The sequence below is a fragment of the Ahaetulla prasina genome, chromosome 6 (assembly GCF_028640845.1).
Source record: "Ahaetulla prasina isolate Xishuangbanna chromosome 6, ASM2864084v1, whole genome shotgun sequence".
Classification (NCBI taxonomy): Eukaryota; Metazoa; Chordata; class Lepidosauria; order Squamata; family Colubridae; genus Ahaetulla; species Ahaetulla prasina.
The window spans coordinates 113417402-113561037 of NC_080544.1; the positions used below are offsets into that span (position 1 = coordinate 113417402).

The window sequence follows — 143636 nt, forward strand, 5'->3', positions numbered from 1 at the left end:
AGCCATTTGAGTGGGATGGTAGAGGGTCTCCTGCTCAATCCGGGGGTTAGACTAGATGACTTCCAAGGTCCCTTCCGATTCTTTTATTCCGTTTCGGAAAGAAGACTGGGATATAAATATGTATATTTTTCAACTATGCTTCAGAATTTGATAAATAAACAAATTGACTGCAGACTACAGGGCAAGGAAGGTTGAAAGTTACATTTTAAAGTAGGGCTAAGGAACCGTGGCCCTTTTATGGATTGTGGACCAACTCCCAGAATTCCTTAGCCAGGTTCAAGCCGTATTTTTTAAGTTTGGCAATTTGAAGTGCAAGAACTGGTTTTAAGTCACTTTTTCAGTGTGGTAACATTGTCTTTATTGTCAGAGTTGATGCATAGACAGATAAGAGAGAGAGAGAGTGTGTGTCATAGACAGATGATAGATAGATAGATAGATAGATAGATAGATAGATAGATAGATAGATAGATAGATAGATAGATAGATAGATAGATAGATAGATAGATAGATAGATAAATAGTAAGAGAGAGAGAGTCATAGATAGATGACAGATATAGATGATAGACAAATTGATGATAGATGATAGATTAGATAGAAAGATAGATAATGATGATGGTAAATAGATGATAGGAGAGAGAGAGAGAGAGAGAGAGAGAGAGAGAGTTGTCCAACTACATAAAGTCATGTCCAACCCATTGCGACCCCATGGACAATGTTCCTTCAGGCCTTCCTGTCCTCTACCATCCTCTGGAGTCATTTAAACTCATGCCTATTGCTTCAGTGACTCCATCCAGCCACCTCATTCTCTGTTGTCCCTTTCTTCTTTTGCCCTCAATCTTTCCCAGCATTAGGCTCTTCTGCAATGAGTCCTTCCTTCTCATTAGGTGGCCAAAGGATTTGAGTTTCCTCTTCAGGATCTGGCCTTCTAAAGAGCAGTCAGGGTCGATCTCCTCTAGGACTGACCGGTTGGATGGCCTTGCAGTCCAAGGGACTCGCAGGAGTCTTCTCCAGCACCAGAGTTCAAAGGCCTCAATTCTTTGGCGCTCAGCCTTCCTTATGGTCCAACTTTCACAGCCATTTTTTTTTGTTTGTTTACATTTATATCCCGCCCTTCTCCGAAGACTCAGGGCGGCTTACAGTGTATAAGGCAACAGTCTCATTCTATTTGTATATTTACAAAGTCAACTTATTGCCCCCCCAACAATCTGGGTCCTCATTTTACCTGCCTTATAAAGGATGGAAGGCTGAGTCAACCTCGGGCCGGGCTTGAACCTGCAGTAATTGCAGGCTGCTGTGTTCTAATAACAGGCTCTAACAGCCTGAGCTATTCCGGCCCCTATTCCAGCCATCCATTGCAACTGGGAAAATCAAAAGAAAGATAGTAGCTACTCCAAAAACTTTTGGGGCCCTTTTTCATCACTTGGAACAACCTAACAAAGTGAAAACCAGCCAGATACCTTCAGCCAGTGCAAATCCCCAAACTCAGCTTAGTACCATTGCCCCCCTTCGCGCCCCCAGCTGCTTGCCACCTCTGGAACCATCCCAGAGGAACAAGAGCGACGTGTCAACCACACACAACCATCGCCCTGCCCTTCTTCACACCCAAAGCGAAGCCTCCTCTTGAGGACCTCCGCCAAGGCCAACTTCACCAGCCCATCCAGAAGAGAACGGGGAAGCATGGCCTCCGCCCAGCCAGCACCCAAATTAATCTGTGAATCGGGACAAAGAAAACCCCAGAGTTGGCACTGAGGAGGCAACCCTTTGCCAGGGCTGGTCTCCTCCCCTCTTGCTCTGCCCAGGGCAGAAGGGAGGAAGCGGGGTGGGGTGGGGTGGGTGGAAGCTTGCCTAAATTCACAGCTCCACCATCAGAAATCGCAGCCTAGGTTCCTCCTACAAGTTCTCTGGAATCGAGATAAGATCCAGGCAACTTCTGGGGAAATCTCGAGAGATGCTAACTATCGGAGGGATAGAATCGAGATCACGTGAAGAATTAATACCGCTTTATAAGGCTTCGGTGAGGCCACGCTTGGAATATTGCATCTAATGTGGTTTTGGTCACCACATCGTAAAAAAAAAAAAAGATGTTGAGACTCTAGAAAGTGTGCAGAGAAGAGCTACAAAGATCTCCCTACTTTCCCCAACTTTAAAGGAGACAGTGGGAGTTTTGCACTTTCAAACCTACAATATTTGATTAATGTAGCTCTAAAGAACAGTCAGAAAAGAGACCGCCTAGCCCACAGCTGCCTACTGGATGGAGAAAGAAGCCCGGCAGAAACCCTCCCTACTTTCTCAGGCTGTAAAAAAGACAGTGGGAGATTCGTACTTCCAGACTTATAAAATTCTATTAATCTACCTCAGGGGCTAGGACGTTGAGCTTGTAGATCGAAAGGTCGGCAGCTCAGCGGTTCGAATCCCTAGTGCTGGCGTGTAACGGGGTGAGCTCCCGTTACTTGTCCCAGCTTCTGCCAGCCTAGCAGTTTCGAAAGCACGTAAAAATGCAAGTAGAAAAAACAGGGACCACCTTTGGTGGGAAGGGAACAGCGTTCCGTGCACCTTTGGTGTTGAGTCATGCTGGCCACATGACCACGGAGACATCTTCGGACAGCGCTGGCTCTTCGGCTTTGAAACGGAGATGAGCACCGCCCCCTAGAGTCGGGAACGACTAGCACGTATGTGCGAGGGGAACCTTTACCTTTTACCTTTACCTTTTAGGGAAGAGCCGGGTAAGAGACAGCAGAGCCCTCAGCTGCATCCACGGGCTGAGAAAGAAGCTCAGAAGGGACCATCCTTAGTTTCTCAGGCTGAACTTGACCTGTTGGGTTCATTTATGGTCAACTGGCTTGTTTGTGCTGCCCTAAGGAGCCACTTCTGCAGCCAGAGAAGGGTGTGCAGGAGGGGTGGGATTCATATGCTATAGCAGCCCGGTTCGCCCAGCAACAAAAATGTGAGCACACACACCATCCGTGCACGCATGCGACATCAAACAACACAGCAATTCGCACAGTCGCCGCGATGTAAAAAAGATGCTGAGACTCTAGAAAGAGTGCAGAGAAGAGCAACAAAGATGATTAGGGGACTGGAGGTTAAAATATGCAAAGAACGGTTGCAGGAACTCGGTATGTCTAGTTTAATGAAAAGAAGGACTAGGGGAGACATGATAGCAGGGTTCCAATATCTCAGAGGTTGCCACAAAGAAGAGGGAGTCAAACTATTCTCCAAAGCACCTGAGGGTAGAACAAGAAGCAATGGGTGGAAACTCATCAAAGAAAGAAGCAACTTAGAACTAAGGAGGAATTTCCTGACAGTTAGAACAATCAATAAGTGGAACAACTTGCCTGCAGAAGTTGTGAATGCTCCAACACTGGAAATTTTTAAGAAAAATGTTAAGTTCTGGAAGTAACGAGGCTGGAGACCAGGGTAGTGACAACAGCTCTTTAATATAGGGTGAACCCTGCGACAGGCTGGGGGAAAAACCTCTCCTTTTATACAGTTCTGCTGGAGGCTTCGTCCAATCAGCAACGTGCTGATTTCCCGCTCAAATATTTAAAGGTACAAACATGAATACATAACACTCCTCCCCTCCCAGAAAACACTTTGCCTCTATTTACATATTTACATGTTATTTTTCGACGTAGTCACGCAAATAACCTGGGCGTCTCCTAGTTCTTTCTGACCTGCGCGGTTCAGTTCTGGGTGGTGTTTTGAGCTGGTCGGAGGGCTTTTTCCTCCCAGCTCTTTCTCTAGGCCGGGCCTTGGATTATTTACAGATTCTTTTCTTGGCCATCCGCCCTGGATTACTTTTGTAATTTTCCCTGCTGTTTCCCTCGGGAACCTGATGGCGTCGCTGGAACTCTGGGACCTCAGCTAAGTCTTGCGCCTCCCCCGGGTCATTGTCAGCTGTGAATTCAAACGGATATTGGTCATGATCTGTTTTATTTGGTTCGGTTTGATCAGTTATTCGTTTCCTTATCTGATCTATGTGGCGCCTCCACATTCGGTTGTCTTGTAGTTCTACCAAATACGATTTTGGGCCGGTTGTCTTTATGATTTGTCCTGCGAGCCAACTAGGGCCGTCCCCATAGTTTCGGGCCCACACCCGGTCGCCTATGCCCATTTCTCTCGTTTTTTCTAGTTCCCCCTTGTAACCCTCTGGTGTGTAATGGGGATTCAAACGGTCCAGTGGGCACCGGAGTTTCCGTCCCATCAACAATTCGGCTGGGCTTCTGCCTGTAGCCGTGCTTGGGGTTCTGTGCTGAATGGCCAGAAAGAAATCTATCTTTGTTTGCCAGTCACCTGGCTTGAGCCTGGACAATGCCTCCTTAGCGCTCCGGACGGAACGCTCTGCAAGGCCATTCGACGCAGGGTGGAAAGGCGCAGAGAGGGCATGTCGGATGCCCTCCTCTGCCAGGTATTCTTCAAACTGGGCTGCTGTGAATTGAGGCCCATTGTCGGACACCAGAGTGTCCGCAACCCGTGAGTTGCGAATAGGTGGCGAGGGCTGCGATTACTGCTTCGCCATAGTGGATTTCATGAGTATGATCTCCAACCATTTAGAGAATGCATCAACCACTAGGAACGCTTTGGCCGTGGAAAGGGCCAGCAAAATCAATGTGGATTCTTGACCAGGGCCCTTGGGGCTTTTCCCATTCTCTGACTGGGGCCGTTGGGGTAGAGGTCTGGACTCTTGGCAAGCCTGGCATTTCCCTACCCTCTCAGCAATCTCTGCCCATGAGTGGCCACCACATAGCTTCTAGCTAACCCCTTCATCCTTACGATCCCTGGGTGACCTCGTGGAGGAGGTCCAATACCTTTCCCTTAATTTATCAGGAATTATTACACGATCACCCCATAACAGGCACCCCTTGAGCCGAGAGCTCATCTCGTTTTTAACAAATTCTTGAACTGCTCGCCCCGCAGCGGGCCACCCTCTGTACCCAACCGAGTACAGTCCTTAACACAATGTCCCGGTATGATGCCCGAGCCACTTCCTTAGATGTGACTGGGCCAGAGTCCAAAGAGTCAATAAGTAGGATGGGCGCCCCGGAGTGGGGTCTTCTCGCCCCTGGTAGTGGGCATCGGCTTAACGCGTCTGCATGCCCCACTTCTTTTCCTGGTCGATGCTGCAGCTTGTACGAATAAGCGGCTAAGAATATAGTCCATCGGGTCAAACGTGGCGAAAGTGCCACAGGCGTTGGGCGGTCGCCAGCCAGTATCCCTAGTAGCGGTCTGTGGTCAGTCACGATTTCAAAATTCCGCCCAAAGACATATTCGTGGAATTTTTTTACCCCGGACACAATGGCTAGTGCTTCTTTATCTAATTGGCTGTAGTTGCTCTCTGGGGAGGACATCATTCTAGAGTAAAAGCTATAGGGGCTTCTGTGGTTTGAAGTCTATGGCTGAGTACAGCCCCACCCCATAAGGGGAGGCATCGCAAACCAGCACTAGGGCAATGAGTTGTGATATTGTATGAGCAGGCTATCACTTGAGAGCAGGTTCTTTACTGCTTCGAAAGCCCTATTTTCTGTCTTTCCCCAAGACCAAACAGTATTTTTCCCTAAGAGCCTATGCAGCGGTTCCGCAACGGTTGCTTTGTTCTTTAAAAAGACCGCAGAAAATTAACCAATCCCAGGAATGCCTGCAGCTCTGCTTTGTTTTTGGGCGCTGGAGCCTTCCTAATTGCCTTGACCTTGCTCTCAGTGGGGTGAATTTTCTTGTCTATCCGTAGCCCAAGAAATCGACGGATTCGACCCCTATCTGGCATTTGTTTGCCTTGACTTTTAATCCGCTGTCCGGAAAATGCCCAAGACCTTTCTTAAACGCCTCCCCAATTCCTCCATGTTTTCCCTGAAATTAGGACATCATCAAGTAGGGAACTACCCTGGGAGCCCCTGCAGTAGTCGCTCCATTAGGTTTTGAACAGCCCTGGTGCCACACTGACCCCAAATTGCAATCGGTGCACTTGAAGGCCCCCTGTGCGCCACAATCGCTTGGGCTTCGCCAGCGGGCGCTCACGGCAGTTGTTGGTAGGCTTGGGCCAAGTCTAACTTTGCAAAGACTTGCCCTTGCCCCAAAGAGTGCAATAAGTGTTGCACCAGGAACCGGTGGCGCTTTTCTGTAAGGCTTTGTTAAGCGTCGCCTTGTAGTCAGCGCAAATTCTAATTGACCCGTCCTGGTTTTATTGGGGTGACGATTGGCGTCTCCCACTTTGCGTGATCGACTGGCACCAAAATCCCTGATTTATGAGCTTATCCAGCTCCTTATCAATTTTGGTTTTAGGGCAAAGGACTCTCCTCGCCTTAAGCCTAATGGGGGCTACCTGGGGTCTAAGTTGAAGGAAATAGGGGTCCCCTTGTACTTGCCCAGGCAGTCCTTGAAGACATCTTGAACTCGTTAAAGAGAATGTCTTTCAGGTTACAGTCACTTCTGTAGATGCCAGTCACTCCCATGCCCAGGGCACGAAACCAGTCTAGTCCCAACAGACTGGGCAGGGTCCCTTCGGCGATCGTGATGGGCAGGGTCTTCTTGTGTGGACCGTACTCGACTCGGACGGTGGTCCCTCGAACAGGGATGCGATTCCCTTGGTGATCGTGGACTCGTTGTGTGTGCAGGTGGCGCTCGACGGACGGCAGCGACTTTGCCAAAGTGTCCCAGGACATGATGGTGATCGCTGATCCGTGTCTACTTCAAGCCGGCACCGTACTCCCTCTATTTTTGGTTTGGTGAAGATCTTCTTCTCCACTTGGTCGAGCCTATGACCACAGTTGTTTGGTTGAATCCGCGCCTTTTTGTTTGAGCCAATCGCGGGTCGCCTTGCCGATTCCGCGCTCTGATTGGCGATTTGAATTTTCGGCGGAAGGTTGGGCGCTCGACAAACTTGAGCTAGGTGCCCTTCTTCCCACCGCCGACATGTCGCGTCCTTAAACTTGCAGCGTTGGCGCTGGTGTTGACCCCGCAGCTTCCGCGTCACCTCCTTTGTCGCGTTTCTCGGTCGGCAGACCCTTCCTCATCTTCACCGTCGGATTCGGTCTGAACCTCCTCCTGGTGCAGTTGCCGCGCTCGCCTTTGGTGGGAGGCTTTGCAGTGTCTCCTGCCGCTTGGAGGACATTTCATGTGCTCTGGCTTCGTCCAGGCGTTGTGCGTTAGGTTGCTCTTTGCTAGCAGCCGTCGCCGCAAGCGGATGTCTTTGACCCCTCGGATGAGTTGCTCGAGGAGCACCTCGTCTGTCGCGGTATCCGCAGTCCTTGGGCGCTTTCTTAGGCCATGTAGTCACCGATGGATTCGCCCTCCATCTGCCTTCGCCTCCGAATTCAAACCGCGCCCGCGTATTTGGGCGGCGTTGTGCAGTGGTTTTAGTAAAGTCTGTAGAGTTGGCCACGACACCGATTGTACGGCGTTGGCTCTGCCAGGGCTTCGCGATATCAATGACCTCCGGACCACAGTGGCTTAAGAAATAAGCCCTTTTCGGTTATCTGGAACTCCTTGCAGTTCGTTGGCTTCTAGAAAGCTTTGAAGCGGGTCATATCGTTCCCCATTTCTCTTTAGCCGGGTCAAGCGGTGCGGGCGGTGTAACTGGCCATCTCCGCTTTTCTGCCCTGTGTTTGCTGGGTTCGGGTCTATCGTGCTTCAGCTCGGTTCTGGTTCTCCTTAGCCTCGAGATCCCACCTTTCGCCAATGTTAAGTTCTGGAAGTAACGAGGCTGGAGACCAGGGTAGTGACAACAGCTCTTTAATATAGGGTGAACCCAGCAACAGGCTGGGGAAAAACCTCTCCTTTTATACAGTTCTACTGGAGCTTTGTCCAATCAAGCAACGTGCTGATTTCCGCTCAAATATTTAAAGGTACATACATGAATACATAAATGTTGGATCACCATCTTTGAGATACATTTCCTGCCTGGGCTTAGACTAGATGACTTCCAAGGTCCCTTCCGATTCTTTTATTCCGTTTTGGAAGGAAGACTGGGACATAAATATGTATGTTTTTCAACTGTGCTTCAGAATTTGATTTAAAAAAATAAACAAACTGGCTGCAGGCTACAGGGGAAGGAAGGTTGAAAGTTACATTTTAAAGTAGGGCTAAGGAACCGTGGCCCTTTTATGGATTGTGGACCAACTCCCAGAATTCCTTAGCCAGTTTCAAGCCGTATTTTTTAAGTTTGGCAATTTGAAGTGCAAGAACCGGTTTTAAGTCACTTTTTCAGTGTGGTAACATTGTCTTCATTGTCAGAGTTGATGCATAGAGATAAGAGAGAGAGAGTGTGTGTCATAGACAGATGATAGATAGATAGATAGATAGATAGATAGATAGATAGATAGATAGAAAGATGGATGATAGATAGATAGATAGATAGATAGATAGATAGATAGATAGATAGTAAGAGAGAGAGAGTCATAGATAGATGACAGATATAGATGATAGACAAATTGATGATAGATGATAGATTAGATAGAAAGATAGATAATGATGATGGTAGATAGATGATAGAAGAGAGAGAGAGAGAGGAGAGTTGTCCAACTACATAAAGTCATGTCCAACCCATTGCGACCCCATGGACAATGTTCCTTCAGGCCTTCCTGTCCTCTACCATCCTCTGGAGTCATTTAAACTCATGCCTATTGCTTCAGTGACCATCCACAGTGTATAAGGCAACAGTCTCATTCTATTTGTATATTTACAAAGTCAACTTATTGCCCCCCCAACAATCTGGGTCCTCATTTTACCTGCCTTATAAAGGATGGAAGGCTGAGTCAACCTCGGGCCGGGCTTGAACCTGCAGTAATTGCAGGCTGCTGTGTTCTAATAACAGGCTCTAACAGCCTGTTCTATTCCGCCCCTATTCCAGCCATCCATTGCAACTGGGAAAACCAAAAGAAAGATAGTAGCTACTCCAAAAACTTTTGGGGCCCTTTTTCATCACTTGGAACAACCTAACAAAGTGAAATCCAGCCAGATACCTTCAGCCAGTGCAAATCCCCAAACTCAGCTTAGTACCATTGCCCCCCTTCGCGCCCCCAGCTGCTTGCCACCTCTGGAACCATCCCAGAGGAACAAGAGTGACATGTCAACCACGCATAACCATCGCCCTGCCCTTCTTCACACCCAAAGCGAAGCCTCCTCTTGAGGACCTCCGCCAAGGCCAACTTCACCAGCCCATCCAGAAGAGAACGGAGAAGCGTGGCCTCCGCCCAGCCAGCACCCAAATTAATCTGTGAATCGGGACAAAGAAAACCCCAGAGTTGGCACTGAGGAGGCAACCCTTTGCCAGGGCTGGTCTCCTCCCCTCTTGCTCTGCCCAGGGCAGAAGGGAGGAAGCGGGGTGGGGTGGGGTGGGTGGAAGCTTGCCTAAATTCACAGCTCCGCCATCAGAAATAGCAACCTAGGTTCCTCTTACAAGTTCTCTGGAATCGAGATAAGATCCAGGCAACTTCTGGGGAAATCTCGAGAGATGCCAACTATCGGAGGGATAGAATCGAGATCACGTGAAGAATTAATACCGCTTTATAAGGCTTCGGTGAGGCCACGCTTGGAATATTGCATCCAATGTGGTTTTGGTCACCACATCGTAAAAAAAAAAGAAAGATGTTGAGACTCTAGAAAGTGTGCGGAGAAGAGCTACAAAGATGAGATGGAGAAAGAGCTTCAGAAGAAGCCCTCTCCCTACTTTCACCAACTTTAAAGGAGACAGTGGGAGTTTTGCACTTTCAAACCTACAATATTCGATTAATGTAGCTCTAAAGAACAGTCAGAAAAGAGACCGCCTAGCCCACAGCTGCCTACTGGATGGAGAAAGAAGCCCGGCAGAAACCCTCCCTACTTTCTCAGGCTGTAAAAGAGACAGTGGGAGATTCGTACTTCCAAACTTATAAAATTCTATTAATCTACCTCAGGGGCTAGGACGCTGAGCTTGTAGATCGAAAGGTCGGCAGCTCAGCGGTTCGAATCCCTAGTGCTGCCGTGTAACGGGGTGAGCTCCCGTTACTTGTCCCAGCTTCTGCCAACCTAGCAGTTTCGAAAGCACGTAAAAATGCAAGTAGAAAAAATAGGGACCACCTTTGGTGGGAAGGTAACAGCGTTCCGTGCGCCTTTGGCGTTGAGTCATGCCGGCCACATGACCCCGGAGACATCTTCGGACAGCGCTGGCTCTTCGGCTTTGAAACGGAGATGAGCATCGCCCCCTAGAGTCAGCAACGACTAGCACGTATGTGCGAGGGGAACCTTTACCTTGACCTTTTAGGGAAGAGCCGGGTAAGAGACAGCAGAGCCCTCAGCTGCATCCACGGGCTGAGAAAGAAGCTCAGAAGGGACCATCCTTAGTTTCTCAGGCTTAACTTGATCTGTTGGGTTCATTTATGGTCAACTGGCTTGTTTGTGCTGGCCAAAGGAGCCACTTCTGCAGCCCAGAGAAGGGTGTGCAGGAGGAATGGGATTCATATGCTATAGCAGCCCGGTTCGCCCAGCAACGGAAATGTGAGCACGCACACCATCCGTGCACGCATGCGACATAAAACAACACGGCAATTCGCACAGTCGCCGCGATGTAAAAAAGATGCTGAGACTCTAGAAAGAGTGCAGAGAAGAGCAACAAAGATGATTAGGGGACTGGAGGCTAAAATATGCAAAGAACGGTTGCAGGAACTCGGTATGTCTAGTTTAATGAAAAGAAGGACTAGGGGAGACATGATAGCAGGGTTCCAATATCTCAGGGGCTGCCCCAAAGAAGAGGGAGTCAAACTATTCTCCAAAGCACCTGAGGGTAGAACAAGAAGCAATGGGTGGAAACTAATCAAGGAAAGAAGCATCTTAGAACTAAGGAGGAATTTCCTGACAGTTAGAACAATCAATAAGTGGAACAACTTGCCTGCAGAAGTTGTGAATGCTCCAACACTGGAAATTTTTAAGAAAATGTTGGATCGCCATCTGACTGAGATGATGTAGGGTTTCCTGCCTGGGCAGGGGGTTGGACTAGAAGGCCTCCAAGGTCCCTTCCAACTCTGTTGTTATATATATATTATATCTGCACATGTGTGCAGTGTCAAAAACACAGTGATATAGGACGGGATTGCGCCCGGGTGGTTGGGCAGACCTACCTGCAGGTTGCCACTCCCGGTTTTCCCGAACCGGCTGAATGCCACCTCTGGTGTGCAGGCATCAGAGCAGAACATGGATCGTAAAGGGGTAGATGTAGGAGCACATCTGCCCCTTCGCTACCACTTTATAAGGCCTTGGTAAGGCCACACCTGGAATACGGCATCCAGTTTGGGCCACCACAATATAAAGAAGATATTGAGACTCTGGGAAGAGTGCAGAGAAGAGCAACAAAGAGGATTAAAGGCCTGGAAGCCAAAAATGATGAAGAACGGTTGCAGGAGTTGGGAATCTAACAAAGAGGAAGTCTAGGGTGGACATGATAGCAGTCTTCCAATATTTGGGGGGTTGCCACAAAGAAGAAGGGTGTGTGTGTGTGTGTGTGTGTGTGTGTGTGTGTGTGTGTGTGTGTGTGCCAACCTCTTCTCCAAAGCACCTGAAGGCAAGACAAGAAACAACGGATGGAAACTAATCAAGGAGAGAAGCAACCTGGAAATAAGGAGATCTTTCCTAACGGTGAGAACCATTAGCCAGTGGAACTGCTTGCCACCAGAAGTTGTGGGTGCTCTCCATCAGTGGAGGTTTTTAAGAGGAGGCTGGACAGCCATTTGTCTGAAACAGTACTATAGGGTTTCCTGTTTGAGCAACGGGTTGGACTGGAAGGCCTCTAAGGTCCCTTCCAACTCTGTTATACCGTTCGTCTAACAAAGAGAAAGACTCGGGGTGACGTGAGAGCAGTGCTCCAATATTTGAGGGGCTGCCCCAAGAAAGAGCTGCTATTCTCCAAAGCCCTTGAAGGCAGGAGAAGAAGCAGTGGATGGAAACCCACCAAGGGGAGAAACGTCCTGACAGTGAGAGAAGAATCAATCAGTGGAACTCCCTCCAGAAGTTGTGGATGCTCCATCACTAGAGGTCTTCAAGAAGAAATTGGGCAACTGTTTGTCTGGAATGGTGGAGGGCCTCCTGCTTGAGCAAGGGGGTTGGACGAGAAGCTCTCCAACCAAGTCCCAACCAACTCTGGGACAAGAGATGGGGTGGAAGGCAGGTTGTCTCTCAACAGGAGACCTGAAGGACCCGACAGATCCATCTCGATATTCAAGTTGCGTGAGGATTCAGCCCGCTGGAGAGAAGAACCGTTCCCAGGAGAAAGCATTTTCTCACCAAGCTGGAAATGTTAGAAAGGAGGTTGCGATTCTTCTGATGAAGTGATCCGACTGGTTTCCCTTGGCAACAAGTCAGGATCTGATCCACCCACCTTTTCAGAGCCATTTTTTCTTCTTCGGTCAGGAATCCTTGGCGTCCGCCTGGTTTTGCCACCCAACGGAGACGGGCAAGCGAGGCCGGCCTGAGGTTTGGGGTTGCAAATGAAGGCGTGCAATCCTTTCGGCAGGGAACTGCGAAGGTCGAGGGAAGGTTGGAAGGAGCTTTAAACCGACTTTATGGTGGTCCCTGAGCTGGGCTCTTTCCTTGCAGATGTGCATTAACAAACTACGTAACATCAGTGGTGCTAGAAAGGAATGGAGTTGGGGATGGAGGAATGGAGGGGAGGAACGGGAGGAAAGACTGCCCTTGGTGCTCTTTGAGGTGGGTGGTTTTCTTGCAGATGTTTCATGACCCAACTAGGGAACATCCTCAGTGCTGCAAGGAGAGGGGTTTGCTCTTTGTTTATATACAGCAGCTTACCCTGTCAGGGTTGGTAAGGGTGCAGTTTCCCCCTTGGCATTTCCTTATTAGGGTATTGTTTTCTGCTTGATTTTTTGTCTGGTGTTAATACCTGCTTATTCACTGAAGAGGTTACCTAGTTGGGTCATGAAACATCTGCAAGAAAACAACCCAGCTCAGAGCACACCAAGGACCCCACAGTCCCTCCTCCTCCTCCTCCTCTCACCCTGCTCCTTCTTTTCACCTCCTCAAACTGCACTCCCTTCTAACACTGATGATGTTGCCTAGTTGGGTCATGAAATGTCTGCAAGAAAACAATTCAGTTCAGAGAGCGCCAAGGACCCCACAGTCCTCTTATTGCTCCTCCTCCTCCTCCTCCTCCATCTCCTCCTCCCTTCTAGCACTGATGTTGTTCCCTAGTTGGGTCATGAAACATCTGCAACAAAACCACCAAGCCCAGAGAGCACGAAGGACCCTACAGTTCAACCCTGAGCTTCTAAACCTCCTTCCTCAGCAGAAGCCTATTAAGACTTGCTCAAGAGAGCCTCACCCCACCCTCCAGATCCAGGCTGTGGCTGGAACTGGGGAAGTGCAAGCGGTCAAGGCAAGCTTGACCTCCTCTGGTTACAGAGCTGACCTTCTCCAGTTGGCATTTTGGGCTGGAGAACCTCCGGAGAACCTCCCCAAAGGTGCCACCTTCCGAAAGCGCTTGCTTCCCAGATCCTTCCTCCCATCCCATCTCCCCTTCCCTTTGGGATAAAGGCAGCTGGCTTTTCCTGAGCCTCCTCTGGTGTGTGCTGCTTTCCCAGTAGCTGGGTGCTGCTCCAATTGCCCAATCCCTCTGGGCCCCACCCTGCCCAGGGTGGGGCGGCGTGTGGGATAAACTGGATTCCTGCAGCGCTGGGGAGTCTACCTCCCAGGGATAGATTTAATAATCCGTTGCCTTCCATCGCAAAGCTGCGCATTGTAAATAAATCTTTCATCTTGGCAAGGCGTGGCTATGGGGAAGGAACGTCTGCAGATTTCCCAACCCCGTTGGCGTGGCTATGGCTGCTTTCCCCATCCTGGACCTGCAGGGCCCAGGGAGGGGCCACTCCGCCTGGGGGGTGGGGAGGGGGCTCCCTTCGCCAGGTAGACCCAGATCCTCTGATGCCGTCCCATATATAGCAAACGCCCTCCCCCCCATCTTTCACCGGTGCATCACCTCCTCCCTGCAGAAGGAACCTGCCCTGCCCGCCATGGCAGGTATAGGAACTGTCACCACAGCGCCACCTGCTGACGACCGGAGGAACAACGCAACCCCAAGCATCGAGGGACCCTTTTGGGGCAGTTCAATTAATTGAATTAATTCAATTAAGCAGGTTGAAGGGCTCACCCACCACCCACCCCCCGCAAAGCTGCAGCCTAGAGTCTAAGGGAGATGTCTGGATCAGAAACAGCACAGAGTAGATGGGCTTACAGTAAGTTATTATAGGAACTTACAGGATGAGATGAGATGTTAGGTCCTCGATTTACGCCCACGGACCCGTTTAAGCAACATTTTCTGTTGCTAAGGGGGACAGCTAAACAGCTGTTTCCCCGTTGCTAAACGAGACCGTTCTCAAGTGAGTTTTGTCCCATTTTATGACCTCCCTTGCCACCGCTGCAAAGCGAAATGCTGCAGTTCTCAAGGCAGTAACCCGGTTGTTAAGTGAATCCGGCTTCCCTCCTTGGCTTTGCTGGTCAGAAGGTCGCAAAAGGGGACACCACAACCGTCATAAATATGAGTCGCTTGCCAAGCATCTGAATTTCGATCCCATTTCCATGGGGCTGCCGCCACGGTCATAAGTGTGAAAAACAGTCATATAAGTCCCGTTTTTCAGTGCTGTTGTGACTTCGGATGGTCACTAAATGAACTGTTGTAAGTTGAGGACTAACCCTACTCATTGGATAAGAAGCAGGAGGAGAACGTAACAGAGAAGAAATAAAACACAAGAGGCCGGTTAGTTTTCTGAGTTTAATTTATTTCTCCTGGGCTCAGACAAAGTTTGGTGGTTGCCATCAAATTCCCCTCTGTTTCCTTTCTACGCAATGCTCCCGTGGAGGGATGGTCTCTCATTGGCCCAAATCCAGTTTACTTTATTTATTTAAAAGATTTACAGAGCCACCCTTCCTTCAGCCCACTCTGCCGGAAGTTCAAAGGCTTCTTTCTCTTTTCAAAAGCTGGTGCGGGGGGGTCAGGAATGTGTATTTCCAGCAGATCTGCACCCGAGACCGGTTTGGCATAGAGGAGCAAGAAGGAGCCTTAATCAGGAGTAGAGAAATGTGGGGTGTCTGAGCTGGGTTGCTTTCTTGTAGACAAGGAACAAACCCCACTTCCTTCTAGCACTGATAATGTCTTGTAGTTGGCTACAAGACATTATCAGTGCTAGAAGGAAGTGGGGTTCGTTCCTTGTTTATATACAACTTAACCTCACTCCCTTCGAGCACTGATGATGTTCCCTAGTTGGGTCATGAAACGTCTGCAAGAAAAACATCCAAGCTCTGACAGCACCAAGGACCCCATAATCCTCCCCCGCTCCCTCCTCCTTTCAGCACTGATAAAGTTCCCTAGTTGGGTCATGAAACGTCTCAAGGAAACCACCAAACTCAGAGAGCACCAAGGACCCCACAATCCTCCTCCTCCCCTCCCTAATTCTCTTCCTCCTCTTCCCCCTCCTCCCCCTTCTCCTCCTCTTCCATTTTATGTTCCTTGATGGTGTTTCCTAACCTTGGCATCTTTAAGATGTGTGAGCTTCAACTCAGTGGTGAAATCCAAATTTTTTTTACTACCAGTTTTGTGGGCGTGGCTTGGTGGGTGTGGCAGGGGAAGGATACTGCAAAATCCCCATTCCCACCCTACTCCTGGGGGGAAGGATATTGCAAAATCCCCATTCCCACCGCACTCTGGAGTCAGCCAGAGGTGGCATTTGCTGGTTCTCCAAACTGCTCAACATTTCCGCTACCGGTTCTCCAGAACCTGTTGGATTTCACCCCTGCTTCATCTCTCAGAATTCTGGGACTTGAAGTCCACACATCTTAAAGTGTCCAAGGTTGAGAAACCCTGATTTAGCAAAATAGCAGTTGTATGCATGGGCAGCATTGTTAGATTGGGCACAAGGTGATGGGCATACAACAGATGAGTGCCATGCAACGCGTTCTTCTTTTTCTTCCAGACGGAAGGCCCTCGGGGAAGCCCTTGAGTAAACCCAAAATTTCATTTCTCCATCTTTGCTATGCTTGAAGGAGGTTAGCCAGCTCTTTTCATTCTACAGGAGCAGTTCCCAATCTTGGCGATTTCCCTCCAGCTTTGGAGTGGGACAACAACCACACCATCCAACAACTGCTGGAATGGTTGTCAACGATGCGGGGTTTTTGAAAAACGCAAGCAGGTTTTGGAGTTGGGAGAATAGAGCCAACGGCTCACCTGCCCTGCAGATTCAATCAGTCAATCAATCAGAATAGAGCTGGAAGGGACCTTGGAGGTCTTCTAGTCCAGCCCCCTGCTCAAGCAGGAGACCATATATCATTCCAGACAAACAGTTGTCCAGTCTCTTCTTAACAGCCTCCAATGATGGAGCAGCCACAAATTCTGGTGGCAACTTCTGTTCCACTGATTAATTGTGTTCACTGTTAGGAAATTCCAGGCTGCTTCTCTCAATGACTTCAATCAGAATAGAGCTGGAAGGGACCTTGAAGGTCTTCTAGTCCAACCCCTGCTAAGCAGAAGACCCTACATCATTCTGGACAAATCTTTGGAAACTCATCAAGGAGAGAAGCAATCTGGAATTAAGGAGAAACTTCCTAACCGGAAGGACAATTAACCAGTGGAATAGAAATTGCCTCCAGAAGTTGTGTTTGCTGCAGCACTGGAGGTTTTTAAGAAGTGTCTAGACCAGGGGTCTCCAACCTTGGTCCCTTTAAGATTTGTGGACTTCAACTCCCAGAGTTCCTCAGCCAGCTTTGTTGAAGTCCACAAGTCTTAAAGGGACCAAGGTTGGAGACCCCTGGTCTAGACAGTCATCTATCTGAAATGGTATAGGTTCCCTTGCTTGAGCAGGGGGCTGGACTAGAAGACCTCTAAGGTCCCTTCCAGCTCATTCATTAATTCACATTCATCCCTTCTTAAAAAAACCCTCTAAGGACGGAGTACCCACAAACTCTGGAGGGAAGCTCATGGTGGAGACAAATGGCCTCCTGGGGCTACCGCTTAGCAAGCTGCAGAAACATCTGGAGAACTTCATGGAGGAGGAGACGGAGGAGGTAAACCCAGAAGGTCCCCACTTCCCTGTTTCACCCCGTCTTTAAATTATTACCAAGGCTCTGTACAAAAATAAAAAGGGTTCTCATAAGATTTACAACCAATATTATTAAATAAATATTTGGGGCAGAGAGTCCTTGGCTTGGTTCATAGCTCATCCTTAGGGTTGATGCCCAGATCGGTGGGACCGAAGCGTTGGTGGTCTAACAAGGCGATGATCTCGTCGGCATGGATTCGCTCCTGAAGGACAAAGAGAAGAGACAAGAGGTGAAGGCTGACCCAAGGGGGAAGGGCGGCCCCACCATTCTCAAAAGGTCCGATCCGGTCTGGAAAGACCATTTATTATTCGCGAAAATTTATTCTTTACTGTGGAGTTACCGTCTAGGCAGCTTACAATAATAAAAAAAAAAAAAGGGGGGGGGAAACGAACAGAGTGTAACAGATTAACAGAGTTGGAAGGGACCTTGGAGGTCATCTAGTCCAACCCCCACCCACCCACCCACCGCCCAAGCAGGAGACCCTACACCATTACTGACCAATGGCAGCCCGGTCTCTTCTTGAAAGCCTCCAGTGTTGGAGCACCCACAACTTCCGAAGGCAACTTCTCTTCCAGTGAATATAGAATAACAGAGTTGGAAGGGACCTTGGAGGTCATCTAGTCCAATCCCCTGCCCAAGCAAGAGACCCTACACCATGTCTGATAGATGGCAGTCCAGTCTCTTCTTGAAAGCTTCCAGGGATGAAGATCCCACAACTTCTGAAGGCAACTTCTGTTCCATGGGTTGATTGTTCTCACGGTCAGAAATTTTGAATCTCTTCTTGTTCAGTTTCCATCCATTATTCCTTGTCTGGCCTTTGGGTGCCTTGGAAAATAGCTTGATCCCCCCCTCTCTGTGGCAACCCCTCAAATATTGGAAGACTGATCTCATATCTCCTCTGCTCCTTCTTTTCACTAGACTAGCCAGGCCCAGTTCCTCCAGTCCCCTAATCCTCTTTGTTGCTCTTCTCTGCACTCTTTCCAGAGTCTCAACATCTTTTTTATAGGGTGGTGACCAAAACTGGATGCAGTGTTCTAGGTATGGTCTTATTAGGGCTTTATAGAGTGATATTAGTACCTCCCTTGATCCTGATTGTATCCCTCTGTTAATGCAATTTAGGATTGCATTGGCTTTTTTGGCTGCCGCTGCACATGGCTGGCTCCTATTTAGCTGATTGTCCACTAAGACTCCAAGATCCCTCTCACAGTCACTGCTGTGGTAGTGGACTAAACAGGACAGAATAGAGCAACCAAATACAGGTATCTCTACCTCTCAAGGAGACCTGCATTAGTTATAATTAAATTAGGATATTACAAATTAGTTATAATTACATTAGCATAGCGTGAGGCAGCCCTGGGGCTGAGGACATCCCCCAATGCCTTGTGAACCTTTTAACCTTCTGAATTTTTAAGTTTGGTTTTTATTTTTACTTGGAAGTTTCTTCCTTCCATTTCTATTCTCTGCCTTTCCCAAGGGTACTTTCTTTCAACTGGACTTTCTGGGGTTTTTTTTTGGAAGACATTTCTCTTCTCATCCCAGAAGCTTCTTCCGCTCTGACTGGATGGTGGGGAAGGGAAGGATTGATACTCCTTGCAGACAGCTGGTCATTTGCATCCTTTTAGAGGGTCATTGAGGCCACTTGGAGGTTTCCCGTCCCCAGTCAGAGCGGAAGAAGCTTCTTGGATGAGAAGTGAAACGTCTTCAAAAAAAACCCCCAGAAAGTCCAGTTGCCTCTTGAAAAAAAAGAAGCACTTTTGGGACAACCACGACTTGGATGACTGAAACGGTTCTCTGCTTTTATTCGTGTTCTTAAAGTCCCCAAAGTTCCTGCTTTACAGGGTGACAGAACTTGGGTGTTTTGGATTGTCACCAGGAAGAGTAGCTCCTAATTAACAATTATACAGTGAATGTATCCTTATATAATTGTAGCATCAAACTGAGCTTCAGTGTGAAAAGGAAGTTCAGCCAAACTTCTCCGTCTTACTGCACATAGAAAAATAGCATCCTGGTTTTTCCACTGGTTCGCATGGTGGGGTTTTTGTAGCCACTTGGGGGCGCTCTTCTCCAAGCAATATTCCCAGGTTGTAGCTAAGATAAAGAGGCTGCAGCTGCTGATAAATACCCTATAAGCGGAGGGAGTTTGGGGGTGTCTTTTCAGACAAAGAGATGTCCCTGAGGCAGCTGAAGCCAGACCCTTCCCTGGATGCAAAAAACCCGGACTTCACAGGAAACAGGTTGGCTTGCAAAGGAGCTCTCGGACTCCAGATTCTGGGATAACGTCAAACAACTCTGCTCTCCTCCTTTCCTTCCTTCCTTCCTTTCTTCCCTCCCTCCCTCCCTCTCTCTCCTCCATCCTCCTTCAGTGTTTCCTTCATTCCCACTTTCCTTCCCTCCCTCCCTTTCCTTTTCTCTCCTTCCTTTTTTCTTTCCTTCCTTCTTTCCTTCCTTGCTTTTGTCTCCTTCCTTCCTTCCTCCTCCTCCTCCTCCTTTCTTTTCTCCCTCCTCTATCCTTCCTTCTTCCTTCCTCCTGCTCTCTTCCTTTCTCTTCCTTCAATTCCTTCATTCCTCCCTTTCCTCCCTCCCTTCCTTCCTTTCTCCTTCCTTCCTTGCTTCCACCCTTCCTTCCTTCCTCCTGCTCTCCTCTCTCTTCTTCCTTCCTTCCTTCCTTCCTTCCTTCCTTCCTTCCTTCCTTCCTTCCTTCCTTCCTTCCCTCCCTCCCTCCCTCTCTCTCCTCCATCCTCCTTCAGTGTTTCCTTCATTCCCACTTTCCTTCCCTCCCTCCCTTTCTTTCTCTCCTTCCTTTTTTCTTTCCTTCCTTCTTTCCTTCCTTGCTTTTGTCTCCTTCCTTCCTTCCTCCCTCCTCCTCCCTTTCTTTTCTCCCTCCTCTATCCTTCCTTCTTCCTTCCTCCTGCTCTCTTCCTTTCTCTTTCCTTCAATTCCTTCATTCCCTCCCTTTCCCTCCCTCCCTTCCTTTCCTTTTTTCTCCTTCCTTCCTTGCTTCCACCCTTCCTTCCTCCTGCTCTCTTCCTCTCTCTTCTTCCTTCCTTCCTTCCTTTCTTCCTTCCTTCCTTCCTTCCTTCCTTCCTCCTCCTCCTCCTCCTCCCTCTCTCTCCTCCCTCCTCCTTCAGTGTTTCCTTCATTCCCACTTTCCTTCCCTCCCTCCCTTTCCTTTTCTCTCCTTCCTTTCTTTCTTTCCTTCCTTCTTTCCTTCCTTGCCTTTTGTCTCCTTCCCTCCCTCCCTCCCTCCCTTTCTTTTTCTCCCCTCCCTCTATCCCTTCCTTCTTCCCTTCCTCCTGCTCTCTTCCTTTCTCTTTCCTTCAATTCCTTCCTTCCCTCCCTTTCCCTCCCTCCCTTCCCTTCCTTCCCTTTTTTCTCCTTCCTTCTCTCCTTCCTTCCTTGCTTCCACCCTTCCTTCCTCCTGCTCTCTTCCTCTCTCTTCTTCCTTCCTTCCTTCCCTCCCTCCCTCTCCCCCTCCCCTTCTTCCCTCCCTGGGACTCAGACTGCGGCCAGGCCAAACTCACCAGTTCCCGGTAAAGCGGGTTGAGGGTGAACCACAGAGCGACGGCACACCGCTGGCCTCTGGTGACGGCCTTGACCCCGTGGGGGTTCTCTCCGCCAGAGGAGAAGCTGACCATTCGCCCGCATTTGGGCTGGATGGAGGCCTGGAAGAAGGAGGGGAGGGAGGCACTCAGGGCGGCTCAGGGCCAAACGGAACAACCGACCTCTTCTTGCCTGTCAGATGCAGGTAGTCCTCGACTTATGACCATTAATTCAGCCTGAAATTTTGACAGTGGTTAAGAAAGTTCGGCCCCATTTCATGACCTTTCGTGCCACCGTCGTTAAGCGAATCACTGCCGTTTGGTTAGTAAGACGGACATTAAGTGAATCTGGTTTCCCCCTGGACTTTGCTAGCCAGAAGGCCGCAAAAGCGGAAATCACGTGACCCCCCAAGACACGGCAACTGTCGTAAGTCCACGCCAGTGGCCCTGCCTCTGAATCTTGATCGCGTGAACTGCAACGGTCGTAAGTGTGAAAAGTGCTCAGGAGCCAATTTTTTCAGTGCCGCTATGACTTTGAACCAGGGGTGAAATCCAGCAGGTTCTGACAGGTTCTAGAGAACTGGTAGCAGAAATTTTGAGTAGTTCAGGGAACCGGCAAATATCACCTCTGGCTGGCCCCAGAGTGGGGTGGGAATGGAGATTTTGCAGTATCCTTCCCCTGGAGCAGTGTGGGAATGGAGATTTAGCAGTATCCTTCCCCTGCCACACCCGCCAAGCCACGCCCACCCAAGCCATACCACGCCCACCAAGCCACGCCCACAGAACTGGTAGTAAAACAATTTGGATTTTACCACTGCTTTGAACGGTCATTAAATGAACGTTTGTAAAGCGAGGAGTACCTTACCTGTCCAGGTATCTACTCACCGTGACCGTCTTGGCATCCATTTCTGTGAAAATAAACTCCCCGCCTTCAAAGTCGCTGTTCATGTAGAGGAGAGCACTGCAAAAGGAGAGCAAGAACGGAGGAGGAAGGTGAGATAGAATAGAATGGAACAGGGCAGGACAGGACAGGACAGAATAGAAATAGAAATAAGAATAGAATAGAATAGAATAGAATAGAATAGAATTAGTAATAGAAATAGAAATAGAAATAATAGAATAGAATAGAATTAGTAATAGAATTAGTAATAGAATTAGTAATAGAAATAGAAATAATAGAATAGAATAGAATTAGTAATAGAAATAACAGTGTCCTGACAAACAGAATAGAATAAACAGAACAGAATAGAATTAATATTAGAAATAGAAAAAATAGAATAGAAATAGAAAGAATAGAATAGAATAGAATAGAATAACAGAGTTGGGAGGGGCCTTGGAGGTCTTCTAGTCCAGCGGTCTCCAACTTTGGTTCCTTTAAGACTTAAGCTTAAGTTCCTTAAGCAAAGCTGGCTGAGGAACTCTGGGAGTTGAAGTCCACAAGTCTTAAAGGGACCAAGGTTGGAGACCCCTGTTCTAGTCCAACCCCCTGCTCAAGCAGGAAACCCTACACCATTTCAGACAAATGGTTGTCCAGTCTCTTCTTAAAAGCCTCCAGTGTTGGACCATTTACAACTTCCTGAGGCAAGTAGTTCCACTGGTTAATTGTTCTAAGTTCAAAGAGGGTTTCTATCCAACAGGTGAAACTGGAGGCCAACCAGGTGGGCTCCTTCTTCCGCGAGGGGCCACCAACTTCAGCGGATACGACAGAACAAGGCCTTTCAGCCAGCTGGAGGGGAGGCTGACGGCTGCCAAGGGGAGGGGGAGGTTACCCCAAGGGGTGCCAAGGGGGCTTCTGCCCCAGCCGAGAATACGGCAGGGTGAGACTTGTGTAGAGGGGTCTGCGTTGCACCCTGGGGTGGAGGCCTTCCACCTTCCCTTCAGTAGAACCATCTAGAAGAGTGCTAGCACTTGAAAGCAGGCAGAATGACAGAATAAGAGTGTTGGAAGGGACCCTGGAGGTCTTCCAGTCCAGCCTCTATATCAGGGGTCTCCAACCTGGAAGTCCACAAATCTTAAAGTTGCCAAGGTTGGAGACCCCTGCTCTATATAATTCCAGACAAACAGCTGTTTCTTCCTAAAAACCATCAAGAAGGAAGGAAGGAAGGAAGGAAGGAAGGAAGGAAGGAAGGAAGGAAGGAAGGAAGGAAGGAAGGAAGGAAGGAAGGAGCAGGGAGGGAGGGAAAGAAAGAAGGAAGGCAGGAGGGAGGGAGGGAAGGAAGGAAGGGAGAATATGGGAATGAGAAGAAGGAAGAAAGGAAGGAAGAACAGAATAACAGAGTTGGAAGGGATCTTGTAGGGATCTCTTCTAGGCCAACCCCCTGCTCTAGATTACTCTACTTGGTCTTGGTGAAGAGCATCTGAAGACCCTTCTTATCTTCAGGGTCATGAGAGATGAGCCACCCACCTGTAGTCTCGGAAGGTGTAAGCTGGCGGCTCCTTCCAACACTCGTTGGCCTCAGGGTCCAAGAGACAATTGTCCGCGTGGATCGGATGGCTGAGATCATTCCTCCGTTCCTGTTGACCTGAAGGAACCAAGAACTGAAGACCTCAAGGTGGCCCCACACTCCTTTTGTGTTGCTATCTTGTTAACACACTCCCACTCCTTGAGAATTTGTTGTCCTTACACACCTCCTGCACACCTCTAAAACCCTTCCTCAATTCCTTTACACTAGGGGTCTCCAAACATAGCCACTTTAAGACTTGCGGACTTCGACTCCCAGGATTCCCTGCCATGAATGCATTCTTTATGACGTGTATCGCCATTGTGATCTGCTTACTCTCTTGTAATCCCTTTCTCTGCAATCTCTCTGCTCTAAGAGACGGGAGGAAAAGAAACAGGCATAGCTGACTGGGGAATTCTGGGAGTTGAAGTCCACAAGTCTTCAAGTGACCATGGTTGGAGACCCCTGCTCTACACCAGCGTTTCTCCATCTTTCCCTCTCCCCAGACTTACCTGACAGGGCCGTGCGGCACACCAGGTGTGTGTAAGAGAAATAGAGGGTGGAATTCAGCATGAAGTAGGATTCCACTATCTTCCGGGCTTTCTCACTGACATCATAGAAGAGGCGGGCACTTTTCAAAGGGATCCGCCCCTCGTAGCCAAACTGCAGGCAAATCAAATGAGAAAGTTCTCTCTCTTTCTCTCTCTCTCTCTTTTATTTATTTTGACAAGCGTATAAAAGATAGATAAAAGTATAAACATGATTTTGAATACATGAAAAGGATACAAATAAAAAGGGACAGTAAGACAGGGACGGCTGGCACACTGGTGCACTTATGCACACACCTTACAGACCTCTTAGGAATGGGGGGAGGTCAACAGTAGATAGTTTTTCCTTCTCTCTCTCTCTCTTTTCTCTCTCTCTTTCTTTCTTTCTCCTTCTCTTTTTCTCTGTCTCTTTCTTTCGTTCTTTTTCTTTCTTTCTCCTCTCTCTCTCTCTCTTCTCTCACTCTTTCTCTCTCTCTTTCTTTCTTTCTCCTTCTTTGTGTCTGTCTCTTTCTTTCTTTTCCTTTCTCCTCTCTCTCTCTCTATATATATATATCTGTCTGTCTGTCTGTCTCTCCTCTCTCGCTTTCTCTGTGTCTCTTTCTTTCTTTCTCCTCCTCTGTGTCTTTCTTTCTTTCTTTCTTTCTTTCTTTCTTTCTTTCTTTCTTTCTTTCTTTTTCTTTCTCCTCTCTCTCTCTGTATCTCTGTCTGTCTGTCTCTCTCTCTCCTCTCTCGCTTTCTCTGTGTCTCTTTCTTTCTTTCTCCTCCTCTGTGTCTCTTCCTTCCTTTCTTTTTCTTTCTTTCTTTCTTTCTTTTTCTTTTCTTTCTTTCTTCTTTCTTTCTTTCTTTTTCTTTCTCCTCTCTCTCTCTGTATCTCTGTCTGTCTTTCTCTCTCCTCTCTCGCTTTCTCTGTGTATCTTTCTTTCTTTCTCCTCCTCTGTGTCTCTTCCTTCCTTTCTTTTTCTTTCTTTCTTCCTTTCTTCTTTCTTTCTTTTTCTTTCTTTCTCCTCTCTCTCTCTTTCTCTGTCTTTCTTTTTCTTTCTCCTTCTATGTGTCTTTCTTTCTTTCTTTCTTTCTTTCTTTCTTTTCTTTCTTTCGCCTCTCTCTGTGTGTGTCTCTCTCTCTCTCTCTCTTTCTTTCGTTCTCCTCTCTCTCTGTGTCTCTCTCCCTCTCATAGTTCTTGACCCATTCATTTAGTAACTGTTCAAATTTAAACGGCACTAAGAGAAGGGATTTATGACCATTTTTCACACTCGAGTTACACCTACAACTGAGCCTAAAATTTTTGTTGCTAAGCGAGACTGTTGTTAAGTGAGTTATGCCCCATTTTAGAACCTTTCAGGCCACAGCTGTTAAGTGAATCACTGCCGTTGCTGAGTTAGCTAAATGGTTGTTAAGTGAATCTGGCTTCCCCGTGGATTTTGCTTTTCAGAAGGTCGCCAAAGGGGATCACGTGACCCCGGCACACTGTGACCGTCGTAAATATGAGTCCGTTTCCAAATGTCTGAAGTTTGATCATGTGACCACAGGGGGGCTGCAACGGTCATAAGTGTGAAAAACGGTCCTAAGTCAGTGTTAGTGAACTGTTGTAAATTGAGGACTAGAATAGAATAGAATAGAATAGAATAGAATAGAATAGAATAGAATAGAATAGAATAGAATAGAATAGAATAGAATAGAATTTTTATTGGCCAAGTGTGATTGGACACACAAGGAATTTGTCTTGGTGCATCTGCTCTCAGTGTACATAAAAGAAAAGATACGTTCATCAAGGTACAACATTTACAACACAATTGATGGTCAATATATCAATATAAGTCATAAGGATTGCCAGCAACAAGTTATAGTCATACAGTCATAAGTGGAAAGAGATGGGTGATGGGAACGATGAGAAGATTAATAGTAGTGCAGATTCAGTAAATAGTTTGACAGTGTTGAGGGAATTATTTGTTTAGCAGAGTGATGGCCTTCGGGAAAAAACTGTCCTTGTGTCTAGTTGTTCTGGTGTGCAGTGCTCTATAGCGTCGTTTTGAGGGTAGGAGTTGAAACAGTTTATGTCCAGGATGCGAGGGATCTGCAAATATTTTCACGGCCCTCTTCTTGATTTGTGCAGTATACAGGTCCTCAATGGAAAGCAGGTTGGTTGCAATTATTTTTTCTGCAGTTCTAATTATCCTCTGAAGTCTGTGTTTTTCTTGTTGGGTTGCAGAACCGAACCAGACAGTTATAGAGGTGCAAATGACAGACTCAGTAATTCCTCTGTAGACTACCCTGCCTATCAAGGACTATTCTGGGATCAGAGCCGTGCCCATGCCTTGACCTTGCCTACCTGAAAGGGTGAAGACCAAGCAAGCAGAATGCACGAAGAGAGGCTCCTCCATCATGAGCTGCTGATGGACTTGATGTAAACCAGGTGTCTCCAACCTTGGTCCCTTTAAGACTTGTGGACTTCAACTCCCAGAGTCCCTCAGCCAGTCTTAAAGGGACCAAGGTTGGAGACCCCTGATCTAAAGTAGCTTTGGAGGTCTCCAGATGTTCTCACCACACAGGAGAAAAAGGTCCAGCCTGACACAACACTTTCTTACCTTCAGAGCGTTGAGGATGGTGGCTCCTTCGAACTTCTCATTAGGGGTGTGAGGAGAGGTCTTCCCCCGGTACCCATCCCCAGCCAGGAGGATGTTCTGCAGGAGAAGAACAATGGTTAGGGCTCTGGAGGCTGAAACATGAATGTGAAGAAGGAAAGGCTGCAGGAACTGGGAAGGTCTCGGTTTTTTTTGTTTGTTTGTTTGCATTTATATCCTGCCCTTCTCTGAAGACTCAGGGCGGCTTACACTATGTTAGCAATAGTCTTCATCCTATTTGTTTATTTATATACAAAGTCAACTTATTGCCCCCAACAATCTGGATCCTCATTTTACTTACCTTATAAAGGATGGAAGGCTGAGTCAACCTTGGGCCTGGTGGGGCTTGAACCTGCAATAATTGCAGGCAGCTGTGTTAATAACAGACTGTCTTACCAGTCTGAGCCACAGAGGCCCCATTGAATGAAAAGAAGGACTAGGCGCAGGGGTCTCCAACCTTGACAACTTTAAGACTTGTGGACTTCAACTCCCAGCTTTGCTGGCTGAGGTATTCTGGGAGTTGAAGTCCACAAGTCTTAAAGTTGCCAAGTTTGAAGACCCCTGGACAAGGGGGTGACATGATAGCATCTTCCAATATCTCAGGGGTTTCCACAAAGAGGAGTGGGTCCATCTATTCTCCAAAGCCCCAGAAGGCAAGAAAAGAAGTGATGGATGGAATCTACTCAAGGAGAGAAGCAATCTGGAATTAAGGAGAAACTTCCTGACAGTGAGAACCATTAAACAGAGGAAAAAGCTTGCCACCAGACGTTCTGCGTACTCTAACACACAGGTTTTTAAGAAGAACTTGGACAACTCTTGATCCAATTGATGACTTCTCCTTCAACGTGACACCTTCAAGGGGTTGGTCTCTAAGAGGCCAGAGGCTTCATGGTGAGGTCTGCTCACAGAAATGGGCCAGGCAACCCTTATGGACCTCAAATTGTCACTAGACACTTGCTCAGAGGGGTCCTCTGCTTTGGTACCAACAGACGGGCAGTTACTTACGTTGGCGATGTGCTCTAGCTCCTGGCACTCGCTTGGTGAGATGACATTGTCCAGGAGGACTCGCTGTGTCCCGTTCAGCTGCTGGGAATTGTAGACAAACTGGACTTCGTTGAACAGAAGGGGGCCTCCTAGGGAGGAAGGGAGGGAGGAAGAAAGGAAAAGGGAGGGAGAGTGTGAGGAATGAAGGAAAGAGATGGCGGGATGGAGAGAGGGAGAGAATGATGTAAAAAAAGAAAGGAAGAAAGGAAGAGGTAGGGAGGGAGGGAGGATGGATGGAAGGAAGGAAGGAAGGAAGGAAGGAAGGAAGGAAGGAAGGAAGGAAGGAAGGAAGGAAGGAAGGAAGGAAGGAAGGAAGGAAGGAAGGAATGAAAAAGGACGAGAAAAGGGAGGGAGGAACGACGGAAGGAGATTGGGATGGAGAGAGGGAGAGAATGATGAAAGAAGGAAGGAAGAAGAAAGAAAAGAAGAAAGAAAGAAAGAAAAAGAAAGAAAGAAAGTAAGTTTATTTTAGTCGATCTAGACTAGACCCTGGAAAGAGCAGACTGTGGAGCAAGGCAAGAGAGTCGCTGGGGCTAATCCTGAGGTTGGCTCAAGGGCAGAACCGGCCAATCCCGGTTCTCTTTCTGACCAGGGAGGGAATCCTGGCTTGGCCCTGCCCATCCTTGTCCTCTGCCCATTTCAAGGGCAAACAGAGGAAAAATACAAACAAGGCGGTGGGAACAAGATGGGAACAGCAGCCCCCTCCCGCCCCTCCCCCATGCAGCAAGAACCCCCTCTTCTTCCACCCCCCCAAATATCTGGAGGGACTCAGAACCCCACAGAAGGGGAAGCGAATCTATTCATCCGAGGGAGGAGGACAAAAGTCAGACCTCCCGCTCCTCCCAAAGCCCCCCTCCCTTCCGGCATTGATGCTTCTGCCCAGTTTGGGTCATGAAGCAAGAAAACCAGCCAGCTCAGAGAGGACCCCTAGAGTTTTTTCCTCCCTTCCTCCTCCTGCTGCTCCTCCTCCTCTCCGCAAATCCCTCTCCCTTCCAACCCTGATGATGTTCCCTAGTTGGGTCATGAAACGTCTGCAAGAAAACTACCCAGCTCAGAGAGCACAAGGACCCCAAAATTTTCCTCCTCCTCCTCCTCCTCCTCCTCCTCCTCCTCCTCCTCCTTGCTGGGTGGTGCAAACAGCAGGCAAGCCAGATGGGCCGCAGGAGGAACAGCTTTGCAATAATTGGTGGGCAAATTCTCTGCCCTTACAAAATAGTATCCTATTTCCAAGAAGGTGCCTATAGGGAGGGCAACAAAGAAAGGAGGAAGCATCTGTGGAAATGGAGTTTCCAGGAAAGGGGCCCCTGGAAAAGCCTTCTCTCCTTCACCCTGAAGCCAGCTGAAGGCCTCAGCTGGGAGGCTGAGAATTTGTCTCCAAAGTTGACGGTCTGCAGGTTGCACAGAAGAAACTTTTTTTTGACACAGCTCTCAAAACGAACTGAGGGTGGAGCTGGGTCCATTTCATCCTTTCCCTCCTGCTCTCCATGCCTGTGAAGGGGTTGTGGGGTGGCCAAGCCCCAAGCAGGACAGCCCCTAAAACGGGGGGGGGGGGGTCTCTTCAAAATTGGCCACTTCAAGACTTATGGACTTCGACTCCCAGAATTCCCTAGCCAGCGGGGGGAATTCTGGGAGTTGAAGTCCACAAATCTTAAAAGGGTCAAGTTTGGAGAACCTTGGTCTAGACACACCCAATTCCTGCAACCGTTCATGATACGATTAGCCCAGGGGTCTGCAAACTTGGCTCTTTTAAGACTTATGGACTTCAACTCCCAGCAAAGCTGGCTGGGGAACTCTGGGAGTTGAAGTCCACAAGTCTTAAAAGAGCCAAGTTTGCAGACCTCTGATTTAGCCTCCAGAACCCTTAATGTCCAGGGAGCCTTACCTTCCCGTGGGGGGTGCCCCATTTTGGACAAATCCTGTTCAGGAAGGGCATCCCCAGGCTCATTGGCTTGGTGGTCCTGCAGCCCGGAAGGATCCCTGCGGAAGACAAACCAGGAGACGCTGGTTGGGTTCCCACAATAGCTGGATGCCCAGCTTAAGAGTCCTGAATGTTGACTGAACAAGCCAACATGCCAAAAGTCCATCAATCAATTGGAGACAAAAACGTTAAAGGTAGTCCACAACTTACGACCACAACTGAGCTCAAAATCCATGTGGCTAACTGAGATGTTCCATTTTACGACCTTTCTCGGCACAGTTGTTAAGTGAATCATTGCGGTTACTAAATGAGTCACTCGGTTGTTAAGTGAATCTGGCTTTCCCCTTGGCTCGGCTCGTCAGAAGGTCGCAAAAGGGGATCGCGTGACCCCTCCAGGACACTGCGACCGTCATAAATGTGAGTTCGAATTTTGATCACGTGACCATCCTACGAAGGTGGTAACTATGAAAAATGGTCCTACGTCACATTTTTCAGTGCCATGGTTAACTTTGAACGGTCACTAAATTGACTGTTGTAAATCGAGGTCTACCTGCATTTGGGTTCAGGAAAGAGATGAAGACCCCAACAGACCATTAAGAGTAACAGAGTTGGAAGGGACCTTGGAGGTCATCTAGCCCAACCCCCTGCTCACACAGGACACTTATCCTAGGGATTCGAACCGCCAAACTGCCGACCTTTCTGAACGACAAGCTCAGCGTCTTAGCCACTGAGCCACCTAGCCAGGCTATATGAAGGCTGGTCAGGTCCAGGTGGAGGTTTTGGAGTTGCGGAGCAGCCTCAAGGGCCGTGCTGACCCTCCCCCATTATCCTTCTCTGAGTTTTGCATACGATGAGGTGACCCAGGTCTGTTGCTCACATGCAGTTTTAATGTTGGCTAGTGTGAAAACTGAGATGGGTCCTTTCTGGAGCCGTCTGCCCCATCCAGCAGCCTCTGGTTTCCCCCTTCGGCAGCGGTTAGACTCGGGGGTCCCCTCTTTCACCTTCACCTTCCCTTTCCAGCCACCAGCCCTCCAAGCGCTAACCAGATCTGACCCAAAAGTGCTTTTTCAGGAGGCAACTGGACTTTCTTGTTTTTTTGTTGAAGACATTTCACTTCCCACCCAAGAAGCTTCTTCAGCTCTGACCGGATGGCGGGGAAACGGAAGGATTTATCCTCCTTGCAGACAGCTGGTCATTTGCATCCTTTCAGAGGGTCCTTGAGGCCACTTGGAGGTTTATCTGTGTTTTCAGGTCCCCTGAGTGGTGCAAATGGGTGTGAAGTCTTCTTGGAACTGCTGAAATGATTGTGTTTTGAACTCCACACCCAATTGCACTACTCAGGTGACCCTGAGAATACAGACAAACCGCCAAGTGGCCTCAATGACTCTCTAAAAAGGGGGCAAATGACCAGCTGTCTGCAAGGGGTATCAACCTTATCCCACTAGACTTGAAATCCTGGGCTTGGAAAACTTGGAACTCCGTCGCCTTCGACAAGACCTAAGTTTAACTCACAGAATCATCTATTGTAACGTCCTTCCTGTTAAAGACTACTTCAGCTTTAATTGCAATAATACAAGAGCAACCAACAAATTTAAACTTAATGTTAACCGCTTTAATCTAGATTGCAGAAAATATGACTTCTGTAACAGAGTTGTTAATGCTTGGAACACACTACCTGACTCTGTGGTCTCTTCCCATAATCCCAAAAGCTTTAACCAAAAACTTTCTACTACTGACCTCACCCCATTCCTAAGAGGACCATAAGGGGCGTGCATAAGAGCACAAGCGTGCCTACCATTCCTGTCCTATTGTTTTTCTTTTCTTCTTCCTACATATATATATATATATATATGTATGCTTATACCTTTATATACTATATAACCTTTCTGTATGATAGTTACATATATTGTTGTGACAAAATAAATAAATTAAATAAATAAATAAATAAATAAATCCTTCCCTTCCCCACCATCCAGTCAGAGCTGAAGAAGCTTCTGGGATGAGAAGCGAAATGTCTTCAAGGAAAAACAAAGTCCAATTGCCTTTGGAAAACAGCTCCTTTGGGACAACTATGACCTCGATGACTGACAATCTCCATAAATATTTTGCTATACAATTTGGGATGAAGACCCTTTGAATGGGGTGGGAGGAGGAAGGGATTTCCAGAGGAAAAAATTGCAGACTACAGGAACCCTTTGCATCACTCAGGTGACCCTGAAGACACAGACAGACCGCCAAGTGGCCTCAAGGACCCTCTCAAATGACCAGCTCTCTGCAAGGAGTATAAATCCTTCCATTCCCCACCATCCAGTCGGAGCTGAAGAAGCTTCTTGGAGGAGAAGTGAAATGTCTTCAAAAGAAAAAAACACAAGAAAGTCCATTGCCCCTTGAAAAAGCATCTTTGGGACAACCATGACCTGGATCAGGGGTCTCCAACCTTCCTCAGCAAAGCTGGCTGAGGAACTCTGGGAGTTGAAGTCCACAAGTCTTAAAGGGACCAAGGTTGGAGACCCCTGATCTGGATGACGGAGAATCTCCATGGACATTTAACCAGATCTTGACTGTTGCTGGTAGAGGGAAGAGAAGGAGATCCTGTTTTGCAATTGGGGGGCTTTGAAGGAACTGGTCAAAAACCCCACCCCACCCCATGCAGACACCCCTGGTGCCAATGGTCACTCCCTTTCAAATATTCACGAAGGGGCTTTGAGATTTCTGCCCTCCTGCGAGACCCCCTGAACCAGTGTTGGCAAACCTTTTTGCCACCGAGGGCTGAACTGGGAGTTTGTGCGCACGCGCACAGGCTGGGAACCGGAAGAGCAGATTCACGTATGTGGGCCGGGAAGATAGCAGCTGCTTTTCTGGTTCCTGGTGCTCCCGCGCACGTGAAGACCAGCTGGCTGGTGCGCCAGAACCTGGAGGAGCAACGGGCCACGGCTTGTGTGCCCCAGAGAGAGGTCTGCGGGCCACTTCCGGCAGGTGTGCCATAGGTTCGTCACCACAACCCTGAACTCTCAGTCTTCTTCAGCAAATGACAGGTTTGGTTTCTTACCTTTGGGTCTCCTGCCGAGTCCCAGCGGCGTTCCAGTAGTCCTGGAAAAAGGAAGGCTGGTTGGTTAAGGTGGGAGAGAGAAAGAGAGAAGGAGAGAAAGAAAGAGGGAGAGTGGGAGAGAGAGAGAGGGAGGAAAGAAGGAAAAGAGAAATGACGGAAGGAAAAAAGGAAGGAAAAGAGATATGAAGGAAGGAAGGAAATTGTAATGCAACAAAGGAAGGAAGGAAAAGAGAAATGAAGGAAGGAAAAAAGGAAGGAAGGAAGGAAATTGTAATGAAAGGAAGGAAAGAAGGAAAGAAAAGAGAAATGAAGGAAGGAAAAAAGGAAGGAAGGAAGGAAAAGAGAAATAACGGAAGGAAAAAAGGAAGGAAAAGAGATATGAAGGAAGGAAGGACATTGTAATGAAAGGAAGGAAAGAAGGAAGAAAAGAGAAATGAAGGAAGGAAAAAAGGAAGGAAGGAAGGAAAAGAGAAAGGAAGGAAGGAAAAAAGGAAGGAAGGAAAAAAGGAAGGAAGGAAGGAAAAGAGAAATGAAGGAAGAAAAAAGGAAGGAAAAGAGATATGAAGAAAGGAAGGAAATTGTAATGCAACAAAGGAAGGAAAAGAGAAATGAAGGAAGGAAAAAAGGAAGAAAAAAAATGAAGGCAGGAAAAAAGGAAGGAAATTGTAATGAGGGGAAGGAAGGGAGGGAGGAAGGGAGGACCCTCCCCACAATGCACCCACCCATCCCCTCCAAAGAACCGTTCAAGAAACGTCTCCCTGTCAGTAACTATATCTCAAGTCTCAAAATTCACTCACTGAATTCCCACTAAACCATGACTCCACCTTAAACAGGTGCAAATGCTACATTACACACAACCTGTCATGCTTAAACGGTGCACCATGTTCATGAAAAGCCCTGCTCTGTATCGCCTACGAAGACGGCATCTACTCATGGAACCAGAAGGCGCCCGACCCCATCCTAGCTGAGTTTTGGCGGTCGTGTGAATGCTGGCCCATGTGGCTTGTACCACCTTCATGGTGTCTGAAGACCCCTCTTTACCCAGATGGGCTCCCCAAGCTCCCCAGACATGAGAAACAAGAGTGGAAGTCCACAATCTTAAAGTCCAGGCATCTTTGCTAAGCCTAGATTCAGATTGTCTCCATTGAACGAGATGTTCCTCCAAGCAAGGCTGAGTTTGGCCAGGCCTAAGCTATGATTCCTGGCTCCATCTGCCCCCCTGAGACTCCAGGCGCCCATTCTCACCGGTTCTGTGTACAAGAAGCCTAGGATGTTGGCTCCGGCCTCCAGCAAATCGGCCTCCAACCTGTGTCTCCGGAGGAAGGTCACAGCTTCCTGAAAATAAAAGTATAAAAGAGAGAAACCTAGTTGTAGCCGTTAAGTTAAGGACGATCTGTATTCTCCACCATGATCTGTGGGGTCCTTGGTGGCCCCTGAGCTGGGTTGTTTTCTTGCAGACGTTTCTTGACCCAACTAGATAACAGCATCAGTGCTCAGTATCGGCACTGATGTGCCCTAATTGGGTCATGAAATGTCTACAAGAAAACCACCCAGTTCAGAGAGCACTAAGAACCACCACCTCCTCCTCCTCCTCCTCCTACCCCCTTCTAGACTGATGGTGTTGCCTAATTGGGTCATGAAACATTTGCAAAAAAACCCATCAAACTCAGCACCAAGGACCCCACCGTCCTCCTCCTCCTCCCATCCCATTTCCTATCATTGATGATGTTCCTTAGTTGGGTCATAAAATGTCTGCAAGAAAACTACCAAGCTGAGACACCACCAAAGACTCCATAGTGCTCCTCCTCATCCTCTTCCTCTTCCTCCTCCTGGCAAACCCCCCTCCCTTCTAGCCCTGACAATGTTCCCTAGTTGGGTCAAGAAAACTACCAAGCTCAGACACCACCAAGGACTCCACAGTTCTCTTCCTCTTCCTCCTCTTCCTACCTGGCAACCCCCCCCCTCCTTCTAGCCCTGATGATGTTCCCTAGTTGGGCGAGAGACCCAACAATCCAACCCTGAACTGCCAGCACATCCTCGATGTAAGCCCTGCAGAAGGTGGCTTGTTCCTCACCACGGCCAAGGATCCTCAAAGTTACATCCACGCCTCGCTCCCACGTCCGAGCCACTGACCTCTCTGGGTTTGACGGCTTCCAGGTCAAAAGATCCTTCTAAGAGGCTCTTGTAATAATCCTCGTTCTCCAGGACATCTTCATCGTCTGGATGGAAGAGGAGATACGTCCTGGTGCACTCCAACGCTTGGACGTAATCGCCCACTGCGAGGAGGAGGGGGAAAAAACAAACCACAATTCAGGGTTTGTCTTCAGTTTGGCTGCATCCTGGCTGGCTAAATCTCAACGGAAGCAGATGAGAAATTGCTACATTCATTTATTCATTCATTTATTTATTCATTCATTTATTTATTTATTTATTTTATTTTGTCACAACAATATATATAAGCATCACACAAAAAGATTATATAGTATATAAACATATATATGAGGAAATATTAGGAGGTATAAGCATATAGATATATATAAGAAGAAGAAAAAGAAAAACAATAGGACAGGAACGGTAGGCACGTTTGTGCGCTTATGCACGCCCCTTATGGTCCTCTTAGGAATGGGGTGAGGTCAATAGTAGAAAGTTTTTGTTAAAGCTTTTAGGATTATGAGAAGAGACCACAGAGTCAGGTAAAGTATTCCAAGCACTGATGATTCTGTTACAGAAGTCATATTTTCTGCAATCTAGATTAAAGCGGTTGACATTAAGTTTAAATCTATTGGTTGCTCTTGTATTGTTGCAATTAAAGCTGAAGTAGTCTTTAACAGGAAGGACATTACAATAGATGATTCTGTGAGTTAAACTTAGGTCTTGTCGGGAATGAGTTCCAAGTTTTCTAAGCCTAGGATTTCAAGTCTGGTGGCATAAGGTATTTTGTTGTATTCAGAGGAGTGGAGAACTCTTCTTGTAAAATATTTCTGGACACGTTCAATTGTATTGATGTCAGAAATGTGGTCTGGGTTCCAAACAGGCCGTTAGCTTGAGAACCACCTGGAGAAGACAAACTCCGGCCAAAAGTACAGAGGGGTGGCATGTACCCAGTGGTGAAATTCAAATGTTTTTACTACCGGTGGGCGTGGCATGGCTTGGTGGGCATGGCAGGGGAAGGATATTGCAAAATCCCCATTCCCACCCCACTCCTGGGGCCAGCCAGAGGTGGTGTTTGCTGTTTCTCCGAACTACTCAGAATTTCCGCTACCGGTTCTCCAGAACCTGTCAGAACCTGCTGGATTTCCACCCCTGCATGCCGCCCACCTTATGAAGTGGCCCCCTCCACCCCGTAATTTCTGAGCATGCTCAGTTCCACCCAGCGGTTCTTTCAGTGCATCGGTTCCTTCCCAGCTGCTCTCTGCTACGACCACGTATCCGACTGCAAACACAACTGGGCCCAAAGTTCCTGTTGCTAAGTGAGACAGTTGCGAAATTGAGCTTTGCCCCATTGTACAACCGTCCTTGCGTCCTTAAGTGAATCACTGCAGTCGTTAAGTTAGGATCTGGCTTCCCCATTGACTCTGCTTGTCAAATGGTCCAAAAGGGGATCAGGTGACCCCTTGCAGGGATTCTGCAACCGTCATAAGTCCACGCCAGCTGCCAAGCGTCCGAATTCGGATCACGTGACCGCGGGGAGGCTGCAAGGGCCCTAAGTGAGAAAGATGGTCATAAATCACATTTTTCCAGTGTCATCGTAACTTCAAACGGTCACTGAATGAACAGGGGTAAGTCAAGGACGACCTCCAGGGAGCATTTTCCCCAGAATTCAAGTCCTGAACCTTTTTCAGGTTGAGAAACAAGAGTAGAGATACATGGTCTTGTCTTCCATGTCTCTTTTCTGTTTAAGTGCAGAATGGAGTTCAATTATTTTATAGCTGTTTATTTAAAATATGCATGTAATTTCTTTCCTTTCTTCCTCCCTCCCTCCCTCTCTTCTTTCTTTTATATTTTTCATTCCTTCCTTCCTTCCTTTTTTCATATTTTTCCTCCCTCCCTCCCTCCTTTCTTTCTTTTATTTTCTTCCTTCCTTCCTTCTTTTATATTTTTCCTTCCTTCCTCCCTCCCTCCCTCCCTCCCTTCTTTTATTTCTTTCTTTCCTTCTTTTATATTTTTCCTTCCTTCCCTTTCTTTTATTTCCTTCCTTCCTTCCTTCCTTCATTTCCTTCCTTCCTCCCTTTCCTCCCTTCCTCCCACCCTCTTTTCTTTCTTTTATATTTTCCTTCCTTCATTACTTCCTTCCTTCTTTCCCTCCCTCCCTTCTTCCTTCCTCCCTTCCTTCTTTCCTTTCCTCCCTTCCTTCTTTTATTTTTTTTCTCCCTCCCTCTCTTCCTCCCTCTCTTCTTTCTTTTATATTTTCCTTCCTTCCTTCCTTCCTTCCTTCCTTCCTTCCTTCCTTCCTTCCTTCCTTCCTTCCTTCTTTCCTTCCTTCCTTCCTTCCTTCCTTCCTCTTTCTCAGCATTGACAGACAGCCGTCTCCCCCCCCCAGAAAAGGGCAGTCATTTCCCTCTACCCTTTTTCCCCTCTCCTGTCCCCAAGCCTTGGCAAGCAGAACAAAGGACTTGTTTGCTTTGAAACACAACCTTGAGTGTTTCGGATGTTGTGGTGTGCAGCCCCAAGGATATTTCCCCTTGCAAAGAACCCACTTCCTCCAAGAGCCAGAATTACAAAACCGAACAGCTGTTTTGGAAAACCTGCTCTTTCCGGCAGACAACCTGAAAAAGGCAGCTTTGCGGGACAATAAGTGAGACGGCCTATCCTGGACTCTAGATTGAAGGATCTTGAACCCAGGGCATTCATTGTTTCTCTGAACCTGAAACAGGTAGTTCTCAATTTGCAACCGTTCATTTAGTGATTATTCAAAGTTGCAACACCACTGAAAAAAAGCGGCATGACTGGTTTTCACACTTACGACCACTGCAGCATCCCCATGGTCACATGATCAACATTCAGATCCTTGGGCAACTGGCATGCACTTATGACAGTTTCAATGTCCACAGGTCACATGATCCCTTTTTGTGACCTTCTGGCACAAAAGGAAGTCAATGCGGAAGCCAGATTTGCTTTAAAACCCTGTTACTAACTTCTTTAGCTTCTTTAACTTCTTTAGCTAGCTAAACCAGCTACAGGTACCGGAACAGGCTTGTAAGTGGATCACAAGCTTCCTAACAAACAGGAAGCAGCAGGTGAAGCTAAGCAAGATCACATCAAATACCTGTACAATTAGCACAGGGGCCCCCCAAGGCTGTGTGCTCTCCCCACTTCTCTTCTCTCTGTATACCAATGACTGCATCTCCAATGATCCATCTGTTAAGCTACTGAAGTTCGCAGATGACACAACAGTGATTGGTCTCATTCGAGACAATGACGAATCCGCATATAGACGAGAGGTCGAACGACTAGCCTTGTGGTGCAACCAAAACAATCTGGAACTGAACACACTCAAAACCGTAGAAATGGTGGTAGACTTTAGGAGAAACCCTTCCATACTTCCACCTCTCACAATACTTGACAACACAGTATCAACAGTAGAAACCTTCAAATTTCTGGGTTCTATCATATCGCAAGATCTCAAATGGACAGCTAACATCAAAAACATCATTAAAAAAGGACAACAAAGAATGTTCTTTCTGCGCCAACTCAGTAAGCTCAAACTGCCCAAGGAGCTGCTGATCCAATTCTACAGAGGAATTATTGAGTCTGTCATTTGCACCTCTATAACTGTCTGGTTCGGTTCTGCAACCCAACAAGAAAAACACAGACTTCAGAGGATAATTAGAACTGCAGAAAAATAATTGCTACCAACCTGCCTTCCATTGAGGACCTGTATACTGCACGAATCAAGAAGAGGGCCGTGAAAATATTTGCAGATCCCTCGCATCCTGGACATAAACTGTTTCAACTCCTACCCTCAAAACGACGCTATAGAGCACTGCACACCAGAACAACTAGACACAAGAACAGTTTTTTTCCGAAGGCCATCACTCTGCTAAACAAATAATTCCCTCAACACTGTCAGACTATTTACTGAATCTGCACTACTATTAATCTTCTCATAGTTCCCATCACCAATCTCTTTCCATTTATGACTGTATGACTATAACTTGTTGCTGGCAATCCTTATGATTTATATTGATATATTGACCATCAATTGTGTTGTAAATGTTGTACCTTGATGAACGTATCTTTTCTTTTATGTACACTGAGAGCATATGCACCAAGACAAATTCCTTGTGTGTCCAATCACACTTGGCCAATAAAAATTCTATTCTATTCTATTCTTCTTCACAAGATACACCGGGGCACTGATTGGTCTGACTTTTAAGGAGAGGGATAAATTGAAGGATAAAAGGACTTTTGAGGTCTCCTAGTCCTAAAGACTCCATGTTACTTTCAAGTTGGGGGTCACCTGCCTCCAAATCCCACTTGTCAAGGAATATGATAACATCTCCAGAAGATGTACCAGGAGCACTAAAAGGTCTGATTTCTTAAAAAAAAAAGTGGATAAATTGATGAATGAAAGCTCTTTTGAGGTCTCCTGGTCTTAAAGACTCCATATTACCTCCAGGTTGGGGGTCACCTGCCTCGAAATCCAATTTGTCAAGGAGTATGATAACATCTCCAGAAGATGCATTGGGGCACTAAAAGGTCTGATTTCTAAAAAAAGAGTGACTAAATTGATGGATGAAAGGTCTTTTGAGGTCTCCTGATCCTAAAGACTTCATGTTACTTTCAAATCGGTGGTCACCTACCTCCAGATCCCACTTGCCAAGGAATAAATGTGTCAATTCTTGGTTGTCCTCCAGGAGAAACACAATACTGGATTACAGCGGGCTTGGCCTGATCCAGAAGGGCTGTTCTTATGTTTGCAGACCTGTGCATGGTTTAGCTAATGGGTGATAACACAACTCTGATCTCTCTGTGGCCGAGGAGTTCAGAAGAGCTAGACCTACCTCTGAAGTAGGCAAACTGCAAGAAGTCGTAATGCAAGGGCAGGAAGTTGTCAATGGGTGAGAGTCGCCCAGGCCTTGTGGCGAGTTGTCGCACGCACTCGTGTTGACACAGCAGGACTTGCATGGAGTGATCTGCAAGAAAGGGAGAAAACACAAGTTTTGCAGCATGAGAAGCAACAATTCATTTCATTTAATGCAACTGAGTTTCGTAAGACCCCCATACAGAATTACGGAGTTGGAAGGGACCGTGGAGGTCTTCTAGTCCAACCCCCTGCACAAGCAGGAGACCTTATAGCATCCTGATCAAACGGTTGTCCAATCTCTTCTCAAAAATCTACAGTAATGCAGGACTTCTGGAGGCAAATTGTTTCAGTGGTTAATTGTCCTCACCGGCAACTAAATTCCTCCGTAGTTCCAGGTTGCTCGTCTCCTTGACCAGTTTCCATCCGTTGCTTCTTGTCCTGCCTTCGGGTGCTTTGGAGAAGAGGTTGACCCCCACCCCTCTTCTTTGGGGCAGCCCCTCAAATACTGGAAGGTGTTATGTCACCCCTGGTCCTTCTCTTCCTTAGACTAGAGTCATACCCAATTCCTGCAACCATTCTTTGTATGCATTATCCTCCAGTCCCCTAATCATCTTCGTTGCTCTTTTCTGCTCTTTCTCAACATCTTCTTAAGTGGACGGAAGTTGCCTTCAGAAATTGTGGGAGCTTCATCCCTGGAAGCCTTCAAGAAGAGGCTGGACAGCCATCATTCAGAAATGGTGTAGGGTCTTCTACTTGGGCGGAGGGTTGGGCTAGATGACCACCAAGGTCCCTTCCAACCCTGGTATTCTATATTCAAAGGAACAGAAGTTGCCTTCAGAAGTTGTGGGAGCTTCATCCCTGGAGGCTTTCCAAGAAGAGACTGGACTGCCATCGGTCAGAAATGGTGTAGTAGGGTCTCCTGCTTGGGTGGGGGGTTGGACTAGATGACCTGGAAGGTCCCTTCCAACTCTGTTAATCTGTTAATTAATTTCGCATCCCTGGAGGCTTTCAAGAAGAGAGAGGGCTGCCATAGCTCAGAAATGGTGCAGGGCAGTGATGGCTAACCTCTTCCTGACTGAGTGACCAAAGTGTGTAACTGAATCCTCAAAATGCAAAACTGTGCAGCCCCTGTGCATGTGCCCAGCTCCTCACGCATGTGCACGCATCCCCCCGCATGCGCATGTGCCCCCGCATGCGCCCTGTGCATGTGTGGCAGAGACCCAAAGACTAGCTGGCTAGCGGGAGGTGTGTGTACATGCACGGTGGAGCTGAGCTGGGGCGATGGCTCGCGTGCCCACAACCTCTGGCATCCGTGGCATAGGTTGGCCATCACGGGTGTAGGGTCTCCTGCTTGGGTGGGTGGGGGTTGGACTAGAAGATCTCCAAGCTCCCTTCTGTTAACTCTGTGAATCTGTTAATTTTTTTTCCCCTTTCTTTTTTTTTTTCCCGTTAAAGTTTTTATTTTTAAAAACGCATTAAAACGAAAGACAAAACCTGCCGCAAGTTTTTCTTCTGGGAATTATCACGGACTGTACAGTAATTGAGACTAAACTGATTTTAAATCTAATAACAGCAGCAAGATTACTGATAGGACAGTATTGGAAGAAAAAAGAAGAATGGATATTGAAAGTTGCCAATTTGGCTGAGATGGCGAAAATATCAGCCTTTTTGAAAGACACTATACAAGAAAAATATCTAACTGAATGGAAAAAATGGATTGACTATATTCAAAAGAGATATCAGACTAAGAGTTATCAGACTGCTTTTGAATGATTAGGATGTATTATTTTTGATTGTTTTGGGGGAAGTTAGGAATTGATGAGAATTGTAGGAGTATAATTCAGTTAGGAGGGAAAATTTTTTAGCATCTGTTTGTTTTATTTTTAACTATACCTTGTGCTTGTTCTGAGAAGTCGGGTGGGGTGGGGTAGGGGTAGGGGGTTTGTGAAGGAGGGGAGGGGTTAGGGGAGGGAGGAAAGGGGGGAAAAAAAGTTTTGTAAAACTTTTTCAATTAAAAAAAAAACCCGAAAGACAAAACATACAACATTTATATAGATATCACTGTTTATCAGCTATTCAAGACAGTCCTTTCCTATTATTTACACATATTTTAGTTCTATCTTACTCTACTTTTATTTATCTACCGCTCCTATTTTCTAACCATTCATACCATTTGCTCCAGACCTTCTGCGTCCTCTTTCTCTTTAATTTGTTCTGTAAGTTTGTCCATCTCTGCACATTCTAATATTTTTTTTTAATTAGTTCTTCCTCTGTTGATGGATTTTCATTCTTCCAATTTTGGCCACAGGCTACACGTGCTGCTGTTAATATATGGAGTATTAAGTATTGCGTATCGTTTGTATAAATTTCTGTTGGAATCCCTAATTAAAAATTGTTCAAGCTCTCCCTTTATTGGTTCCTGTATTATTTCCTATAACCACTTTTTAATTTTGGCCCAGAATTGTTTCGCTGCTGGGCAGGTCCACCAGAGATGATAATATGTTCCGTAATTGCTCTTACATTTCCAACACTTTGGTGAGTTATTGCGGAACGTCTTTGCTAGTCTGGCTATTTCCCTCTTCTATTGATGAACATCAATTACCTTGATGAACGTATCTTTTCTTTTATGCACACTGAGAGCATATGCACCAAGACAAATTCCTTGTGTGTCCAATCACACTTGGCCAATAAAAATTCTATTCTATTCTATTCTATTCTATTCTATTCTATTCTATTCTATTCTATTCTATTCTATTCTATCACGGTGACCAAAACTGGATGTCGTATTCCAAGCTTGGCCTTCCAGCTGTGAGACCTCCTTCCATGGGAAGACATAAAACCCCCGATCCTGTAGGGAAGTCCTTTTGAAAGGAGGCTCCTTCCGGCATCTGCAGGGAGGGTCTGAGGCTGTTCTGTCCTCCAGGCACTTTGTCAGCACATTCTATTGTGCCGAATGCTACATTTCGACATATTACACAACACCCGGCAGGCAGTAGGAACATCCAGTCCCCAGCGGATTGTGTCTGCTTGGTGGTGCAAGCGATGAGACACGCTCGCCTGCCCACTTGGGAGTCCGAAGAGAGAACACATGAGTCAGAGGGTCCTTGATTTATGGCCAAATTGGGACATGGAATTTCCATAGTAAGCAAAACGATTGTTAAGTGGATCACACCCAGGTTCACACCCCTGTCTATCACAGGGATTAAGTGATTAATCATGCGGGGCGAATCCTGCTTTCCCCTTTGACTTCGAGGGTTGGAAACTGGTGGGGAAGTTTGCACAGGGCGAGCACGTGAAAATTCCCCCCCCCTCAAGATGCTGCAACCGTCGTAAATAGAGGCTGAGAAACACGCTGCAGGTAGTCCTCGACTTACGACCACAACTGAGCCCAAAATTCCGGTGGCTCAGCGGAGACAGCGGTTAAGTGAGTTTTGCCCCGTTTTAAAACCTTTCTTGCCGCTGTTGTTAAGTGGATCACCGCAAGGGGTTAAGTGAGTCACAGGGCTGTTAAGTGAATCCGGCTTCTCCGTTGAGTTTGCTTGTCAGGAGGTCGCAAAAGGGGGAATCACGTGACTCTGGGACGTGACGACCGTCATAAATACGAGTCAGTGGCCAAGCATCCAAATGTTGAACGTGCGACCGTGGGGATGCCGCGAGGGTCGTAAGTGTGAAAAACAGTCATAAGTCACTTTTTTGAGTGCCCTTTTAACTTTGGTCACTAAATGAATGGTTCTAAATCGAGGACTAGCTGCATTACATTGGGTAAACCTCCCATATTGGTTCAGGTGTATCCAGGTTGACCCTCACCTGCCAACCAGCTTCTGTGGATCCAACATATCTCTGCTTCTTTGGCAAGGGCAGCTGGGGAGCAGAAACAACCCTCATCTTCCTCACCCATCCAGAGATGGGAAGGAAAGGCCGGAGAGTAACAGAATGACAGAGTTGGAAGGGACCTTGGAGGTCCTCTAGTCCAGCCCTCTACTCAAGCAGGAGACTCTGTACCATCCCAGTCAAATGGCTGTCCAATCTCTTCTTAAACACTTCCAGTGATGGGAGCACCCACAACTTCTGGTGGCAAGCTGTTCCACTGGTGAATTGTTCCAACTGTCAAGAAATTTCTCCTTAATCTCAGGTTGCTTGTCTCTTTGATTAGTTCCTTTCCTTTCCTTTCCTTTCCTTTCCTTTCCTTTCCTTTCCTTTCCTTTCCTTTCCTTTCCTTTCCTTTCCTTTCCTTTCCTTTCCTTTCCTTTCCTTTCCTTCTTTCCTTTCCTTTCTTTCCTTTCCTTCCCTTCCCTTCCTTCTTTCATCATAGGACTGCAAGGAACTCATCCATAGCAAGACCATCCAGAGACGGGAAGGACCGGCCAGAGAGTAACAGAATAACAGAATGGGAAGGGACCTTGGAGATCTTCTAGTCCAGCCCGCTGCTCAAGCAGGAGACCCTTTACCATCCCAGTCAAATGGCCATCCAGTCTCTTCTTAAGAAGCCTCCAGTAATGAAGTACCATAACTTCCAGTGGTAAGTTGTTCCACTGATTAATTGTTCTCACTGTCAGAAAAATTCCTCCTTAGTTCCAGGTTGCTTCTCTCCTTGATTAGTTCCACCTCCGAAGGCTTCAGGTGCTTTGGAGAATAGGTTGACCCCCTTCCTCCTTTTTGGGGCAGACCCTCAAATATTGGAAGATGCTATCGTGTCCCCCACTAGTCCTTCTCTTGATTAAACTAGACGTACCCAGTTTCCTGCAACCGTTCTTTGTATGTTTTAGCCTCCAGACCCCCAAGAGAACTTAGAGCAGGCCAGGCCGGTGGGCTTACCTGCGATGGCCTCATAGAGAACAGCCTTATAATCCAGGTACTCGTATTCCTCAAATCTCTGGGGACCTTCGCACAGGATCCGGCACTCGGCGTCAGCAGCCGCGTAATCCTTCAGGGCCTGTTCCAGGAGGCCAATGGCCAAATCGTATTCCTCTCGGTCGTAATGGCGGATGCCGGACAGGTAGTTCTCCTGGAAGAGACAAGAAGACACCTGAAGCCAAGGCTGGGGAGGAAACCCCTGCCCGACTCCCTTCACTGAGTAGGGGCTGGGCTTCATGACCTCAAGGAGCCCTTCCAGTCAGTCCCTGACCTACAACCACAGTTGGTACCAGAATTTCCACTGCAAAACCAGGAGGTTGTTAAAGCAGTCACATCCAATTTTACCATCTTGTTTGCCACGGTTGTTATCGCTGCATTTGTTAAGTGACTCATGCCGCCATTAAGCGAATCCAGCTTCCCCCAATTGACTTTGCTGGTTGGAAGCTGGCTGGGAAGTCAGAAATGGCGATCACTGTGACCGTCATAAGTACTGAAATTCATGTGACAATGAGCCTATTGCAATGGTCGTAAGTGTGAGGATCATTCTTCCCTCTCTGACTTCAGCTTCCTTTTTTCCTTCCTTCCTTCTCTCCCTCTTTCTTTCTCTCTTTTTCTCCTTTGTTCCTCCCTCCCTCCCTCCTTCCTTCCTTCCTTCCTTCCTTCTTTTTCTTTCTTTCTTTTTCTCCTCCCTCCCTTCCTCTTTCTCTCTTTCTTTCTCTTTCTTTCTTTCCTTTTTCTCCCTCCTTCTTTTTTTCCCTTTCTTTCTTTTTCTCCTTCTTCCCTCCCTCCCTCTTTCTTCTTCCTTCCTTCCTTCCTTCCTTCCTTTCTTTTTCCTTCCTTCCTTCCTTCCTTCTTTCTTTCTTTCTCTCCTCCCTCCCTCCATCCTTCCTTCTTTCTTTCTTTCTCTCTCTCTCTTTCTTTCTTTTCCTTCCTCCCTTCCTCCCTCTTTCTACTTCCTTCCTTCCTTCCTTCTTTCTTTCTTTCTTTCTTTCTCTCATCCATCCATCTATCCTTCTTTCCTTCCTTCTTTCTTCCTTCTTCTTTCCTTCCTTCCTTCTTTCTTTCCTTCCTTCCTTCCTTCCTTCCTTCCTTCCTTCCTTCCTTCCTTTTTTCTTTCTTTCTTTCTTTTTTTCTTTCTCTCTTTCTTTTCCTTCCTCCTTCCCTCCCTCTCCACACTCACACTTACACTCACACACCCACACACACAGAGAGAAACCACCTTTACCATGTGCGGCTGAGCCTCTCGGTCTACCAGGTTCTCCTTCCCTGACAGGGTCTTGTAATTGTCCAGGTCCTGCTGTATCTCCAGGTGTTCTGGGTTGGCCGCAAAGAAGGTGTGGGCAGCATCGGCCGCCTTGTCCAACTCATTCAGCTGGGAGAGAGAAGAAGGAAGGAAGGAAGGAAGGAAAGAAATAGGGGGCAGATACTTAAATACCCACAATCATTTTTTTAAAAGCATCATCAAACAGGCCCAAATACCACAGAGGAATTCAGAAAGGACTTGACCTCCAAGGAAAAGACAGAGACACGCAAACAGAAGCTACTTGGGCCACTCAAAGAAATGAAGACTATCGGAAATATTTTGTATTAGATATATTTTTGAAGGAGAGGGGAATTGAGAGTGTGATTATGTGTGGAGTGACTAGAGATTATAATTTAAGATTTATTTTGGATTATGATTGTTAGTTTTGATACCCTGCATTTTGTTCTGGGAAGTCGGGGTGGGGGGTGGGGGGTAAGGGGGAGGGGAATTGGAGGGCTTGAGGGTAGAGATGGAGTGATGGTTAATGTACAGGGATTATTGAAGATGTATAAATATAATTAATGTAGGGTCAGGTCTGTCCAGCTACCATTTTAGAATGGTGGGGAGGGAGAAAAGAGGAGAGAGTAGGAGGTAGGAAAGAGGAGAAGAGGGGTAGAAGAGGAAGGAAGAGGGGTAGAAGAGGGAGAAGGAAGGTGGAGGGTGGAGGGAGGAGAGGATGTAGATAAGAGAAGGAGAGGAAGGTCTGGAAAGTAGAAGAAGGTAAAAGAGGGAAGAGAGTTAAAAGGGGGCTGGTGACTGGGCAAGCCCGACTAATTGTATATGACTGTACATTGGATGAGTTGTTGGATATGAATGTAAAAATAAAACTTTTTTATAAAAAAAAAAGAAAAAAGAAAAAAGAAAAAGAAATGAAGACTATCCAACCTCCATCCTTTTGCCATGACCTCATCAATAGTTTCAACTCCATTTCCAACAAGGAATGTCTGGGGGGGAGTGTGGGGGGGCCCAAAACCTGCGCATACCAGCCAGGATGCTCCCACCTCAGCTGAGTAAATAAACATCTCGAGATGGATGCTCACACAGGCATGCAAGAGTCACATTCTCAGGGAGTAGTCAGTGTTTGGAGGAGACCAGCTTTTCCGGCTCTCCACATCCCTCCTTCAGATGTGCTGGACTTCTGAGTTGGTTCGGGAAGGCTGGAGTCAGAAGTGACAGAGATGGTCCCCGCACACCAGGTGGGTCAAGACAAAAGAAGAGGCTCAGGTCCCAAAGTGGCTTTTTTCAGGACTTTCTGGTTTTTCTTTGAAGACGTTTCCCTTCTCATCCAAGAAACTTCTTCAGCTCTGACTGGCTTCCTTCCATTCTCCACCCTCCAGTCAGAGCTGAAGAAGCTTCCTGGATGAGAAGGGAAACATCTTCAAAGAAAAATCAGAAAGTCCAGTTGTCCACTGAAAAAAGCACCTTTGGGACAACCATGGCCTGGATCAGGGGTCTCCAACCTTGGTCCCTTTAAGACTTATGGACTTCAACTCCCAGAGTTCCTCAGCCAGCTTTGCTGGCTGAGGGACTCTGGGAGTTGAAGTCCACAAGTCTTAAAAGGGACCAAGGTTGGAGACCCTTGGCCTAGATGACTGAAAATCTCCATAGACAAAGAGGCTCAGGATTCTTCTAAAATAGACCTGCATCAAGAGGGAGACCATCAAGATCACTTAATACCACTTTATAATTCCTATAGAAAGAGTGCAGAGAAGAGCAACGAAGATGATTAGGGGACTGGAGGCTAAAACATATGAAGAAGTTGCAGGAACTGGGTATGTCTAGTTTAGTGAAAGGAAGGACCAGGGGTGACACGATAGCATCTTTCAATATTTGAGGGGCTGCCACAAAGAAGAGAGGGTCAAATTATTCTCCAAAGCACCCAAAGGCAGGACAAGAAACAATGATGGAAACTAATCAATGAGAGAAGCAACCTGGAATTAAGGAGAAACTTCTTAACAGTGAGGAACAGAACAGAACAATAAAATAAAATAAAATAAAATAAAATAAAATAAAATAAAATAGTAACCATTTTAAGACAATTAACCAGTGGAACAGCTTGCTGCCAGAAATCATGGGTGCTCCATCACTGGAGGCTTTTAAGAAGAGACAGTCACTAGTCTGAAATGCTATAGGGTCTCCTGCTTGAGCAAGGGGCTCGACTAGAAGACCTCCAAAGTCCCTCCCAACTCTTCAATTCTGTTAAGAGAGATCCAACCTAGAACTAAGGAGAAATTTCCTGTCAGTGAGAACAAGTAACCAGTGGAACAACTTGCCACCAGAAGTTGTGGGTGCTTCATCACTGGAGGCTTTTAAGAAGCAACTGGCCCGCCATTGGTCTGAAATGGTCTGGGATCTCCTGCTTGTGCAGGGGGATGGAATAGAAGACCTCCAAGGTCTCTTCTGACTCTGTTATTTCTGTTAAGTAGTAAAATGTATTTACTCAAAAAGTTTCTGCTCAACCATCCCAAGATTTAATTGACCACAATCCTCCAGCATCTGTTTTCATAATGGGACGTGGTCCGTATCTTTGAAGGACTTCCAAAAGCCCACATGAAAACCTGTCCCAGCAACTTCCCTCGAAGAAGAGACGCCAAAACAAGTTTTCAAAGCTCCCCAGAGAATTGCTCAGGAATTGGGCTGCGTGGAAGTCAAATTCTTTATCTGCTAAATTAATCAGGCCATCATTGGATCTATCCCAGGCATTCATCTAGAAGCCTTTCCCAAGGTAGCAGTTTGAAGATGGATGGACTTCAAAAAGAGAAGAAGGAGAGGAGGGGGTGGAGGTAGCACTGGTGGTGAAGGAGGAGAAAGAGAAGAAGTGGCAGTGGGAGGAGGAAGAGGAAGAAGAGAAGGATATGAAAGGGAAGGAGAAAAGGCGGTAGTGGTGGAAGAGGAGAAGTTAGGAATGGCGGAAATGAAGAAAGAGGCGATCAAGAAGAAGAAGAAGAGGTAGAGGCAGCGATAGTGATGGTGATGGAGGAGGAGGAGGCAGAGGGGGGAGAAGGTTAAGAAAGAGAAGAGGAGCAATGGTGATGGAAGAGGAGGAGGAGGGATGGTGGAGCTGGAGAAAGAGTAGATGAAGAACAAGAGGAGGTAGAGGTCGCAATAGTGGTGAAGAAGGAGGAGGAGATGAGCTGCTGATGGTGGTAGAGAGAAAAAGAGGAGAAGGAGAGGGACAAGGAGAGATAAAGAAGGAGGATGGAGAGAAGATGGAGATGGAGGAGGAAGAGGAGGAGGAGGAAGAGGAGGAGGAGAACCTGGCATCCTGCGTATCCTGGAATGTACAAGGTGGGGCAGGACTTGGCATGGGGCACTGTTTCCTCCCCTGGCACTTCTTGCCAGGACGTGAATTCTTGTCACAACCTGGAGAGGGTGGGTGGGGGGTGGGGGGTGGCTGTGCCCTTGAAGAAGACTCATCTGCAGCTGAAATGCTCCAGGGCACCTCCGTGGCTGCCCTGCCAAGCCCTCAGCAGGAAAGATGGAGGCTGTGGAAGGAAAGGAGGATTTATTCTGTGCCCTTCCTCGCCCCATTTCTGGCTGAAGAGGATTAGATTGGCAACCCTGGACAGGTGCCCAGAGAATTTAAGTGGACAGGGAGCTAATTTTGGGGAGATGTTCGATTGACCCAGTAAGGAATTAAGAGATGAGGGAGACCAAAGCCATTTAAAACATGTTGCATAAGGCAAAACTCATTGGGATGGTTTCCCCAAACTCTCACCCCCCCCTCTTGATCCTAGTGCCAAGGGGTGAAGCTTCAGCACCCCAAATAAGGGTGCTGAGGATTTGATGGGTTGAATTGTGCCAAGGCCTGGCATGAAGCAGCCTTTTTAACTCGGAATTTGGGAGCGCTGATTCCCCTATGCAAGATGGGGGAACGCTGTTGTAAATCAGAAGTTTTTTTTAATCTCAGCGATTTTAAGACAGGTGGACGTCAATTCCCAGAGTCCTGCAGTCAACAGCATGGCATGGCGGGCTGGGGGTGGGGAGAACTGAATTCTGGGAGTTGCAGTCCACCCATCTTGAAGTTGCTGGGATTAAGAAACATGGCTGAGAATAATAGCCACAGAGATGATGAGGGGACTGGAGGATAAAACATACAAAGTACGGTTGCAGGAACTGGGTATCTCTAGTTTAATGAAGAGAAGGACAAGGGGGACATGATAGCATTTACCAATATTTGAGGGACTGCCCACAAAGAAGAGGGAGTCAAGCTATTCTCCAAAGCATCTGAAGGCAGGAATAGAAGCAATGGATGGAAACTTACCAAGGAGAGAAGCAATTTAGAACTAAGGAGAAAATTCCTAAATTTCTACTGATTTAAGATTTAATTTTCTTAAATCTTAATCAGTGGAACTACTTGTCTCCAGAACTTGTTGGTGCTCCGTCACTGGAGGTTTTTAAGAAGAGATTGGACAACCATTTGTCTGAAATGGAATAGGATTTCCTGGCTGAGCAGGGGGCTGGACTAGATGACCTTCGAAGTTCCTTCCAACTCGGATATTCTGTTACTCAGTTCTATAATTCTGATAGCTGAGGTAGCAGGATCTGCGCTTCCTTTGCCAGGAAGAGTAAAGCAGTTTTCAACCATTAAGACAACAACATTTTTTTAAAAGTGTCAGTTGAGCAGGGAGTTTGATGCTCCCAGTGGAAAGTGGGGTCCGTGGGGTCCCACAAAAAAAAACTTCTGAAAACCCTTCCTGCCTGACTGCGTGGGTGCCAAACAGACTGAATCAGGTCAAAGAAACGCCTAGTGGTTACATTCATATAATGACCCCCGGAGGATTGGTGTGAACTTGGTTTAGGAGTGCAAACCCACTATGTTGGTTTATATTTTAGATCAGCAGTTCCCAATCTTGGTAGCTTGAAGATGGGCGCACTTTGACTCCCAGAATTTTCCTGCCAGCCAAGTTGGGGAATTCTGGGAGTTGAAGCAGCGGTAAAATCCGGCCGGATCTATCCGGCTCGCGTGAACCGGTAGTGCCGGTGGCAGGAGGTTCCATCTACCCACTGGGACGTCATTACATCCCGTTTTTTACCTTCTGCGCATGTACAGAAGAGGCGCACGCACACTCCTGCGTGCTCCTGCTCCTGAACCCGTAGCGAAGGTAAGTGGATTTCACCACTGAGTCCACATGTCTTAAAACCGGGGTCCCCAACCTTGGCAACTTTGAGCCTGGCGGACTTCAACTCCCAGCTTTGCTGGATGGGGTATTCTGGGAGTTGAAGTCCTCCAGGCTTAAAGCTGCCAGGGTTGGGGACCCCTGTCTTAAAACACGCTGCCTGGGGAATTCTGGGAGTTGAAGTGTACCCATCTTCAAGCTGGCAGGGAATTCTGGGAGTTGAAGTCCACCCTTGAAGACAAGGAGTTTATTATTATTATATTTAGTTTATTGTGTTATTTTATTACATGATTCTCTCTCTCTTTCTCTCTCTCTTTAATATCTATATATTTATATCTCCATTTCTTCATCTTTCTATCTTTCTCATCTACCTACCTATCTATCTTTTATATGTATCTTTATTTCTTTATCTTTCTATTTTTCTCATCTCTCTCTCTACCTACCTACTGACCTATCTTTATATAACTATATTTGTATTTCTTCATCTTTCTATCTTTCTCATCTACCTATCTACCTATCTATCTATCATCTATCACTATATCTCTATAAATTAATATCTCTATTTCTTTTTCTTTATCTTTCTCTATCTCATCTCTTTATATAATAAGAGATAGATAGATAGACAGACAGACAGACAATTAGAAGACCTCCAAGGTCCCTTCCAGTCCTAATCATTCTGTGATTTTATGTTTTTATGTTTTTTTAATGTTTTATTAGTTTTATTGTTTTTTATATGAGGTTATTATATTCTTGTTAGCCGCCTTGAGTTGCCATTTGTGAATAGGCGGCAATATAAATTTCCTAAAACAAAACAAAACAAATAAAATGTCCAGTGAGAGCATCTGTGACGGAGACAAATTCCTTGTGTGTCTAATTCACTCTCGGCCAATCAAGAATTCTACTCTTCTAATCTAATTCTAATCTTCAGACGGTCATTCAATGGGTCGTAAATCGAGAATTTCCTATAGTTTATCTCTCATTATGCCCATCCAATCCTACAAGCTGCCCCAACTCCCCATTCGTTGCAATCGACCCAAATCCAACAGGGGCTAATTTGAAGCTGCCAGTCTCTAAAATTTAGCACCCAAAAAGCATTTGGGGGAAAATGTCTACACAAGAGGATTGCGTCCATTGTGAAATGATGTGCAAACAGCCAGTTGCACAGTTGCTGAATCTGCACTCTGCACCCTGGCCTCACCTGAATGTTTTCTGCTAAAGGCTGGGATGTGAAAATACTTACAACAGTTCATTTAGTGACAGTTCAAAGTTACAACGGCACCGAAAATAGTGACTTATGACCGTTTTCCACACTTACGACCATTGCAGTCTCCCCGTGGTCACGTGATCAAAATTCAGAGGCTTGGCAACTGGCATGTACTTATGACTGTTGCTGCATCCCAGGGTAACGTGATCCCCCGTTTGTGACCTTCTGATCGGCAAAGCCAATCCATTGCAGTGATTCGCTTAACAACTGTTGCAAGGAAGGTCGTAAAATGGGGAAAATTAACAAATGTCTCACTTAACAACAGAAATGTTGGGCTCAATTGTGGCTGTAACCCAAGGACTACCTGTATGTGCTACGCTTCATGTCCTCACCTGTATGTTTCTCTGCTAAAGGATGGGATCTAAGAGAAAGGGGGTTGGACTAGATGACCTACAAGGTCTCTTCCAACTCTGTTAATCTGTTAAAATGTTAAAAAATTGCCAAAGACAGTTAGTCCTCAATTTATAACCGTCCATTTAGTGACCAGTTGAAGTTACAACGACACTGAAAAAGTGATTTGTGATCTGTTTTCACAGTTACAACCTTTGCAGCATCCCCTTGGTGACATGATCCAAATTCAGAGGCTTGGCAACTGGCATGTACTTATGACAGTTGCAGAGTTCTGGGGTCACCTGATCCCCTTTTGTGACCTTCTGACAAGCAAAGTCCCGGGGGAAGCCAGATTTCCTTAACAACCGGGTTATTCACTTAACAACAGCAGTGATTCACTTAGCAACTATGGCAAGAAAGGCTGTAAAATGGGGGCACAACTCATTTAACAGTTGTCTTGATTGGCAAAAGAAATTTCGTGCTCTGTTGTGGTCGTAAATCCACCATCTGACCAGGACCTATGAAAACTAGAAGTCCAAAGAGCTTCCATTTTATGTGACCTCGCATTCCTCTGAAACTGCCGAGATCAAAATTTAATCCCCAAATGCTTCCAATTGAAATTCCACTCCAACTCTGCAGCCACCAAACGCATCCTAAAAAGAACAGAATTGGCCTTAATCAGAAATGAACTTCACACAAAAAGATTCCTCCTAGATCAAATCAACAAAGATCTCCTCACACTTCACCTCAAACTCAGCAACAAGATGCACCCTGCACTTTGGGACAAATCCAAACAACTTGCCGTCTGGAGAGCCGAAACACAGACCACCCTCAAGACAGACACGCACACCAACAAACTCAAGACTCCAAGAACGCCAGAAACAAACCCCTCCACCCTCACAGCAACACATGAAACAAACAGTGCATAACATCTCAGATAGGATCCTCACCAAAGCTGAAACCGATGTCCTTTCCAAAGGATTCAACTTTGCAGTCACTCCCAAATACATCCCCACGCAAACCATTATATGCGGGGTTGGAACCCGCCTGACCAAAATCCACCCCGATGACGCTAACAAAATCAGACTCGAGATCTCCAACATCCTCTGCACCAGCAAGCCACCCAAAAGCAACTTACCCAAAGAGGAACAGACAGCACTACTTAACCTGAAAAAAGATACCAGCATAATAATCCTACCAGCAGACAAGGGCAACGCCACGGTGGTTATGAACACATCTGACTACCAAACCAAATTAACCAACCTACTCCAAGACCCTGCATACAAGCCCCTAAACACAGACCCCACCACCTACCTAGAAAAAACCACTAGATCCAAAATAAAAGCCTCCCCCCTCCGCGAAGAAATCCCACAAAGAGTCATTCCCAGTGAGAAATCATCCAGATGCCCTAAGCTCTATGGCCTCCCCAAGATACACAAAGAAGGAACCCCACTCAGACCCATAGTCAGCTCCATAGGCTCACCTCTACAAAACCTAGCCAAATTTCTCGCCAAACAACTACAGCCCTATGCAGAATCCATCACCTCACACGTAAAAAACTCATTCCAGTTCATAGAGATCATAAAGAAACAAAACTTACAGCCCAGCGACCTACTCGTGAGCTTTGATGTCATATCCCTCTTCACCCAAGTGCCAATCAAAGAAGCCTTGACAGCTATCCAAAACAAATATAACCCCCCCAAGCACATCCTAGATCTGACCAACCACTGCCTATCCAACACATACTTCATCTATGATGGACAAAAATACAAACAAGTAGAAGGAGCACCCATGGGATCACCCCTCTCACCTGTCATTGCCAATCTCTACATGGAACACTTTGAAACCCAAGCTCTAGAAAAATCTGATCACAAACCCAAACTCTGGCTCAGATATGTAGACGACACCTTCATAATCTGGCCACACGGGAAAGAAAAACTTGACAACTTCCTCACACACCTCAATAGCCTACACCCCAAAATACAGTTCACCATGGAAACAGAAGTTAATAACCAACTTCCCTTCCTGGATGTCTTAGTCTACAGAAAACCCAATGGCTCCCTAGGACACACCATCTACCAGAAGAAAACACACACAAACCGCTATCTGCACGCACTCTCACACCACCACCCAGCACAGATCAACTCCGTAGCCAAGACACTCATCTCCAGAACAAAATGCTTAGCTGATGAACAACACCTAAAACTCGAAGTAGACACTCTCACTAACGTACTAACATCCAATGGATTCCAAAGAAATAAGATTACCAAGATAATCCAAAAAGAACCCCCCACTAAAATCCAAGACAGAGAACAAGAAAACGGCACAGCCCTCCTCCCATATATAAAAGGCACCACAGACAGAATCAGCAAGATCCTCCACAAACACAACATCAAGACAGCATTCTGCACAAACAGAAAAATATCCACCATCCTAAGAAGCCTAAGTTTGGTAATCTTATTTCTCTGGAATCCATTGGATGTTAGTACGTTAGACTTTAAATATATATATAATATATTTTATATATATATATATATATATTTAGGTCTTTGGTTATTCGGGTTTTCTCCCGCGTAAAATTGGAAGTGTCTTGGAGATGTTTCAACGAAGTCTCATTAGTCATCTTCAGGCTTCACCCGCGAAAACCTCAGAAAACAAATATATATATATATATATTATATATATATAAAATATATATTTTTTTATAAAAGTTTATAAAAAGTTATAGTGTTGCTATCACCAAGGGTTAAATTGCAACCTATGACCATCATTTGTGTTGTAAATGTTTTACCTTTGATGAAGGGTTTTTTTTCCTTTCTTTTTCTTTTCTTTTATGTACACTGAGAGCATATGCACCAAGACAAATTCCTTGTGTGTCCAATCACACTTGGCCAATAAAATTCTATTCTATTCTATTCTATTCTATTCTATTCTATTCTATTCTATTCTATTCTATTCTATTCTATTCTATGTATTTTAATTCTCCATTGTACCCCCTTAGTTGGTCATTGCTGAGCAAGTTGGTTGTTAAGCGAGTTACGCCCAATTTTACGGGGTTTTTTGTTGTAAAGTGAATCACACGGTCATTAAGTGAATTCGGTTTCCCCCATTGACTTTGCTTGTTGGAAGCCAGCTGGGGAGGTCACAACAGGTGATCACATGATCCCTTGCAACCGTCGTAGATCCATGCTGGTTGCCAAGTGCCCAAATTTGGATCACGCGACATGGAGATGCTTCAAAGGTCATAAGTGTGAGGACCATTCGTAGCTCACTTTTTTCATTGGTTCAGTGGTTGGGAAGCTAGTCACATGGTCATTAAGCGAATCTGGCATCCCCCATTGTCTTTCTTGGTCAGAAGGTCAGAAAAGGGGGTCACATGACCCCAGGACACTGCGACCGTCCTAAGTATGACTCAGTTGCCAAGCTTCTAAATTTTGATCATGTGACCATGGGGATGCTGCAACAGTCGTAAGTGTGAAAAATGGTCATAAGGCACTTTGGTCAGTGCCGATATAACTTCAAATGGCCACTACACGAACTGTCGCCACTAAATGGATGGTTGTTAAGTTGGTGGCCACATGTACATCTTTGGTTTTACGGTAGTACCTGTGAGAGGGATCTTGGAGTCCTAGTGGACGATCATTTAGATATGAGCCAGCTGTGTGCAGCAGCTGCCAAAAAAGCCAACACAGTTCTGGGCTGCATAAACAGAGGGATAGAATCAAGATCACGTAAAGTGTTAATACCACTTTATAATGCCTTGGTAAGGCCACACTTGGAATATTGCATCCAGTTTTGGTCGCCACGATGTAAAAAAGATGTTGAGACTCTAGAAAGAGTGCAGAGAAGAGCAACAAAGATGATTAGGGGACTGAGGCTAAAACATATGAAGAATGGTTGCAGGAACTGGATATGTCTAGTTTAACAAAAAGAAGGACTAGGGGAGACATGATAACTGTGTTCCAATATCTCAGGGGTTGCCACAAAGAAGAGGGAGTCAAGCTATTCTCCAAAGCACCTGAGGGTAGAACAAGAAGCAATGGGTGGAAACTAATCAAGGAGAGAAGCAACTTAAAACTAAGGAGAAATTTCCTGACAGTGAGAACAATTAACCAGTGGAACTACTTGCCTTCAGAAGTTGTGGATGCTCCAACACTGGAAATTTTAAAAGAAGAGACTGGACTGCCATTTGTCAGAAATGATATAGGGTTTCCTACCTAAACAGGGGGTTGGACTAGAAGACCTCCAAGGCCCCTTCCAATTCTGTTATTCTATTCTATTCTATTCTATTCTATTCTATTCTATTCTATTCTATTCTATTTTTAAAATCTGTGGGAGCTTTTTGTGTGTGGCTCTCTTGCGACACAAGAGTTGTTGTTGCCTCCTGAGTCCTCCCGTGACCCGCACAAATAACGAGTCGATGACCAAGCCTTTTGCGGTCACTTTAATTAATTGGTTACTTAATTCTGCAGCCACTGCCATTGAGCATTTGAACAGCATGTTATGCTCATTGCTGAGGTTATAATGCGAACCATGCGCCCGGTTCCCAGCTTCTGAGGAGGAAAGCAATTCATCCTTTTCCAGGATAAATAAATAAAAACTTGGGGGGTGAATTCAGCCAGGATTTGCACACGTACAAAAAAGTGCAAATGAATATTGTCATGCTGTTCTTTGGTAGGATCAGGAGAAGGAAAAAAATTAATTAATTTCTTTGTTTTCAATAAGGCCCCACATGCTCAGGAAGGGGGCAAAGAGGCTTGTAAGTTGATCCTCTACTCCCCAAATTATCTTGAGCAGCACCTCTCCTAGGATCTGAACGTGGGGACACCTTACAATCATCTAGTCCAACCCGCTACTCAGGGTGGGAATCTGAGTCTCTGAGGATTACCTGGATTTTTAATCCCAAAATTGCCTTTAACAGCCTGGCATAAAACTATTAGTAATTTTAATTGGGTTTTTATGGTTTTAGTGTGTATTTTAATTAATGGGCCAAATTGAATAGGTTTTTTAATGGGTTTTTAATTGTATATTGTATGTTTTATTGTGTTGTTACCTGGCTGGAAACCGCCCTGAGTCCTTCAGGAGAAGGGCGGTATAGAAATTAAATTATTCTTATTCTTAGAGATCCTCAGTCATCCAGGTCACAATTGTCCCAAAGGTGCTTTTTCAGGAGGCAACTGGACTTTCTGGGTTGTTGTTTTTTTTAAAGACGTTTCGCTTCTTATCCAAGAAGCTTCTTCAGCTCTGACTGGAGAAACCTCCATTCCCCACCATCCAGTCAGAGCTGAAGAAGCTTCTTGGATGAGAAGCGAAACGTCTTCAAAGAAAAAATCTGGCTCGCAGGAACTTAAATCTGTTTTATTCCATACCCTGCACTCTGGAATGAAAAGAAATGCTGTCGTTGGTTGCAAAACGGTCGTAAAAAGGGCCTCTTGTGGCTCAACAGACTAATGCAGTCTGTTATTAACACAGCTGCCTGCAATTACTGCAGGTTCTAGTCCTAATAATAATAATAATAATAATAATAATAATAATAATAATAATAATAATAATAATAATAATAATAATAATAATATTTTAATTTGTATACCACCCTTCTCCCGAAGGACTCAGGGCGGTTTACAGCCAGAATAAAATACAACAACAACACATACAATATTAACAACAAACATTAAAAAACTTATTCAATTTGGCCGAATATTAAAATACGATCAACCCTTTAAAATTAAGAAAGATTACAAACCCATAAAATCATCTAAAGATTTTTAAAAAATCAAGCCAGGCCCAAGGTTGACTCAGCCTTCCATCCTTTATAAGGCAGGTAAAATGAGGACCCAGATTGTTGGGGGCAATAAGTTGACTTTGTATATAAATATACAAATAGGATGAGGACTATTGCTTAACCCAGTGTAAGCCGCCCTGAGTCCTTCAGGAGAAGGGCGGTATAGAAATTAAATTATTCTTATTCTTAGAGATCCTCAGTCATCCAGGTCACAATTGTCCCAAAGGTGCTTTTTCAGGAGGCAACTGGACTTTCTGGGTTGTTGTTTTTTTTAAAGACGTTTCGCTTCTTATCCAAGAAGCTTCTTCAGCTCTGACTGGAGAAACCTCCATTCCCCACCATCCAGTCAGAGCTGAAGAAGCTTCTTGGATGAGAAGCGAAACGTCTTCAAAGAAAAAATCTGGCTCGCAGGAACTTAAATCTGTTTTATTCCATACCCTGCACTCTGGAATGAAAAGAAATGCTGTCGTTGGTTGCAAAACGGTCGTAAAAAGGGCCTCTTGTGGCTCAACAGACTAATGCAGTCTGTTATTAACACAGCTGCCTGCAATTACTGCAGGTTCTAGTCCTAATAATAATAATAATAATAATAATAATAATAATAATAATAATAATAATAATAATAATAATAATAATAATAATAATATTTTAATTTGTATACCACCCTTCTCCCGAAGGACTCAGGGCGGTTTACAGCCAGAATAAAATACAACAACAACACATACAATATTAACAACAAACATTAAAAAACTTATTCAATTTGGCCGAATATTAAAATACGATCAACCCTTTAAAATTAAGAAAGATTACAAACCCATAAAATCATCTAAAGATTTTTAAAAAATCAAGCCAGGCCCAAGGTTGACTCAGCCTTCCATCCTTTATAAGGCAGGTAAAATGAGGACCCAGATTGTTGGGGGCAATAAGTTGACTTTGTATATAAATATACAAATAGGATGAGGACTATTGCTTAACCCAGTGTAAGCCGCCCTGAGTCTTCGGAGAAGGGCGGGATATAAATGCAAATAAAAAAAAAAAAATGGGGCAAAGCTCCCTCAACCGATGTCTCGCTTAGCAACAGAAATCTTGGACTCATTTGCGGTTGTGCATTGAGGACTATTTGCATTCTATGTAGGGCACCACAATCCCCATTGTCTCACTGAATGCCCAGATAAATGCCCCAAGCAGGACTGGGCATTTCTCTCTCTCCAGCCCACCTCTCCACACTCCGGACCCCCAATGCTCTGTGCCAGATATGGGAGGGTTCGGGTTCCTCTTTGCCCACGGCAGAGGGAGCTCTGTGCCCTGCCCTGCCCTGCCCTGCCCTGCCCTGCCCTGCCCTGCCCGTGTGCCCCGCCTGACTCTTTCAGAGCATTGTGTGTCCCTGAAAGGGCTGCCTTGTTCCGCCCCCCTCTTGGGAGCAGCATTGGGGTGGGTGGGGGGCAGTCAGTGTGCAGCCCGCAAGGAAGCCAGCCGTGACTCATGGCCGCAGCTGCCAAAGTGGTAGTGTTGGATCTGGGAAGGAAGGAAGGAAGGAAGGAAGGCTTCAATTAGGAAAACACTGGGGTTGGAGGAGTGGGGAGAGAGGGGAGGGACATCTCTGGGCCTCGGAGGAAGCCCCGAGCCGGCTCCTGGCCCCACCATCTGGAGGCAGGGAGGGTCTCAAACTTTTCAGCTCAGCAAAGGAAGGAAGGAAGGAAGGAAGAAGGGAAAAGAGAGAAAAGAGAGAAAAAGGGAAGGGAAAGGGAAGAAAATGAGGTGGGAGGAAGAAAAGGAAGAAGGGAAGGGAAGGGAAAGGAAGGGAACAGAGAAGGAAAGGAAAAGAAAGGAAAGGAAAGGAGAGGAGCGGAGAGGAGAGGAGAGGAAAGGGAAGGGAAGGAAAGGAAAGGAAAGGAAAGGAAAGGAAAGGAAAGGAAAGGAAAGGAGAGGGGAGGGGAGGGGAGGGGAGAGGAGAGGAGAGGAGAGGAGAGGGGGAAGGGGAAGGGAAGGAAAGGAAAGGAAAGGAAAGGAAAGGAAAGGAAAGGAAAGGAAAGGAAAGGAAAGGAAAGGAAAGGAGAGGAGAGGGGAGGGGAGGAAAGGAAAAGAAAGGAGAGGAGAGGAGAGGAGAGGAGAGGAAAGGAAAGGAAAGGAGAGGGAAGGGAAGGGAAGGAAGGAAGGAAGGAAAGGAAAGGAAAGGAGAGGAGAGGAGAGGAGAGAGAGGAAAGGAAAGGAAAGGAGAGAGGAGAGAGGAAGGAAGGAAGGAAACAGAGAAGGAAGGAAAAGAAAGGAAAGGAAAGGAAAGGAAAGGAAAGGAAAGGAAAGGAAAGGAAAGGAAAGGAGAGGAGAGGAGAGGGGAGGGGAGGGGAGGAAAGGAAAAGAAAGGAGAGGAGAGGAGAGGAGAGGAAAGGAAAGGAGAGGGAAGGGAAGGGAAGGGAAGGGAAGGAAAGGAAAGGAAAGGAAAGGAAAGGAGAGAGAGGAGGAGAGGAGAGGAGAGGGAACAGAGAAGGAAAGGAAAGGAAGGGAAAGGAAAGGAAAGGAAAGGAAAGGAGAGGAGAGGAGAGGAGAGGAGAGGAGAGGAGAGGGGAGGGGAGGGGAGGGGAGGGGAGGGGAGGAAAGGAAAAGAAAGGAGAGGAGAGGAGAGGAGAGGAGAGGAAAGGGAAGGAAATCCTGAGCCAAGGACAAAATCAATGGCCAATCCTGCCATTCCTACAAGGGGAAACTGCCCCACAGGAACACGAGCCAAGGCCAGGAGGAAGAGTGTCTGGGAACCACGCAGAGGGCATCTTTTGGATGGTGTTCCCAGTGCCCCCCCTCCCCTGTTTCTGCCAACGGGCGAGCGGCTGCTTGTGCAAGCTTATCGGCTCCACGGTGGAGAGGCTGGCATTCCTCCAGGCAAACAGGCAGCTGCTGGTGCCAACAGCCCTGTGCAAAATGCTGGGGGAGGGGAGTCAGCACAGGCCCAGCAACACCTCCTCCTCCTCCAGGATTTTGGGCACTTGTTCAAATGTTTGCAAAGGCCCGGGTTCAAGAGACCCCTGAGATAATGAAGGGGCCTGCATAAGCGCGCCAGCGGGCCTACCGTCCCTGTCCTAATGTTTTCTTTTATTCATATCCTTTACATGTATTTATAATTATGTTTACACTTGTAGCTGTCATAAAAATACATGCTTGACAAAATAAATAAAATAAATAAAATACATACCGTATATACTCGAGTATAAGCCGAGTTTTTCAGCACGTTTTTTGTGCTGAAAAACGTCCCCTCGGCTTATACTCGGGTCTATACGGCTTATACTCGAGTTTTTGTTTTTTTTTAAGCCCCTCGGCTTATACTCGAGTATATACGGCTTATACTCGAGTTTTTTTTTCTTTCTTTTTTTCACATTTTACCGGACGGCGCGGGGAAGCCCTGCCGGTGCAGTGAGAGGGCGGGGCGGGGGAGCCGCCAGCCTTCTCAGCTGAGGGAGGGAGGGTTTCCCCAACCGGTAGGTGCCTCATTTCCCACCCTCGGCTTATACTCGAGTCCCCAGTTTACCCCAGTTTTTGGGGTAAAATTGGGGACCTCGGCTTATACTCGGATCGGCTTATATTCGAGTATATACGGTAATCACCATTCACTGAATTGCCATTTATGACAATGATATCCTGCCAAATAACCTGAGTAATCAAGGAGGAGGAGGAGGAGGAGGAGGAGGAGGAGGAGGAGAAGAAGAAGAAGAAGAAGAAGAAGAAGAAGAAGAAGAAGAAGAAGAAGAAGAAGAAGAAGAAGAAGAGGAGGAGGAGGAGGAGGAGGAGGAGGAGATGAAGAAGAAGAAGAAGAAGAAGAAGAAGAAGAAGAAGAAGAAGAAGAAGAAGAAGAAGAAGAAGAAGAGAACTATGAGGTCCTTGGTGCTCTCTGAGCTTGATTGTTTTCTTGCAGATGTTTCATGACCCAGTTAGATAACATCATCAGGATGAGGAAGGGTGAGTTTGGGAGAATATTTTTACGTTTCCCTCCCTCCCCGCAAAAGGATGGACCACCTACAGCTTCTGTGAGGAAGTTTCTCCTTAGTTCCAGGTTGCTTCTCTCCTTGATGGGTTTCTTCTTCTTCTTCTTCTTCTCCTCCTCCTCCTCCTCCTCCTCCTCCTCCTCCTCCTTGATTACTCTGGTTTTTGGCAGGATGGGTTTCCATCCATTGTTTCTTGTCCTGCCTTCAGGGGCTTTGGAGAATAAGTGGACCTCTCTCTTAATAACTTAAGTGAGAGGGTCTCCCAGAGTCTTCCGGATCCTCCTCCTTTCCCTCCCTTGGGTTCAAGTTTCCATGTTGCCAAGAGGTCAAAGAGGCGTTTGAAGTTACATCATCCCTGAATCCTGCTCTGCAAATTGGCTGCCGGACAGCTGGCAGAGGACGAGGCGGAGGAGGAGGAGAAGGCGGAGGCGGCTGGGGGTCCTGAATGAGCTGATGCCTCTAAAAATAGCCACACGCCTCATCCACCCCCTCCCCAACCCCCCTGCGGTCCAGCCTGGCTTTCGTTGGTCCTTCCAACCAAGCGGAATTTTCGTCATCGGATCCACTTTCTGTCTCCGGAATCTGCTCCTGCCAAGCAGCAATGCCTTCCTGCAATCGGTCAGACTGGCTTTGATCAGTCCAGTGCCCAAAGGGCAGCCAAAGCCTTTGGCCAGGCTGAACTGGCAAGCCTGGGTGGGGCCCCAAACAAAAGCATGGGCTGGGAACCATGGGAGTTGTAGTGTGGTTCCAATGGAAGGGCCTTTGTGCATCCGACTTTGGAAGTTTGCAGCAGGACAAAAAGAAAATCTTCTTTTCTGGGTTTTTTTCCCTCCCCCCCAGGTGGTTACGTGTTTGCCGGTCTTGCCTAGGTTTCTACGCCACTGTTTCTCAACTTTGGTCACTTGTAGATGGATGGACTTCAACTCCCGGAATTCCCCAGCCAGCCTTTCTCAACCAGGGTTGAGAATCCTTGCTCTGCTTAGTAGCTTTTGTCAAAGATGTGTAAATATGTAGAGGTTGATCATGTTTCCACTTCTCCTTCTCCCCAACTTTTTTTCCAAAATGGTGAGCTTTTAAAGTTTGCCCAAAATGTGACACATATTGCCATGGATTTTCATAAGCAGTTTTCTCACCATAGCTAGTTTGTTATGCTAGATTGATAGAAAAATATAATTAGATACAGATAGATGATAGTTAGATGAGAGAGAGAGAGAGAGAGAGAGAAAGAAAAAGAAAGAAAGAAAGAAAGAAAGAAAGAAAGAAAGAAAGAAAGAAAGAAAGAAAGAAAGAAATGCAAGGATAAAAAGAGAGAGGGAGAGAGATGGATGGATAGACAGATGGATGGATAGATGGATGGAAGATAGATAGATGGATGGATGGATGATGGGTGGAGACAGCAGATAGAAGGATACAGTGAGAGATATATCAATTGACTTCTAGACAGGAGGATATAGATATAGATTAAAACGGATATACTGGTAGATATAGGCAGACACACAGACAGAAAAATAGACTGACAGATTAGATAGATAGATAGATAGATAGATAGATAGATAGATAGATAGATAGATAGATAGATAGATAGATAATTAAGAAATAGGATTAACACACATAGAAGATCCTACTTGGTGCAAAGTCCAGAATCTGCATGGCACTATGAGAAGAAAGAAAGAAAGAAAGAAAGAAAGAAAGAAAGAAAGAAAGAAAGAAAGAAAGGAAGGAAGGAAGGAAGGAAGGAAGGAAGGAAGGAAGGAAGGAAGAAAATAGAATATAGAATAGAAGTCTTTATTGGCCAAGTGTGATTGGACACACAAGGAATTTGTCTTTGGTGCATATGCTCTCAGTATACATAAAAAGGAAAGGAAAGGAAAGGAAAGGAGAGGAAAGGAAAGGAAAGGAAGGAAGGAAGGAATTCAAAGAAAGCAGAACTGGCTTGGAGCTGGAGCAGGACCACAGTGCTCCGAAAGGTCAGAGAGGAAGGAGAGGCTGTTGACATGCCTGGATTTTCTCCCAACCGAACCGTCCTGTAGAACAAATTTCCATCTTGACATACACAATCCAGAGGCCGCTTCCTGGCGCACATAAACACCACTTCCCAAGTTTGTCCGAAGATTGATGAGGTGCAAGCCTCTTGCAAAACACATAAAACTCTGAAAACTTTTTCCCCCCTTTAATCTTAGTGTTTTAATGTTCCCAGTTAACCCCCGACACTGTTGAAGGCTCTCTAACAACATTGGAATGATAAGCAAGAAAATCTGCAAGATGACTATAGTTAGAGGAATTTATAGGAAGTCTGTCAAAGAAATACCTTTTAAAAGCAGGAGGTTTAATTTCTTTGCAACCTGCAGAGCCAGGAAGCAAATTCCCTGTGTTTTAATGCATTTTACTTCAGCAACAACAGATCTGTCAACTAGCAATGGATAAAGAAATGTTTCTCAAAGTTTGGCAGCTTGAAGATGGATGGACTTCAACTCTCAGAATTCCCCAGCCAGCTGTGCTGGCTGGGGAATTCTGGGAGTTGAAGTCCATCCATCTTCTAGCTGTCCAGCTTGAGAAACACCAAGTTAAAGCATTTTTACTACATTTCCCCCCATCCTTCAGTTTTTTCATTTAGTGGATGGTTGCACTTTTCCACAGTAATTAATTCCTGCATTATTCATCTTAAGAAGTGGGCAAGAGAAGGCAAGCAAAGAAAATTATTCCCTTTTTTCGTTCTACATTAAATTAATTTCCAGGATATCCCTGTAAACTGAACTTTTAAAAAAAAAAAAATTTTTTTTTAAATTCAGTGGTGTGTTACCAAACCTCTGCTTTATTTCTGCTTTTTCTTAACACCATCAAGTTGGTTGGTTATCAAGGATGAATGGAATGAATGATTTTCTTACAGGCTTTTTTATCCTTTGCAAAGGTCGAACTTTTCAGATTTTAGTGGATAGAGGCAGCCCTCGGCTTACAACAATTCATTTAGTGATTTAACTTTTTTTTATTTGGCTTATTGAAGCATACAATACAAAGAAAAAAAAACACATGGAAAAGTAAGAAGAGAGGGAGAGAAAAAGAAGGAATATAGTGTAACGGGAGGGGGAAAAAATAGAAAGAAAAAGGCACCAAGTGTAGACTCTCTTTAGCGACTAAAATGAAGGTAACAACATTACAACCACAACTTTTTGCTTTTACACAGCCGTATGTACAAGCCATTTCTATAACAATGACCCTGTCTAGGTTACAAAAACAGAATCAAAATTTCATCCCCCCCCCCCCACATTTTGCAAACACAAAATATAGAAGCAATTTCAAAATAGAGACAAAATTAAATATAATCTCCTATTTGGATAAAAGAATCGGTTTAACCGTTCATTTAGTCACTGTTCAAGTATACAATTGCGCTGAAAAAAGTATCTTATAATTTTTTTTCAAATTTTTGACCATTGTAGCATCCTAGAACAGTTTTTTCCCGAAGGCCATCACTCTGCTAAACAAATAATTCCCTCAACACTGTCAGACTATTTACTGAATCTGCACTACTATTAATCGTCTCATAGTTCCCATCACCAATCTCTTTCCACTTATGACTGTATGACTATAACTTGTTGCTGGCAATCCTTATGATTTATATTGATATATTGACCATCAATTGTGTTGTAAATGTTGTACCTTGACGAAGGTATCTTTTCTTTTATGTACACTGAGAGCATATGCACCAAGACAAATTCCTTGTGTGTCCAATCACACTTGGCCAATAAAAATTCTATTCTATAAAATTCTATTCTAGTGATCAAAATTTGGACGCTTAACAGACTCATATTTATGACGGTCAGAGTGTCCTGGGATCACGTGATTCCCCCTTTTGCAACCTTCCGACAAGCAAAGTCAACGGGGAAGCTGGGTTTGCTTAACAACCGTGTCACTGACTTAACAAATTGCAGTGATTCACTTAACAACGGCGGCAAGAAAGGCTCTAAAACGGAGCAAAATTCACTGGACGATCATGCGACTAACTTAACAACCCATTGCAGTCATTCATCTTAACCGATGGCAAGAAAAGCTGTAAAAACGGTACAAAATTCACAACAACTGGCTCGTTTCGCAACAAAAATTATGGGCCCCATTGAAGTCATAAGTCAAGAGACTACCTGTATTCTTGGGAAATTTACCCCTTAATAAATACCTTTCGGGTAACCATCTGATTGAATGCAATTTCAGAACTAAAGAATTCAACCAGACACGGTGGCTCAGGGCAGTGGTGGGATTCAAAGAATTTAACAACTTCTTTGCCCTAATGATTTCTTCCAACAACCAGTTCACCAAACTGCTCAGAAAGTTAACAACCGGTTCTCCCGAAGTGGTGCAAACTGGCTGAATCCCACCACTGGCTCAGGGGCTAGGACGTTGAGCTTGTCGATCGAAAGGTCGGCAGTTCAGCGGTTTGAATCCCTAGTGCTGCTGTGTAACGGGGTGAGCTCCCGTTACTTGTCCCAGCTTCTGCCAACCTAGCAGATCGAAAGCAGGTAAAAAATGCAAGTAGAAAAAATAGGGACCACCTTTGGTGGGAAGGTAACAGCATTCCGTGCACCTTTGGCATTTAATCATGCCGGCCACATGACCACGGAGACGTCTTCGGACAGCGCTGGCTCTTCAGCTTTGAAACGGAGATGAGCACCGCCCCCTAGAGTCGGCAACGACTAGCACATATGTGCGAGGGAAACCTTTACCTTTTAAGGTTTATGCAGATACAATCCCCCCCCCTCCCCAAAATAAAAACCCATTGCAATTTTATTCCAATGATGTCTGGATGTCTGAGTTCTTTCAAGCAGTTTTCTGACACAAATTTTCCAGGGAACAACCCTGATGAACACAATGGCCTTTTTGTGACGAAAGGATCTCCAATGGCAAGAACGGGGGACGGACGGACGGATGGGATTTGACTCCGATGCAAGGAATTCCCACATTCTCAAGGGAAATTCAAAGCAAACTGTTTTCCATCTCGGTGGCTCCCCCAGCAGAAGCAAAGCTGGAGGTGGGGTGGGGGGTGGAGGGAGGGATGGGAATTGGCCCGAAACCTCCTTTAATTAAGCAATGCAAAGATGTAATGGATTCTGTGCAAAAGATCTCAGAACATCTGTTCTGTGTCACCCTGGACAGGAAATGTTGGCGGAGTCGTACATTGGCTGAAATCCCCAGTTTCTTCCTTAATAAAGCAATTAAACATATAAACAGGCCTGTCAGGGCTGAAACCTCACTGCTGGGGCTGCCACTCCTCCTCCCACCCACCCACCCCTTCCCACAATGCCGGATAGAAACGGGCAGACAAGGATGGCTGTTTAGGAGGGGAGAAATTTCTTGACTAGGAAGCGAGCTTGCAAAGTGGCCGTACCGATCTTCCTCCATTACTGCAGGTTTTCCACAAGAGATCAAGCAATCAGAATAGAGCTGGAAGGGACCTTGGAGGTCTTCTAGTCCAACCCCCTGCTCAAGCAGGAGATCCTATACTATTTCAGACAAGCGGAACTCCAATCTTTTCTTAAAAACCTCCAGTGATGGAGCACCCACAACTTCTGGTGGCAAGCTGTTCCACTGGTTAATTGTTCTCCACATCAGGAAATTTATCCTTAATGTTAGTTCGTTTCTGTTATGTTCGGGCAGTAACGAGGCTGGAGACCAGGGTAGTGACAACAGCTCTTTACTATATGGTGAACCCAGCAACCGGGCTGGGGAAAAACCTCTCCTTATATACAGTTCAACCGGCGGCTTTAACCAATCAGCAACGTGCTTGTTTCCCGCCAAAATATTTAAAGATACATTACACTCCTTCCCTCCCAGAAAACACTTTACCCATATATTTACATTATATTAACATATTACTTTTCAACGTAGTCACGTAAATAGACTGAGCGTCTCCTGACTCTTTCGGACCTGCGCAGTACAGTCTCTGGGAGCGGGTTGAGTTGGCCGGAGGGGCTGTTTGCTCCTCTCGGCTCCTCCTCTAGGCCATCCGGCCCTGGATTATTTGCCGAGTCGTTCCTGCTGTTTTCTACAGGAACCTGTGGGCGTCGCTGGACCTCCGGGAATTCAGTTAAGTCCTGCGATTTTCCCGGGTTTGAGTCAGCTGTTGGTTCAAACATGGAATAGTCAGGGCCTGTTTCGTCTGACTCGGGTTTTCCGGCTAACCGTTTCCTCAATTGGTCTATATGTCGCCTCCATACTCGGCTATCTGTTAACTCTACCAAGTATGATTTGGGACCTGTTATGTTTAGAATTTTCCCTGCTACCCAGGTCGGGCCCTCACCATAGTTGTGTGCCCATACCGGGTCGCCTATATCCATTCCTCTTGTCTTTTCGAGTCCCCCCTTGTATCCCTCCGGTGTATAGTTGGGATTTAACCGGTCCAGTGGACACCTGAGTTTGCGGCCCATTAGTAATTCGGCAGGGCTTCTGCCGGTGGTGGCACAGGGGGTTCGGTGTTGGACGGCTAGGAAAATATCTATTTTAGATTGCCAGTCGCCTGGCTTAATTCTGGACAATGCCTCTTTCGCGCTTCGGACGAAACGCTCTGCAAGGCCATTCGTCGCAGGGTGGAAAGGCGCCGAGAGGGCATGCCGGATGCCCTCTTCTGCCAAGTATTCCTCAAACTGTGTTGCCGTGAATTGCGGGCCGTTATCGGAAACCAATGTGTCAGGCAACCCGTGTGTTGCAAATAGGTGCCGTAGGACTGAGATCACGGCTTCGGCTGTCATGGATCTCATGAGAATGATTTCCAGCCATTTGGAGTAGGCATCAACTACTACCAGGAAGGTTTGGCCGTGGAAGGGGCCGGCAAAATCAATGTGGATTCTTGACCAGGGCCCTTGGGGTCTTTCCCATTCCCGAACCGGGGCCGTTGGGGGTAGAGGTCTGGACTCCTGGCAGGCCTGGCATTTCCCTACCCTTTCAGCAATTTCGGAGTCCATTAAGGGCCACCACACAAAGCTTCTCGCTAGACCCTTCATCCTAACGATCCCTGGGTGACCCTCGTGCAGGAGATCCAACACCCTTTTTCTTAATTTCTCTGGGATCACCACTCTATCCCCCCATAGCAGGCAGCGCCCTTGAGGCGAAAGTTCCCACGTTTTTACAAATTCTTTAAAACGCCGCCCGCGCAGCGGGCCACCCTCTTTGTACCCAACCGAGTACAGTCCTCAAAATAATGTCCCGGTATGATGACCGAGCCACCTCCTTAGACGTGACTGGGCCAGAGTCCAGAGAGTCAATTAGCAGGATGGGCGTCCCCGGAGTGGGGTCTTCGATCGCCCCTGGTAGTGGGCATCTGCTTAAGGCGTCCGCATGCCCCAACTCTTTTCCGGGTCGATGCTGCAGCTTGTAGGAATAAGCGGCTAAGAAGATGGTCCATCGGGTTAATCGTGGCGAAAGTGCCACAGGCGTTGGGCGGTCGCCAGCCAGTATCCCTAACAGAGGTCTATGGTCTGTAACAATTTCAAAGTCTCTCCCGAAAACGTATTCGTGAAACTTTTTTACCCCAGACACAATGGCTAGCGCTTCCTTATCCAACTGGCTATAGTTCCTCTCTGTCGAGGACATCGTTCTGGAGTAGAAGGCTATTGGGGCTTCTGTGCCGTTTGGAAGTCTGTGGCTGAGCACAGCCCCCACCCCGTAAGGGGAGGCATCGCAAACCAATAATAATGGCAATGAGCTATGATACTGGATCAGTAAGCTATCGCTCGAGAGTAGGTTTTTTACTGCTTCGAAAGCCCTAGCTTCCGACTTTCCCCAAGACCAAGCAGTATTCTTTCCCAGAAGCTTATGCAGCGGCTCAGCAACGGTTGCCTTGTTTTTTAAAAAGACCGCGTAAAAATTCACTAGCCCCAGGAATGCCTGTAGCTCTGTTTTGTTTTTGGGCGCTGGAGCCTTTCTTATTGCCTTGACCTTGCTTTCAGTGGGATGAATTCCCTTCTTATCTATTCTGTAGCCTAAGAACTCTACGGATTCTACCCCTATCTGGCATTTGTTCACTTTAACCTTTAGTCCGGCTGACCGGAAAATGCCCAGAACTTTTCTCAAGCGCTCCCCCAATTCCTCTAAGTTTTCGGCTGATATCAATACATCATCGAAATAGGGGACTACCCCTGGGAGCCCTTGCAGAAGTCGTTCCATTAAATTTTGGAAAAGCCCCGGTGCCACACTCACCCCAAATTGTAATCGGGTACACTTGAAAGCACCTCTGTGAGTTACAATCGTTTGGGCTTCGGCTGTGTTGGCGTCTACGGGCAGTTGTTGATAGGCTTGAGCCAAGTCTAACTTTGCAAAGACTTGGCCTTGCCCCAACGAGTGCAGCAAGTGTTGCACCACGGGAACCGGGTAAGCGCTTTTCTGTAAGGCTTTGTTTAACGTCGCCTTGTAGTCAGCGCAGATTCTAACTGACCCATCTGGTTTCACTGGGGTGACGATTGGCGTCTCCCACTTTGCGTGGTCGACTGGCACCAGAATCCCCTGACTTATGAGCTTGTCTATCTCCTTGTCAATCTTAGGTTTAAGGGCAAAAGGGACTCTCCTTGCCTTTAACCTAATGGGGGCTACCTGGGGGTCTAAGTTGAAGGAAATAGGGGTCCCCTTGTACTTGCCCAGGCAGTCCTTGAAGACATCTTCGAACTCGTTCATGAGTGTGTCTTTTAGGTTACAGTCACTTCTGTAGATGCCAGTCACTCCCATGCCCAATGCACGGAACCAGTCTAGACCCAACAGACTTGGCAGGGTCCCTTCGACTATCGTGATGGGCAGGGTCTTCTTGTGTGGTCCGTACTTGACGCGGACGGAGGTGGTCCCTCGAACAGGGATGCGATTCCCTTGGTAGTCGTGCACTCGTAGCGCGTGTTTGCAGTTTGCGTTTGGGTTTTCGGCAAAGCTTTTGCAAAAGTGTCCCAGGACATGATTGTGATCGCTGACCCGGTGTCCACTTCTAGTCGGCACGGCACTCCTTCTATTTTGGGTTTGGTGAAGATTTTCTTCTCACGCGGTTGCTGCACGGCCTATTACAACGGTCGCTCGATTTGAATTCGCTCTCCTTTTGTTTAGACCAATCACGGGTTCCCTTGCCGATCCTGCGCTCTGATTGGTCGATTTGAATTTTCGGCGGGAAGGTTGGGGTGCACGACAGACTTGAGCCAGGTGCCCCTTCTTCTCGCACCGCCGACATGTAGCGCCCTTGAACTTGCATCGTTGACGCTGGTGTTGCCCTCCGCAACTTCCGTGATTCATCCCGGTCTTCTTTGCCCCTTCTCTCGGTGAGGCAAACTCCTCCTCATCCTCGCCGCTGATTCGGTCTGGATTTCTTCAGCACCGGGTTTCTTTTGCACGCCGCTGGCGTAAGTGGCTTTGTAGGGTTTCCGCCGCTTGGGTGGACATCTCATGAGCTCTGGCTTCGCCCAGAGCGCTTGCCAGCGTTAGATTGCTTTTTGATAGCAGCCGCCCGCAAACGCATGTCTCTGACCCCACGGATGAGTTGCTCTAGTAACTCCTCGTCCAAATCTCGGTACCCACAGTCTTTGAGGCTTTCCTCAGGGCGGCCATGTACTCGCTGATGGATTCGCCTCTTGCTGTCTGCGCTCCAAATTCAAACGCCGTGACATATTGGACGGTGTTGGCGCGAAATGGTTCTTTAGAAGATTTTGCAGAGTTTGCCACGATACCGATTGTACCGGCGTTGGCTCTGCCAGGGCTTCCGCGATGTCGATGACCTCGGGACCGCAGTGGCTCAGGAAATATGCCCTTTTGCGGTTGTCTGGAACTCCTTGCAGCTCATTTGCCTCCAGGAAACTCTCGAAACGGGTCATGTACGTTCCCCATTTCTCCCTGGATGGGTCAAACGGCGCGGGCGGAGTGTAGCTGGCCATCGCTGCGATTCTGCCCTGAGCTTTGCTGGGTTCGGTTCTTTCGTGTGTTCAGCTCTTTCCTGGTGCTCTTAACCTCGATATCCCATCCTCGTCGCCAGTGTTATGTTCGGGCAATAACGAGGCAGGAGACCAGGGTAGTGACAACAGCTCTTTACTATATGGTGAACCCAGCAACCGGGCTGGGGAAAAACCTCTCCTTATATACAGTTTAACCGGCGGCTTCAACCAATCAGCAACGTGCTTGTTTCCCGCCAAAATATTTAAAGATACATTACACTCTCTCTCCTTGATTAGTTTCCATCCGTTGCTTCTGGTGCTTCGGAGAATAGATTGTCCCCCTCTTCTTTGGGGCAACCCCTCAAATACTGGAAGGCTGCTATCATGTCCCCCTTAGTTCTTCTTTTCCCTAGACTAGCCATACCCAGTTCCTGCAACGGTTCTTCCTACGTTTTAGTCTCCAGGCCTTTAAGATTTTGTGCAACCATCTGTCTCGGATGTTATAGAATTTCCTGCCTGAGCAGGTGGTTAGATTAGAAGACCTCTAAGGTCCCTTCCATTATTCTCTGAACCAAACTGGTTCAAAAAGTAGAGGCTGGGTTCTCTTGTCTGGTCTGCTTGCTTCTTGCTAAGGTGAAGATCCCCAACCAGAGAGGTCATTGCTACCACCTTACAAGACAAAAGATTATGCTAGACAACATTTTCCTGCTTCACAATCCCAAGGCAAGGACTCAGTGGTGGGATCCTTCTACCACATTGCGTGGTTTGTGTAAAGAGGCCGTTCAGTGGTGAAAAAGTAAGGTTTGGAAGGCCAGGTATAGAAGAGGTGGTACCTTGCTCAATAGTAGTACCTGTGAGAGGGATCTTGGAGTCCTAGTGAACAACCATTTAGATAGAGCCAGCCATGTGCAGCAGCTGCCAAAAAAGCCAACACAGTTCTGGGCTGCATAAACAGAGGGATAGAATCAAGATCACGTGAAGTGTTAGTGCCACTTTATAAGGCCTTGGTAAGACCACCCTTGGAATATTGCATCCAGTTTTGGTCGCCACGATGTAAAAAAGATGCTGAGACTCTAGAAAGAGTGCAGAGAAGAGCAACCAAGAGGATTAGGGGGCTAGAACATATAATGAATGATTGATTGAACTAGGTCTGTTTCTCGACAGAGAAGGACCAGGGATGACATGACAGCGTCTTCTAGTACTTGAAGAGTAGTATATAAAAAGAAAACAAACCCTTCTCCATCAAGCACTGATGTTACCTAGTTGGGTCATGAAACATCTGTAAGAAAGCAGCCAAGCTCAGAAACCAAGACCCCACAGTTTAACCTTGAACTTTCTCCTCCTCTTCCTCCTCCTCCTCTTCCTCCTCCTCCTCCCTGCAAACCCATCTAGCACTGATGATGTTCCCTAGTTGGGTCACGAAACTCCTGCAAGAAAGCCCCCAAGCTCAGAGAGCACCAAAGACCTCACAGTTCAACCGTGAGCTGCAAATATTCTCCTCCTCCTCACAATTCCCCCTCCTTTCTAGCATTGATGAAGTTCCCTAGTTGGGTCATGAAACATCTGTAAGAAAACCACCAAACTCAGAGAGCCCCCAAAACCCCTCAGTCCCCCTCCTGTTACCAGCAAATCCCCCTCCCTTCTAGCATGGATGATGTCATCTCGTAGGGTCACGAAAGAAAGCAGCCAAGCTCAGAAAGCCCCAAGCACCCCACAGATTAAAAAAAAGCCCGTTAGCTGCTGGCTTGCTCCATTTCCCCAAGAACTTCCTCACACACATTCTCTCCACCTACAATTCTGATTTCTACCAGGCCTCTAAACGTGGAAAGAATTTGCAAGCTCCAGGTGCTGTTTTTTATCCTGTCCCAGCCGCCTGATTGATTCAGAAAGCTCTTCCATATCGATTTAGTAAAACATGGCATGCAAACACGAATTACAAGCTCAGGAGAGGAATGATGGGGAAAGGAGGAGAGGGAGACAGAGACAGAGAGAGAGAGGGAGAAAGGAAGAAGGAAGGAAGGAAGGAAGGAAGGAAGGAAGGAAGGAAGGAAGGAAGGAAGAAAGAAAGAAAGAAAGAAAGAAAGAAAGAAAGAAAGAAAGAAAGAAAGCCATTTCCAGTTCCAAATTCTCGAATTGATCAATGACCTTGAGTCACTGGGGTTTGCTTTTTAATCGACTGTGTGAGCTTGCCCAGAATTCATGCAGCAAGAAAGAAAAACGTTTGCAAAAAGGCTCAGATTGTGTAAATTCCAAGCCTGGTAGGGGTGGGGGTGTGGAAGGGAGGGGGGGGGAGAGATCTGGGACGGATGCCATATTTGCTACACGAACAACAATTTGGGATCAACCTGGGATTATCCAGGCGTTTGCCCTTTTCATCCACTGCAGAAGCAGAGTTATTATGTCAGTTTGCAGCAGCAAAAATATCAAGACACGTTTGGTAGCATCACCGAAGCTTCAGCCTTGGAGTAAAATTTAGGAATGTTGCTACCACAGTCTTCCTGATTTGTTTTTATCCCAAATCTTGGAACTGGCTTTAATGGGGATTAACTAATCAACTCCACTCTCAACGAGGGGGAAAAAAAAGTTTTTTCAGGCTTGTTTCTTATAAGATTTATGAGTCACCAAGAGCTGATTTGGTTTCATTCAGAGGGAGCGTGGCAGATTTGAGTTTTGGGCCCTATCCCACAAAATGCAATTCAGTGGTAAGAAAAGGAAGGTTTTATTTACACTGTCAGATGTAAATACACACCAAAGAATGAAATATTTTGGGGAATATCAAAAGAGGCAGAATATTATTTATATATTTCCCCAAAGGAGAAATGGAGAAACATGTTCTTAAGGGCAGAAAGCAGCCCCCAACAACCTCCAGCTGATGCCCAAAGTCTTTAGAGATGGATATTTTGTGCCCATTAAGAAAGACTGGGCCAGGCTATTCACCAACAAAACACCTTCACCTCCAGCAATAAGATTAAAATTTACATTCCCCTCCACCCAAATTCTAAGAACAGGATGTGCACCTTTTAGGACATAATAGGATTAACCCACTACCCTGGAAATAGCAAGAGACACAAAAAGCCCCTTCATTGCACAATCCCAAGAAAATTTCACACTTCAAAGACACAGAAACCTATAAAGATCCATCCACTCATTCAGCAGTTTTGTCAGCTGCCCCAGAACTGCATGCTGTTGTTGGTTCTGCTCATCAGTAAACCTTCTTTCTTAAGCAGCCTCCATGTTATTTCCAGCGTCTTCCTCCCGGCTTGGAACCGGACCAGATTTTTCTTCCAACAACACTTAAGCAAGAAAAACTAAATTCCAGATACAGAATAGGTGGAACCTGGCTCAATAGTAGTACCTGTGAGAGGGATCTTGGAGTCCTAGTGGATAACCATTTAAATATGAGCCAGCCGTGTGCAGCAGCTGCCAAAAAAGCCAACACAGTTCTGGGCTGCATAAACAGAGGGATAGAATCAAGATCACGTGAAGTGTTAATACCACTTTATAATGCCTTGGTAAGGCCACACTTGGAATACGGCATTCAGTTTTGGTCGCCACGATATAAAAAAGATGTGGAGATTCTAGAAAGAGTGCAGAGAAGAGCAACAGAGATGATTAGGGGACTGGAGGCTAAAAGACATAAAGAACAGTTGCAGGAACTGGGTATGTCTACTCTAGTAAAAATGTCCTGGGTATGTCTACTCTAGTAAAAATCATTGATATGATAGCAGTTAGAACAATCAATCAACGGCATAATCTGTCTCCAGAAATCGTGGGTGCTTCATCACTGGAGGCTTTTAAGAAGAGGCTAGTCAGCCACTTGTCTGAAATTGCATAGGATCTCCTGCTTGAGCAAGGGGTTGGACTAGAAGACCTCCAAGGTCCCTTCCAACTCTGTTATTCTGAATTCTGATTTATTCTCCAAAACCCCTGAAGGCAGGAGAAGCAGCAACGGATGAAAAATGATTAATGAGAGAACCAACCTCATAATAAGAAAATATTTCTTATTAGTTAGAGCAATTAAAAAGTGGGACACTTCTTCTCCGGAAGTTGTGGGTGCTCCGTCACGGGAGGTTTTCAAGAAGAGACCAGAAGCCATTTTGCTGAAATGCTATAAGGTCTCCTGCTTGAGAAGGGTTGGACTAGAAGACCTCCGAGGTCCCTTCCAGCCCTAGCATTCCATCATCTCACAACTTTGTCTAAACTGCCCAAAAGGGATGAAGCTGCAGGCTGCGAACTGGATGAGACCCGAGCCAAGGACACAATTCAAGAAAGACGTCAGTTTAAAGCCCACTCAGGATTTCCCACATCTGCTGCGAATCATTCAAAATCATTCACAACTCATTTGTGATAAATAATAAATTTAAATAATAAATTTGTGTTGGCTTTTCTCAAGGAAATCTCCCCGGCTCTAGTTATTCCTCCGGCCAAGCGTTGCGCGTCCATCTGTCTGAACCTCAAGCAAGGGAAGAGAACGAAACTCTGAAATCTCTCGGGAAGAAATCCCATCGTTGGGTTTTTCTTTTTTGAATTGCGTTAAAGCGAGAAAACGTCTCCTTGTGCTCACCGAGTTAGTTTGGCGGCTGCTGCTGCCGTCCTGCAGATGTGCTCGTAAGGAGAGCAAAGTCCTTCCTGAGATTTTGCTTCTTTTTCTTACCTAACATCTGTTCGGTTTTTAAATCCAGGTTTTAAAATCCAGCTTTTAAAATGTGCATAAATAAAATGTATGCATAATTCTGTACTTTTTTATTTATTCTTGTCGTGTTCATGTACTGTTTACAGGAGGGGGTGACCCTCTGAGAGCTGTACGCAAAGAAATTTCATTTTAATGTATGCTGGCTAGTGTACATTCAAAGTGACAATAAAGTTATTCTAAGTTCTTAGCCTTGATTTACGACCACAATGTGTGGAGAGTGGGGAGCACAATTTTCATTGCTAAGCAAGGGAGTTGTGAAATGAGTCACACTTTTCTTTACAAACTTTTTGACCATGGTTGTTAAGTGAATCGCCACAGCTGGGAACTGGATCAGATGGTCACTAAGTAAGCTCGATCTGCACATGCTGGGGGAGAAGCAAGCGGGATTTCAAAGGGACACCCATATTTTTCCACTGACTTTAGACTTCAGGCTTAGCAAAGTGATGGAGAGCCCACAACTTCTGGTGGCAAGCCGTTCCACTGGTTAACTGTTCTCACTGCTAGGAAATTTCTCCTTAGTTCTAGGTTGAGTCTCTCTTTGATGATCTTCCATTTGTTACTTCTTGTTCTGCCTTCAGAGAAAGTTTAATTAGATGTCCCTAAATCCCAGGGACCAGCTCCCTGATGGACGAATGGACCTCTTGAATGGATGGTGGGGAAGCTGCGGCAGAAGACCAGACCATTGATGGATGGCATCAGGTTTTTCGCCAATGCAAGAGAAAGGAAGATCTATAAATGAGGTAGATGGCATTACTTCCCTCTATCCACCATAAGGTGTATTTTGATGCCAATCACAACCTCGATCAATCAGAATAGAGCTGGAAGGGACCCTGGAGGTCTTCTAGTCCAACCCCCTGCTCAAGCAGGAGACCCTGTACCAGTGATGGCAAACCTTTTTACAGTCCGAGTGCCCAAACTGCAACCCCAAACCCACTTATTTATCGCAGAGTGCCAACACGGCAATTTAACCTGAATACTGAGGTTTTACTACCTAAAATAATGATAAACAAGGCAGAGTTCAACTAATTGTTCTAAGAAAAACGTGTTAAATGCACTTTTATGCCCCTTTATTTTTTTTCTGTTTTTGAAATATTACGTTTAGCAACAATAATTTTTTTTTGTAATACCATTTCTCTTTCTCCCTCTCTCTCTTTCCCCCTCTTTCTCTCTCTCTCTTTCTCTTTCTCTTTTCCTCCTTCCCTCTCTCTTTCTCCCTCTCTCTCTTTCCCCCTCTTTCTCTCTCTCTCTTTCCCTTTCTCTTTTCCTCCTTCCCTCTCTCTTTCTCTCTCTCTCTCTCTCTTTCCCTCCCTCCAGTGGTGGGATTCAACCAGTTCGCACCACTTCAGGAGAACCGGTTGTTAACTTTCTGAGCAGTTTGGCAAACTGGTTGTTGGAGGAAATCATTAGGGCAGAGAACCGGTTGTTAAATTGCTTGAATCCCACCACTGGCTTCCTCCCTCTCTCTCCCCCCTGTGGGAGAAATGCGATGAAGCTGGGCTGGGGCAACAGTGCATGTGCCCACAGAGAGGGCTTTAAATGCCACCTCTGGCACGCATGCCATAGGTTCGCTACCACTGCCCTATACCATTCTAGACAAGTGGTTGTCCAATGTCTCTTAAAAGCCTCCAGTGATGGAGCTCCCACAGCTTCTGGTGGCAACTTCCATTCCACTGATTAATTGTTCTCACTGTCAGGAAGTTTCTCCTAAGTTCTAGGTTGCTTCTTTCCTTGATTAGTTTCCCTCCGTTGTTCCTTGTCTGGCCTTCGGATGTTTTGGAGAATTGCTTGAGCTCTCTTCTTTGTTGTAGCCCTGCAGATACAGGAATGCTGCTATCATGTCCCCCCCCTAATTCTTCTTTTCTCTAGACTGGACAAACCCAAATCCTCCAACCGTTCTTCGTATGTTTTAGCCTGCAGGCCTTTAATCCTCTTAGTTGCTCTTCTCTGCACTTTTTCCAAAGTCTCAACATCTTTTTTTTTTAACGTAGTGACCAAAACCAGATGCAGGATTCCAGGTGTGGCCTTACTAAGGCTTTATAAAGCGGTATTAATACTGATTATTAAATCATAATACTTATGATTTATATTGATATATTGACCATCAATTGTGTTGTAAATGTTGTACCTTGATGAACGTATCTTTTCTTTTATGTACACTGAGAGCCTATGCACCAAGACAAATTCCTTGTGTGTCCAATCACACTTGGCCAATAAAAAATTCTATTCTATTCTAATTCTATTCTTTATAAAGCTGGCTGGGGAATTCTGGGAGTTGAAGCCCTCCAGGCTTAAAGTTGCCAAGGTTGGAGAGCCCTGGTTTATACAACCTACAATGCTGGGAGGTGTGAACCACTCCAGAGAAGACTTACTTGGACCTCCAACAACCGAGATGGGGCAGCCAACTTAAACACACCCAACGTTCGTTCCTTCTGACTCTGAACGTCCTAACTCTTTTCCAAGGAAGATATTTCTGCATGAGCGATCCAAGCATAAGGCCTTCAATCCCAGCCCCAATTCTCCAAAAAACAGGAGCTCAGCAATTTGGACAACTGAATCTCAATCAAGTTTTTTTTTTTTTGCAGCTACATCTGGATTGCATTAACACTCAGGTAGTTTAAACAAGCCTGCTGAAGGGATGAGTTTATTCCACATTCTTTTTCACTCCCGGGCTTTACGTTTTCTAAATCTGGGCTGTGAAGCTGATGACATCATCTGCCCTGTTCCGCCATGCAAGGACACAATGAGAGTTGTGACACATACACACAGTGTTATTTTGAGGTCGGTCACAAAAACAACCTCCAAGCAATTTTAACACCACTAGCACTGATGATGTCATCTAGTTGGGTCATGAAACATCTGCAAGAAGATAACCAAGCTCAGAGAGCACCGCACCAAGGACCCCACAGTCCTCCTCCTCCTCCTCCTCCATTTCCTAGCATTGATGATGTTCCCTAGATGGGTTATGAAACATCTCCAAGAAAACCACCAAGCTCAGAGACTGTCAAAGACCCCACCTTTTAACACCGATTGCAGCAGGAATTCTCATTTAGAATAACAGAGTTGGAAGGGACCTTGGAGGTCTTCTAGTCCAACCCCCTGCTTAGACAGGAAACCCTACACCACTTCAGGCAAATGGTTATCCAACCTCTTCTTAAAAACATCCAGTTTTGGAGCATTCACAACTTCTGGAGGCAACTTCTGTTCCACTGGTTAATTGTTCTCACTGTCAGGAAATTCCTCCTTAGTTCTAGGTTGCTTCTCTCCTTGATGGTTAATGGCTGTTCCAGCAGCCCACTGATTTTTCACAGCGTTCCCCACAACAGCTCTTTCATGCTTCTCTCCGCCCCGTTAAGAAAACCCCAAGGATCCCTTTCAGCCGATCCTGTTTTTTTGCAACGTGTAGTCAAAACTCAGCTGGGCTTCCTCCTGTCCCTGAACTTCTCTGGTTAACCTCAGATTCCAACTGCCTGTGCGCAGACCCCATCCGGGAGGGCAGGCAGCCGGTTGGGGGAAGAAACCTCTGCTGATCTCAGGCCATCTTTCCCTGGTGAATGACGAAGGAGACCCCAGCAGCAAGGAATTCCACCGTGCTCTCAAGCGGAAGGAATGCCAAGCGTTTACTCGAGAGGACTCGGTGGCGGTGAGCAATCTGAGAGCGGTTGTTGGACGTCTTGAGCTAGTTCAGTCTGACAACAAACACAGCGAGGGGAACCCGAACTCCAAAGCCACATTCTGAAGCTTCTATTGCAGAGCTTCTCCACCTGAGCAACTTTAAGATGGGTGGGCTTCAACTCCCAGAATCCCCCAGCCAGCACACTTTAAGATGGGTGGACTCGATCTACGATCTCTTTTGAAGCCGGAGAAACTAGGGAGGGTTTCTTCTGAGCCTCCACTCATTATGTAGCTGTGGGCTACGCACTCCTTTATCTGACTGTTCTTTAAAGCTACATTAACAGAATCTTGCAACTCTGAGAGTACAAATCTCCCACTGTCTCTTTTACAGCCTGAGAAACTAGGGAGGGTCCCTTCTGAGCCTCTTTCTCTTCTCATGGATGCAGCTCTGGGCTATGTGCTCTCTTATCTGACCGTTCCCTAAAGCTAGATTAATAGAATGTTGTAAGTTGGAAAGTACAAATCTCTTTTACGATCTCTTTTAGAGCCGGCGAAACTAGGGAGAGTTTCTTCTGAGCTTCCACTCATTATGTAGCTGTGGGCTATGCACTCCTTTGTCTGACTGTTCTTTAAAGCTACATTGAAAGAATCTTGCAAGTCTGAAAGTACAAATCCCCCACCGTCTCTTTTACACCCTGAGAAACTAGGGAGGGTCCCTTCTGAGCCTCTTTCTCTTCCCATGGATGCAGCTGTGGGCTATGTGCTCTCTTATCTGACCGTTCCCTAAAGCTACATTAACACAAGACTTACCTGTTGTAAGTCTGAAAGTACAAATCTCCCACCGTCTCTTTTACAAGCTGAGAAACTTGGGAGGGTCCCTTCTGCGCCTCTTTCTCCGACCGTTATGCACCTGTGGGCTGAGCTGTCTCTTATCTGACTCTTCCCTAAAGCTACATTATTAGAATCTTGTAGGTTTGAAAGTACAAATTTCCCACCATCTCTTTACAGCCCGAGAAACTGAGGAAGGTCCCTTCTGAGCCTCCCCTCCCCCATTAACATCTTGTAAGTCTGGATCTCTTTTGCATTCTGAGAAACTAGGGAGGGTCTCTTCTGATCCCCTTTCTCTATCCGTTATGCAGCTGTCCCTTATCAGACTTTGTTTTCTAGGCAGCAGCTCTTCCTCATCTCACAAGGCCATTCCCACATTCTCCTACACAGAGGTACCTCCAGTTGGGACAGGTTTGGCATCCTGACTCACAGCCACAACTGGCTGACTCACAACTGGTTGGGATGGGAGGAACAACCATGCCAGCACATCTGGAGGATAAGGGGCCTGGAGGAAGAGTTTAGCAATAAAAGCTTTTGCCTGGGGGCTGGGTGGGAGAAATTAGGGGGAAAGGGAAGGAAAACATTGCTGGGGTTTTCTGGCAGGAGTTTTTCAATGGAAATTCTGTCTTCTGTTGAGGCAAATCCAGACAGGACGTGTCCTCTCCAATCCAACTGTTGCTCAGCCCAACGTAGTGTGGGAAATTTTGCACATTCAACTTCATCCATCAAAATCCACAGCCCAAAGGCTTGCACCCTGCTGGGTTGGTGCTCCCTACTCAAAGCAGCAATCCTAACGCCCGGAGAAGTCGAAACATGGTCACACTGCAACATTTTCAAAGGACTTGGGTCTTTAAGGGGGTCTCAAGCCCTAGAAACCGAGCAGCTGGGTTCACAAAGAGCGTTACAGCAAGTTTGCCTGCCAGTAAACCAGGGGTGCTATTCAGCAGGTTCTGACAGGTCCTGGAGAACCCGTAGCGGAAATTTTGAGTAGTTTGGAGAACCAGCAAATACCACCTCTGGCTGGCCCCAGAGTGGGGTGGGAATGGGGATTTTGCAAATCCTTCCCCCAGGAGAGGGGAGGGAATGGAGATTCTGCAGAATCCTTCCCCTGCCATGCCCACTGAGCCACGCCTACAGAACCGGTAGTAAAAAAAATCTGAATTCCAGCACAGCAGTAAACCCCACCCTCCATCATACTGATGTCATTGCAGAGTCGGGTCATGAAACGTCTGCAAGAAAACCACCAAATTCAGGGAGTACCAAAAACTCCAGCCAACCCAGGATATAGTTTAATAACAAGGTTCGGTGTTGAGCGAACAGAACCAGGTGGCTGCTCTATGGTTATCATCAACCAGGTGGGCTGAATTGCACAGAAGCCCCTTATTCCATGCCCAGATCTTTCATAGGGATGCGTATTCCCTGCACTAGGGGGGAGATGATAGCAGTTTTCCAATATTTGAGGGGCTGCCCCAAAGAAGAGGGGGGGGTCAACCTATTCTCCAAAGCACGTGAAGGCAGGACTAGAAGCAACGGATAGAAAATCAACAAGAAGAGAAGCAATTAAGGGGAAATTTCCTGACAATGAGAACAATTAACCAGTGGAACGACTTGCCACCAGAAGTTATGAATGCTCCAACACAGAAAGTTTTTAAGAAGAGACTGGACAGCCCCCTGTCTGAAAGGGGATAGGGTCTCCTGCTTGAGCTGAGGGTTGGACTACAAAGTCCCTTGATGGCTGTAGGGAGAGGTTGAATCCCAGCAGGTTGTGTAATGGGATCCCAGCTCTCCTCTTAATGTCCAAAGTCCGAAAAAACTAAGCTGAGACTTTTGGGGGGGCAGAAGACATCTAACCATCCCATTTAAATGAGAGGCAGCATAGCTTAGAACAGTCTTTCTCAACCTGGACCAACTTGAAGATGGGTGGACTGCAACTCCCAGCATTCCCCAGTCAGCCATGCTCTCTAAGCTGTGGGGGACATGCTAATTGGCTTTGGCCGGCTCCCCGTGTCCCTGGAAAGCCCAAACCTCAACCGTCCGGCCCTTCCCGAAATGCTTCCTGTGCCAAGGCCACTTCCTCTTCCCGCTTCGGAGCCTGCCAGAAGTTGGATTCTCTTTCTAAGTCAAAAACAATGGTGGCCAACATTTTTTTAAAAAATTATGATTATTATTTCAGGCTTTGCACATTCCTTGCAGAAGAGTTCCTCCCCCTCCGCTTCCATTAAGCACCCCCAGTGATCTATTTATGACAGTGGACAGCGGGGGTGGGGGGGCCTGCAATGTCCTGCTTGCAGAACAGGAAGGAAAAAAACGGGAGGGAGGGAGAGGGAAGAGGAGGGAGAGGGGGACGGTGTTCTGACACAAAAGATTCCTTTATTAGGAATGCCGGCAGCCCGGCAAAAAGTTTATCTCGCAGGCTGGAAGATGAATAGTTGTCTGCTACATCTATTCATTTCTGCCCCCTGCCTTTTATCCCCAGAGCTAAGGGTGGAGCTTCACTAGCAGCGGTGACTCTTCCGTCCCGAGGACCGGCCCATAGATTTCCGCTGCTCTCCTCTCCTCTGCATTCTGCGCATCAGCATGTCAGGCACTGGAGCCAGCTGTTCCTCCTCTTCCTCATCAGCCACCTCCAGACCTGGGGGCTGTTGACTCTCCATTTGAAGGCTGACGGATGGCCCAGGCTCTGCCTCTGTTTCTCTCTGACCGCTCCATTCCCTCTTCCCCCTCGGAGCTCTCAGGTTGCCCTAATGCTGACCTTTGCCACAACAAATTGTCTTAATCAATCATGTGTGTGGTGCAAAAGGGTGATTGTCTTAATTTTTATCTTCTTCTATAATTTGTGCTTACCTTGTGGTCTCCCATCCTGATGCAACACTGCTTATGCTTTTGAAATCAGCCAAACAAAGCTGGGAATGGACCTCTAGCTCGATGTTTCTCAAACACAGCAGGTTGAACAGGGGGGGGTTAGATTTCAATTCCCAGAATTCCCCAGCCAATCATGCCTGTTTCCCCCCCCCCCCCCACTCCCTAGAGCAGAGAGATTGCAGAGAAAGGGATTAGAAGAGAGTAAGCAGACCACAATGGGGATACCCATCAAAAGGAATTCTGGGAGTTGAAGTCCACGTGTCTTCAAATGGCTGAGCTTCCAAAACACTGATGTAACTTAAAACATGTCTGGAGTAGCCTGGGAATAAATCTCTTCATTTATGAACCAGAAGCCAGATGAAATTATTATCGGAATGGAGTTTTTGTGTCAGCTTTTTCAAAAACCAGAAAAGTCTTCAAAGACCTTTGCACTGTGTTTTTGAAATTCATCCAAGACAGAAGATTTTTGGAAACGACCATGGAAAACAAAGTGTGTTGATTAAAATAGCAGGGGTCCAGAGTTTTGAAAACAACTCTGCATATAAATTCACTCTCTGGGACAAGTTATTTTTCCAATGTTATGTTTTGCAGACAAATCAAAGCTTGTAGGAAAAGCGGGCATTCGTTTGCCAATTGCAAAGAAATTCAGTCTGCAGATATCTTATTCCCAGGCTCCCTCTGGACAGGAGTGGGCCAGATCTGCTCTTTTCTGGTTTTTATGCCATGGCTTTTGGCACTAAGATTGTTTGGTGACCAACAAACAAAATCAAACAGGATGCAAATGGATTAACAATATAATTGTAACGAGGGAAGATTCACGTTGGCGTAAGCCTGGGATGGACGGATGGAGACAGATGCTGTAGATTAGATAGATAGATAGATAGATAGATAGATAGATAGATAGATAGATAGATAGATAGATAGATAGATTGTTGGTAAGTGGATGGATGAATAGATAGACAGATATAGATAGATGGATAGATAGATACAGAGATTGATGATAGATAGAGATAGATGATAGATAGACAGATGGTTGATAGATGGTTGGATGGATGGATAAACAGATGGACAGACACATAGACAGACAGATATACAGAAGTACTGTCTAGATATATATGATGGAGATGATGGATTGATATACGGATGGATGATGGACCAATAGATAGATGCAAGACAGACTCATAGATGGTTGGATGGATGGACCACGATGGGTATAGTGAAGGGATGGATGGATGGATGGATGATACAGGGATAGACAGAGACAAATAGAAACACAGAGAGATAAAGAAATTAGAGGCAGGCAGAAATTAGAGATGATAGATAGGTAGATGGCCACCAGCCCCTCCCTCCAAGGGCCTTCTCAGAGCTGCCTGGGGGTTTTGCCTGCACCTACGTCACCTGCTTGGTAGGGGTCGGTTGACTGGTTAGAGGAGCACCGAGATGCTAAGATGGCCTCAGGAGAGGTCAGACAAGGCAAGGCGTGGCTGGGAGGGGAGGGACAAGCCGCGAGGTGGGGCCGGGAGTGGTGATTCAGCCAATTCACCAAACTGCACACAAAGTTAACTACCGGTTCAGGCGAACTGGGGCGAACCGGAAGAATCCCACCATTGGATGGCAGACATATGGACGGATGGACAGATGGAAACAATGGATGGATATGATGGGGCGCAAAATGGATGGATAGATGGGCAGCATATAAATTTAATTTAGAATAGAATAGCAGAGTTGGGAGGTACCTTGGAGGTCTTCTAGTCCAACCCCCTGCTTAGGCAGGAAACCCTACACCACTTCAAACAAATGGTTGTCCAACCTCTTCTTAAAAACTTCCAGTGTTGGAGCATTCACAACTTCTGGAGGCAAGTCGTTCTATTAGTTAATTGTTCTGTCAGGAAATTTCTCCTTAGTTCTTAAGTTGCTTCTCTCCTTGATTAGTTTCCACCCATTGCTTCTTGTTCTACCCTCAGGTGCTTTGGAGAATAGCTTGACTCCCTCTTCTTTGGGGCAACCCCTGAGATATTGGAACACTGCTATTATGTCTCCCCTAGTCCTTCTTTTCCTTAAACTAGACATACCCAGTTCCTGCAACCGTTCTTTGCATATTTTAGCCTCCAGTCCCCTAATCATCTTTGTTGCTCTTCTCTGCACTCTTTCTAGAGTCTCAACATCTTTTTTACATCGTGGTGACCAAAACTGGATGCAATATTCCAAGTGTGGCCTTACCAAGGCATTATAAAGTGGCATTAACCCTTCACGTGATCTTGATTCTATCCCTCTGTTTATGCAGCCCAGAACTGTGTTGGCTTTTTTGGCAGCTGCTGCACACGGATGGCTCATATCTAAATGGTTGTCCACTAGGACTCCAAGATCCCTCTCACAGTTACTATTACTACTATTTAATAAATTTAATAAATTTCCCCTGGCTGGGGAATTCTGGAAGCTGAAGCCCAGAGGTCTTAAAGGGGTTGGAGACTCCTGGTTTAGGGATAAAACTCCCTGCCAAGGTCCATCCAATGTCTATGGAGGCTTTTTAACTTCTGTTTGGCAACTGGAAAACTAACTTTTGTCTGAACCGAGGCCAAGCCACGGAAAAACAGGAGTTTTGCCCTTTTATTGACACAAAGCAGGACTGAAGGAGGTAAAACTTTCCTTGGCATTTGCACATCCTCTCTGAAAAGAAAAATATATAAATCTTATCATCAAACATCTCTTCCACAGAGACAATGGGATGTTGAAAATACAGAACTCAGCCATGTCTGATAACGATGCCTCATTAAAAAAAATTAAAGCAAAACCCAAAAGTCGCAAGGAAAGAATGTCAACAACAGCCGAGTATCAAATGCGAGGTATAATTATCGGATTTCTTGCATCTCTTTTTCCGACTGTGCAAAAAAGACGAGGAAATTCTGCCTTTCTTATTTTTGTGATGGAAACTCAACCAAAACAAGAACAAAAAATCAGAAACAACTCCAAACAAAGACAGAAAAGAAAAAAAGCGTGTAAGAAAATACACAGGTGGTTCTCAACTTATGACTGCTCACTTAGTGTCCATTCAAAGTTACAACGGCATTGAAAAAAGTGACATGAGCCTTTTTCACACTTACGACCGTTGCGGCTTCCCCCAGGGTCACATGATCAAGCTGGATTTGCTTAATGACCGTGCTACTCACTGTGGCAAGAAAGGTCATAAAATGGGTCACTTAATAAATGACTCACTTAGCAGAACATAAATTTTGGGTTCAATTGTGATCGTAAGTCAAAGATGACCTGTATACAGGTGGTTCTCGACTTATGATCGCTTACTTAGTGACCCTTCACCCTTAGTGATGACAGGAGATTTACCACCTGGATCCAGAGTTCTGATGGTTGGCTCCTCCCCCTGGTGATCACATGACCGAGCGCTCATCAACATGGCGGCATTTATGGCCATGTGCCCCATTTCAAGTCACGTGACCTTGTTTTAATACGATTTTGCCAAAAAAAACCAGCACTTACCGTACTTTGGATTTTACGACATTTTCCGCCACAGTCATAAAGCGGCCCCAAAACAAATCGATTTACCTAACAACCACAACCACAACAGCTTGTTTTACAATCACTTCATTTAACTCGGTGCCATCACCCACAAAACAAACGTTGTGAGAATCGGGTCCGTCTTTGACCCATTTTATGGCTGTTATGATTTACGATCGGCAGGCTCCCTTACCGTCGTAACTCAATTACGTTTTATGTATTATGCTTAACGATCGTCACGTTATTATTAATCAATGCACTACTAGAGGGACTGTCCTTGACTCACAACTTACAATGGAGCCCAAAATTTGGTTTGCTAAGTGAGACCGTTGTTAAGTGAGCTTCGACCCATTTTATGACCTTTCGTGACGCCATTATTAAGTGAATCCCTGACAGTTGTTCAGTTAGTAATATGATTGTTAAGTGAATCTGGCTTCCCCATTGACTTTACCTGTCAGGTCGCAAAGAGAATCACACGACCCCGGAACATAGAAACCGTCATAAGTACATGCCAGTTTCCAAGCGTCTGAATTTTGCTCACATAACCAAGGGGATATTGCAATGGTCGTTAAGTGTGAAAAATGGCCACATCACTTTTTTCCCAATGTTGTCGTGACTTGAAACGGTCACTAAATGAACAGATATAATTCGAGGACTATCTGTATTGGCAGATGCAGGCCTGTTTCCTTTTGCCTAGGACTGGAGCTTTGCTTCCCCTCTGCGCATCACAACCGTTCGGGTGAAAGGCTTTTTATGGTTATGTTTAGAATTGGACACGGGATCTTGTAAGCCACCCAGGGTTGGCTGGAGTAGGGCTACTATAAATCATCATCTTTGATCACCCTGTGAGGGGCCGTCCACGGCTGGGAAACTAGCCAGCTGCTTAACCCGGTCCTCTCCGACCAAACACAGAGGGCAGCGAGGGAATTTCAGAAGCTGGGAAGGAGCTAAAATGGAAGCTGCGGCTCTCCATCCCACCCCATCCATCCATCTGTGTGTGTGCACGTCTCTCTCTCATTTATATGCTATCTATCCATCCACCCATCTTCTCTGTCTTCATCATATCCACCCATTGTTTGTTTGTCTTTCTTTTTTTTTTTCTTTCTTTCTTTCTTTCTTTCTTTCTTTCCTCATCCATCCATCTTTCTAATTTATATGCTGCCCATCTCTGTCTATTCACCCATCCTGCCTCTCCATCATACCCATCCTTTTCTTTCTTCTTCTTCTTCTTCTTCTTCTTCTTCTTCTTCTTCTTCTTTCTTCTTTCTTTCTTTATTCCTTTCCTTCCTTCCTTCCTTCTTTCATCCATCCATCATTCTAATTTATATTCTGCCCATCTCTATCCATTCACCCATCCTGTCTCTCCATCATACTCATCCTTTCTCTTTCTTCTTCTTTCTTCTTTCTTCTTCTTCTTCTTCTTCTTCTTCTTCTTCTTCTTCTTCTTTCTCTTCCTTCCTTCCTTCTTTCTGTTTTCTTTCTTTCATTTTCTTTCTTTCTTCTTTCTCTAATCTTTCTTTCATCTTTCTATCTGCTCAATCAGTCAATTTATCTCTTTACATCCATCCATCCATCCATCCATCCATCCAGTGGTGGGATTCAAGTAATTTAACAACCGGTTCTCTGCCCTAATGATTTCTTCCAACAACCATTTCACCAAACTGCTCAGAAAGTTAACAACCGGTTCTCCCGAAGTGGTGCGAACTGGCTGAATCCCACCACTGCATCCATCCATCCATCCACTCTTTCTCTGCCTTGCATCCATCCCTTCTGCCTACCTGTCAATCCATCCATCCATCACACCCGCTCCCCTCTCTCTTAGCATAAGCCAGGCCTCCCCACTGCCTTCTCTGTCCACTCACCCCCATCTCTCAGCAGGACTGCAAAAAGAAAAAGAAAAGGAGAAGGTCTTCGGAGAAGGGCGGGATATAAATGCAAATAAAAATTTAAAAAACGAAACACTCCAGAGGGCTCCGTTGGCTGCTGCGGCTGAGACCCCCTCCTTGTGGGGGGCCCACGGTTTCATTAACTCCAGACAGCCGTCTCGTGCACCGTAACTGGGGAGGGGGTGTGCCATTATGGCTAATTTGCTGCGGCTCCCAGTTGGTTTCCCGTGGAAGAGAAAGAGCCAGAGACAGGAGCAGGAATTTTCCAGACCGAAGTTGGAGAGGCTGATCCTTTTGGGAACTCAGAGGTCTGGGCATTTGGAAAGCAAAGATTAACATGTGCAAACTTATTTGCAAAAGGCCCTTTTGTGCACTTTCTGGAGCAATTTGGGGCTGGGAAGGAGAAACGGACACTCGGTCCCTGAATTTTTGAGATACCAGCCGAGCAGATGCCTCCAGCAAGGGCGTGACATGCTCCTCGATTTATTTCCGTCCCGTATTTAATTTTAACTCTCCAGAACACGCTGCTATTTATTATCCCAGGGAGGCCGAGAACTGCAGTCATTGTTGGGCTGAGCTGGGGAACAGCCAGAAACTCTCTCCCTATCGTTCTCCTACAAACGCCCTGTGTATAATTACCGAAGAACAATTGCCAGTGAATTACATAAATTCTGTATGAGACAGACAATTATTTGTTTTCCGTAGCTGGTGAAGCACAGCCGACAATGGGGAACAAGAGGTCAGGCCGCGGAGGGAAAAAAATTGTCTTAACCTGTAATTTTAAAAGCCTCAAGGAAGCCCAGCGTTGGATTTCCATGAAATACAAGAGACTTTGCAGTTATGAACAAATAGAATAGAATGGAATGGAATAGAATAGAATAACAGTATTGGAAGGGACCTTGGAGGTCTTCTAGTCCAGCCCCCTGCTCAAGCAGGAAGTTTTTCTATTGGGAATTATATCTGAAACATTTAGTAGAGAATTGAGATGTTTGATTGTAAATGTTTTGACAGCAGCAAGGATTGTGTTTGCTAAAAATTGAAAAAAATGAAAAATTACCATTGCAAGATGAAATTATTAGGAAAATGATGGAGTGCGCAGAAATGAGTAAATTAACATTAGAAATTAGAGAACAAGAAGATAAACAATTTTATAAGATATGGGATCTCTTTTATCAACAGTTAGAAGGGAAATTACGATAAAGGGAATTAAGAAAGGTTAGAATAAAGGGAAATGTTTAAATTACATAATTGATTTTAGGGAATGGATTTGAAGATGTATAATGTTAATTTGGAAAGTTGACTTTAAGGGAGTAATTGAAATGTTAACAGTTAATTAGAGATTATTTGATTATAGTTGAGATACATATCATATTGACAAAATACAAGTTCAGATAAATAAATTGGAATGTATATGGCATGTAGCCAGTGGTGGGATTCAGCCAGTTCACATCACTTCGGAAGAACCGGTTGTTAACTTTCTGAGTACTTTAGCAAACTGGTTTTTGGAAGAAATCATTAGAGCAGAGAACCGGTTGTTAAATTACTTGAATCCCACCACTGCACGTAGCACATAAGATTGGGGATCAACCCACCGACACAACGTATATGGATGGAAGATGATTTTATATATGTTTGTTTGTTAAAAAATAAAAAAAAATTACAAAAAAAAAAAAGCAAGAGAACCTATACTATTTCCAATAAGTGACTGTCCAGTCTCCTCTTAAAAACCTTCCGTGATGGAGCAGCCACAACTTCTGAAGGCAACTTCTGTTCCACTGGTTGATTGTCCTCACTGTTATGAAGTTTCTCCTGAATTCCAGGTTGATTCTGTCTTTGGTTAGTTTCCATCCATTGTTTCTTGTCATGGATAGACTTTCAAATAGGAAGGGGTGACCATCCTAGACCAAGCCTAGGCCAAAAACGCCAGAGAATTCCTGGAAGGTTGGCACTCAGACAAATCAGCTATCAACTGGCACATAGAAATAAACAACATTTACATTCCAGAATATACAAGTTAGAAAGGACATTGGAGGTCTTCTAGTGAGCACAATCAACGGACGGAACAGAAGTGGCCTTCGGAAGTTGTGGGAGCTTCATCACTGGAAGCTTTCAAGAAGAGACTGGACTGCCGTCTGTGAGAAATGGTGTAGGGTCCCCTGCTTGGGTGGGGTGGGGGTTGGACTAGATCAGGGGTCTCCAACCTTGGTCCCTTTAAGACTTGTGGACGTCAACTCCCAGAGTCCCTCAGCCAGCAAAGCTGGCTGAGGAACTCTGGGAGTTGACGTCCACAAGTCTTAAAGGGACCAAGGTTGGAGACCCCTGGACTAGATGACCTGCAAGGTCCCTTCCAACTCTGTTAATCTGTAATCTACCCCACTGCTCAAGCAGAGGATTATGGAGCATTTCAGACAAACGGCTGTCCAGTCTCTTCTTGAAAACCTCCCATGATGGAGCAACCACAACTTCTGAAGACTTTGATTGACTGTTTAAAGTTACAGCAGCAGCCAGGTTCACTCAACAACCATGTGTTAAGAACTGCAGTGATTCGCTTAACAACTGTGGTAAAAAAAGGTCGTAAAAAGGGGCAGAACTCACTGAACAATTGTTTCACTTAGCAACGGAAATTTTGGGCTCAATGATTGTTGTAAGTCAAGGACTACTTGTATACAAATAGTCCTCAATTTACAACAGTTCACTCAGTGACCATTCAAAGTTACAACGGCACCAAAAATAGTGACTTAGGACCATTTTTTCACACTTACGACCGCTGCCGCATCCCCACAATCATGTGATCAAAATTCAGATACTTGGTAACTGACTCATATTTATGACGGTTGCAATGTCCTGGGATCACGTGATCCCCTTTTGCAACCTACTGACCAGCAATGGGGGAACCCAGATTCACTTAACAACCGTGGCAAGAATGGTCAGAAAATGGGGTAAAACTCACTTAATAACTGTCTCAGCAACAGAAACTTTGGGCTCAATTGTGGCTGTAAGTCGAGGATTACCTGCACACGAATAAAAACATTAAGAACAGATTCACAAACAAGTGAAAACTTACAATTAAAAATTGTGAGATCCAAGAAGACTCAAATAAAAAAGAAAACCCCTGTTTCCGCCATCTCCTAAACTTAGGCCCTGGGAAGATATGATTACATGTAGAGTATTAACTTGATTTGGAAATAAATGCGTGATATTTTTCAATGAATGGATTCTTTTGAACGCCACGTAAAAACTGACAGCTGGACGGCTGAAACAGACTTTCTGTTATTCTTGCCAAAAGCTAATTGGAGAGACAGATTTATGGATCCGGTTACCCAGGGAGTTGAAAAATTTTGACTTATGAACAATTGCCTATAGATCACGTATGCACAACTACAGTGAAATATTTTGATTATTTCTTGAAAACGTCAACTTTCCTAATGCGCAGCTGTATATTTCGTTTCAATCAGAAGATAGAGCTGGAAGGGACCTTGGAGGTCTTCCAGTCCAGCCTTCTGCTCGAGCCAGAGACCCTATATACCATTTGCAGATTAGATTAACAGAGTTGGAAGGGACCTTGGAGGTCATCTAGATCAGGGGTCTCCAACTTTGGTCCCTTTAAGACTTGTGGACTTCAACTCCCAGAGGAGCTGGGTGAGGAACTCTGGGAGTTGAAGTCCACAAGTCTTAAAGGGACCAAAGTTGAAGACCCCTGATCTAGTCTAACCCCCTCCCCTGCCCATGCAGGAGACCCTAAACCAGTGATGGCGACCCATCACTTCGCGCATCCTCGTCAGGGCCGCGACCAGGAAGAGGAGCTGCCCAAGGGACTTGCACACGATGGATAAGGTACTTCCGGTTTCCAGCACACATGCAAGTCTTCTGGTTACTGCCGCGCACGAGCACGCATCGATCAGATGTCTGGCACACCAGCTCCTGCCAAAAAACACAAGACCACCTCTTCCAGGTTTCCGGCACTGCCACACCCACAAAGACCAGCTGATCATCACGTGCGCACATGCCTCAGAAACCCAGAAGAGGAACGGGCGACACCACACGTATCAGGCGACATGGCTCCACGTGCCATAGGTTAGCCATCACAGCCCTAAACCATTTATTTATTTTTATTTATTTTGTCAATCGTATATAAGACAACAGGTAAAAGTATAAACATAATTTGGATACATGAAAAGAGTAAGTAAAAAGGAATATTAGGACAGGGACGATAGGCACGCAGGTGCACTTATGCACGCCCCTTACAGTTCTGACAAATGGCAGTCCAATCTCTTCTTGAAAGCCTCCAGTGATGAAGCTCCCACAAATTCTTGTGGCAAGTCGTTCCACTGATTAATTGTCTTCACTGTTAGGAATTTTCTCCTTGATTCCAGGTTACTTCTTTCCTTGGTAAGTTTCCATCCATTGCTTCTCCTCTTGCCTTCAGGTGCTCTGGAGAATAGTTGACCCCTTCTTCTTCGGGGCAGCCCCTTAGATATTGATTCAGAAAGGGGGAAGGAAGGAGAAGAAGAGGAGCCCCTGTGGCAAGATAGAGGGACTCAGTTATGGTGCTGATGGCTGCACCATTGGAAGATCTCAAGGACCAAACTGCGGGTAAATCCTCATGAAGAATATCTCTCCATGTGGTCCCTAAGAGTTGACCCCCAACTTGGTGGCACAGAATCCATCAATCAAAGCCAGTCAATCAATCAGAATAGAGCTGGAAGGGACCTTGGAGGTCTTCTAGTCCAACCCCCTGCTCAAGCAGGAGACCTGATACCATTCCAGACAAACGGCTGTCCATTCTCTTCTTAAAAATCTCCAGTGTTGAAGCAAACACAACTTCTGGTGGCAAGCTGTTCCACTGGTTAATTGTTCTCACTGTTAGGATATTTCTCCTTAGTTGCAGGTTGCTTCGCTCCTTGATGAGTTTCCATCCGTTGCTTCTTGTTCTGCCTTCAGATGCTTTGGAGAATAGGTGGACCCCCTTTTCTTTGTGGCAGCCCCTCAAATACTGGAATGGTGCTATCATGTCCCCCCAAATCCTTCTTTTCTCTAGACTGGCCGAACATCCAAATCCTGCAACAAATCCTAAAACTGATCTTCATCTGTTTTAGTCTCCAGGCCTTTGAATAGAATAGAATAGAATTTTATTGGCCAAGTGTGATTGGACACACAAGGAATTTGTCTTGGTGCAGATGCTCTCAGTGTACATAAAAGAAAAGATACATTCATCAAGGTACAACATTTACAACACAATTGATGGTCAATATATCAATATAAATCATAAGGATTGCCAGCAACAAGTTATAGTCATACAGTCATAAGTGGAAAGAGATTGGTGATGGGAACTATGAAACGATTAATAGTAGTGCAGATTCAGTAAATAGTCTGACAGTGTTGAGGGAATTATTTGTTTAGCAGAGTGATGGCCTTTGATCATCTTAGTTGCTCTTCCTTGCACTTTTTCCCAAAATCTCAACCTCTTTTTTTAAAAAAAAAAATGTTGGAAAGCGGTTGGGTCAAAGGGAAAATCAGGCCAGAAAGAACCGAGTAAAGGAAGTTCAAGTAGGACAAAGGAAGAAAACAGTCCCTCCGCGGAGAGACCTTTCAACTTTCCCACGACAAACCCTCTGGTTGTTGTCTCTCCTTGGCACAGCGCCTGCTGACTCCCGGAAGGCTCTGCCCCTCGTCCCAGCTGGCTAAGCAGACCTTGGGAGGAAGCGCTGGGTGGGGGATCTGACGTGCCAGAGGAAGTCTTCTCGGCTTTTCTGGAACATGCCAAGGGATCCACCCAGTTTCGTTCCAGGGGATCAGGAGCCCGAGAGCAAATCCTGAACTTGGGCGCAACCTCAGCCAGACGTAGCTGAAAGGGGCTGTAGGGATGGCGTCAGAGGAAAGAAGGTGGGAGGGGCAGTAAAAATTAAAGGTCTGGGGAGAACCATGCAAGGAAATGGGGCCTGCTCGGCCCTTTAATTCAGAAAAACCGTGAATGGGTTGCGCCCTTAATGTGGCACATCGTTTAACGCACTTCCTGCCAGAGTAGATACCCCTCGAAGGAGACTCAACTGCAATACAGCCGGAAGGGACCTTGGAGGTCTTCTAGTCCAACCCCTTGTTCAAGCAGGAGACCCTATGCAATTTGAGACAACTGGCTGTCCAATCTCTTCTTGAAAACCTCCAGTGATGGAGCACCTGTAACTTCTGGTGGCAAGCTGTTCCACGGGTTAATTGTTCTCCCTGTTAGAAATTTTTCCTTAATTCCAGGTTGCTTCTCTCCTGGATTTGTTTCCATCCGTTGCTTCTTGTTCTGCCTTCAGATGCTTTGGAGAATAGGTGGACCCCTTTCTTTGTGGCAGCCCTCAAATATTAGAAGATGCCATCATGTCTCCCTAGTCCTTCTTTTCTCTAGACTGGCCAAACCCAAATCCTTCTTTTCTCTAGACTGGCCAAACCCAAATCCTTGCAGGCCTTTGAATAGAATAGAATAGAATTTTATTGGCCAAGTGTGATTGGACACACAAGGAATTTGTCTTGGTGCAGATGCTCTCAGTGTACATAAAAGAAAAGATACATTCATCAAGGTACAACATTTACAACACAATTGATGGTCAATATATCAATATAAATCATAAGGATTGCCAGCAACAAGTTATAGTCATACAGTCATAAGTGGAAAGAGATTGGTGATGGGAACTATGAAACGATTAATAGTAGTGCAGATTCAGTAAATAGTCTGACAGTGTTGAGGGAATTATTTGTTTAGCAGAGTGATGGCCTTTGATCATCTTAGTTGCTCTTCCTTGCACTTTTTCCCAAAATCTCAACCTCTTTTTTTAAAAAAAAAAATGTTGGAAAGCGGTTGGGTCAAAGGGAAAATCAGGCCAGAAAGAACCGAGTAAAGGAAGTTCAAGTAGGACAAAGGAAGAAAACAGTCCCTCCGCGGAGAGACCTTTCAACTTTCCCACGACAAACCCTCTGGTTGTTGTCTCTCCTTGGCACAGCGCCTGCTGACTCCCGGAAGGCTCTGCCCCTCGTCCCAGCTGGCTAAGCAGACCTTGGGAGGAAGCGCTGGGTGGGGGATCTGACGTGCCAGAGGAAGTCTTCTCGGCTTTTCTGGAACATGCCAAGGGATCCACCCAGTTTCGTTCCAGGGGATCAGGAGCCCGAGAGCAAATCCTGAACTTGGGCGCAACCTCAGCCAGACGTAGCTGAAAGGGGCTGTAGGGATGGCGTCAGAGGAAAGAAGGTGGGAGGGGCAGTAAAAATTAAAGGTCTGGGGAGAACCATGCAAGGAAATGGGGCCTGCTCGGCCCTTTAATTCAGAAAAACCGTGAATGGGTTGCGCCCTTAATGTGGCACATCGTTTAACGCACTTCCTGCCAGAGTAGATACCCCTCGAAGGAGACTCAACTGCAATACAGCCGGAAGGGACCTTGGAGGTCTTCTAGTCCAACCCCTTGTTCAAGCAGGAGACCCTATGCAATTTGAGACAACTGGCTGTCCAATCTCTTCTTGAAAACCTCCAGTGATGGAGCACCTGTAACTTCTGGTGGCAAGCTGTTCCACGGGTTAATTGTTCTCCCTGTTAGGAAATTTTTCCTTAATTCCAGGTTGCTTCTCTCCTGGATTTGTTTCCATCCGTTGCTTCTTGTCCTGCCTTCAGGTGCTTTGGAGACTAGCTTGACTCCCTCTTCTTTGGGGCAGCCCCTCAAATATTAGAAGATGCCATCATGTCTCCCCTAGTCCTTCTTTTCTCTAGACTGGCCAAACCCAAATCCTTGCAGGCCTTTGATCATCTCTGTTGCTCTTCTCTCCACTTTTTCCAACGTCTCAACCTCTTTTTTTTTGTAATGTGGTGACCAAAACTGGACGCCGTATTCCAGGTGTGGCCTTACGAAGGCTTTATGAAGCGCTATTAATTTATTTATTTTTATTTATTTATTTATTTTGTCACAACATCATACAAAAAGATTATATAGTATATACACATATAAACATATATAGGAAGAAGAAAAGAAAAACAATAGGACAGGAACGGTAGGCACGTTTGTGCGCTTATGCACGCCCCTTATGGTCCTCTTAGGAATGGGGTGAGGTCAATAGTAGAAAGTTTTTGGTTAAAGCTGTTAGGATTATGGGAAGAGACCACAGAGTCAGGTAAAGTATTCCAAGCACTGATGATTCTGTTGCAGAAGTCGTATTTTCTGCAATCTAGATTAAAGCGGTTTACATTAAGTTTAAATCTATTGGTTGCCCTTGTATTATTGCAATTAAAGCTGAAGTAGTCTTTGACAGGAAGGACATTACAATAGATGATTCTGTGAGTTAAACTTAGGTCTTGTCAAGGCGACGGAGTTCCAAGTTTTCTAAGCCTAGGAGTCCAAGTCTGGTGGGATAAGGTATTTTGTTGTTTTCAGAGGAATGGAGAACTCTTCTTGTAAAATATTTCTGGACACGCTCAATTGTATTGATGTCAGAGATGTGGTGAGGGTTCCAAACAGGTGAGCTGTATTCTAGAATTGGTCTAGCAAATGTTTTATATGCTCTGGTTAGTAGTGTGGTGTTTTGGAAAAGAAGCTGCATAAAATTAGGTTTACAACTCTTAGAGCTTTTTGCTATGTAGTTGCAGTGGGCTTTGGCACTTAGATCATTTGACATGAAAACTCCAAGGTCTTTAACGGGATGGGGGTCGTCTGTAAGGTAATGTCCATCTAGTATGTACTTAGTTTTAGAGTTCTTTTTTCCTATATGTAAGACTGAGCATTTGCTGGTTGAAAGTTGAGCTGCCAATTTTAGACCAAGCGGTTAGATGGTCAAGGTCGTTTTGAATGATAGAAGTGTTGTCTGTGGTGTTAAATAGTTTGACATCGTCAGCAAAGAGAACACAATTACTTGAGATATGGTCACAAAGATCATTAATGTATAGAATAAAGAGTGTTGGTCCAAGGACGCTGCCTTGAGGAACGCCACTCTTGACAGGAACAGGATTTGATAAAGCATTGCCAATTTTGACCACTTGTTGTCTGTTAGACAGAAAAGCAGATATCCATTTGTGGAGGGGTCCTGAGATGCCATAGGATGTTAGTTTAAGGAGAAGTTTATCGTGTACTACTGAGTCAAAAGCTTTGCAGAAGTCTATGTAGATTGCATCTATTGATTTGCCTTGATCTAGATTTGAAGTCCATATGTTTTTGCAGTGGAGAAGTTGTAAGTTACATGATAACTTTTTCCTGAAACCAAATTGTTTGTTGGAGAGTAGGTTGTTAGTTTCTAAGTGTGAGGTAATGGATTGATTGATGATAGATTCCATGACTTTGCAGGTGACGCAGCAAAGGGAGATCGGTCTGTAGTTTTCGACTAAGCTGGGGTCTCCTTTTTTGAAGATGGGGATGACTGTGGCTTGTGACCAAAGGTTTGGGAGGGAACTGGTAGGGAAAGCTTTATCAAAAATAATACTTAGGGGTTCAGCTATATTAATGGAAAGTTTTTTTAAGAAATATGCACATAGACCATCAGGTCCAATAGAAAGCGATGGTTTTAAGTTGTGAAGAGCTTTACCAACGTTGTCTTCTGTGAAATCTATATGAGTTAGATCATCATAGTCATTGCTGGTTCGTTTGTGGAATGTTGGATATGTGTTATCGGAGTTAACAAAAGTATCCTTTGTAGAAAGGATAGGTCAGGACGTGATCTAAGTTTACTGTAGGTAGGGTTGGATTTAGCAATTGAGTTTATAGTCTTTATGAATTTGCGTTTGCTGTCCTCATTAGTGCATATAACTCTACAAAATCTTGGTGCTGTTGTCCCATCGCTGTTTTTATATTCTGGTCCATCTCTGGAGACAGCAATTATTTCATTTGGGGAGATGGTTGATGAATTATAATTTCCAATGATGTTGTGAATCTTATTGATATCTGGTTCATTTGTGTTTTCAAGTCCAAATAATATTGCATTATTTTATTTTTGTCCTCTCCATTGCATCTCTGATTAGTTGATTAGTAGTTGTTTGTTGATTGGGTTGTGTTGTATTAATTTGATGTCTAGGTTGAGTTGTAAGTTGTATATTTTGTGGTGATAGATGAGTTTGGAAGAGATTTAGATCATTAGAGTTTTCATTTTTTAGTGTTGAAATTTGTTTTATCAAATCTGTGAAACTTTGTTCAATAACTGATAGAATTTTTTTTTCTAAGTTTTGTTCAATATTTTGAATTCTTTTTTCTAGGTTTTGTTCAATATTATGAATTCTTTTTTCTAGGTTTTGTTCAATAGCTTGTAATCTTTTATCTATGTTTTGTTCAATAGTTGTTAATCTTGATTCTAAGATTTTATCAGCGTTTGAGTCCTTCGGGAGATAGGGCGGTATATAAATTTGAATAAATAAATAAATAAATTTTCTGGCTGGCATAATGATGATCTTTCTTATTCCTTTGTTTTATTTTATTTTTATTTTATTTTATTTTATTTATTTATTATTATTTTATTTTAGTAATGATTAAGTGTCTGTCACTTAATCAATTATCTTTGATTTTATATCTGTCTCTTTAACTTTAAATGGTAGTCAATTTGGCAGTTGCTATGGTAATAGGGAGTTACTATGGTAACAGTGAGATTTGGCGGGAAATTTAAAATGGTGAGATAGGGTGGTTGGAGAAGCTTCTTTACAGGTGGCTGTAATGGCGGGAGATTCAAAAAGTCAGTAGAGGCCGGGAGACTGGAGTCTCCTAGGAACTCACCAGTAGTCCTGCAGCAGTCCTGCCGATTGGGGGATAGGTTGATTAGGGTTGTTGTAAATGTTGCTGGGCTTTTATCTCCTTGGTGGGAAATTTAAAGTTTGTAGCAATGTGGGAGGGCGATGATGGAGGGCGGTGATGGCAGCGGTGCGACTCACGGTATCGGCAGCGGCAGCGGCAGTCCCGGGTCTGGTGGGGTGGCTTTAGTGGTTTCGGGTGTCTCCAGCCGCCTTTAATGCGGTAGCGGTGGTCTCGGGTCTGGCGGCGGCTCTGGCGGCACAAGCGGTAGCGGCAATCCCGGGGCTGGCGGCAGCTCTGGCGGCGGCCCCGGTGGCGCTCACGGGGCTGGCGGCGGCTCCGGCGGTGGCTCCGGCGGCACCAGTGGCAGCTGGCAGCAGCAGTCTTGGGGCTGGCAGCTCCGGTGGCGGCACAAGCGGCAGCGGCAGTCTCAGGGCTGGCGGCGGCTCAGGGCTGGCGGCGGTAGCGGGCGGCGTGGCTGCGGCGTGGCTGCGGCAGTCCAGGCTCCGGCGGTCTCCGACTCTTCGCCCACCGCCTGAGTCCTCAGCAGCCTGGAAGAACCTCGGCAGCCTCAATCCACGGCAGCCTGGAAAAACCTTCGGCTCTGGAGTATCGCCAGCAAGGAATCTTCGGGGAAACTGCTCTCCTAAGAGCTCAAAAGAGCCCTTTTACAGAGAGCATTTCTCCGGTGCAACCTTCCTGGTCGCCATCTTCCGGTTGCCTTAGCCGGGCCAGGGACCAAAGAGGTCGAAATCGGTCTCCCTGGTCAGGTCCAGCCGGGGAAAGGGCGCCATTCCATTCTCCGTTAACAGAGCCGCAGCACCATCTTGAGCATGCGTAGAAGGGAGAAGGGAACTAATATTTCACCTGATTTTGATTCTACGCCTCTGTTTATACAACCCAGGATTGTGTTGCCTTTTTTGGGTGCCGCCACACAGTGCCACGCTCTCCAAGGGAATCCCAATGGGATGTTGAGCTCCCATCCTTGTACGGGGCTCAAAGGGACTAACAGAATAACGGAAGGGACCCTTGAGGTCTTCTTCTCTACCGCCCTGCTCAAACAGGAGACCCTACACCCGTGGTGGTGAACCTATGGCAGAGCCCTCTCTATGGGCTCACACACTGTTGCCAGCTGATCTTTGTGGGCGGTGGAGCACTGGAAAATGGCCTGAAAACAGCCTGAAAAACGGTCTGAAAATCGGTCCGAAAACAGCCCAAAAACTGGCCCAAAAAACAGGTTGAAAACGGCTTTAAAAACGCCATTTTCCGGGCATTTTTCAGGCTGTTTTCCAGCCATTTCTTGGGCCACTAGAGCAGGCAGGCAAGGAACATTGCAGGTCCCATCCCCTAAGGAGATCCATCTGGTGGCACCGCGAAGAAGGGCCTTCTCGGTGGTGGCTCCCTCCCTCTGGAATATTATCCCTACAGAAATTAGATTGGGTGCCACCTTAGCAGTCTTTCACAAGGCCCTGAAGGTTTGGTTTTGCCAGCAGGCCTGGGGAAGCCAGAGTGGGATGGAGCCCATCGAATGGCTCAGCTCATCTCCACAAACCCCAGCCCCTTCTAGCATTGATGATGTTACCTAGTTGGGTCATGAAACGTCCCAACGCAAGAAAACCACCCAGCTCAGACAGGCCAAATATTCTTTTCTATCAAGATTGCAACAGCCCAGTGTTGCAAACTTCGCATTCGAGCCCTGATCTAAGACGAATATTGACAGGAGATTGAGGAATTAAGGCAAGAGAAGAGCCAAAATGGCCAAAAACAGGAAGACCAAAAAAAACCCCAAAAAAACCCACCCTAAAACCAGGACCGGATCAAAATGCAATGTGACAGATTTGCCCACCCCCAGCAAAAGCTAGAAAAACAAAAGGCTGCATTAAGAAGCCGCCGTCTTCTCCCAAACCACGGAATTTGGCTGGTCGGGAAGGTTTTCCAGACCTCATTAAGCTGGAATCGCTGCCTTAAACGAAAAACAACCGTCTAAATGAAAAGCAGTCTCTTTTCACCAGACATGTGCAAGGGTATTAAAAGAAGCTCTATCTGGGGGCCGAACGGTCGGCCTCCACTCACGAAGATACCCAGGATGACATCATGAAAAAGAGCCCATTTCACAATCGCAGATGCAACGTTTGCTGCAACTCCAGCAATTCTGCAAAACGTGCTTCCATAGCCCTGTAGCCCTTGCGATACAATCTTGTAAGGTGGGGATACAGTGCCTCCCCCGCCCCACCCCACAATCAGAGGCCTAAGGAACACAGTTAGGGCCCCCCCACTCATGCAGTTCCCAACCAGACAAGATTTACAAGTTAAATCTAAACACTAAATACAAACTTGATGGACATTACCTTACAGACGACCCCCATCCCGTTAAAGACCTTGGAGTTTTCATAGCCAATGATCTAAGTGCCAAAGCCCACTGCAACTACATCGCCAAAAAGGCTTTAAGAGTTGTAAACCTAATCTTGCGTAGCTTCTTCTCCAAAAACACTACACTACTAACCAGAGCTTATAAAACATTTGCTAGACCAATTCTTGAATACAGCTTGGCTGTCTGGAACCCTCACCACATCTCTGACATTAATACAATTGAGCGTGTCCACAAGTATTTTACAAGAAGAGTTCTCCACTCCTCTGAATACAACAAAATACCTTATGCCAGCAGACTTGAAATCCTGGGTTTAGAAAACATAGAACTCCGCCACCTTCAACAGGACCTGTGTTTAACTCATAGAACCATCTATTGCAATGTCCTTCCTGTTGAAAACTACTTCAGCTTCAATCACAACAATACAAGAGCAAACAATAGATTTAAACTTAATGTTAACCGCTTCAATCTTGATTGCAGAAAATATGACTTCTGTAACAGAGTTGTTAATGCTTGGAACACACTACCTGACTCTGTGGTCTCTTCTCAAAATCCCCAAAGCTTTAACCAAAAACTGTCTACTATTGACCTCACCCCTACATTCCTAAGAGGTCTGTAATGGTCATGCCTACCATTCCTGTCCTATTGTTTCCTTTCATTATATCCAATTAATATAGTTATTACATACTTACGCTTACATATATGCTTATATATTATATACTTTCATGCTTATGCTTATATATACTGTTGTGACAAAATAGATAGCTAGCTAGCTAGATAAATAAATAAATAAATAAATAAATAATAAATAAATAAATAAATAAATAAATAAATAAATAAATAAATGTAAATGTCATTTACGACGTAAAACAAGACGTTGAGACTCTGGAAAGAGTGCTGAGAAGAGCAACAAAGAGGATTAGGGGAGCGTAAGATAAAACATATAAAGAACGGTTGCAAGAATCTAGTTTGATGAACTAGACCTACCCAATTCTTCAAACCGTTCTTTATATTTTTATAAGAGAAGGACTAGTGGGGACATGGTAGCAGTGCTCCAATATTTGAGGGGGGTCAAGCTATTCTCCAAAGCACCAGAAGAAAGGAGAAGTAACGGAGAAGCAACGGATGGAAACTCACCAAGGAGAGAAGCAACGTAGAACTAAGGAGGAATTTCCTAACAAGGAGGACAATTACGTAATCAGTGGAACAACTTGCCACAACTTGACATTGTGAATGTTCCAACACTGGAAGTTTTTAAGAAGAGATTGGACAACCATTTGTCTGAAATGGTATTTCCTACCTAAGCAAGGGGTTGGACTAGAAGACCTCCAAGGTCCCTTCCAACTCTGTTATTCTGCACACCACGATCTCTGCATCTGTATGGGTTACAGTCAGTAGAGTCTACAACTAACCTTGTTATATTTGATTATAGGTAGTCCTTGACTTACAACAATTCATTTAGTGACCGTCACAGAGGCAGTTAAAAAAGGAGTGACTAATGGCCATTTGTCACTCTTGTGACTGTTGCAGCATCCCTGAGATCACATGACCAAAATTCAGATAATCGGCAATTGATTCAAACTTATGACGGTTGTAGAGTCCTGGGGTCATGTGATCCCCTTTTACGACCTTCTGACAAACAAAGTCAAGGGGGAAGCCAGATTCACTTAATGACCTTTGTTACTAACTTAACAACTGCAGGGAAGAAAGGCTGTAAAAATGTGGCAAAACCCACTTAACAGCCATCTCGGTTAGCAGCATAAATTTTGGGCTCAACTGTGGTCATAAGTCAAGGATTGCCTGTATTCACACGACACAGAATAATAAACATTTCCGGAAAGAAATGGCAGACGGAAAGACACCTCCATGAAAAGTGGAACCGACAACCTCAGCGGTACGACGAGGCAGTGCCCGAAGTGGTTCTTTGGTCATTCCTTTCTGGATAAAGTGAGAACTTGCGATTGCCCACAAGTACTTCACACAGTTGCTTCTTGCCAAGAGACCACAAGCTACTGTTTTTTGGCAGGTTTAGAGGTTTGGGAGATGAAGGAATAAACATCCTGCTCAAATTGCGGTTGGCCTCAAAGACACTAAGTTGGCATATTTCCTTTCTAATCGTTTTTGGAAAGGGCTTGTTAACAGCATGCTAAGGTTTTGAGAAGGGATTTTTAAAAAAAAGGAAAAGAAATCAAGTTTTAGGACATTATTTGAAGGGGCTAAAGATCAAGATTGTTGAAAGTAAAAGGAAGGAACATAACACTGGTTTATTTGACCAAGGCTAAAAGAAAGATTTTATCTGTTAACGCTTAATGGAGTATTTTTTCCCCGGTCCCAGGATTGAAAACAAGGAGGCTTTAAAGATTTGTTTACAGTTAAGGGGTGAATATGGGAAGAAGATAGCATTTATTGTATTTTAAACGGTGATGGTGCAGTGGTTTGTCATAAAACAAATCCTGTCCTAAAATGAGTCCCAATAATCCTACCCCAGCCATGAAATCCGGATGGCTAACTTTGAGCCAATCATCAGGAGACGGTGAGTTCTAGTCCTGCCTTAGGCATGAAAGACGGCTGGTTGTCTTCGGGCCAGTCTCTCCCTCTCAGCCCGACCCGCCTCACAGGGTTGTTGTGATGGGGGAAATAGGAGGAATATCAAGTATGTCTATTTATATGTTTATTTATTTACAAAGGTGGGATATACATCTAAGAAACAACTAGAGAAATCTGCACCCAGACGTTGCAAGTGGCAGGGAGAGGAACAGCTCCTCAGGTGAGGTAGAGAGACCTGGGTGGGAAAGGCCCCCAACTGGGAAGAGGGCATCTGGACAAAACCTGGGGACACCTGGAAGAAAAGAGAACGGAGTCAACCCTGGGGCCAGGTGACCTCCGCATAGCAAGGAAGGGGAGGGGCAGAGGAAATAAGACCTCCCTCTGCCAGGCTTCATCTCTAAAGGCCCCCGGGGGGGGGGGAGGATTTCTTCCAGGAGCTGCAAAGAAATTTGTACCCTATTAGTATTAGTATTTATTAAATTTCTATACCGCCCTTCTCCCAAAGGACTCAGGGCGGTTTACAGCCAACATAAAAACAATATTTATAAACAGAATTAAAAGACAATATAAAAATCTAATTCAATTTGGCTAGTACCTATTAAAAATTATTCAAAGAGCAATGAAAAAACCCCACTTAAAACAATAGTATCTTAGGCCAACCCTGCGCGGTGAAATAAAAAAGTCCATCATTAAGTGTTGTACCTTGATGAACGTATCTTTTCTTTTATGTACACATTCCTTGTGTGTCCAATCACACTTGGCCAATAAAAAAATCTATTCTATTCTATTCTATTCTATTCTATTCTATTCTATTCTTTCTTTTCTCCTCCTCTATTCTATTCTTTCTTCTTTCCTCCTCCTCTATTCTATTCTAGTCTATTCTAATAGATACTTCATTCATGATTTCAGTTCTATTCTATTCTATTCTATTCTATTCTATTCTATTCTATTCTATTCTATTCTATTCTATTCTATTCTGGAGCTGCACCTGGCTGGGCTGCCTTACCTGAGTTTGTTTATTTATTTGTCAATCACATATAAGATAACAGGTAAAAGTATAAACATAATTTGGATACATGAAAAGAGTAAGTAAAAAAGGAACATTAGTACAGGGACAGTAGGCACGCTGGTGCTCTTATGCACGCCCCTTACAGACCTCTTAGGAATGGGGTGAGGTCAACAGTAGACAATCTAAGGTTAAAGTTTTAGGAGGTTTGGGGAAGAAACTACAGTGTCAGGTAGTGCATTCCAGGCATTGACCACTCTGTTACTGAAGTCATATTTTCTGCAATTGAGTTTGGAGCGGTTTACCTTGAGTTTGTATCTATTATTTGCTGGTGTATTGTTGTGGTTGAAGCTGAAGTAGTCATTGACAGGTAGGACATTGTGGTAGGTAGGTCAGACTGAAGTCAGACTGAAGTCGGCCTAGTTCTAAGTTGTCTAAGCCCAAAATTTCGAGTCTGGTGGATTTCTATGAAATCCGCACCTCTGCTGCCTCTAAAATCGCTTGGGAAAAGCAGGAAGAGCGGCCTGTAAGTTAGCTAAATAAATAAACATGCTAAATTAATCAATCAGTCAATAAATGTGCTAAACAAACAAGTAAATTTGCCAAATAAATTTGCTAAAATAGATGCGCTCAACAAACCAACCAATGTGCTGAAATGAATCAATGTGCTAAACAATAACTAAATCAGTAAATTTGCCAAATAAATCCACAAAATAAATCAGCATCCCAAACAATAAAATAAACAAATATTCTGAATAAATAAAATGTGCTAAATAAATAAATCAATATCCTAAATAATAAATGAATGCAGGTTGTCCTTGACTTACGACCACAATTGAGCCCAAAATTTTCATTGCTAAGTGAGACAGTTGTTAATAGCAATAGCACTTAGTCTTATAAACCGCTTCCCAGTGCTTTTACAGCCCTCTCTAAGCGGGTTGCAAAGTCAGCCTATTTGCCCCCAACAATCTGGATCCTCATTTTACCAACCTCAGAAGGACGGAAGGCTGAGTCAACCTTCAGCCTGGTGAGATTCGAACTGCCAAACTGCAGTCAGCTGGCAGTCAGCAGAAGGAGCCTGCAGTACTGCACTCTAACCACTGCACCACTGCGGTTAAGTGAGTTTTGCTCCACTTTTACAATCTTTCTTGCCACAGTTGTTAAGTTAGTAACATGGTTAAGTGGATCTGGCTTCCCCATTGACTTTGCTTGTGAGAAGGTCACAAAAGGGGATCACGTGACCTTGGGACACCGCAGCCATCCTAAATATGTGTCGGTTGCCAAGTGTCCCAATTTTGATCATGTGATCACGGGGATGCTGCAATGGTCATTAAGTGTGAAAAATGGTCGTAAGTCACTTTTTCAGTGCCAATTGTAACTTCGGTCATTAAATGAACACAACAGTTCGTTTAGTTGAGGACTACCTGTAAATAGGAATAACAAAATCAAAAAGTTGGAAGGGAGGTTAGAGGTCTACTAGTCCAACCCCCTACTCGGAATCACAGAACAACGGAAGGGGCCTTAGAGATCTTCTAGTCCAACCCCCTGCTTGGAATCACAGGATAGCAGAGTTGAAAGGGACCTTAGAGGTCTTCTAGTCCAACCCCCTACTCGGAATCACAGAACAACGGAAGGGGCCTTAGAGGTCTTCTAGTCCAACCCTCTACTCGGAATCACAGAACAACGGAAGGGGCCTTAGAGGTCTTCTAGTCCAACCCCCTGCTTGGAATCACAGGATAGCAGAGTTGAAAGGGACCTTAGAGGTCTTCTAGTCCAACCCCCTACTCGGAATCACAGAACAACGGAAGGGACCTTAGAGGTCTTCCAGTCCAACCCCCTACTCGGAATCACAGAACAACGGAAGGGACCTTAGAGGTCTTCCAGTCCAACCCCCTGCTCGGAATCACAGAACAACGGAAGGGACCTTAGAGGTCTTCCAGTCCAACCCCCTGCTCGGAATCACAGAACAACGGAAGGGACCTTAGAGGTCTTCCAGTCCAACCCCCTGCTCGGAATCACAGAACAACGGAAGGGACCTTAGAGGTCTTCCAGTCCAACCCCCTACTCGGAATCAGAGGATAACAGAAAGGACCTAAGAGGTCATCTAGTCCAACCCCCTGCTCGGAATCACAGAACAACGGAAGGGACCTTAGAGGTCTTCCAGTCCAACCCCCTGCTCGGAATCACAGAACAACGGAAGGGACCTTAGAGGTCTTCTAGTCCAACCCCCTGCTCGGAATCACAGAACAACGGAAGGGACCTTAGAGGTCTTCTAGTCCAACCCCCTACTCGGAATCAGAGGATAACAAAAAGGACCTAAGAGGTCATCTAGTCCAAACCCCCCCCCCAGCTCGGGCAGGCAACTAAAGAAAGAAACCCGCGAAGCCCACGAACGAGCGGGGCCAGAGCCCCAAGGGCGGCAGGAGGACCGCGGCGCCGCTCACCTGGATGTAGGCGCGCTGCAGGTAGCTGTAGGGCAGGCGGCGCTGGAAGTCCGCGCGCACCTCCTGGCCGGCGGCGGAGGCGGAGGCGGCGGCGGCGGGGCCCAGGCAGGCGCGGAGGCAGCGGGCGCGGCGGAGGAGGGCGCCGGCCAAAGGCAGCGGGTCCCGGCCGGGCTCCAGCGGCTCTTCCCGGCGGCAGCGCAGCCCGCAGCCCGCTCGCTTCTCCCGCAGCCGCCGCTCGGCGCTCAGCGCCCGCTCCAGCCCGCGCGCCGCCTCCGCGAAGTCCGCCCGCCAGTGCGCCTCCAGCCCGGCCGCGTACAGAGCCTCGAAGGGCGGCTCGGAGTCGGAGCTCGCCCGCAGCCCCAGCGGCGCCTCCGCCACCAGCAGCAGCAACAGCAGCAGCAGCAGCAGCAGCCGCCGGAGCCCCGCCGCCATCCCGGGCAGGTGCCGGCAAGGAGCGGGGCGACTCCCCCGGAGGCTCCCGCGAGCGCTGCCCGGCCGCTCCGCCTTGCCCGCTGGAGAGGAGGAGGAGGAGGCGCCGCTCCGCTTCGCTTCTCCGCCGTCTCGGCTCGGCTCTGCCGGTCCGCGATCGGGCGATCCCCGGCGTCGCTTGCTTCTCTCCTCCCTTCTGGCCCGCCCCTTCAGCCTGGCGCCCCGATCGGGAAGGATCCCCAGGGATCCCGAGGGATTCTGCGGGAGGGGAGCCGGACCTTGAGCCCTGGAGAGCGCTCGGCGGCCAGCGAGGGAATCGCTTGCAGATTTCCGCCCGGGGGGAAAAAGAAGCGCGCTCAGCCCGCTGGATCTTCAAGGGGGGATTCCCCGCGCCGCTGGCACCTTTGATCCATAGACAGGGGGTCCAATTATTCCAGAAAGCCCCAGAAGGCAGGAGAAGAAACGACCGATGCAAAGGCATCAAGGAGAGAAGCAACCTGGAACTAAGGAGAAACTTCCCAACAGTTAGGAAAAATTAACCAGTGGAACAACTTGCCACAAGAAGTTGTGCTCCATGACTGGGGGTTTTTAAGAAGAGATTGGACAGCCATTTGTCTGAAAGGGAATAGGGTCTCCTGCCTGAGCAAGGGATTGGACTAAAAGACCTCCGAGGCCTCTTCCATCCAGCTCTATTAACAGAATATATAATAACAGAGTTGGAAGGGACCTTAGAGGTCTTCTAGTCCAACCCCCTGCTCAGGCAGGAGACCCTACACCATTTCAGGCAAATGGTTGTCCAATCACTTCTTTAAAACTTCCAGTGTTGGAGCATTCACAACTTCTGGAGGCAACTTGTTACTTCTGGAGGCAAGTTATTGTGATTGGTTGGTTGGTTGGGTGATTAATTGATTGATTGATTGGCATTTGATCCCTACAGTCAATCAGGGATAAGGAGTCAGTGGAGGAGAGACCACAGGGAGATCCCCCAGGCTGTTAGCTAGACTAGGAAGAAAATCAATCCACCCCAAAATAAATTAAATTAGCTGGCTGGGTTTTTCTCCCCCTGTCCAAATGCTCAAATTAATTAATTAATTAAATTAATCTCATTAGACCTCTTTGTCCTGTTCTCAAGATTGTTTTTTTTTTCAAAAAAGTTTTATTTTGACATTCTTATCCAATAACATATCCAATAACATATTTAATGTACCATCATATACAATTAATCGGGTCTGCCCGGTCACCACCCCCTTCCTTTTCCTTTTACTCTCCTTCTCTACCTTCTTCTACTTTCCATAACCATCCTCCCCCTCTCTTATCTACATCCTCTCCTCTTTCCTCCCTACTCCTTTCTTCTCCCTCTTCCCCTCCTCCTTCCTTTCCTCCTCCTCCTCTTCTCTTTCCTCCTTCTCTCTTCTACTCCTTCTTTCCCTTCATTCTAAAGTAGTAGCCAGACAGGTCCGATCTTACATTAATTATACATCTTCAATCATCTTTGTACATTAACTATCAATCCAGAAAATGGACTGTTCTCAAGATTGTTGTAAGCCATCCGGAATGACTCGATAGGAAGAGGGGCGGCATTTTGACTGAACAAATAAAATAACTTTAATCCATGTTCTTATGTAAAATTTCAATTGGTTTAAAATTTCAGTCACTTTAATTCTGCATAGCCCAGCTGGGGAATTCTGGGAGTTGAAGTCCTCAAGTCTTACAGTTGCCAGCTTTGGAGACCCCAGCCCTAGTGGGGCAGATGACCGTCTCCCGTGGCTTTTCCTAGATAGATGAACAGAGGTGGAAGATTTAAGCTCAGAGGGACCTGGGAGCTGGGTTCGATTCTCTCCCCCATCAACATTCTCTGGAGCTGGTTTAGAGAAAGGGGGGCAGTCGGAACCCCCTCCATTTTCATAACCCACATAAAAACACCATGGTTGACGGTACCAAAAGCCGATATTTAAAAAGGTCAAAGGTAATTGAAAAGCCCGGCTAATGCCGTCTCCAAGCTAAATTGGTTTAGGTAACAAAAAATAATAATTCACCCCCCTGCATTTCTAAAGAAAAGGTAGGAGTAAATAACCTTGTTTATTTGTAATTTCTTTATGAATTAAATTTCCCCACTGTCCTTGTCAGCTAAGAGACTCTGGGGAGGTTCACAACCTCATAATGAAATCATATAAATACAGGTTGACTTACAACAGTTCATTTAGTGACTGTTTAGAAACAACGGGTGGAAACTCATCCAGGAGAGAAGCAACCTGGAATTAAGGAGAAACTTCCTAACGGTGAGAAGAATTAGCCAGTGGAACAGCTTGCCACAAGAAGTTGTAGGTGCTCCATCATTGGAGGTTTTTCAGAAGAGCCTGGACAGCCACTTGTCTGGAATGATCTAGACCGGGCCTCTTACTTGAGCAGGGGGTTGGACTAGAAGACCTCCAAGGTCCCTTCCAGCTCTATTCTGATTGTCTGTTTGAAGTCACAAGGGTCCTGTAAAAAGAGACTGCGGATTGTGTTTAATTTTTACGCCCGCTGTCGCATCCCCACGGTCACATGATCAAAATTCAGAGGCTTGGTTCCATATTTAGAATAGAATAGAATAAAAGAATTGGAGGGGACCTTGTAGGTCATCACCATTTCTGACAGATGAATAGAATAGAATAGAATAGAATAGAATAGAATAGAATAGAATAGAATAGAATAGAAATAGAATAGAATTTTTATTGGCCAAGTGTGATTGGACACACAAGGAATTTGTCTTGGTGCATGTGCTCTCAGTGTACATAAAAGAAAAGATACGTTCATCAAGGTACAACATTTACAACACAATTGATGGTCAATATATCAATATAAATCATAAGGATTGCCAGCAACAAGTTATAGTCATACAGTCATAAATGGAAAGAGATTGGTGATGGGAACTATGAGAAGATTAATAGTAGTGCAGATTCAGTAAATAGTTTGACAGTGTTGAGGAAATTATTTGTTTAGCAGAGTGATGGCCTTCGGGGAAAAAGTTCGGTCTCTTCTTTTTTTTTTTTATAAGGCAAAATTTTTATTTTCCATAATAATTCCCACAATTTGACCAGTGTACAATACAATCACTTATCCAACAATCAATCCTATACTCAAATTATACTCAATCAGGGCTGCTCGACTGCCACTCTCTCCCTTAATCCTTTCTTCCCTTCTCATCCTTCTTCAACTTTCCCCACCATCCTTCTCCTCGCTTTCCTACTTCCCCTCCTCTTTCCCACTTCTCATTACCATCCTTTCTAACCCTCTATCTTCTCCTTCTTCTCCTCCTCCTATCCTTTCTTCTCCCTCCCTTCTTTCCTACCTACCTACCTGCCTACTTTCTTCCTTCTTTACTCCTCTTTCCTTACCCTTTCCCTTTGGGAGTGGTTACCAAGCGGTCCCGACTTTACACCATTCCAACTTGTTTAATTCTACCATTATTCCTGTACAATGGCAATCAATCAATTTATAATCTTCCCCTCCCCCCCCATTTCCCCCCTCCCCCCCCCCGAGACTTTCCAGAACAGAATACAGGGTATTGTAACTAACAAACATAATCTAAAATATAACATAAAACATATTCCATTTCACACCATCACACTATCAATTCCCTTCTTTCTTAAACTAATACATAGCGGTCTCTTCTTAAAAGCTTCCAGTGAAGCAGTTGCAGATCATGTGATCACGTGATCCCCTTTTGGGATCTTCTGACAAGCAAGGTCAACGGGGAAGCCAGATTCCTGAATGACCATGTTACTAACTTAACCACCGCAGTGGTTCGCTTAGCAACGGTGGCAAGAAAGGTTGTAACATCGGGCAAAACTCACCTGGCAAATATCTCGTTTTGCCACAGTAATTCTGGGTTCAACTGTGGTCGTAAGACTTATTTTAAATCAGTGTATATTATTGAAACAAACATTACGGCCAGGAGATCTCAGTCTTCTACCGATTTCTCCAGAAGTGTAAACTCCAGCTGTGGTTACGCAACCACAAAATCAAGATAATTACCAACTTGAGGGCTGCATTTATAGAGCAGCCTGAGCTTGGCTAGTTTTAAGAGTTAGTTACAGATAGTCCTTGACCTATGGCCACAACTGAGACCAGAATTTCAGTTGCTAAGCGAGACGTTCGTTAAGTGAGCTTTGTCCCATTTTACAACATTCCTTGCCGCTGTTGTTAAGCGAATCACTGCAGTTGCTCAGTTAGCAACAAGGTCACTAAGTGAACCTGGCTTCCCCCTTGACTTTGCTCGTCATTAAGTCGCAAAAGGGGATGAGGTGACCCTCTGGGACGCTGCGACTGTCATAAACAGGAGTCAGTTTCCAAGCATCTGAATTTGGATCACATGACTCCGGGGATGCTACAATGGTCATAAGTCTGAAAAACGTTCTTAAGTAATTTTTTTTCAGTGTCGCTGGAACTCTGAATGGTTACTAAGCGAACTGTTGTAAGTCAAGGACCATCTGGAATTATTGTTGTTGCTGTTATAGTTTTTATTGTTTATTTATTTATTTATTTATTTATTTGATTTGATTTTTATACCGCCTTTCTCCCGAAGGACTCAGGGCGGTGTACAGGCATGATAAAACCGACAATACAATATACAGGTTTAAAATACGATTTAAAAAACTTATTTAAATTAGCCTGGTGATTAAAATTTACCATACTAAAAAACCCCGTTTAAAATTAATAAATTAACATTAAAATCCCAATTTAAGCCAGCCCCGCGCAAATAAAAAGATGTGTCTTGAGTTCGCGACGGAATGTCCGAAGGTCGGGTATTTGGCGTAAACCCGGGGGAAGCTCGTTCCAGAGTGTGGGAGCCCCCACAGAGAAGGCCCTTCCCCTGGGGGCCATCAGCCGACATTGCTTGGCAGACGGCACCCTGAGAAGTCCCTCTCTATGGGAGCGTACAGGTCGGTGGGAGGCATACGGTAACAGCAGGCGGTCCCGTAAGTACCCGGGCCCTAAGCCATGGAGCGCTTTAAAGGTCGTAACCAAAACCTTAAAGTGCACTCGAAAGGCCACAGGTAGCCAGTGCAGTCTGCGCAGGAGCGGTGTTACATGGGAGCTACGCATAGCTCCCTCTATCACCCGCGCAGCTGCATTCTGGACTAACTGAAGCCTCCGAGCGCACTTCAAGGGGACCCCCATGTAGAGAGCATTGCAGTAATCCAAGCGAGAGGTAACGAGCGTATGAGTGACTGTGCACAAGGCATCCCGATCAAGGAAGGGGCGCAACTGCCGAACCAGGCGAACCTGGTGGAAGGCCCTCCTGGAGATGGCCGTCAAATGGTCTTCAAACGACAGCCGTTCATCCAGGAGGACACCTAAGTTGCGCACCCTATCCTTTGGGGCCAATAACTCGCCTCCAACAGCCAGCCGTGGCTGCAGCTGACTGAATCGGGGTGCCGGCATCCACAGCCACTCCGTCTTGGAGGGATTAAGCTTGAGCCTGTTTCTCCCCATCCAGACCCGTACAGCTTCCAAACACCGGGACAGCACTTCAACAACTTCATTGGGGTGGCCTGGGGTGGAGAAGTACAGCTGGGTGTCGTCAGCGTACTGCTGGTATCTCACCCCGAAACCACTGATGATCTCACCCAACGGCTTCATATAGATGTTGAACAGCAGGGGCGAGAGAATCGACCCCTGTGGGACCCCACAAGTGAGGCCCCTCGCGGTCGACCTCTGCCCCCCTGTCAACACCGTCTGCGACCGGTCGGAGAGATAGGAGGAGAACCACCGATACACGGTGCCTCCCACTCCCAATCCCCCCAACCGGCGCAGCAGGATACCATGATCGATGGTATCGAACGCCGCTGAGAGGTCTAATAGGACCAGGGCAGAGGAATATCCCCTGTCCCTGGCCCTCCAGAGATCATCCACCAATGCGACCAAAGCTGTCTCCGTGCTGTATCCGTGTTGTTGTTGTTGTTGTTGTTGTTGTTATTATTTTATGCCACCCATCTCCCCTAAAAATTGACTCTGGGCTGCTTTCAAGCTATCAGACAGGTAAAACTTGGTTAAAAGTTTAAAAACGACACAGATTAAAATAATAACCTCGAATGGTCACTAAACGAACGGCTGTAAGTCCAGGGCTTACAGTCTGGTTCGGTTCTGCAACCCAACAAGAAAAACACAGACTTCAGAGGATAATTAGAACTGCAGAAAAAAACAATGGCTACCAACCTGCCTTCCATGGAGGACCTGTATACTGCACGAATCAAGAAGAGGGCCGTGAAAATATTTGCAGATCCCTCGCATCCTGGACATAAACTGTTTCAACTCCTACCCTCAAAACAACTGAGCACTGCACACCAGAACAACGAGACACAAGAACAGTTTTTTCCCGAAGGCCATCACTCTGCTAAACAAATAATTCCCTCAACACCGTCAAACTATTTACTGAATCTGCACTACTATTAATCGTTTCATAGTTCCCATCACCAATCTCTTTCCACTTATGACTGTATGACTATAACTTTGTTGCTGGCAATCCTTATGATTTATATTGATATATTGGCCATCATTTGTGTTGTAAATGTTGTACCTTGATGAAGATATCTTTTCTTTTATGTACACTGAGAGCATATGCACCAAGACAAATTCCTTGTGTGTCCAATCACACTTGGCTAATAAAAAATTCTATTCTATTCTATTCTATTCTATTCTATTCTATTCTATTCTATTCTATTCTATACCTGTATATGTATTCTCAGTCATTATTGGCAGACCTGCTTTGCCTTTTAAACAGAAAGTAGCCAGAACGGTCCTCCAGCTTCGTTCCTGGGGGGGGGGGGAGAGGAAGAAAAAGCCTTCGTAAAAGACAGGGAAATGCCAGCTGGACTCCATTCTAGGTAATTCCTTGGCAGGTCGTATTCCGTGGAGGTTGAAAGGGAGAAGTGGGTCCAACAGGATTGTAGAATGTGTCTGCGGCTGGCTGAGGAGGCCTGGAGTCAGATGTCTCTCAGATGCCTTCCTCCTCCGTCCAAGACTTTTACGATTTATTTTTGGGAGAGAGAGGAGGGCGGGTGGGTGGGTGTTGGAGACCCTCCGTTCTGCTCTGGATTGGGAGTCTAGAGATGCCAAAAGCAAAGCAACTTTCCAAGCTATTGTTTGAAACGTGAGATTGAAAGAGGCTGCAGAAGAGACGGATCCGTGTCCTCCCGTTAGAGCTTCGGAGGAACATCTGCTAGGAATATCGGCCTTTGTTTTGATGCATCCAAGCCCCTCCTGAAGCTGTTCAGCCAAGGCAGATTGAGGCTGCATTAACAGAGGGATCACATAAAGCAGGGGTCTCCAACCTTGGCAACTTTAAGCCTGGAGGACTTCAACTCCCAGAATTCCCCAGCCAGCAAAGCTGGCTGGGGGATTCTGGGAGTTGAAGTCCTCCAGGCTTAAAGTTGCCAAGGTTGGAGACCCCTGACATAAAGTGTTAATATCACTTTATAAGGCCTTGGTGTATGGAATATGGCATCCAGTTTCGATGCAAAAAAAGATGTTGAGACTCTGGAAAGAGTGCAGAGAAGAGCGAACCAAGAGGAACAGGATCAGAATAGAGGTAGAAGGGACCTTGGGGGTCTTCTAGTCCAGCCCCCTGCTCAAGCAGGAGAGCCTGTACCAGTGATGGCGAACCTTTTCGGCACCGAGTGCCCAAACCGGAACGCACATGGATGTATGTTCACGTGCCGGAGTACTGGAAACCGGAAGACCAGCTGGTCAGAGCACACATGCGCCCCGGCCAGCTGGACTTTGGGTTCCCGGCACGCGCATGGAGGCTGGCCAGCTGGTCTTCTTTCACGCCGGAGCACCAGAAACCCAAAGAGCAGCTGGCCGGTGCGCGCATGCCTGTTTTTTGGCCAATTTTCGGGCTGTTTTCCCGCTGTTTTTCAGGAAATGAAAAACGGCCTCAAAACAGCTGGAAAAAAGGTTCAGAAACATCCCAGAAAACAGCCTGAAAATGGCCAGAAAAAGGCCCTGAAAACAGTCGGGAAAAAAACATGGAAACCAGCCAGTGGTGGGATTCAGCCAGTTCGCACCACTTCGGGAGAACCGGTTGTTAACTTTCTGAGCAGTTTGGCAAACTGGTTGTTGGAAGAAATCATTAGGGCAGAGAACCGGTTGCTCAATTACTTGAATCCCACCACTGAAACCGGCCCCAGAAAGGCCTGAGAAAGGTCCAAAAACGGATAGCAGCTGCTTGCAATTACTGCAGGTTCTAGTCCCACCAGGCCCAAGGTTGACTCAGCCTTCCATCCTTTATAAGGTAGGTAAAATGAGGACCCAGATTGTTGGGGGGCAATAAGTTGACTTTGTATATAATATACAAATGGATGAAGACTATTGCTTGACATAGTGTAAGCCGCCCTGAGTCTTCGGAGAAGGGCGGGATATAAATGCAAATTTAAAAAAAATCAGCTGGACGGTGCACATGTGTGTGCCGAAAACCAGAACAGCAGCTGGCAACTGTGCTTGTGCCCACAGAGAGGGCTGTGACATAGGTTCGCCATCATGGTCCTATCCCATTTCAGACAAGTGGCAGTCCAATGTCTTCTTATGAACCTCCAGTGATGAAGCTCCCACATCGTCTGAAGGCAACTTCTGTTCCAAAACATATAAAGAACGGTTGCTGGAACTGGGTAGGTCTAATTTAATGAAAAGAAGGATTAGGGGTGATATGTTAGCACTCTTCCAGTATTTGGGGGGCTGCCACAGAGAGAAGGGGAGGGGTCCACCTATTCTCCAAAGCACCTGAAGGCAGGAGAAGAAGCAACGGATGGAAACTAACCAAGGAGAGAAGCAACCTGGAACTAAGGAGGAATTTCCTGACAGTGAGGACAATTAGCCAGTGGAACAGCTTGCCACCAGAAATCATGGGTGCTCCATCACTGGAGGCTTTGAGGAAGAGATTGGACAGCTATTTGTCTGAAATGGTGTAGGGTCTCCTGCTTGGGCGGGGGGTGGGGGTGGACTAGAAGACCTCCAGGGTCCCTTCCAATTCTGTTATTCTGCTTAATGGTTTTCACTAACAGTCTTCTCTCTCTGTCTCTCTCTCTCTGCTCAGCCACCATTCTGCCCACCCCCGCTGTAGAATCTAATACTCGTAAGAAACAGGTGTTCTTTAATTCTCCTGCCCAGCTTTTGAGGAATATCCGTCCCATAAATTAAGCTCAGTGCTATATTCATTCCATAAATCTCCGTGGGGAAGGAAAGGCTGTCAGCTGAGAAACTTCTTCTCAGTAGCAGAAATATTTATTATACTTCGGATATGTGGCTGCACATTCCAGGACATTTAAAAAGAGATTGGATAATGACTAGCCAGGCCCAGTTCCTGCAACTGCTCATCGTATGTTTTAGCTTCCAGTCCCTTCATCATCCTGGCTGCTCTTCTCTGCACTCTTTCTAGAGTCTCAACATCTTTTTTACAGATGGATGCAGAGTCTATAGAGATTCTCCGTCATCCAGGCATAGTTGTCCCAAATATGCTTTTTTTCAAGAGGCAACTGGGCTTTCTGGCTTTTCTTTGAAGAAGTTTCGCTTCTCATCCAGGAAGCTTCTTCAGCTCTGACCGGATGGCGGGGAAACGGAAGGATTTATCCTCCTTGCAGACAGCTGGTCATTTGCATCCTTTTAGAGGGTCCTTGAGGCCACTTGGAGGTTTGTCTGTGTCCTCAGAGTCACCTGTGTGGTGCAAATGGTGGTGGAGCCTCACCGATATCATCTATCTCCTGTCCACAACATGGCCCTTTCACAAAATTCCAAGAAGGCTCCACCCCCATTTGCACTATTGTGAGGGCACAGATAAAGTGGCCTCAACAACTCTCAAAAAGGATGCAAATGACCAGCTTTGTCTTCAAGGAGTATAAATCCTTCCCTTCCCCACCATCCAGTCCGAGATGAAGAAGCTTCTTGGATGAGAAGTGAAAAGTCTTCAAAGACTTTTAAACGCGAGCTGAAAACTTTCTTTTTTCACCAAGCAGGGCGGGCCTAATGATTTTATTGAGGGTTTTTTAGTGGGGCTTTTAGAATTTTTAGAATTTTACATGTCTATTTTAATTACTTAGCGTATTGAATCAGATTTTTAACTAATATTGTATTTTAACTTTTTTGGTATTTATGTTTTATTTGTGCTGTACACCGCCCTGAGTCCTCGGAAAAGGGCGGTATAAAAATTTGAAAAAGAAAAAGAAAAGAAAAGAAAAAAAGGCCAGTTGCCCCTTGAAAAAATAAGTACCTTTGGGTGCAGAATTCCAAGGGCGGCCCCACCAGTGCAGTCTAGAGCAGGGGTCTGCAAACTTGGCTCTTTTAAGACTTGTGGACTTCAACTCCCAGAGTTCCTCAGCCAGCTTTGCTGTTCACAAGTCTTAAAAGAGCCAAGTTTGCAGACCCCTGCTCTAGAGCGATGCCATCACTTCACATGAAATTTGGAGTTTCGAATTAGTAGGCTTTCATCCGAATCCAGAGGTCAGCCCCACCAGGTAGGCCAGACCAAACGATCCACTGCAGAAGACCTAAAGTGCTTTTATTGAGACTGTTCAACGACAGAGCCAGCATGGAATTCTGGGAGTTGGAGTCCACAAGTCATAAAGGGGCCATCGGTGTCCCCCCCCCCGTTCTAAGAAGAGAAGGCTAAGTTCTTTGAACTGAGGTAGCCCTCCATCTCCTTTCAGCCAACTCTGACTTATTTGAGGTTTCCAACTAACTTAACATGGCTAGAACTGAATATATATTTATTATACCATCTGGACAGAAGAAGTCCTTTCATAACAGTTGCAGCCTCTGATGGTTAGGAATGACACCCGGGCTTATTTATTTATCTGCTACCACATGGATGAAGTCACCCAATGCATTTCTGCATTCCAGACAGCGTATAAATCTGGCAAGTTCTCTTCCCACGTTCGCCACGGAAAAACAGGGAGGGCAACCCAGGTTTCCAGAGTCATCTGTAGAAGGCTATTTACATTCTGCGGATTCCAGCCCTGGGAAATTCTAGTCCTTCGTGGAAACTCCAAAGTCAGGCCCCTTTCTCCTTCAGAAAAAGATAAAAAGATAAATATAAAGCCATTTTGGACACTGAAGGGAAACTAAAATCAAAGCAAGAGCCTGAAAACCAGGCCATTTATACGATCACGGTTGCCGCAATTGCAAATACAATGTAGATAATAACAGCATTACAGAGTTGGAAGGGACCTTGGAGGTCTTCTAGTCCAACCCCCTGCTTTGGCAGGAAACCCTACACCACTTCAGACAAATGATTGTCCAGTCTCTTCTTAAAAACTTCCAGTGTTGGAGCATTCACAACTTCTGGAGGCAAGTTGTTCCACTGATCAATTGTTCTCACTGTCAGGAAATTTCTCCTCAGTTCTAGATATGATATAGATATGAAAAAGTATGGCTTTTATAAAGGACAAACACCTTTTGATAAGACACCGTTGAACTCTGATGAAAAACTAATGAAGAAGGTAAATAACTTCTTACTAAATTTAAAAACAGAGGATGAACAAATAAAAGACCCAATGGGAAATTTTTTGGGGCTATAACATAGAACTAGAGAAATGGCAAAATTTATGGGAAAGGAACTATAGATTAACAACGGCAACATCTTATAAAGAACATTTATATAAAATAGGTTAGCTAAAATGGTTAACAATATGTCTAGCAAAATGTTGGAAATGTAACCAGAAAGCGGGCACATTTTATCACATGTGGTGGCCTTGTGTTAAAGCAAAAAAAAAAAAAAATGAAGTAAAAAATGGGCAAAAATATAACAGTTGGCTAGAAAAGATAATAGGGAAACATGTAGATTTTAAACCTGAACTGCTTTTATTAGATATAGCACCAGAAAAAGTTGATAAGCAAAGTATGTATTTAATGTTGCATGTCTTAACAGCAGCGAGGATTATAGTTGCACAATATTGGAAAAACAAAGAAACGCCGCGAGATGACGAGATAATTAAGAAGATACTAGATTGTGCAGAAATGGAGAGACTGACATTGAAAATCAAACAGAAAGAAGATGCAGAATATTATCAAACATGGAATTTATTTTACCAGTGGTAGGAAAAAGGGTGGAGAGTAAGAATGTGATCTGTATTGCTCAGCAAATTAAATACTCAGACATGATGTTTATTAAGCACTAAGAAATGTATTTTAATATACATTAATATAATGTATATAATTATTATTATATACATTATATTAATTATTATTATTATTATTATTTATAATTAATATAAATTAATAGATTACTATATATATATATGTATGTATGTATGTATGTATGTATGTATGTATGTATGTATGTAGGTCTTTGGTTATTCGGGTTTTCTCCCGCGTAAAATTGGAATTGTCTTGGCGACATTTTGATGAAGTCTCATTCGTCATCTTCAGGCTGGTGTTTACAGCTTCGTGCACTGTAAACACCAGCCTGAAGATGACGAATGAGACTTCATCGAAATGTCGCCAAGACACTTCCAATTTTACGCAGGAGAAAATCCGAATAACATATATATATATATATATATATATATATATATATATATATATATATATATATATATATATATATATATTTGTTTTCTGAGGTTTTCGCGGTGTTTGTATGTAGATCTTTGGTTATTGGGTTTCTCCGCGTAAAATTGGATGTGTCTTGGCGACATTTGATGAAGTCTCATTCGTCATCTTCAGGCTTCAGCCGTGCTTCTGGGAGCAGAAGCACCAAGCTGAAGCCTGAAGATGACGAATGAGACTTCGCACTAAACGCCGCCAAGACACATCCAATTTTACGCGGGAAAAAACCCGAATAACCAAAGATCTATATATATATATATATAGAGAGAGAGAGAGAGAGAATGAGGGAGGGAGGGAGGGAGAGAGAGAGAGAAAGAGAGAAGATAAATTTGGACCCAATGGAGTCAAAGAATGTATGTGGCTAAGCAAGAGAGCTAAGTGAGTTTTGCCTCATTCTACGGCCTTCCTTGCTGCAGTCGTTAAGTGAATTGCTGCAAGGTGAACCAGGCTTCTTCTGTTCACTTTGCCAATGGTGAGATCCCTAGAAATGGGGATCACGTGATCCCAGCATGCTGCAACCGTCGTACATGCAGGTAACCCTCCACTTATAACAGCTCATTTAGTGACTGTTCGAAGTGACGACGGCACTGAAAAAAGTAACTTAGGGCCAATTTTTCACACTTACGACCGTTGCAGCATCCCCATGTTCACGTGGTGAAAATTCAGGCACTTGGTGACTGACTCGTACTTATGACGGTTGTAGCCTCCCGGGGTCACGTGATTCCCCCTTTTGCAACCTTCTGACAAGCAAAGTCAACAGGGAAGCCAGATTCACTTAATGACCGGGTTACTAACTTATCAACTGCAGCGATTCACTTAACAGCCGTGGCAAGAAAGGTCGCAAAACGGGACAACGTTCACTTAACCGATGTCTCACTTGGCAACACAAATTTGGGGCTCAATTGTGGTCCTAAGTTGAGGACTTCTTCTATTCCCTTTACCTGGAAGGACGAGTTGCGTTTGCTTCCATGTGCAGCTGCTGTGTCCTTGACTGAAAAGGCTCCTTTATCCATCATTTGTTGTTGTTGTTGAACAAACAGGAATTTGTGGTTTTGGGGAGGCTGGCTTCCACTCCCCAAATACGCACCTTTGGTGTGGAAGGAACGGAATGGAAAGGAAGCCGTTTTGGGCATCTACGGTTGTCCTGAAGTTACCTCGTAGCTAAACTATTCTCCCTTGGGAATCTGAAGACTTTCTTTGAGCTGGGTTGGACTCCATATTTCAGGTTAGGAAAAGCTCTCCGACTTCGGCCACTTGAAAATTTGTGGACTTCAACTCCCAGAATTCCCCAGCCAGCTATGCTTAATCTCTTGTAATCCTTTCCTCTGCAATCTCTCTGTTTTTTTTTTTTTTATTCAAAAAGTTTTACAAAAAATTTTTCCCCTTTCCCCCCCTCCTCTCCTCCTTCACAACCCCCTCCCCGACTTCCCGGAACGGGCACAAGGTATAGTTAAAAATAAAACAAACATATGCTAAAAAATTTTCATCCCAACTTAATTATACCCCTACAATCATCAATTCCTAACTTCCCCCAAAAACAATCAAGAATAATGCATCATAATCATTCAAAAACAGTCTGATAACTCTTAGTCTGATATCTACGTTGAATATAGTCAATCCATTTTTTCCATTCCTTTAAGTATCTTTCTTGCGTATTGTCTTTCAAAAAGGCTGATATCTTCGCCATCTCAGCCAAATTGGCAACTTTCAATATCCATCCTTCTATTGTTGGTACTTCTTTTTTCTTCCAATATTGTCCTATTAGTAATCTTGCTGCAGTTATTAGATTTAAAATCAATTTAGTCTCAATTACTGTACAATCCGTATGCAATCTCTCTGTTTTAATTTAATTCTCTTCAAAGTTTTGGAGTTGAAGTCCACAAGTCCTAAGAGGGCCAAGGTCAGAGACCCCTGCCTTAGTGGATTCTTTCCCTCTGTCTAAGCAGAGATAATAGAGAAGGAGAACCCAATATGACCAGACCTCCACCGTCTTCTCAGATCTCTTTCAGACCAGGAACCACTTGGTTTTCCAATGAGGGATTTGGATGCATGTTGTTGCTTGCAGAGCTGGCAGTGGAGTGGGACAGTGAGGAGGCTGGGGAGGAACATGGGCCAGTCCTGGAATCTGGGGAAGGCCCGGATGAGGGCTCTGCATTAGAGGCAGAGATGGGGCCAGGGCCATCTGGGAGTTATGTGCAGACTCCAGAGCCCCCAGAGTCGGACAGCAGAGAGGCAGAGGAGCAGGAGGAGCCTGTTCCTAGTGCACGCATGCCCAGAGCTGCCAGAAGGCAAGAACAGCTAAAACAAAAGGGACGACTTGGGAGTAAGGCCAGGAGATGATTGGCCCCTCCCATAAGGCTTAAAAGAGAAGCAAAGGCCCTTGGACTCTTTGCAGGAAAGCAACATTGTTAACTCTGTTTCAAGTCGGCATCTCTGTGTGATTCTAGACTCCATGGGGCTTTGCCAAGTAAGGTCTTTGGGACCGTGTCAAGGGAGATAAAGGTTGGAGATTATCCTGAAGGACTTTTTTTGCAACTCATTGGGACTCAGCTGGGAATGAACATAACTCTCAGCTGTTGCAATAAAAGAGGTTTTGGGGACTATTCGTGTGTTTTAATGACTCAGGAAGCCAAGGTCACAACACATGTGATCCAAGTCACGCTAAGAGGTTCTCTAGGAAAACAAGGTGGTGGGGAGTTTGGAGAAGGTCCTGGAGCAGGATCAGACCAGGCAGCTCCTCGATCCACCTTCTGCGCTCTGCAAGAAGCAGCCAAGAAGCTCACATGGGAAGGTCCTCAAGGAGGCTGGGAGCAGGAGAGGACCTTCTATGTGGGAGCTCCATCCACAGAGTCTTAGAGAATAGGCTACTTCTGGTATTCCTTTCTTCCTTCCTTCTTTCCTTCCTTCCTTCCTTCCTTCCTTCCTTCCTTCCTTCCTTCCTTCCTTCCTTCCTTCCTTCCTTCCTTCCCTTTCTCTTCCCTCCCTCCCTCCCACCTTCCCTCCTTTCTTTCTCTCACTCTTATTTCTCATTGCCCGCCAAACTCACCCTCCTGCTTAGGAGCTGATCTTGATCTCCAAGAATTTCCCTCTTCTTCTTTGAAACCTGGCCAGGACGGAGGCCACGGCCCCATCATGAAGTTGCACATTCTGGGGTGAAGAGCAAGATTTCTGAAGTCTGGGTGAAACCCCCTTTTCCCTCCCTTGGGCACGGCTCCCTCCTCACCCTGCAATTTTCATTTTCCCCCGAAAAATAAAAAGGGATCCCACTTCCTTCTCTTGCAATCCCCGAAGAGACGAAACCGCCAACGTGAGCGATGGACGTTCAGCGGTCATCTTTGGCTATCAGAACAGCGACTTTTAGGAAAAAAGAACCAACTCTGTCTGGAATGCATCTCCCCCCCCTTTTTCTCTTCAGTTTGGAGGGGGGAAAAACCATTTTTACACAGAGTGGCTTTTGTGCCCAGCTGTTCAGCATTAGAGTGTGGTTGCTGACCTTGACAATATCGCAAACATGTGTGGGTCTGGTGCCCTGGCTACGTGAAGGGGGATAGAGGCCCCCTGAATAGAATATCATTAACATGAAGTGTTGGACCTTAGGATTCTTGATGAACGTATCTTGTCTTTTATGTACACTGAGAGCATCTGCACCAAAGACAAATCCCTCGTCAGCCAATAAAAATCACACTCAGCCAATAAAAAAATTCTATTCTATTCTATTCTATTCTATTCTATTCTATTCTATTCTATTCTATTCTATTCTATTCTATTCTATATGGAATGAACTGGATGGAAACTCATCAAGGAGAGAAGCAACCTGGAACTAAGCAGAAATTTCCTAGAAGTGAGGTCAATTAACCAGTGGAACAGAAATTGCCTCCAGAAGTTTTGGGTTCTCCATCACTGGATGTTTTTAAGAAGAGATTGGACAACAATCTGTCTGGAATGGTGTAGGGTCTCCTGCTTGAGCAGGAGGATGGACTAGAAGACCTCCAAGGTCCCTTCCAACTCTGTTATTCTATTCTATTCTATTCTATTCTATTCTATTCTATTCTATAGGCCCCCCTGGCCCCGTGAGCCTCAGTGGCTCTTCCCAGAACATCCCCAGGGGAGAGACCCAGGGATGGTCAGTCACTGTAACCATCCTTGCAGTTGTGTTGATCCATCACTGCTGGGGTGTGTCACAACACCTGGATTTCTTGCACTTCTGGTATGTGTGTGTGTGGGGGGTGTTGTGAGTAGATGTGTGTGCAATGAATGAGCAACCTGGAAATTTTGATTCTGCAACTGAGTGGCGTCTGGAAGGAAAATTTGATTTAATTTGCTTACAAGGGTTGCAAAAAATTCAGCTGGCTTGCCTGTGTCAGTGCTGCCCAATGTGGGTTGCAGAGCAAGGGAAGAGGCAGCTGTGTGGGTGGCCACAGAGGTATTCAAAGGATTCAGGACCTTGGAAGGAACACCTGAAGGCAGGAGAAGATAGATCATAGATGGAAGATTGGATGGACGGATGGATGGATGGATGGATGGATGGATGGACGGATGGATAGATAGATAGGATAGCAGTTTTCCAATATTTGAGGGGCTGCCACAGAGAGGAGGGGGTCAGCTTATTCTCCAAAGCACCGGAAGGGAAGACAAGAAGCAACGGATGGAAACTAATCAAGGAGAGAAGCAACCTAGAACTAAGGAGAAATTTCCTGACAGTGAGGACACTCCACTCCTCTGAATACAACAAAATACCGTATGCCACCAGACTTGAAATCCTGGGTTTAGAAAACTTAGAACTCCGCCGCCTTCGACAGGACCTGAGTTTAACTCATAGAATCATCTATTGCAATGTCCTTCCTGTCGAAGACTACTTCAGCTTCAATTACAACAATACACAAGCAAACAATAGATTTAAACTTAATGTGAACCGCTCCAATCTTGATTGCAGAAAATATGACTTCAGTAACAGAGTTGTTAATGCTTGGAATACACTACCTGACTCTGTGGTCTCTTCTCAAAATCTCCAAAGCTTTAACCAAAAACTGTCTACTATTGACCTCACCCCATTCCTAAGAGGGTCCTAAGGGGCCTGCATAAGAGCACAAGCGTGCCTATCGTTCCTGTCCTATTGTTTCCTTTCGTTATATCCAATTAATATAGTTATTACATACTCATGCTTATATATACAGTGGTGGGATTCAAGTAATTTAACAACTGGTTCTCTGCTCTAATAATTTATTCCAACAACCAGTTTGCAAACTGCTCAGTAAGTTAACAACCGGTTCTCCTGAAGTGGTGCGAACTGGCTGAATCCCACCACTGTATATATATGCTTATATATTGTATAGTTATTTCATGCTTATGCTTATATATACTGTGTGACAAAATAAATAAAATAAAAAATAAAATTAAACAGTGGAACAGAAGTTGCCATCAGAAGTTGTGGCTGTTCCATCACTGGAGGCTTTTAAGAAGAGACTGAACAGCCATTTGTCTGAAATAATTTAGGGTCTCCTGCTTGAGCAGGGGGTTGGACTAGATGACCTCCAGAGTCCCTTCCAATTCTTTTGGTTGTTCTATTCTGTTCTGCCTGTTTATGGCTTTCTCCATGTCTCTACAGCAGTGCAAGAAGCCTCCAAATGCAATGGCAAGGGAACAAGAGCTGGAGAGAGGATGGTCTCCATTTCTTGCTTGTGAGTGATCCCAGAACAGCTCGCTCCTTCCTTCCTTCCTTCCTTCCTTCCTTCCTTCCTTCCTTCCTTCCTTCCTTCCTTCCTTCCTTCCTTCCTTCCTTCCTTCCTTCCTTACTTATCACAGAAGAGCGAGTGGATGTATTCTCTATTTCCCCCCACAGGAGCAAGGATTAAAAATAACCAAGAGGAAGTCCAAAGGGCAACAGGAATTTTTCTTGAGTTTTCCTTGCAAACATTTTGTTTCTCATCCAAGAAGCTTCTTCAGTTCTGACAAATGAGAATTGAAACATTTTCAAGGAAAAAAAAACCAACACCAAGAAAGTTCAGTTGCCTTTTGGAAAAGCATCTTTGGGACAACCATGAATCTCCACAGACAACAAAGGTTGTATCTAAACACAAAAGCTGTGAATGTGCTCTGACATGGCAGGATCCACAGCCCTCCTCCTCCTCCCTGCAAACCCCCCCTCCCTTCTAGCACTGAACATGTTACCTAGCTGGGTCATGAAAGGTCTGCAAGAAAACAGTCAAGTTCAGAGAGCACCAAGGACCCCACAGTTCCTCTGTCCCTCCCCGCTTCTCCTCCCCTCCCTTCTATTTATTTTATTTATTTGTCAAACACAGCAGTATATATAAGTATAAGCATGAAATAACCATACGAATTGAATACAATCAAAGGGAACATTAGGACAGGGACGGTAGGCACATTTGTGCTCTTATGCATGCCCCTTACAGACCTCTTAGCAGGATCCACAGCCTTCCTCCTCCTCCTCCTCCCTCCTACAAATCCCCCTCCCTTCTAGCACTGAACATATTCCCTAGCTGGGTCATGAAACATCTTGCAAGGAGACCACCAAGCTCAAAGAGCACCAAGGACCCCACAAACCTCCTCTCCCTCCTCGTCTCCGCACACCCCTCTCCCTTCTGGCACTGATGATGTTCCCCAGTTGGGTCATGAAACATCTGCAAGGAAACCACCAAGTTCAGAGAAGCACCAAGGAGCCCACAGAACCAGGAACGTCCCCTCTTCTCCTCCTCCTCCTCCTCTCACTTTTCTTCGGTCTGGTTTCACTGGTCTGGGCACACCCTTCCCCCCAACAGCCCACCTGGGTGAATGCATCAAGTATTTAAAGCTGGTCTCCTCCAGCTGCCATCCTTCAGCAGCTGCGTCATCCTGCTCTCTGACCGCCTTTGAAATATTTTTCTCGCCGTAAAAGAAGTTCGATGCCAGACTCAGCAACTGCTGCGGGTTGTGATGCTTGGATCGCTCCAGGCAGCTTTGACTCTGGCCAAACCAATTTCCTTGTTCTGCCCCATTTGGGAGGAATGTGGGGCGGCTCTGAATGTTGCAAAGACCCAAGGAGATTTGGGGTACCTCGGTCCTCAAAACCAGGATAGAATAATTCAATTACAGTTATGACAGAGCAAGAAGGTTTAACTTTCAACTTTCCTTTTTGCTAGGTAGGATGTCAGCGCAGGGAACTCTCTTTGAATGTAGCAGGGGCTTCCTCTGTTTGTCTGGTTTTACTCCCTCCACCCAACAAAAGCCCACAGTTCACCACGCCTGGCTGCCTTCACTGGAGGTTTGTTTGGGGAATGAATGGGGGGGTCCTTGGGGGGGGCGGTGGGAAAACCCTACAGAAACTTTTTAAAGAGCTGGATTTAAGAAGAAACTAAGCCAGCCCTAATCCACTCCTGAGCCTGGAAGATAAGGAACACTTTCAACCTGGTGTGGGTCTTAAAATACCCCCAAAGACCCCCACAGCCCCCTCTTCTTGGGCTTCACACCCAGACCGTGTGGGGCTGCTGTTGTGTGTGTGTGCCTGGATCAGGATTTTGCACACAGGAACAAAACCTTCCTCCTGAGCCAATAGACCTTCTTGCAGGGTGGTCTCGGGGAGAGGTTGAAGGCCCGGCTCGGCTGATCCTGCAAGGGGTCTCCGAAGGTGGGTGCAGCCCCCCCCCTTTAACTTTAGTTCCTCTCTCCTGGTTTTAATGGCTGCATTTTCCTAAGAATGGGGTTTTTTTCCCCCTCTGGTTTTGTAGACGGCTCAGAATTGTTGATCTGGGAGTGAGATGATGTCTTTCATTTATCAATTTTTTTTAATGCCAGCCATCTCCCCTAGGAAGTGGTGGCGCTGGGAGACTCTACATTTGATGAATAAAAATAAATAAATAAATAAATACGTGCCCAAATTGGATAGGAGATAAGACTGGTTGGGCTCTGCTGCTCCTCTAATCCTGAACTGCAGCTCCGTATAGTGCACCATTCTCTGTCTTTTCTCCCTGCTCCATTCTCCTTCCCCCCTCCTCCTTTCCTCTCCTGTCCCCTTCCCCCCTTCTCCTTTCCCGTCCTTTTCTCCTTTTTTCTGCTTTCTTCCCCTTTCTCCTTTCTTTTCCTTCCCTCTTTCCTTTCCTTCCCTCTTTCCTTTTTTCTTTTCTTTTCTTTCCTCTCCTTTCCTCTCCTGTCTTCTCCTCTCCCCTCCTCCTCCTCCTTTCCTTTCCTTTCCTTTCCTTTCTCCCACCTCCTTTCCTCTCCTCTCTCCTCTCTCTCCTCCCTCTTTCCTTTCCTTTCCTTTCTCTCCTCTCCTCCCTCCCTCCATCTCCTTCCTTCCTTCTTTCCTTTCCTTTCCTTTCCTTTTTTCTTTTCTTTTCTTTCCTCTCCTTTCCTCTCCTGTCTTCTCCTCTCCCCTCCCCTCCTTTCCTCCCCTCCTTTCCTTTCCTTTCCTCTCCTCTCCTCTCCTCTCCTCTCCTCTCCTCCCTCTCTCCTTCCTTCCTTCTTTCCTGAGGGTGGGAGAGCAGAAACGTGGCTCCCTCCCGGTCAGCCCTCTTTTTCGTCCTTCCCCAAAACCTCTTCCCTCCCTCCCCCTTGCATCCCAGGTGTGACCGCAGCTCTCTTGTGGGGGATGGGGTTTCTGGAGGTCTCTCTTTTTCCCTCCCCCTCCCCCTCTCCTGCCTCCGGATGCCTTTCAGGAAGCCCCCTCCCCCAAAGGTCATCCTCTGCAGTGCTGGGGTGACCCCTGAGAGCAGGAGGGGATCAGCTTACAGGCCTTTGCCTGGCCAGAAGGGAGGAGTGGGTGGGAACAGCAGTGGAGGCAGCCAATCCTCCCCACAACTCAGGAGTCTGGGGAGGGGGCGATGGGGAGGATGCCAGGAAAGGCTCCCTCCTGCAAACGAAGGTGGGGGGTGAAGCGGAATTTTCTCACGTCACTGGATGCTTTCTTTCTTACTTTCTTTTTTTGAGAAATTTTTTTATTTATTTTTAACAGGAAAAAAAACCTCATCAAATCAATCAAAACAATTTATAAGGTGCTGCATGGATGTTAACATATCTTCTTGTGCATTCACAGAATAAACATATCTTTCGTACATATATCTTATATTATCTTTTCTAACATACCTTTCCATCTAATCAATGATAAAATAAATCCCATATTTTATAATATTGCTTGTCTTCTTGCTTTCTAATTTCAAATGTTAATTTACTCATCTCTGCACATTCCATCATTTTTCTGATTATTTCATCTTGCGAAGGTTAACTTTATTTATTTTATTTTTTATTTATTTTATTTTGTCACACAGTATATATAAGCATAAGCATGAAATAACTATACAATATATAAGCATATATATAAGTATGAGTATGTAATAACTATATTAATTGGATATAACGAAAGGAAACAATAGGACAGGAACGATAGGCACGCTTGTGCTCTTATGCACATCCCTTACTTCTCATTTTTCCAGTTTTTAGCAAACACTATCCTAGCTGCTGTAATAATATTTACTATCAAATATTTTACATCTCTAGTGTATATCTCAAGTATAATTCCCAATAGAAAGACTTCTGGCTTAAAGTCAATATGTTTTTTGATCATTTTTTCCAGCCACGTGTGTATTTTAGTCCAGTATCTTTTCGCTTCAACGCATGTCCACCACATGTGGTAAAATGATCCAGGTGTGGATGCTTTCTGACTAGGAGTGGTGTGGTGGAGCTCTTGCCTCACAATCAGGAGGCTGCGAGTTCGATCCTAGGTAGAGGCAGATATTTCTCTCTCTGGGCACACTGAGAATGCATCTGCTGCACAAAACTCAGCAATGGCGACAGGAAGGGCATCCGGCCTGTAAATACTCTGCTAGCTCCATTCAGGCTCCGCCCCGCAAGGGATTATGGGGTCATTAAAAGACGGTGATGACTGGATGCTTTCTGACTCCCACCCCCATTGTTAAATGGGACACAATGTGGCCTTGTTTTAAATTCTCAACTGAGTTTCTGAACAGAAAAACTGGATTTGGTTTTGTGTGTGTGTGTGTATACAGGTAATCCTTGATTTACAACAATTCATTTAGAATAGAATAGAATAGAATAGAATAGAATAGAATAGAATTTTTATTGGCCAAGTGTGATTGGACACACAATGAATTTGTCTTTGGTGCATATGCTCTCAGTGTACATAAAAGAAAAAGAAAAAAGAAAAAAAATACATCAAAGGTACAACATTTACAACACAAATGATGGTCATAGGTTGCAGGTTAGGGTTAGGGCTAGGAAAATAGAAAGGAATAGGAATAGAATAGAATAGAATTCTTTATTGGCCAAGTGTGATTGGACACACAAGGAATTTGTCTTGGTGCAGATGCTCTCAGTGTACATAAAAGAAAAGATACGTTCATCAAGGTACAACATTTACAACACAATTGATGGTCAATATATCAATATAAATCATAAGGATTGCCAGCAACAAGTTATAGTCATACAGTCATAAATGGAAAGAGATTGGTGATGGGAACGATGAGAAGATTAATAGTAGTGCAGATTCAGTAAATAGTCTGACAGTGTTGATGGAATTATTTGTTTAGCAGAGTGATGGCCTTCGGGAAAAAACTGTTCTTGTGTCTAGTTGTTCTGGTGTGCAGTGCTCTATAGCGTCGTTTTGAGGGTAGGCGTTGAAACAGTTTATGTCCAGGATGCGAGGGGTCTGTAAATATTTTCACGGCCCTCTTCTTGATTCGTGCAGTATACAGGTCCTCAATGGAAGGCAGGTTGGTAGCAATTATTTTTTCTGCAGTTCTAATTATCCTCTGAAGTCTGTGTTTTTCTTGTTGGGTTGCAGAACCGAACCAGACAGTTATAGAGGTGCAAATGACAGACTCAATAATTCCTCTGTAGAATTGGATCAGCAGCTCCTTGGGCAGTTTGAGCTTACTGAGTTGGCGCAGAAAGAACATTCTTTGTTGTCCTTTTTTAATGATGTTTTTGATGTTAGCTGTCCATTTTAGATCTTGCGATATGATAGAACCCAGAAATTTGAAGGTTTCTACTGTTGATACTGTGTTGTCAAGTATTGTGAGAGGTGGAAGTATGGAAGGGTTTTTCCTAAAATCTACCACCATTTCTACGGTTTTGAGTGTGTTCAGTTCCAGATTGTTTTGGTTGCACCACAAGGCTAGTCGTTCGACCTCTCGTCTATATGCGGATTCATTGTTGTCTCGAATGAGACCAATCACTGTTGTGTCATCTGCGAACTTCAGTAGTTTAACAGCAACAATTCATTTAGTGACTGTTCAAAGTTCCAACTGCACTGAAAAAGTGACTTAGGACCACTTTTTTTCACAATTACGACTGTTGTAGCATCCCGTGGTCACGTGATCAAAATTCGGAGGCTTGCCAACTGACTTGTACTTATGACGGTCGCAGTGTCCTGGAGTCACGTGATCCCCTTTTGCAACCTTCTGACAAGCAAAGTCAAGGGGGAAGCACCAGATTCGCTTAATGACCGTGTTACTAATTTAACAGCTGCAGTGATTCACTTACCAACTGTGGCAAGAAAAGTCGTAAAATGGGGCCAAGCTCAGTTAACAGCTGTCTCGCTTAGCAACAGAAATATCTGGTTCAGATTGTGGTTGTAAGTCGAGTCTGACCTGTATTATATAATAAAACAGAATCTTGAAAGGAAATTTCTGCCTACCCGGCCCTATCCTGAGTAAATTTAAGCCGAGGTTATTCTGAGTCTCTTTCTTATCCTGGACATAAACTGTTTCAACTCCTACCCTCAAAACGACGCTATAGAGCACTGCACACCAGAACAACTAGACACAAGAACAGTTTTTTCCCGAAGGCCATCACTCTGCTAAACAAATAATTCCATCAACACTGTCAGACTATTTACTGAATCTGCACTACTATTAATCTTCTCATCGTTCCCATCACCAATCTCTTTCCACTTATGACTGTATGACTGTAACTTGTTGCTGGCAATCCTTATGATTTATATTGATATACTGACCATCAATTGTGTTGTAAATGTTGTACCTTGATGAACGTATCTTTTCTTTTATGTACACTGAGAGCATCTGCACCAAGACAAATTCCTTGTGTGTCCAATCACACCTGGCCAATAAAATTCTATTCTATTCTATTCTATTCTATTCTATTCTATTCTATTCTATTCTATTCTATTCTATTCTATTCTATTCTATTCTATTCTATTAAGTATAGGAAGCCCTTGACTTACAAACAAAATTGGTAGCAGAACGTCTCTTGCTTAGCAAGATGTTTGTTCAGTGAGACATGCCTGATTTTACAACCTTTTTGCTGCGGTTGTTATGCCAATCATTCTGGTTGTTAAGCAGATCCTGTGGTTGTTAAGTGAGCCCACCTTTCTCTGTTGACTTTGTTTGGTGAAAGACAGCAATTATATGACCCCCAAGGACACTGCAGCTGTCTTAGATATGAGTCAGTTGCCAAGCGTCCTAACTTCACATGACCACAGGGATGCTACAACAGTCATAAGTGAAAAACGGTCGTAAGTAACTTTTTTCAGAGCCGTTGTAACTTTGAACAGTCACTGAATGAACTGTTGCAAGTCAAGGACCATCTGCATTCGATCTCATCTTGATCAGAGATAGGTAGAAAAGAGGCAGATCTCCAATTTTCATTCTGGGAGTCTGCTGACACCTCGTGGACATTCTTTGTAGTGCTGTATTTCCAGGCTTTTAGGAAAGAGCTTGAAGTCAGAGATTACAGTTTACAGAGTTGGAAGGGATCTCGTAGATCATCTAGTCCAACCCTCCCCACCCCCGCCCAAGCAGGAGACCCTACACGATTTTTGACCGATGGCAGTCTGGTCTCTTCTTGAAAGCCTCCAGTGATGAAGCTCCCACAACTTCCGAAGGCAACTTCTGTTTCATGGGTTGATTGTTCTCACTGTCAGAAAATTTCTCCTTATTTCCAGGTTGAATCTTTCCTTGTTTAGTTTCCATCCATTCTTCCTTGTCTGGCCTTCGGGGGCCTTGGAGAATCATTTGAACCCCTCCTCTCTGTGGCAGCCCCTCAAACATTGGAAGTCTGCCATCATGTCTCCCCTGGTCCTTCTCTTCACTAGACTAGTCAGGCCCAGTTCCTGCAACCGTTCTTCATAGGTTTTAGCCTCCAGTCCCCTAATCTTCTTTGTTGCTCTTCTCTGCACTAAAGTCTCAACATCGTTTTTATAGTGTGGTGACCAAAATTGGATGCAGTACTCTAGATGTTCTCTAATTAAGGCTGTATAGAGTGGTTTATATAGAGCCACTCTATACTTACTTGTTACTTGTTCCAGCTTCTGCCAACCTAGCAGTTCGAAAAGCACGTAAAAAAGGCAAGTAGAAAAATAGGGACCACCTTTGGTGGGAAGGTAACAGCATTCCGTGCGCCTTTGAGATTGAGTCATGCCGGCCACATAACCACGGAGACGTCTTCGGACAACGCTGGCTCTTCAGCTTTGAAACGGAGATGAGCACTGCCCCCTAGAGTTGGGAACGACTAGCACAGATGTGCGAAGGGAACCTTTACCTTTATAGAGCTAAACTGAGACTGGAGCTCCCCTAGAAAGGGGATGGGAAACAGCAAGGAAAATCCCAGCCCCCTTCCCCTCTAAAGGCATCTGGGTGTTGCCTGCAAACAGATTGGGAAAAATTCTTGCAAACTAATCCTTGACTTACAACTATTTGTTTAGTGTCCATTCAAAGTTATAACTGTGCCAAAAAGGCGACTTACAACTGGTGTCCTTGCTTAATAACTTTCTCAGCATCCCCACGGTTACATGGTCAAAATTTAGGTGTTTGACCATCTGTGTGTATCGATGATTGTTGCAGTATCCTGGGGAGTTAATATGATCACTATTTGTGACCTTCCCAGCCAGATTCCGACAAGCCAAGATAATGGGGAAAGCCAGATTCATTTAATGACTTCACGATTCATTAATTTTGCTGTTGTTAGTTGCAAAGTCGTGTCCGTGCTATCGCAACCCCATGGACCACGTTCCTCCAGGCCTTCCTCTCCTCTACCATCCTCTGGTTCCATTTAAGTTCACACCGACTGCTTCAGTGACTCCATCCAGCCACCTCCTTCTCTGTCGTCTCCTTTTGCTCTCAATCTTTCCCAATATTAGGCTCTTCTCCAGGGAGTCCTTCCTTCTCTCTCTCTTTTTTAAAATATTTATTGAATTTTGCAACATTTAAAACACAAGACACAAGACACAAATTTACACTTATAACAGCTTTTCCATGTCGGTATCTATAGCTTTCGTAACAGTCATAGTTACATAAATCCTACTTCTATATATCACTATCCTAAATTATATCCTTATTTATCTCACAAGTCGATATCATATATTTCTTATAAATTTTACAATTTATATATTATACTTTTACATTTTATACCTTAAGTTTTACACTTACTCTCAAGCCAGGATTACCATCTATTCCAAATTTGATAGTACTTGGTTTCTTCCCTCTCCTTCATTTCCATAGACAGTCTATCCATCTCTACACATTCATAAATTTTTCTTATTAGAATTTGGTCCGGAGGTGTATCTGTTTGCTTCCAATTCTGTGCTAGAACAATTCTACTTGCGATGAAGATATGTAACGTTAAATATTGTAATTCTTTCCCCATTTTCCCATCAAAAAATACCCAGGAGAAACAGTTCCAGTCTCAACTCTATCCTCTGTTCGGGTTTTTTTTAAAATTTGCATTTATATCCCGCCCTTCTCCGAAGACTCAGGGCGGCTTACACTATGTTAGCCCCTTCTGTTCAACATCTATATGAAGCCGCTGGGTGAGATCATCAGTGGCTTCGGTGTGAGGTACCAGCTGTACGCTGATGACACCCAGCTGTACTTTTCCACACCGGGCCACCCCAATGAAGCTATCGAAGTGCTGTCCCGGTGTTTGGAGGCCGTACGGGTCTGGATGGGGAGAAACAGGCTCAAGCTCAATCCCTCCAAGACTGAGTGGCTGTGGATGCCGGCATCCCGGTACAGTCAGCTGAGTCCTCGGCTGACTGTTGGGGGCGAGTCATTGGCCCCGATGGAGAGGGTACGCAATCTGGGCGTTCTCCTGGATGAACGGCTGTCTTTTGAAGACCATTTGACGGCCGTCTCCAGGAGAGCTTTTCACCAGGTTCGCCTGGTGCGCCAGTTGCGCCCCTTTCTAGACCGGGATGCCTTATGCACGGTCACTCACGCCCTCGTGACGTCTCGCCTGGATTACTGCAATGCTCTCTACATGGGGCTCTCCTTGAGGGGCATCCGGAGGCTTCAGTTGGTCCAGAATGCGGCTGCGCGGGTGATAGAGGGAGCCCCTCGGGGCTCCCGTGTTACACCTATCCTGCGCAGACTGCACTGGCTACCTGTGGCCTTCCGGGTGCGCTTCAAGGTGTTGGTGACAATCTTTAAAGCGCTCCATGGCATAGGGCCGGGCTATTTACGGGACCGCCTACTGCTTCCAAATACCTCTCACCGACCCGTGCGCTCCCACAGAGAGGGACTCCTCAGGGTGCCGTCAGCTAGGCAGTGCCGTCTGGCGACACCAGGAAGGGCCTTCTCTGTGGGGCTCCACCTCTGGAACGAACTCCCCAGGACTTCGTCAACTTCCGGACCTCAACCTTCGTCATGAGCTTAAATCGCTCTTTTTCATCTGCGCGGGACTGGATTAGATTTTAAAGTTATTGGTTTTAAGGGGTTTTTTATTATTTATATTGTTTTTAAATTAGGCAATAGAATAAGTTTTTTAATTGTTGTTTTTTAATTTGTATTTATATGTATTTTAACTGCCTGTGAACCGCCCTGAGTCCTTAGGGAGATAGGGCGGTATATAAATTTGAAAAAATAAAATAAATAAATAAATAGTCTTCATCCTATTTGTATATTTATATACAAGTCAACTTATTGCCCCCAACAATCTGGGTCCTCATTTTACCTACCTTATAAAGGATGGAAGGCTGAGTCAACCTTGGGCCTGGTGGGACTAGAACCTGCAGTAATTGCAGGCAGCTGTGTTAATAACAGACTGTCTTACCAGTCTGAGCCACAGAGGCCCTTATCTGTTATCCTTATCGGTTATCTCTTCCAGCCACTTTCTTATCTTACACCAATATTTTTTAATCTTGGGGCAGCTCCACCACATGTGGTAGGACGTTCCCTGCTTATAGCCACATTGCCAACACTCTGGCGATTGGTCTGAGAACATCTTGGCCAGTCTGGCTGATGGTAAATGCCAGCAGTAAAAGTCCTTCCTTCTCATTAGGTGGCCAAAGTATGTGAGTTTCCTCTTCAGGATCTGGCCTTCGAAAGCGCCGGATTTAGTTAATAACCGTAGCCAAAAAAGGCTGTAAAACTGAGCATCTCTAATTAAAATACCACTTTTCTTAGCATTGAAAATTGTGGTTCTGATTATGTCATAAGTCAAAGCTTACCTGTACCTGTATTTCTATCACACCTCCAATTTGAAAAATAAATAAAATAAATAAATAAATAGTCTTCATCCTATTTGTATATTTATATACAAGTCAACTTATTGCCCCCAACAATCTGGGTCCTCATTTTACCTACCTTATAAAGGATGGAAGGCTGAGTCAACCTTGGGCCTGGTGGGACTAGAACCTGCAGTAATTGCAGGCAGCTGTGTTAATAACAGACTGTCTTACCAGTCTGAGCCACAAAGGCCCTTATCTGTTATCCTTATCGGTTATCTCTTCCAGCCACTTTCTTATCTTACACCAATATTTTTTAATCTTGGGGCAGCTCCACCACATGTGGTAGGACGTTCCCTGCTTATAGCCACATTGCCAACACTCTGGCGATTGGTCTGAGAACATCTTGGCCAGTCTGGCTGATGGTAAATGCCAGCAGTAAAAGTCCTTCCTTCTCATTAGGTGGCCAAAGTATGTGAGTTTCCTCTTCAGGATCTGGCCTTGGCGCGGTTTAGTTAATAACCGTAGCCAAAAAAGGCTGTAAAACTGAGCATCTCTAATTTAAATACCACTTTTCTTAGCATTGAAAATTGTGGTTCTGATTATGTCATAAGTCAAAGCTTACCTGTACCTGTATTTCTATCACACCTCCAATTTGAAAAACCAGAAGTGCCTTAGCAAAGAGACAACTGTGTTCGGGGGGGCAGGAATCCCGAAATAAGGCATAGATTAAACCACAACAAGATTAACATTAAAACAGAGGTTAAACCGAGAACCTCTTAAGGGAAAAGGCTTCAGTAGCTGTGAAAAGACTCTTTAAGCCTCTAAGTCTTAGACTTAGAATCATAGGGCTGGATGGGACCCCGAAGGTTTTCTAGTCCAGCCCCCTGCTCAAGCAGGAGAGCCTATACCAGTGTTGGCAAACCTTTTGGGCACCGAATGTCGAAACGGGAGCGTACACATGCAGACGGGGGAGTGCTGGAAACCAGAAGAGCAGTTCCGTGGCGCGCGTATCCGTGCTGGGAAACTGAGCTTCCGGTTTCCATTGTGTTGTGCCTCGCCCGCCCCCCTCTCCGCAGCCGGGCCCCTCTCATCTCCTGTTATTTCAGCCAGAGACTGATAGTGCAGACGAAGGGCCTGGCATGCCTCCAGCCCCCAGTCCTGGCACCATGCCCGGACAAACTGAGCAAATAAACCTCCCCACCACAGCATGTGTGCATGATGAGCATGAAGCCAGTCACGAGCTAGAATTGCCGGCAGCTGGAGGGTAGACAGATCCACGCTTCCGGAGAATGGAGAGGCGACGTCAGCAAAAGGAAGGGAGGGGCAGGCCTGGATAAGTGCTGAGTCATGGAGCCACACCCCATGGCCTATATAAAGGATCTGCTTTCTGGCATTCTTTGAGTCAGGCAAAATCTCATCTGATTGCTGAAGTCACACCTTGGATTCCTGCCTGCCCTGAGAGCACGCTTGAGACAAACTTTCCAGACCCGGCCGTCAGAGGAGGAGTGGGACACGACACAGTGTGTTCATGCATGCCAGTCACCTGGTCTTCTAGTTTCTCTGCCCAGAGAGACGGTTCTGTGTGTCACTTGCGGTACACATGCCATAGGTTCGCCATCACTGGCCTATACCATTCCAGACCAAGTGGCTGTCCTTAAAAACCTCCAGAGATGGAGCACTTTCAGGAAATTTCTCCTTAGGTCCAGGTTGCTTCTCTCCTTGGTTAGTTTCCATCCGTTGCTTCTTCTCCTGCCTTCAGGGGCTTTGGAGAATAGGTTGAGCCCCCTCCTCTTTGGGGCAGTGAGTTGGAAGATGCTATCGTGTCACCTTCTTTTCATTGAACTAAACATACCCAATTCTTGCAACCGTTCTTTGTATGTTTTAGTCAGGGGTGAAATGCACTTACCTTCGCTACCGGATCGCAAATGTGAGCGCACAGGTGCCTCCTCTTGGCATGTGCAGAGGGCCAAGAATGGGACGTGCTGATGTCCTGATCCGGATAGATCCGGCTGAATTTCACCACTGGTTTTAGTCTCCCATCCCCTAAACCAGGGGTCTCCAACCTTGGTCCCTTTAAGACTTGTGGACTTCAACTCCCAGAGTCCCTCAGCCAGCAAAGCTGGCCGAGGAACTCTGGGAGTTGAAGTCCACAAGTCTTAAAGGGTCCAAGGTTGGAGACCCCTGCCCTAAACATTTGTGTTGTTCTTTATTTATTTATTTATTTATTTTGTCACAACAATATATGTAGGTATCATACAAAAAGATTATATAGTAAATAAACATATATATATATATGGGTAAATATAAGGAGGTATAAGCATATATATAGGAAGGAGAGAAAAAAACACAATAGGACAGGAACGGTAGGCACGTTTGTGCTCTTATGGTCCTCTTAGGAATGGGGTGAGGTCAATAGTAGAAAGTTTTTGGATAAAACTTTTAGGATTATGGGAAGAGACCACAGAGTCAGGTAAAGTATTCCAGGCACTGATGATTCTGTTACAGAAGTCATATTTTCTGCAATCTAGATTAACGCGGTTGACATTAAGTTTAAATCTATTAGTTGTTCTAGTATTATTGCAATTAAAGCTGAAGTAGTCTTTAACAGGAAGGACATTACAATAGATAATTCTATGAGTTAAACATAGGTCTTGTTGAAGGCGACAGAGTTCCAAGTTTTCTTCTCTGCAGTCTTTCTAGGGTGAGAAAGCACCTTGGGACTTCCCTCCAGAAGTTGTGGCTGCTTCATCATTTGAGTTTTTAAGAAGAAGCTGGATAGCATAGGATTTCCTGCTTGCGCAGGGGTTTGGAGTGGAAGACCTGCACAGTTCCTACATAATAAATATTCTGTGATTATTCTGTAATCCATTTTACAAACGCTGCTTGCCAATACTCCCTTAGCCTGCAGAGGGCGCTAAAAGCATAGCTTTCTTTTAGAGCAGAGCACAAACGATGGTGGAAGAAGCGGAGTAACAGACTAACAGAGTTGGAAGGGACCTTGGAGGTCTTCTAGTCCAACCCCCTGCTCAAGCAGGAGACCCTACACCATTGTGGACAAATGGTTGTCTAATCTCTTCTTGAGAACCTCCAGTGTTGGCGCCACCCACAACTTCTGGTGGCAAGCTGTTCCATTGATTAATTGTTCTCCTTGTCAGGAAGCTTTCTCGCTCCTGAGTATGTTAACCGGCATTTGTGCTTGAGTCTTTGAGCAGCTGGTTCAATGAGGCCTTGCTGTGTTTTCCCAGCTGACCACCATAATTTTTGGAAGTCTTCTCCAATACCAAAGACAGACACTTGTACCCTGCTAGATGAGCTCTCCTACCCATCTTGTCCAGCAGCCTTTTCCTCCGGGGACCAACAACTGCACTCATTGTCTTGGAAGCCCTCAGGCAACCTGGTCACGGTTGTCCCAAAGGCACGTTTTTTTTCAAAAGGCAGCCCAGAGTTTGTTTTTCCTTGAAGATGTTTCGCTTCTCATCCAAGAAGCTTCTTCAGCTCTGACTGTCTTACAAAACTGAAGAACTTTCTGGGATGAGAAGGGCATCGTCTTCAAGAAAAACCAAAGTCCGGCTGCCCTTTGAGAAGGAAGCAGCTTTGAGACAACTGGACAAATTCCCATCTGAATGTCCAATCAAGGAGCGAACCAACCTAAAAATAAGGACATTTCCTGCCAGTGAGAACAATTAACCAGTGGAACTCCTTTCCTCCAGAAGTTGTGGGTGCTTCATCAATGGAGGTTTTCAAGAAGAGACTGGACAGCCATTTGTCCAAGATGGCATATGGTCTCCTGCATGGGCAGGGGAATAGAATAGAATAGAATAGAATAGAACAGAACAGAATAGAACAGAACAGAACAGAACAGAACAGAATAGAATAGAATAGAATATGAATGGAATAGAATAGAAAAGAATAGAAAAGAATAGAAAAGAATAGAATAGAATAGAATAGAATAGAATAGAACAGAATAGAATAGAATATGAATGGAATAGAATAGAATAGAAGAATAGAATAGAATAGAATAGAATAGAATAGAATAGAATAGAATAGAATATGAATGGAATAGAATAGAATAGAATAGAATAGAATAGAATAGAATAGAATAGAATAGAATAGAATAGAATATAGAAAAGGAATGGAATGGAACAGAACAGAACAGAACAGAACAGAACAGAACAGAATAGAATAGAATAGAATAGAATAGAATAGAATAGAATAGAATATAGAAAAGGAATGGAATGGAACAGAACAGAGTAGAATAGAATAGAATAGAATAGAATAGAATAGAATAGAATAGAATAGAATAGATATAGAAAAGGAATGGAACGGAACAGAACAGAACAGAATAGAATAGGAATGGAATGGAATGGAACAGAATAGAATATAGAAAAGGAATGGAACGGAACAGAACAGAACAGAGTAGAATAGAATAGAATAGAATAGAATAGAATAGAATAGAATAGAATAGAATAGATATAGAAAAGGAATGGAATGTAACAGAACAGAGTAGAATAGAATAGAATAGAATAGAATAGAATAGAATAGAATAGAATAGAATAGAAAAGGAATGGAACGGAACAGAACAGAACAGAATAGAATAGAATAGGAATGGAATGGAATGGAATGGAACAGAATAGAATATAGAAAAGGAATGGAACGGAACAGAACAGAACAGAACAGAGTAGAATAGAATAGAATAGAATAGAATAGAATAGAATAGAATAGAATAGATATAGAAAAGGAATGGAATGGAATGGAACAGAACAGAGTAGAATAGAATAGAATAGAATAGAATAGAATAGAATAGATATAGAAAAGGAATGGAACGGAACAGAACAGAACAGAACAGAGTAGAATAGAATAGAATAGAATAGAATAGAATAGAATAGAATAGAATAGAATAGAATAGATATAGAAAAGGAATGGAACGGAACAGAACAGAACAGAACAGAACAGAATAGAATAGAATAGAATATAGAAAAGGAATGGAATGGAACAGAACAGAGTAGAATAGAATAGAATAGAATAGAATAGAATAGAATAGAATAGAATATAGAAAAGGAATGGAATGGAACAGAACAGAACAGAACAGAACAGAATAGAATAGAATAGAATAGAATAGATATAGAAAAGGAACAGAACAGAACAGAACAGAGTAGAATAGAATAGAATAAAATAACAGAGTTGAAAGGGACCTTGGAGGTCTTCTAGTCCAACCCCCTGCTTAGGCAGGAAACTCTACACCACTTCAGACAAATGGTTGTCCAACCTTTTCTTGAAAACTTCCAGGGTTGGAGAGTTCACATGTGGACTAGAAGACCTCCAAGGTCCTTCCAGCTGTGTTCTTCTGTTCATCCCGACCGCTGAGGACAATTGCAGAGGGAGTCAAATTGCAAAGAGGTGAACACACACGTAGACACACACACACCCCTTCGCTCCATTCTTGTGATGCACCAAACTGCGTAACACCATTTTCAGGGTTAGTCACGACATCTGTACGAAGACGTTATTCACCGCCTCTCCTTCTGCCTGCAGGATGAAAGCTAGCTGGGAAATCCACCGATTTTCAGCTGTGGGTGGGGAAGAAGCAAATGTTAAATGCCCTAATGACTAGACCATGCAAATCTATGCAAACGAAGAGGCGAACACAAGGATTTTCCCCCAATGAGTCTTCCCGCTCTTCCCGTTGCAAATGAAATTGATTCGAAGAGGCGGATTACATTTTGCGGTAATTATTTTATTTTTTAATGTATATGCAAGTCCCCCCACATTCCACCCCTCAATGGGCTCCTGCTCTTAATTAAATGGGTGACTGGAAATATTTTAAGTAGACGAATAGATTAAACACCCCTGTTGTTGGGCACACCAATTCACACATAGACACTCATTATCTGATATGCGCAGGACACACTTTTCAATGCAGGAAGTTTCCTAAGCCTGCAGTATTACAATTTGAGTCCCTGCCGGCTGCAGAGATAATT

General features: G+C 45.4%; 1 protein-coding gene and 1 long non-coding RNA gene across 4 annotated transcripts; both read right to left on the reverse strand.

The window, feature by feature from the left end:
* Nucleotides 1-16741: 16741 nt before the first annotated feature.
* On the reverse strand, nucleotides 16742-109162 carry P3H2 (prolyl 3-hydroxylase 2). 3 transcript variants are annotated; one of them, XM_058188931.1, is made up of 15 exons: nucleotides 108237-109034; nucleotides 45328-45474; nucleotides 44064-44253; nucleotides 39226-39357; nucleotides 34355-34497; nucleotides 33467-33556; nucleotides 32222-32262; nucleotides 29137-29231; nucleotides 27216-27343; nucleotides 26175-26270; nucleotides 23557-23707; nucleotides 23008-23125; nucleotides 21489-21564; nucleotides 20586-20726; nucleotides 16742-17266 (listed from the first exon to the last, which is right to left on the reverse strand). In XM_058188931.1, the coding sequence occupies exons 1-15, from the start codon at nucleotides 108666-108668 to the stop codon at nucleotides 17174-17176; spliced, it is 2073 nt and encodes a 690-aa protein (XP_058044914.1). In that variant the 5' UTR covers nucleotides 108669-109034; the 3' UTR covers nucleotides 16742-17173. The 3 variants fall into 3 exon arrangements, with proteins under 3 accessions (XP_058044914.1, XP_058044913.1, XP_058044915.1); XM_058188930.1 differs by having other exon boundaries at nucleotides 16743-17266; nucleotides 27216-27340; nucleotides 108237-109162; XM_058188932.1 differs by lacking the exon at nucleotides 108237-109034 and adding an exon at nucleotides 56249-56323 and having other exon boundaries at nucleotides 16745-17266.
* A 10228-nt stretch (nucleotides 109163-119390) lies between these two features.
* On the reverse strand, nucleotides 119391-122325 carry LOC131201214 (uncharacterized). The gene is made up of 2 exons (XR_009155800.1): nucleotides 122189-122325; nucleotides 119391-119706 (listed from the first exon to the last, which is right to left on the reverse strand). It is a non-coding gene; the product is annotated as an uncharacterized LOC131201214 (long non-coding RNA).
* Between the last annotated feature and the right edge of the window lie 21311 nt (nucleotides 122326-143636).

What these genes read in the sequence shown, in the direction of transcription:
- P3H2 (XM_058188931.1), bottom strand. Translation starts at nt 108,668, where the DNA reads ATGGCGGCGGGGCTCCGGCGGCTGCTGCTGCTGCTGCTGCTGTTGCTG. An exon ending in ACTCGGCAGGAGACCCAAAG is followed by an intron (nt 29,232 to 32,221) that starts GTAAGAAACCAA and finishes TGTCTTCCGCAG; the next exon opens with GGATCCTTCCGGGCTGCAGG. An exon ending in GTGCCGCACGGCCCTGTCAG is followed by an intron (nt 23,126 to 23,556) that starts GTAAGTCTGGGG and finishes TGGTTCCTTCAG; the next exon opens with GTCAACAGGAACGGAGGAAT.